Source organism: Dipteris shenzhenensis, chromosome 10 (assembly GCF_047967505.1).
Source record: "Dipteris shenzhenensis isolate YYH24624 ecotype China chromosome 10, Dip_SZ_1.0, whole genome shotgun sequence".
In the NCBI taxonomy this organism is placed as follows: domain Eukaryota; kingdom Viridiplantae; phylum Streptophyta; class Polypodiopsida; order Gleicheniales; family Dipteridaceae; genus Dipteris; species Dipteris shenzhenensis.
Window position 1 is genome coordinate 44940593 of NC_141605.1, and position 144179 is coordinate 45084771.

Consider the following 144179-nt stretch of genomic DNA (forward strand, 5'->3'; position numbering starts at 1 on the left):
TATGCCAGTGGACAGTGTTTATGCTTGAGTCATTTGGCACTTATTGGGATTTTCTTTTGGGCCAGATTTGCTCATATGGATGCATAGTATATGCACATGAGTCAGATGCATCTTTTGATGCTTTGAGCTTTGAATTTTGGTGATATTTCACTCTATTGTGGCATACACATTTGGGTGCACCTGGTATTTGGTATGATTCTCTCTTGCAGGCACTAGCATTTGGGATTTTGTTTCATTTGCATCATGGCATCCTCTTCCACGTCTGAAAAGGAGTTTTTCACCATTAAAAAGTTTGATGGGACAAACTTTTCTTTGTGGAAAGAACAGATAAGGGATGTGCTTATTCAAAAGAAGCAGATTAAACCCTTGGCAGGGATTGAAGCTAAGCCTGTAAATATGTCTGAGGATGATTGGAATGAGTTGGATGCATTAGCAAAGTCTACTATTAGACTTCATCTTGCAGAGTCAGTTTATTTCACAGTAGTAAATGAGCAGACTACGGAAGATTTGTGGAAGAAACTGTGTGCCACTTATGAGAAGGAAACTGCCTCTAATAAAGTTTACCTCATGAAGAGGTTGTTTGAGCTACAGATGAAGCAAGGGGTCTCCATTGCTTCTCACTTGAATGAATTCAATATTATTTTCAGCCAGCTTCAGGCTCAGAAAATGAATTTTGATGCGGAGACTAAGGCAATATTTCTCTTATGTTCATTGCCATCCTCATGGGATACCTTCCGTATAGCTGTCAGTAACTCTGCACCTGGTGGAGTACTGAAATTCGATGATGTTGTGGGTAGCTTGTTGGCCGAGGAGATTAGACGGAAGTCTATGGATGGCAACAAGCAGGATGCAGCCTTAAATGTGCAAAGGGGCACATCACAGTTCAGGGGGAAGTCCCAAGAAAGAGGGAAGTCACGTAGCAAATCCAGGGCACGGAACATTGAGTGTTACCATTGTGGCAAGAAGGGCCATATGAAAAAGGATTGCTACAAGCTGAAAAGAGAGCAAAAGGATAAGAAAAAGAATGCAAATGGGGGTGCAAATCAAAAGGAAGAGAGTCCAAGGGAGGACAAAGGAAAAGTGAAGATCGAGGAGATCAATGCAGTCACACATGATAGTGACAATGATGTTCTCTTCATGTCTAGTTTATCTACAGAGTTGCTTACCACTTCAGATGATGCATATTCCCAGGATTGGATTTTGGATTCTGGTGCTTCATTCCATGTTACTCCCCATAGGGAATGGTTCTCCACTTATGACAGTGGAAAGACAGGTTGTGTGCATCGTGGAAATGACTATGCATGTGACATAGTGGGAGCAGGTGACATAAAGTTTTCTTTTGCAAATGGGTCTGCATTTGTTTTGAAACAAGTGAGACATGTGCCTAAGCTAACCAAGAGTCTTATTTCAGTGGGTCAGCTAGATGATGCTGGTTTTCACACCACTTTTGGCTTTCAGAGTTGGAAAATTCAGAAGGGCTCTATGCTTTTGGCCAGGGGTGCCAAGTGTGGGACTTTGTATCCCTTACATGTATCAGGGGTATTTGATCATGTTGTTGCAATAATCGAGCAGGCAAGCACTTCTTTGTGGCATTGCAGGTTGGGGCACATGAGCCAGAATGGAATGAAACTCCTATGCTATTTGGGTTATGTACCGCATTTGAGTTTCTCTGATTTTGAATTTTGTGAGCATTGTCTCTATGGGAAGCAGACTAAATCAGCCCATAAAAGAAGGGGAAAGAAAGAGTTTGAAACTCGGGGGGGTCACTCATCATATGTAACCCTATCACGTGAGTTCAAAAGAAGGATATTTTTTATTCCTAAAATTTACAAAAATAAATATACATAAGGGACTATTTAAAATAGTTTTGGAAAAAATTTACAGATTTGTATAGAAAAGGGGTACATTTTATTAATGAAAAAATTTACAGATAAGGGATTTTAAATATAGGCCTTGAACGCACGTGATATAGAGGGTTTATACATAGTGACCCCCCCGAGGTTTGAAATGCTTGATTTGGTGCATTCAGATGTATGTGGTCCCATGCCTACACGGTCATTAGGCGGGGCTGAATACTATGTGACGTTCATTAATGATGCAACTAGGAAAGTGTGGGCTTATGCTATAGCTCGGAAGAGTGATGTGTTCCAGGTATTTCAGAAATGGTTGGCCTTGGTTGAGAATCAGTCAGGTAGAACGCTTAAATGCCTACGGACTGACAATGGTGGAGAGTATCTCTCTCATGACTTTCAGCATTTTTGTGATACACGTGGGATTAAGAGGGAGCTCACATCCCCTCATACTCTAGAGAAAAATCCAGTTGCAGAAAAGATGAATCGTACCATTCAAGAAAGGTTGCAATGCATGCTTTCCAATGCAAGTCTTTCTGGTGGTTTTTGGGCTAAGGCAATGAAGACTACAGTGCATGTGATCAATAGATCACCTAGTAAGAGTTTGGATGGTGGTATTCTTGACGAGGCATGGAGTGGCAAGAAGCCCTCTTACTCTCATTTGTGTATACTTGGGTGTGAGGCATATGCACATGTGCCAAAAGAGCTTCGAAAGAAGCTAGATCCTAAGTCCAGGAAATGCATCTTTTTGGGCTATGGTGAAAGTGGAGAGATGGGCTATCGTCTCTGGGATCCAGAAGTAAAGAAGATCATACGCAGCCATGATGTGGTCTTCAATGAGAAGAAGATGCATAAGGCACCCATGAGGGATGTGGAAATGAGGAGAATCACTTTCCAGGATGTGAATCCACCTGCATATGTTGATAGGCAGCAAGCTGTCCATGCACCAAATGTGCAAGAAATGGTACCACCAAGTACTCCCACAAGTATACAATCAAGGGTAGATGATGGATCATCTATTGGTGGAAATGATGGGCCAAATGTGGCTGATATGCAGGTGGGACAGCAAGCTGAAATGCCCTTGAGAAGATCATCTAGAGTGTCTAGACCGCCTGATAGGTTTGTTCTAGGGATAGACTATGTGATGCTTACTGATAGCGGGGAGCCTTCTTGCTACAGAGAGGCTATGATGCGTGAGGATCAACGCAAGTGGGAGTATGCTATGCAATCAGAGATGAGTTCACTTATGAAGAATAAGACTTGGGACTTGGTTTCTTTGCCACATGGAAAGAAAGCATTGCCATGTAAATGGGTCTATAAGATGAAGGTCACAGGTGATGATGTGCCTAGGTACAAGGCCCGTTTGGTTGCTAAAGGGTTCAAGCAAGAGAAGGGTGTGGAATTTGATGAGATATTCTCTCCGGTTGTGAATATGACCACACTTAGATGCATGCTTGGACTAGTGGCAGCAGAGGATATGGAGCTTATGCAGATGGATGTCAAGACAACTTTCTTGCATGGGGATTTGCATGAGGAAATTTACATGGTGCAGCCGGAAGGCTTTGAAGAAAAGGGCAAAGAGCATTTAGTTTGCAAGATGAAGAAGAGTCTCTATGGTCTTAAGCAAGTGCCTAGAGAATGGTATCAGAAGTTTGATGCTTTCATTTGGTCCCAGGGTTTTAGAAGGAGTGAAATTGATCACTGCCTCTACACTAAAAGGGCTAAGGATAATAGCCTGATAATCTTGGCACTATATGTGGATGATATGCTATTGGCTAGCAAGAATACTTATGAGCTAGATGCATTAAAGGCCAAGTTGCATGAGGCCTTTGATATGAAGGATTTGGGACTTGCAGGTCATATTCTTGGTATGCGCATCACGCGTGATCGGAGTAGGAAACTCCTTCGGCTTTCACAAAAAGAGTATGTTACAAAAGTATTGCAGCATTTCAATATGGAGGGGGGGAAGGCAGCGAGTACTCCATTTCCTCCATATGTGAAACTGAGTCATACACATAGTCCCAAATCAGATGAGGAAAGGGCCATGATGGCCAAGGTTCCTTATGCATCAGCGGTTGGGAGTCTTATGTATGCTATGATAGCTACTAGACCAGACATTGCATTTGCAGTGGGAGTTGTTAGCCAGTATATGGCTAATCCAGGAAAGAGGCATTGGGAGGCAGTTAAGTGCATCATGAGGTACATGAAGGGTACCAAGGAGATGTGCATCTGCTTTGGTAAAGGAGACATGCGTGTACTTGGGTACATAGATTTAGACTATGCAGGGCATGTGGATAGTAGGAGATCCACTTCTGGTTATGTGTTCACCTTTGCAGGTGGTGCAGTGTCGTGGATGTCTCGCACACAGAAGTGCGTTGCTTTGTCTACCACAGAGGTTGAGTATGTTGCAGCCACAGAGGGCTGCAAGGAGGCTATATGGCTTGATCGGCTAGTGGGAGATTTGGGGATTCATACAGGTGTACTGACATTGCATAGTGATTCCATGAGTGCTATTCAGCTAGCACGAAATTCGGTCTTTCATGCAAAGACCAAACACATTGAGGTCAGGTACCATTTCATTAGGGAGGTACTTGAGGACAAGTGCATAGAGCTTGTCAAGGTTCATACAGATGATAACCCTGCAGATATGCTGACGAAGAGTCTACCTAGTCAGCAGTTTGAGTATTGTCGTGTATTGATGGGCATTGGATAGTATGCTCACTGGTTGTTCTCCCTTAAAGGCACATTGTCCTTTAAGTGGGAGGTTGTGGGGGTTAAAGGTCACTGTGCCTTTACCCCGGTTATGTACAATACTCAAACACATATATAAATGAATGAAAAAGAAGATTAGGGTGGTTCTACACCCACTAAAACTTTGTGGCTCTCTGTTTCTCTCTCTCCCTCTTCCGTTCTTGCTTCCGTTGAGAGCACTCTCACTATGTTGATGCTTTTCAGCAATTTAAGAAGCTTCAACAAATGCTAAGTGATTTAGACGAAGATGAAGATGAGAAAAGAGTGGAGAAGATGAAGGAGAATATCCATAGCCTTAGGACGAGGGAGGAAGGAATGAAGAAGCAACTTCATCATGTGTAACAGAGCAAGACTCGTGGTGTTGACAGCCACAGTAGTTGAATCAAATGCCTATCCTGCTATGTCGTCGGTGTAGAATCCCATAGGATAGAATAGATGCATCTTGCAAGAGGTGTGAGAGCACAATGAAAGAAAGATGGTAGTTCTCTATTATGATTGTGAGAGAGAGGTCTCTCTCTTATAGAAAGGGGGAGAAGGTAATACCTTCCCTACATAAGTGGCAATCAGCCCCTACATCAGTGGGAATCAATCCCTACATTAGTGGGATTGCATTTGTCTTACATCATCACTTAGGTCACACACTAGATGCATCATACCACTTGATGTGCCTTTACAACACACACAAACACACATGTGACTCCCCTAGATGCACACATGCACCATAGAGCAAGCCCTTGATCATACTTATCCCAACATACTCTCCCTCAAGGGTTTGCCTCTTGCAGTGTCAAGGATACATCTAGTCTCATAGTTTCTCATGCCATCTCATGGTGGTCAAGGATAAATCTATGGCTAGGATCTCATGCTAGCAAGGGTTCCCAAGGGTGTGAGGTTCACATAAATGGGATAGACAAAACACATATCACATGGTCTACATCATATGGTGACCAGAGGTGATTTACATAACATATTCTTTTTGGAGTACTACTCCAAGTAGAGAACCTCAAAATTTGACCAAATTATGATTAAAAAAAAAGTGCTTAAAAAGCATAGTCCTCATAGGAGGCCTCATCTTGTGGAGGCACATCAACTGAAAGTAGATTAGCAGTTTTTGACTTTGTAGTTGCTTCCTTTTTGGCTTTACAATACTTTTCATGGTGATTGTTTTTGCCACAATGTTTGCAAGGATTGATCTTGAAGGAATTTTTTGAGAGGTAATTAGTCTTCCCACAATGTTTGCAAGGTGAAAACTTCCCCTTTTGAGTTTTTATGGCATAGGCTGTGTCATTGCCTCTCCGGACTTCCATGTGCCTTTCTTCTTCTTGAAGAGTAGTAATAAGACCTTCAAGAGTAGGATTAGGAAGATTTTTCAAAGTGGTAACAACATGATCATAATCTTCAGGCATACTTTTGAGCAACACTGCCATTGCATCATCTGTAGTGATTGGAGAGTTGATAGAAGCAAGATGAGTCATGAGACTCTGCATATAATTGACATGGGCAGCCAAAGGAGTGCCACTAGCCATCTTCAATTCAAAGAAAGCAATCTTAAGTGACAATTTTGAGATGTGAGAGCTAGCACCAAAAATAATGTCAAGCTTTTGCCAAGCTTCAGAAGGAGACTCTAAATTAGAAATGTGATGAATATAGTGATCTCCTAAGCCAAGAGCAATGATGCCATAGGCTTTCTCCTCTCTAGCAGGATCTCTTGCCGGGCATGTTAGAGTTGAGCAGTCTCCAACATTAGAGGCTATTGAAGAAGAAGTTGAAGCAGGTTTGACAAGCCCCTATCGGTTTTCCCTCATCAATGCAAACTTAACCTTCATCTGCCATGTGTGAAAGCCTTTACCATTGAACTTATCCATATTCATAAAGGTAGCCATGAGAGGGTCTAACCCAGAATGGAAAGTGTCTACTCTCTTACAAGGCTAACCCAAAATGGGTTAACCTTACAAGGCTAACCCAGAATGGGTAGCCATGAGAGGGTTTAACTCAGAATGGGAAGTGTCTACTCTCTTACAAGGCTAACTTAGAATGGCTAACCTAGAATGAGAGGGTCTAACCTAGAATGGGAAGTGTCTACTCTCTTACAAGGCTAGAAAGAGTTAAAAAATTTCAAGGTCCAAGCATTTAGTGTAGCAAAGACTTGTAACCCAATTCCATACTACAAATCATAATGGAAATGATGCTTTCACTTGCATGCTTCATAGAGGTGGCTAAATGAAAGTATTCCAGGAAAATCCAGGTATAGCAACTTAAAGGAAAGCTATACCAGTAGTTGTACTGATGCTATTCAACATTTTAAAACATCATAAATGCTAAAGTAGCATCTAATGTAGCATCAAACTCACAACATTGTCAAAACTTTCCAAAACATAGACCAAAACTTGGAGGGTGCAATTCTCATAGCTCATAGCTCTATTCAAGGGGATTTTTATGCAAGAAGAAGGGTCTTATACCAGAGAAGGGCTACCAGCAAGGAGGGGCAAAATGTTGCACCAGGTCGCCCTATAGATACTTGACAAAACCGACTGGTTTTTCGGCATTTTCTCCTCCATCTCTTGTCCAAACGAGCTCAGATTTCAACAGCAGCTTGCCCTCAGTGTTGTCTAGCAGCACTGAGGGGAATTTATAGATAGGTAAGTACAGATGCGGCATTGCGTGAAAGTTCATCAAGGAGTGTGAGTGTTCGCGTTGCACATACAGTCAAAATTTCTCTGAATGCTTGCAGCTGGAAGTTTGCCCATACAGGAGGAGCTTGCAACTCAAAGGGTTTGGGCAATGGTCGCTTGAATGCAGAGAATAGAGCTCTCAAAAATTTGGGGAAGGAGGAAAATGGAGGAGATGAAGTTTTGAGAAACTAGTAGTTTTATGCTAGAGATAGCATCTAATGCTAGACTAGGCTAGATCTAGAACCTAAACCTCTGATACCAAGTGTAGAATCCCATAGGATAGAATAGATGCATCTTGCAAGAGGTGTGAGAGCACAATGAAAGAAAGACGGTAGTTCTCTATTATGATTGTGAGAGAGAGGTCTATCTCTTATAGAAAGGGGGAGAAGGTAATACCTTCCCTACATAAGTGGCAATCAGCCCCTACATCAGTGGGAATCAATCCCTACATCAGTGGGATTGCCTTTGTCTTACATCATCACTTAGGTCACACACTAGACACATCATACCACTTGATGTGCCTTTACAACAAACACAAACACACATGTGACTCCCCTAGATGCACACATGCACCATAGAGCAAGCCCTTGATCATACTTATCCCAACAATAGGGTCCAACATGCATGGTCTGCCATATCCCCATCATAGATGACTACATGATCCAATGGCATGCGTGCTACCACCCTATGTGCAGTTTTTGCTTTGGGGTGTTTGTGCATGCAAGATCACTATGTAGAAAATGCCATTTGCCATTGTCCAAGTCATGGACATATCAAATGTGCTTGCCTGCTATAGCTATCTATGACGAGAAAGTAGATGCTGCAGCTCAATTTGCCATTTGGGCAAAAAATGTAGAAGACAAGGAGCTCAAATTGAAGAAGTCCAAGACCAAGCCTGACTACAAGGAAAAGGAGCCTAAAGGGAGAAACTAGCCCCCCTTAGGAAAGGAGCAAGAAGGGCCAAGCCTTCAACCAAGAAGCTCAAATCAAGGAGAGAGGAAGCAGCATGAAGGGAGGGGCCTAGCAAAATCTTCAATCATCGGTTTTTCCCCTCTGACGATACACGTAAGTAGAATTGGATATCCAAAACAAGTGCAATGTGGCCTAAAATGCTTCAAAACACAAATAGGTCAAACGCACGAGCCGAATGGCTAGTCGACCTCAAAAAGCTATAGGAGACAAGGTTGCGAGCAGCTTTGCTCTCCGAGTAGAAAAGGGCTGACATAAAAAGTGGTTCGATTGCAACCTCAAGAAAAAGGACTTGGCAAAAGGAGACTTGGCACTCCTGTACAGTGTCCACAACACCAAACACAAGCTTAAGTACCAAGGTATGGGTCCTTACCGCATAGTTGAAATCACCCCCCCAGGGGCATTTCAAATAGCCACCCTTGATGGGTCAAAAATGGACGGCTACCTTTACAGAAGAAAATTTAAAAGATACTACGGACCACTCACTATCCCTACCCTTCAAGCCGTGCATAGAGAAAAAGAGCTGAAGGTAGAGGTGGCTAGGATAAAGCGCCAAGCCATCAAGGAAGCCAGAATCCATAATGTGAAGATCTGACAATGTAGAAAAATGACCCTTTTTAAGGCAATGACTGAACAGATTCAACTAATAGATGAGCTAACAATAGAGCCAGCCATTTTGTTTATTCAACTACAGGTACCACGCATGCGAATCAAAGCACTTGTTGACCCAGAAGCGAGCCACAATTTCATCTCCTAAGAGGTATGGGAAAAGTTGCAAGTACCCCTAACCCTCACTACTGCCTTAAAAAGAGCTATAAACGATCAAGTTTTACAAACCTTGGGTTATGTAAATCTAAGTCTAATGGTTGTTCGCCAAGCTGTGGATATACACTTTTATGTTCTCCTTATAGAAGCCATCGAAGAACAGATTATTCTAGGAAGAACTTGGTGCTATGCCATCAACTGCCAAGTTGACTAGCGCACCCAAACAGCTTCCCTTACTAATGGTGGTCAAATAGCGGTAATCCTATTGTGTAGACCTAGCCCCTCCTCTTCGGCCCCGACCTTGCCGATTCACGACAATGAAGCAATGCAGCCAAGACAATCGAAAGCCCCAGCCTCCACCAACACACCAACCAAGGGCCCAACTCAAAAGGAGCACAAAGCTAGCCATAGTGGTAAACCAATGCCATTGCACGCTCAACCCACGCTGCCACCCTTCGGTCAAGAAATTCGTGAGCAGTACGTACAAGATGATGTCCTCTACCCTCCATCCCCATTCGCCACATAGAGAAAGCCGTGTAGAACTCTCACACCTCAACCACTGCCATGCCTCACCAAGAATTCGAGAAAAACTACCCGCTCAAGCCACTCGAGCCAACAAAGCAACAAATTTGCCTTGATCCAGAAGAAGACATTGTAAACCCCGAAGGTGACGAAGGCAGCACCACAAGGAACTGTGTCCTCCCAGGATACAGCCCCTTAAGAACTTGCCAATGATCCAGACACGACAGGCTAGTCCCAAGGTATTGAATACGCAATGGTGCCATGAGCAGTTCAACTCAATGCAAGCATTGCCACCACCAGTCAAGGGACCCCTTAGAATTCGAATTCCATCCTAGCAAGAGTTACACAAGAACCTCGCCTTGGGAACGACTACTTGATGTCGAAGCTCGCAATAGTTAGTAAGATCTGACACAAAGGTGCCTCCAGCATCAGAGGTAAAGAACAAGCTTGACACGTTCACTACATGGCCCCTTATTTGCTATGTGGTAGTACGGCATCCGCCTCCACTGCATTCATCATATTCATCACATCTAAGTCTAGGTGAGTCAGTATGGAAGGCATCTCACCTGATGCACCACTTGCCAAGCACACCACATGTGCACACATGGTCAGCACTAGTAGGTGACTAGGGCTCATGTTTGCACATGTTGACCTCCTTGTTATAGCACCCAACACAAGTGCACTCTGCTCCACCCACACTTCACCCACCTGACTCCCCCTTCCTTCTCTTTTTTCTATTTTCCCACATTTACTACAGCACCAACCATCGCTGAAAAGGTTCACCACCAACTGTCACTGAAAGGTTTGCCACCAATCGTCGCCAAAAGGTTTGACGCCGACCGACACCATCATAATCCTCATCAAGTTGTGACCATTCCAACACCGCATTGCCCCATCGCAATTTGTGTACCATGCCGACCGCGGCCTATGTCGATTCACATCGATCATTGCCATCGAACACCACACTCCCCATCACCATTTGGGTGCCATGCCGATCGAAGTCGCTTAACACAGATCACTGCCATTGATGTTCGCCACTGATCGTTGCCATATATTCAGAACCGTTCGTCGCCATACCAGTATCGCACCAGTCGGTGGGATAAAAATCTATAAAAGTAGGCCTACCCCACCGGGCCATCGCCATTTCTTGCAGCCAAACTCTATCAAATTTTATCTAGAAATCTAACAGTTTCCTACCCACTTCTGTTTGCCATATAGTTCGAACACAACCTTTTCGAATTCGAGTCACACTTGGACCTCCACCCTTGCCCTATTCCAGAGGCCACTAGCCCCTTAGACTCGCAGAGCACCCCTTCGGCCACAATTCGAATGCCAGATGAAATACCCATGGAGGACTTATAGAATGAAGACACCTCCACCAGACAGGCGACTCAAGAGGAGCCAGCCGCAGTAGGCACAAGCCCCACAAAACATGAAAGCGCACCTCAGCACCAACCGTTAGTGAGTACAAGATTGTACGTTCACAAGCACACTCGCCATTGGGAGTAGCATGGCTCCAAGAGCTATATGCTTGCATGGTACACTCGCACTTTACATTCAAGGGTTAGGACTACACCCTCCACTACCACACCACAACAACATATGCCGCTCTCTAGGACCTGACAATCGTGGAAGCCCTGAACTTTTCAGGCTTGTAGAGAGTAGTAGACCGCTTCCCGTGCCACCTAGACATGAAGCTACTGGTGGAGTTCCTCAAGACATATGGCAACAACACCAAAATTGGTGTCTTGAGAGATGCAGCAGGCAACCCCCACCACTACCAAATCAACCAAGACACAGTGGGGGGAGTATTCAACCTGCAAGTGGTGGCAGAAAAATATTACAAGCAAAAGAAGAACCTTGACTCCCTGAAGAAGGTCTATTCCTATGACCACCACAAGTGCAGAGGATGCATCCAGTTCAACACCATCTACAAGCCCGAGGTAGAGTGCCCAGCAATAGCCTTGCAATGACTCACTCAAGTAAAGCACTTAGATCATCATCAAGCCATTGTGCCCAATATCTTGCTGAGGATGGTGAACTTTCAACAGACGAGCTGGGCTAACTACTACTACAATCAGATGTGAGAGGAGCTCAGCATGTATGGGGACGTCATCAACAACCCGATGTTGTACATGCCGGTCCTTTACTGCCTCAAAAATCAGTATCCGCCCATTGGCTTTGAACTTGCTGAGAAATCTGCCAATATCAGTCCCATGCTGACCGAGTAGCAAGAGACAAAAACCAGGCCCAAGAGAGCAAGGACAATGTTAAGTGCCACTCCGGTCACCCAAGTGCAATCGGAGCAAGTCAACTGATCAATCGGTATGAGAAAATCCAGTTGCACAAATTCGTGCAATGACAACTACGCATGCAGCAGCTAAGTCCTCAAGATAAGGAAAAATAGGTGCAAGGAGGGTCTATTCTCATTGAAGACCTCCAAGGTGATGACACCATCAAAATCGGCCTTCATCTAGGAGCCGAGACTATGCCAACAAACCCAGCTGCACCCTTCGTCTCAATCTCCACCACCCCTCAGGAGACCACATCCTTCACCAGGGGCACCTCTTCCACACCTTGGGCAAGCCTAGGAGAGGCCATACAATTTTGCAGCATGCGCCAGTATAGGGCAATGGGAGGATATAGCCATATGACTTCCGAATAGTGGTCACATGCCGATGCCATGGAAATGAACCGCTTTGAAGCCCTGGCACAATTGCCACAAGTCACCTGCACAATCTTAAAATGGAGGCAAGAGCAAGCCTCACAATCTTCTCCAACCTCATTCAATCCCATCTCTCGACACAAGAAAGCTACTTGACAATGGTCACAACTCAAGCAATGGGTCAGTCTACTACATCGAGCCGAAGGGTACCGAGCTAAGGTGGAAGAGCTCACTCTGACAAAATTCAGAGATGACCTCGCCACCAGTGAATCCCTAGTCCAAACGTTTATGGAACAGGTGGAAAAGGTGGAATAAGCCTTGTGCACATTGGTGGAGCATCAAGCACAGGTAGAGTAGTGGTACGCTTGCACCCAAGCAACCCATGATGAACAGATCCGCTCCCTACAGGATCTTCTAGCACAAGAAAGGAGCCTCATGGTCTCCCCTCAAGAAGAGATCGAAAGACAGTGCACCACTGGCCACTCGGAGGAGTCAAGGTTGGAAGACCATGAGCATCAGGAGTTCACGATGTACTGGGAGGTGTCTACACAGTTAGCCACGTATACAGTTGCACCATGCACCATCACCCAAACCCTCCAAATGCACTTCAATGCACTCTACTCACAAAGCCTCACCTTCCACCTAGACGTCACTACTCCACTACTGCCCAACGCCCTTCAAACCATCCTCCATCATAATACCAACCACTGCCGCCCCATCTTAGCCATGTTGTTTTTTTTTCTTGACCTTCAACCCACCTCCTTATCTCTTCTTTGCCCCTCCGATCTCCAAACCCTATCCACCCACGCTCTGGCCGTGACCTCCCTGATGAGGCATTCAACACGCTACTCAAAGTAGCACATTTTGTACAAAGCACCGATGCTAGGGTCACTCCTACAGGCCCCCCAGCGATAGAGCCAATGCTACTAGCAGATGACAAAGCTCTGCCATCCCCGCCAAGGTCTCCTCCTAAAGATCTTCATTGGCTTCCAGACTTACAATCCTTCCAAGAGTTACCGGATAGTGCGCTCATGCACCACTAGAAGCACTAGTTCGAGAGCTCCAACCTCCATCTCTACAAAATTTTGGAGGTGCTCCCTCTCACACATTTCATAACATAGTCATTTGATAACTAGTAGCAAGTGCATCCCAAGCGCACATCGGGAGGATAAAACCTCACCCTCGATGCCCCCATTCTTGTGATCGATGCAGATGTCGGTCTACAGCCCAAGTGGTCGGCTCCCCTTTTTGAAGCTAGAGGAATTTTGGCATTAGTACCATAGCATGCCCATTGATTGTCGAGTCCACCCACTCTACATGCCCATGGAATGACGTTGGACTTGGGCTGCCTTTCGACATCTCCAGCAATAGGACCCCAATGTGCTATACAATTTTCCAAAGTACAACTTCTCAAAGAAAATGATGCAGGAAGGTTTTTGCTTTCACATCTAGTCATTCAATGACACCTATGGCTCCATCCTAGATCTAGCCATCATCATCGCCATGCACTTCAATCGCCTCATCCTCTTACTTCTCCATGATCTTCTCGCCCACAGCCGCCCATCAACGATCACATTCACAATCTAACCAACTAGATAGTCTTCAACCTCGTCATTGGTCCATCTTAGTTCCAGGACCTCCGACTCTACCTACAAGTCCGCAACCTCCATGGGCATCACATCTATACTTACAAGGATATGCATGTGACCCATTTTTGGAGGTACCACTCATACCTTGCTCGCCTCACATCCAGGCAGCTGGACCACTATGCCATTGTGCAGTTAGTCCTCTCCATCACCCTCCTTTAGCGAAGCTGACTGGAGGACGGATCAGCAATAGGAAAGGGGGCATGTTAACATCCACAAGTACAATCGACAAATGTAGGGTAATCAATGAGTAAAGTTGACCAACTAGAACGATTGACTTCAACAGAACAAGCTCAAGGGAGTTTGATACCCAAATACACCAAGGATAATGATTACAAGCAATGTGCACATGGAAGGAGTATAGCTCAAACTCAGGGAGTTTGATCCCCAAATACCTCAAGCCCACCCAAAAGTCCAAAGATTCAAGGAAACGTGCACAGGTCACATGATTCTAGCTACCCTCGCCCAAAATAAGGAGCTGTTGGGACAAGGAGATGCACACTTCAGAGTGCATAAGCCTTGCATTGTTCAGCTCCACATCCATAGGAAATAGCAACGCCAATGAAAATAGCCATGAAAGGAGTATAGCTCAAACTTAGGGAGTTTGATCCCCAAATATTTCGAAGAAAAGGCTTCCTAGCAACATTTAGGGTTGTCTCATGGGGTGTCTCACGGAAGCCTAGCCTTGTCATTCCAAGTTTTGAACCACATTCATGAGGTTCCAACACCAAACAAGTGAAGGTGTGAGGGCGCTCAAGAAGTTTGAGCCCTAAATCACCCAAGCCTAGAAGTGGCGAGGCTAACACAAGTGCTATTTGGAAAATAATTAGGATCACCTCCTAATACTAGGGTTGTCCCAAGCGCTATAACATGATTAACACATGCGCTATTTCCATTGGTAGGGAGAGTCGGTAAGAAGAACAATATGCCTTGGCACCCTATGAGCCCAAGAGCCCATGGTTGTAAAGTGAGGGAGAGTGCTAAAAAGGAAAAGGGTTGACCCTCCCTTCAAAAGGTGACTTGTATAAAAGGCCAAAAGTCTGACTGTGGTCTTCATTATTGTTTGCACAAGTTTGAATACAAGCTCCCTCTTCTTCCAAGAGAGTGTTTTGGGTGTTCTCTTGTTTCCATTGTAGTGCCTTTGTGGCTGTCACTCTATCCCCCTTCACTCCCTTCTCCTTCTTCCCTTCCTCCTCCTCCCTTCTCCCTCCTTTTCCCTCTCCCCTCCCCTCTTCCCCTTCCCCCTTCCTCGTGTGAAACCACATTGCAACAATCTGGAGGCTGCTTGACTGACACTTGTGGATGGCTCGAGCTATGCATTGCCATAAGGAGTAGTCCCGAGTGGAAGCTTCGTCGGCATATCTTCAACTACCCCATGACACGTGAGTCATCGCTAAGACCCACAACATGCCAGTGTTTCATGCTAGAACAAAACACATTGAAGTGCATCATAACTTCCTTCGTGAGAAAGTTCTTAGTGAAGAAATCGACTTGATACATTGTCCCACACAAGAACAAGTTGCAGATATCTTCACCCAGCCACTTTCCCTTGATAAGTTTGCAAACTTTTGACATCAGCTTGGTAGACTTTGCCAATTGCAACTTAAGAGGGGGAAGTGATAGTCAAGGTGCCTTTGTACATACTTTTCTGCTATGCACTTTTTGCACTCTTATGGATCTTTTCTGATCTTTATTTCTGTTGCCGGTATGCAACATTTAGAAGATCAAAAATTTGTGTTTTGTAAAGCACCCTCTTGTTATGCATTGCAATTTAACATGGGCTGTTGAGAATGGTGTGGAAATTGCACCATAATTGTTATGGAACAAAAAACCCAAACCTTAACCCTAGCCCTAAGGGGTCCATGTATATATTCCTATTTTCCTTGGAATGTAGTTAGTGGACAGTTAGTATCTTGACAATGTGCGCACTCCTCTCTATCCCTCTCTCATTTCCATTAACAGCTATCACATTGGTAGTATCAAGAAAGAATTATATGATGAATTTATGTTCATATCATCTAGTACAATATACCAATTCACAACAATCATGAACAATGAGGTGGGCACTTTATTGGCCCAAGCACATACTACAACCACTCATGACATAGAGGTGGATTGGCATAAATTTTCCCACTAGAGAGAAACCAAGATAAGAAGTGATTGCCAAGACATAACCTACATCAAATAGGAGCATCGTTAGGAAAAAAGGGAGCTCATTTTGGGGCCCTGAGAGAAATTCACGATTTGTTCATTTTTATTTCCTCTAAAACATTAAAATATGACATAACTCCATTGATGTACAGTGCAAAATTTGGTATTTTTAACATCATCGACTCGTCCGGACCCCTTTGGAAAGACTTTTGAAACACCAAAAACGGCCCCTTGGAGGCTCAAAAAAGGCCAAAAGGCCCTGGAAAGCCACCTGTACAAATGAAAGTCATTTGATAGGTTGGGGACCTAGGTCCAATCTGTCATGACACTTTCATTTGTACAGGTGGCTTTTCAGGCCTCTAGGGGCCCATTTTTGGCATTTCAAAAGTCTTTTTGAGGATTTTAGCCCCCTCTAGATGCGCGAGAGTAATGTCAAAAATACCAAATTATGCACCGTACATGAGATATAATAAAGTAGCTCAAGTATCCTCATTGAATGCAAACTTGCCGGTATTTGTTTTTTTGACTTTTTCAATGTTATGTTGGCCTTCCTTTGATTGGTGGAGGGCTATTTTCCTTCAAGGCTAAAAGGCCCTAAAATGAGCTCCCTTTTTTTCTAATGATTGTAAAAACCCTATTGGAAGTCGTTAAAAAGGAACATCCTATGAAGATAGACTTGAGTATTACATTGTGCATGACACTCCCTCTCACATCTGATTGGAAGAGAAACGTGGAAGGAGAAATTGAACTTCATGTCAAAATTATATAGGGATATTGTAGGTGAGTCAAAAGTCACTCATTACTATGCACTCTAGTTCTCTACTGAGCATGTGAGCCCAGTGACTAGTAACTTTTACTGCACTTGTAGTGATCATGCATGCTTAAGCCCAGTGGTGGTTGGCTAGTAATTTTAACTGCCATCCCGATGGAATCGTAGCCACGATAGACGTGGCTATAATCACTCATTACCATGCACTCCAGTACTCTACTGAGCATGCGAGCCCAGTGACTGATATTTTTTATTGCACTCATAGTGATCATGCATGCTTAAGCCCGATGGTGGGTGAGTGGTGGCTAGTAATTTTAACTACCATCCCAATGGAATCATAGCCATGATAGATGTGGCTGCTGATAGCAGCCACCACCATTGGGCAATAATTCCCACAAAAGTAAATCATGAAGCCTAATCACCTCTAATCCCTCATTACCATGCACTCTAGTACTCTCCTAAGCATCCAAGCCTAGTGACTGGTGATTTACTGCACTCGTAGTAATCATGCATGCAAACCCGATGGTGGTAACTGGAAGGTGAGTAATTGCAAGCCACTGTGGTGGCTGGTAATTAACTACTACCAGCCCGATGGGTTTTAGCTGCCACCATAAACGTGGCTGGGAATCTTAGATGCCACCACCTCTAATCACTCATTACCATGCAAGTCAGTACTGCCGCCTTGAAGTAATCAAAATTTGGGCCAACCACTGCAATGGCTCTCACCTTGATAGTGTAGTCAGGCTACAAACCGCTATTTGAGTCTCTTGACCGATTCACCGATTCATCTTCTATCCCTCTGGACTGTCTCATTCTCCCTTGCAATCGGACTACAAACTCAAGACTCCACTATTCCATTTCCTTCAATGTTTCATCCTCTATCCCTCTTGACCATTTCTTTCTCCCTTGCAGTCAGACTGCAAACTCAAGCCTCCACTATTCTATTTCCTTCACTGTTTCATCTTCTATCCCTCTCAACCATTCCTATCTCCCTTGCACTCTTCTTGTAACTTCTATCCCCTCTCAGACCCTGTACACTACCAAGATCTCCTCACACAATCTTTCTCCCCCCTCTGCAGCATAGTGTGAGAGCCCCTCCTCCCTTGATCTTGAAATCGTAACATATGGGAGCTCCTCTCTCACTCTTTAAAAGCTTGATTTGGATGCTCTCCAAAACTTCACCAGGTTGGTATGGGAGGTGAATTTGAAGGAGGGGAAACTAGTCTGTCAAGGTCAAAAGATTACCATCATTGAAAGCATGATTGAAAATGCTCTAAGAGTTTCTGGAGGTAGTTTGCAAGCACACTTTTTTGGGTAGTGGAAGAGATAGGATATTCTAGATGTACACCCCAACTCTCAAATTAGTAAAGATGGTGGAGTCAAGATTTCAAGCTTGCCAATAGACCTCTAAGATGTGCTAAAGAAGACCATTCACTTCTTTTGTGATACGAGAGGAACTTGCAAGTTCTAGTAGGTTCAAGCAGTAGTAGAGTAACTAAAAGGATGTGATGTATCTTTCTCAAGGGAGATCTCTAAGAGCGTGTTAACCAACTTGAAGAATTTCATGGATGGCAAATCCCAATTGTCATCTCAGCCCACTGGAGTTGCAATGCACCTGATGGCATCTACCCTCAAAGGGATTTTTGAGCAATATAATAAGCAAATGTCTGAGATGGTGACTTTTCTACAAGAGAAAGCCATCAATGCAGCAAAGGCAAGTCTCAAGGAAGGTGCAAAAGCAAAGGTAGAGGAGGTAAAGAGCAAGCTAAGGCCACTACAGAAATGGTTGACATGGAAAGGCATAGAAGAGAAGAAGCAGAGAAGTGCATATTGAAGGAGCTTCAAGATAGGCTCGAAGAAGTGAGAAGTAATGGGGACATGGCAGACAAGGAGCTAGAAAAGATGCAAAAGGATCTTGAAGATCAGAGAGCCAAAAAGGAGGATCTTTACAAACGGCTCTGCAACATGCAATAGATTGAACATTGAAAAAGACCAGATGATGGAGGAGCTGAAAAGGGAGAATGCAAAAACCAAAAAGGTGATGCAAGAACTATGAGAGAGCTTCAAGGTCAGGAAGGATGGGGTAGAGAGAAGCTAGGGTGGAGAAGACAATGGGGCAGCTCTCTAGCCCATAATGGAGCGAGTTTTAGTAGCCATAGTGGAGCAACTTGTAGCAACCACCATGGTGAGGGTTGTTTTTTCAAAACACTGTTGGAAGTCCAAAGAGTAAGCTACAAGACCTTGCAAGAAGATTACAATAGGGCTATGCACGAACTTGTCATGGCTTTTGACAATTATGAAAAGCAATCCGTTGTCTTGAGGTATTTCCAAACTAGAGTGGAAGTCTTGGAAATGGCCCATGAAGATGTTTTTGAGCAATTTAAGTAGCTTCAACAGATGTTGAGGCATTCAGATGAAACTTTTGCACAGAGTGAGCCAAAAGTGGAGGATATGAAGGAGAACATCTGCAACCTTAGGATGAGGGAGGAAGGAATCAAGAAGCAACTTTGTCATGTACAAAGCAAGACTAGGATATTGACAGCCGTAATAGTTAAATCGGATGCCTATCCTACTATCTCCACCATCATAGATGACTAGTGTTGTATCCCATGGCCTGTGTGGTACCACCCTATGCACGTTTTTTGCTTTGGGGTGTTTGTGCATACAAAATCTGGCTATAGAAAGTGCCATTTTCCATTTCCCAGGTCTAACACAAATGAAATTTTCATTCAAATGGGGGGACATATGGACATAAAATGATTCTAACACATAGAAGCTAGTTGCAAACTGATTTTTCACTTCAAGGAGAGACATATTGGCATAATCAGATGTTGTAGAAGAATCTCCACATGTATTTTCATTTAGTACTATAGGGAGGTAGTTTAGTACTAAACTAACTATATTGCCTTCCAATACTTGGTCACTACTATAGTATTACTAAATCAACATTAGCCTAATTCTAAAGTACCTGTGAACAAAGAGACAAATAGTATTGGTTAATAAAATCAGCAAACTATCCATAATCCTACTCCATTATTAAGATTAAAGAAAATTAAGCAAACCTATTCTAAGTGCCATTTTTGTTAGAGAAACTCCACAAAATACTATAATATTATCTATTTCCAAAAGAACCACAACTACTATCCATGGGATGATTTTTTCAAGCTAGTTTTATTAAGAAGTAAAACTTTTATATTGGTACCACATCTTTTACTTCAAAATTCAAAAGAAAATATATAAAACCATACTATGTCCTCTAAATACCATGCAACAAAAAAAACTAGCCCTTTATATTAATATATAAGTACAAATTCGATAAAAACATCCATACCACCATCTGAATATGGAGGTGGAGTTTCATTGTCACTCTTGCTTGACCTAGGCACATAGACCAAGATAACATAGTACTAAAATCGATGTTGCATAATATTGTAGTAGTCATAATAGAGAAATGGATATAATTAGTACTAACTAGTACTAAATAGCTAGGGACTCCATGTACATTATCATTGCTCGTACTACAAGGAACTAATTTAATGCTCAATCAACTAGTCCATTTAAATGACAAACACACATAATTAGTACTAACAAGTACTAACTAACTATCCTACTTCACCTTACATTAGCATTCAATACTATAATCAAATGTCCCTACCTTCTACATCTATCTATGATGAGAAAGTAGATGATATAGCTCAATTTTCCATTTGGGCAAAAGATACAAAAGACAAGGAGCTCAAATTGAAGAAGGCCAAGATTGAAAGGCCAAGATTGATCCTGACTTCAAGGAAAAGGAGCCTAAAGGGAGGAACCAGTCCCCCTTTAGGAAAGGAGCAAGAAGGGTTGCGCTTGCAACGAGGAAGCTCAAATTAAGGAAAGAGGACGTGGCATGATGGGAGGGGCTGGGCCCCTGCAGGAAGGAACTAGCCCCATTTTGGAAAGGGGAAAGGAGGGTCGAGCCTGCAATCAGGGAACTCAACAAGGAGTCTTTGAGATGTAATCTGAAGGAAAGGAGTCTTTGAGATGTAATCTATGTAATCTGAAGAAAAGGAGTCGAGTGCGGTGATAATAATGAGACGAAAGATTTTGATTTCACAAGTAATGTGAGATGAAATCTTTTGATTAGATCACTAATGTGAGACTGAAAGATTTCGATCATTCAACTAATGTGAGATGAAGGATTCTCAATTAGAAAACTACTGTGAGACAAAAGATTTTGATTAGACAACTAACATGATACTAAAGAATGAGAAGGTTGGGCTCAATGAACTCAAAGATTTTGGTTACCAAACTAACATGAGACTGAAGATTGAGAAGGTCAGGCTCAATGAACTCTCTCCCTATTTAAGTGCAGAGTGCAGACACAACTTAGAGCCCATTATAAAATCTAGCCCCAAAACTCTGTACACCGATCCAAACTCTAAACACCGATCCACCTACATTGAATATATGGCATACCCAAATAACTTTGGAATGCTTTTGTTCTATCTAAAAACAATTTTAGGTGGCATCCTCACAGAAATAGACCTAGAGAAGGAGGTGGAAAATAGCTACAAGGAGGACATGCTTCGGTGGTGGGTGTATTACTTGGAGTCAGCAGAGATGGTGAACATTAATTTCCCTAGCTATTGTTTTTTCCTACTCCTTTAAGGTACTTGTCAAGCTCATGATGTAGGTTCCTTTTGGCAGGACATGATAGAGGTGCATAGATGTATAGAGCACAAAGACCAGGATGAAGAGGACCCCCAATGAAAGGAGGAGTTACTATGGGCATATAAGTCGACAGAGTCAAGCAAGCAGTGTGTAATCCGAGTGTGTGAAGAGGTCTGCCACTGTGCATCAGGTTGGCCTAAATAGCTAGGAGATGCTTGCTATAGAGAGGTTAATGAGATATTCAAACATCCTTTGCATTAGGGTAGGACCCTTAGTAGTATCAAATTTGGTGGTTCCTTTTCTTCCACCCTATTATGCATTGGTAGTGCCTTTGATCCCCTATTGGTGATTAGGTGTCCGGGGTAGTATATACCCCTTGTTGGCCTTTAGTTTTTTTCTGAAACTTTTCTTGGCACTCATGCATTGCTTTTCCACTATTGGCTTAGATTATGTTCCTTTATGAGCAAGTGTAGTGGCGAGGGAGGCCTTGGGCCTTCACAAGTTCACTGGCCTATTTACTTGATTGCTCAAGATAAGGTCACACTCTATGACTACCAAGGAAGGGGGTTCTTCTAGAGGATGATGAGATGTCCAATGTAGCCATGTCTTCTCATATCCATCGTGAATGAGCACATGGTCTGCTTCTAGAGTACCTCCCTTAGACTATGCTTTGTTTGAAAGATTTGGGGGTGTGGTTAATGCATGTTGAGTTTGGGCTTGATACACATCATGGGGAACCATTCTTGGATATCTTAATTTTTTTTGTTTCATGGTTACCCCATCTTGTACAATGGGTACAATAGAGTGATGGCTTGCTCTTAGACACAAACACTCATTAGTTGGGTGGTTGCAATTGCAAACCCCACACCACACATTATCTCTTGTTGGAAAGAGGTGGTCTTTAGTAGTGGCTACCTTAGATCCCCCCTCATTCCATTGTTGACCTAATTGGTTAAGCAGGGTGTCCAACTCACCCATGTTTTGGCTGTTAAGTGTTGTGCCCTCTTGTCTAGTAGCTTGTACTTTGAAGCTCTTACTCCATGTGACAATTTGAAGAGGGATGTAGATTTGTCCTTTTGGGCCTTGTCCATCATACTATCACTTAGGAGAATGGAAAATTTTTGCAGAGCTTGAAGGACAAGGGATCCTTTTTAATAGGTGATAATGAAGCTTTAGTACTATAAGGAAGTGTGTAGTAACTGCACATCACTCATACTCTCATGTGGCTCACAATGAGATTTGAGGTGTTTGATTCTCACAATATAGTCTCTAAGAGAATTGGTTTGGGGGTTGAAAGGCAAGTTGTGGGACGTAGAATACCAGTATATCCAGGGTCATGGGTGGCAAGGCTTGAAAGAATAGTATGCAATGGTTGGAATAGGTCATGGGTGAACACGGATTAATGTAGAATTGAGCTCTAATCTTTTGTTGCCACCATGCAACCAGAAGCCACTTCCACCCTTCCTTGATCATGCCTTAGATTAGCTCCTTTCTTCACCCATAGCATTTGTTTTCTTGAGAGGAACCTAGGTTGAGCAATGAGCATGGGGGGACATAGGTAGGAGCAAGATATTATGCTCTAATACCACAATCCAAGATGTAGGGATTAGTAATGGAAGGAAGATGGAATGCAAGGAGGAGATAAAAAGATGAGGGAACTGAAGTGTAGTCTCAAACAGATAATCAGAAAGAATTACAAATGATGGCCTATATTGGGCCCAAACTCAACTTATGACCAAGTATCCTAAGTGAACTAGGACTAGAATCCTAATGTCCCAATAGAAATAAATGTCCTAACTAGTCACTAGCTAGAAGTCCATACCAAGGCTACATGGCAACAACCAAGAAAAGTGGTTCATCGATCCATGAAGTGAAGAAGGGCTCCATGGATTGGCTTAAGAATATCTAGACATACAGGAAACCTAGTTAGAGACAAACTATGGCTAGCTCCAAATATGCATATGTTATGTGGGATTTTGTCTATAAAAGCCTATATTCTTATGCATTTGGGATTTAGAACATGAAACCCTAAAAGATAGTACTAACACAAACGAAATAGAAGGGTCTCAAATGAATTCCCAAAGTTGCAAATTCTAGAATGATACAAAACATGGAATTCAATCTTTTATAACTAGGGCTGAATTGAAAATTTTAGTCTAGGATACATCTCCTATTCATATGTGGTAGTAGGTTGCATGTCAGACCTAAAAACACAAAAATACAATATGCATTTCAATTTGATGTTTAATAAAAGGGATATCAACCACCATCAATTCATAAGTCAAGCATTACATCTAAAAATAATGAGCAATCATGCATTGAATGGATGACTGTCTAACATGTAGTATGCACATGGCGGATTGAGGATATGTAGTAAGCATCTATCATACTAGTCATGCTTGGATGACCATCTTGTTGATTAGATACAATATAGCCCGTTGATTTACATAAAATATGAAAGGATTACCAAGGAGATAGTGTCTAAAATTTTGGACACTATAATTCATCCCAAGAGCTTCATGAATCACACATGATAGTGTTGTAATTGTGCTCGAGTGGTGTCATAAATTGACTGGGTAATCCAATCTACCATCTGCTATGCCAAGATAATACCAATGGCATACCTTGATCCATCTACATGGACATGGAAAATGACATACCACCTAGGTCATCTTAGAATCGATGTCTCAAATGCTCATTTCTTAAGAGCATAAAAAGCTGCTAAAAGCTCCTCAGTCCATTGGAACCTATTATCTTTTTCAATATATATCGGGTAATCCAATCTACCATCTGACTATGCCAAGATAATACCAATGGCATACATTGAGGAATATACATGGACATGGATAATGACATCCCACTTGGGTAATCTTAGAATCAGTGTCTCTACTACTCATTTCTTAAGAGCTTAGTCAATTGGAACCTAGTGTCTTTTTTAGTACACACACATTAGAGCTAGAATCTTGGAAAAATCCTTCATAAATCTCTTGTAAAAGTTGATGAAATCAAAAAATGGACTAAGATGTGTTACATTATCAAACTTTGGCATTTTCTCAATTGCTCAATCTTGCTTGGCTTAGTCCAAATACCTTCCTTGGAAATCACATGACCAAGCAATATACCAATCCTTACACAAAAAATGGACTTAAGTTCAAGGAGATCCCTGCCTCTCTGCACCTTCCAAAATTTGATGCAGGCAAGATGTACAAAGATTGCCGAGTAACCACATAAATCATCTACATAAAGGAAAATGAACTCGATTAAGTACTCCCAGAACATTTCAACCATGGACCTCTAAAATGTTGCTGGTTCATTTGTCAGACCAAATGGCATGACTTTCCAAGCATATGCATCCCTAAGAGAAGATTGCATCCCTAAGATTGTAGTCTTCCTACTAATCCTTGGGTGACCAAAGAGATCTCATTGTACCCATTGTAACCATCCATACATCAATGCATCTTGTGTCCTACAACTTGGTATAAAATACAATCAATAAATGGAATTGGAAATGGATTTAGCATTATCAAAACATTGAGCTTCTTATAATCCACACATTCTCAAAGCTTTCCATTTGCCACCTTTCCTTCGATCCTTTTCCAATTTATGCAAAGGTAGATACTATAACTTGTGTGAAAATGAGGTTGAGGGAGGAGAGAGAGAGAGAGAGAGACAGAGAGAGAGAGAGAAAGAGAGATGATATCATATCATATGATGTGATATGATTGTATTAAAGTTTGCTATGATTGGAATTAGACAATCCCTTCTATCAATTATAGAAATGAAGCCCGCTTGGATTAGAAAATACATCCTACCTTCAATTTTCTTGGCATAATTTGGATTTACTATGCATCTTTGTTGACAAATCAACTTGGCATTTGATATTAGTAGAATCTGATGATGGTATATCAAGAACATTGAGTCACTTTATTGCCAATAGCCAAGTAATGCTTAGGCTTATTAAGAACATTGACTAATTTTTTGGCATTTATCTTTCTTATTTACTTAATTAGAACTGTGAAAGTGCAAGAACTATATAGGACCATTTACAAGTCTAATAAAGGTCACTATATGGCGACATTCTTTGAATTCCGCCGAGTACTCAACTTGATTGCAAGTACTTGCAAGTGCAGACTTGCTGTAACAATACTCCTCACCACCCGATGAAGTGAGCTTCACACCCATGCCAGCAACCTTGGTCAAAGGTTTGTAAGCTCCATCAAATTGAACAATCCAAGATGTCATCACACCAAGAATAAAATTTGGACATCCCAAGTTTCTCGGTAGTCCAAGATAGGTAGGAGGAGAGGGTGGGGAGAATTCAACACTTGAGCCAAACATTTAGCACCAAATAAACTTGCAATCCTTTGTTGATAGTTTATCTTTAGACCAGAAAGAATTACAAATTGAAGCTCGAAATGAGGCACAAAAGGTTGATTAGGTACAAATGGATTCCTTGGTCGAAACATTACCAACCATAGCTGAGGCCTAGAAACCTTTGTAGTGAGATTGAGAATAAACCATTCAGGACGAGCTTATCCATAGGAATTAACAAGCAGATGCACCAAATCTCCCCCCAAGCTTGGGGAGCATCCCACCCTTCGATGAAGGACACCGCTTTAATTACCTCTAAAGTAGCAAGTAGTTCGATTACCGCACCATGACTAGAAGTAAAATCAAAGTTCTCCCAGTGTATCAGTAGTTCTTCACCATGAATCATCCACGATGTATCATTCCACCCGTCATCTCCTTGAACAATGCACTGGAAAATCAGCCATTGAAGGTCGACATGAAGATCAAGGAAGAGATCTCATGCATTGGTAGCTGTAAGGTGCGGAGGACCAGGCACCAAATGCTTAAACGCGTTGAGAAGTGACATAAATATCGACCCTCCTCATGTGGCGTGTATCCCTGAAGTGAGCTTGGAGAAGTTCTGAATCAGCGATCTAGTAGGAGATGTGAATAGACACATGAAATGAAGTACTTTTGCTTTTTATAGCAAGAGCAAACTCCCCACAGTTAGAGAGTTACAGTTCCCGAGATTTCAATATATAAACATAAATAATTACATTTTATCCACTTCCAACTTGTTGGCCCAATGATAAGATCCCTTTTGTAAAGGGGGAGGTCTTGGGTTCAAATCCTACTCTTTAATAAAAAGAGAGGAGAGGAGAGGAGAAGGAGAAGAGAAAGAGAAAGAGAAGAGAGAGGGGGGTGCGGGATCTGCTGTTACAGTTTTGTAGAAACTCAGAAAATTGTCCGCGACCAAAAGATGCAGCAGCCCAGAAAACTATCGCGCGAGTGACACAATAGACACGGAGCGAGAAAACTGTCTGTGACCAGAAGACACAGCAGCCCAGAAAACTATCATGCAGGTGAACACAGTAGACGCGCGAATCGAATGCGTGCACAGTAGCTTAGAAGGAGCACAGATGGTACAGTTTTGCAGATGCGACCGGTACGAGTAGAAGATTCGCCACTAGCCGTGGAGATTTTGATCCCAGCATTCACATCATTTCTATTAGCTAGAAAAGAAATCAAGACCAGAGGCTAGAGGCTAAGCATGGCGACGCTCGAGGGCCATAGAGGAGAGGAGATCATGAGGGCGAAACGTTTCATGGGAGGGGAAAAGGAATTAGAAGGGGAGGGAATGAAGCGGGAGACTATGACACAAGGGGAAAGGGAGAGGGGGAGGAGAAGCATGTACATGATAGGAGGAGGAATGTAAAGATGGAGACATCAAGGAAAGAGGACCATACTTTATTTGAAAGAAAGGATGAGAGGGAAATATCAAAGTACTAGCTAGGTGGGTTTACAAGAATGAGCGTGTCTCATCAAGGAATAGCCCCCTCCTTTTATAGCCAAAAGAGGGGGTCTCTCCCAATTAATGCATCCTCCCACATGCATGGTGTGTGTGGAAAAGTTTCCCATGTGGGCTAGGCAATTACGCTTTTTGGAAAATTTTAAGAGCTTTACAATAACAAGAGGGGTTTTTTAGTTCAACTTAAGAAAAAAATGACTTAGCTCATAAGTAAAGAGGGGTGTATTTGTTGGGGGGAAAATTTTAGTTGTGGGGTTTTTTTAATACCCCTTGAACACACATGATACATAGGGTTTCTAAAGTAGTACACCCCCGAGGTGAGGGGTATCTTGAAACAGATGTTGAGAGAGAGAGAGAGAGAGAGAGAGAGAGAGAGAGAGAGAGAGGGAGAGGGAGAGAGAGAGAGAGAAACGTATTCTATGTTTTTTGAAATAATGTTTTATTTGTTTGTTTGAGAGGTTTAGTTAGAGAATAGATGGAAGGAGGGGGGGGGGAGAGAGAGAGAGAGAGAGAGAGAGAGAGAGAGAGCTACAGAGGAAGAGAAAGATAGGGATAGAGAAAGAGAGAAGAACAGACATAAATTTTGGGGGTCTATAGAAGTAGAAAGAGGTAGAAAGAGCTAATTTTAATCATATGGTACACGGGTAGAAGCTATGAAAGTAGAAAATGATGGAAATTGTAGTAGTGTATAGCCTGTTGAATTGAAGAATGTTAAGGATGACCATGCAGAATGGATTCCTCAGCTCTCTAGGAAATATTCTTGGATCAAAATGCAATGGTTAACCCACTAATAGTGGGTGCTACAAAGTTTGTCGGAAGGATGCAATGGACATCTCCAAACATTGGAAGGGAAGGATCTTAGATTTTGAAATTTCTCCTGGTAGTAACACAATGACACAGGTATATATTCAGCACATCTTTACCCATGCAAACATATATGTGCATCTCACTGTAGCCTTCCATATCGTAGGCCCAATTGTAAGTTTTTCAATGTGTACTAGTATTTCATTTGCATTTTAGAGTACTTGCATTTATTTGGGGATTTTGACATGACTTCCTTATGCCTTATATTTGTTTTATAGATCTATATCCATCTACTTACAAAGAGTGGGAGCCTGTAGCATGCGTAACTGGGGTGTTGCATGTCCTCCATGTTGAGATTGGGAGTCTTCAGTATGAAGGTCGCACACAATCTAGCAAAAAAGTATGAAGGTCGCACATAGTGAGATAAATAGATAGCAATTAGACTATGCAAGACTCGGGGGGGTCACTCATCATATGTAACCCTATCACGTGAGTTCAACAGAAGGATATTTTTTATTTCTAAAATTTACAGAAATAAATCTACATAAGGGACTATTTAAAATAGTTTTGGAAAAAATTTACAGATTTGTATAGAAAAGGGGTACATTTTATTAATGAAAATTTTTACGGATAAGGGATTTTAAATACAGGCCTTTAACGCACGTGATATAGAGGGTTTATACATAGTGACCCCCCTGAGATGCAAGATATATATATATATATATATATATATATAGATAGAGAGAGAGAGAGAGAGAGAGAGAGAGAGAGAAGTTGAGAGTGCAATAAGGGACACAAATCATGCACCTAACCATGAGACATTGTTAGATGTATGAATAGACATTGATAGAGAGAGAGAGAGAGAGAGAGAGAGAGAGAGAGAGAGAGAGAGTGTAGCCAGAGACACAAAGGAGAGATTGAGATAGAGGGAGGGGGAGGGAAAGATGGAGATGGAGACGGCAGGGACAAAAAGAGGGAGATGGAGAGTGGGACAGAGAGAGAGAGAGGGAGAGAGGGGAAGGGAGAGAGTTAAGATTGCATTTATTCATTTACACCTCTAAATTGAGAAAGAGGAAAAAAAGAAAGTTAAGGTCTTTGAGAGACTATGAGATTGAAAAAACCCAAATACAAATGATCCAAAGAGTGGAGCTGCTAACAAAATACAAAAAATGTATATGTAAAATCCTAATGTCCAATGTCCATGACACAGGTAGCTAAGGGCAACAAGGCAGCAAGATGATCATTGGTTGAGAGAGAGAGAGAGAGAGAGAGAGAGAGAGAGAGAGAGAGAGAGAGAGAGAGAGAGAGTTTCCAAAGTAAAAACAATAAATATAAAAATATTTTAATTAAAAGCATTTTTAAGGCTAATTCCCATTTTATAAAGTACACTTATAAGGTCATTTTCACATTTTCAATTTCCCACTCTTGAGTAACCTTGCATTCCACAACCTCCTCTTTCAAATTCCCGAGCATCCTCCTGCACTCATCATGGCTTCTTGTACAAAGTCTTTTGACCAGTGGATTTCATCCACTGATTCCCATGCCTCTACAGATCAGGTTTATTGTGTCTTTTGTAAGGCATTCCATCTTGAGTCTCACTTGAGAGCTCTCCTTCCTAATGAGATAACCCCTCTTAAATTTTTGATAGACTTATCCATGGGCAATCTGTTGCAATTGCTGACTCCCCTCACCAATGGGTTTCATTGGATGTTTTGAACTCTTTTGACTAGAGTGCTGATTTCAGGAAGATATTGGGTAGGGCCATGGATAACTTCCCTATCTCTCTCCATGAGTGTGCTATTCCCATCAGGAATGATTCATCTTCCCCAATTCATTTGATCGAGAGAGATGCAACCCTTACCATTCTCCTTGCAACTAGCAAGTTTGATGAGGATGTTGGAGAGCAACTCAAGGGTCCTTCTACATCCACAAGTGGTGGAGTATGTCCATCAACAAGTGGTGGAGGAGATGACATAAACCTAGAAATAGAACCTGAGGAGCATACTATAAACCCAGATGAGGAGCAAGTTGAGAGCAAGGTCATCTTATCATCATATCCGTGAGTCATGCATATCATTTGGTTGGGGTTTGAACCCTAAATTTGATTTTTTATTCCTTACCAGTTGAAATTGAATAAATTAAACTACCCACTCCCACAACCCTCTCCCACTTGTTAGGGTTTTCTCTCGTAGGGAAAAAATAAGGTTTAGGGTTTTAATTCAGCCAATAGGGGATACAATTAGGTTTAGGGTTTTCTCACATGGGAAGAATAATCTATTAAAACATTCATTTCTGGGAGGCCATTGAGACATTAGTTTCCATATGCTTGATTTTTATGCCAAAAAACCCCCTACAGACTCTAAAGCTAACATCGTGCAACTAGGGCACAATTTGTGCAATGACCAGGACTAGTTTCTGCAAAAACTAGGCCCTTGTCACATGATGTGAGATTTAGGGTTTCAAGGGATTTTTTTGCATAATCATGCATATGGAAACTAATGTCTCAATGGCCTCCAAGAAATGATTGTTTTAATAGATTATTTTTTGTGTGAGAAAACCCTAATTCTTATTTATTCCTAAAAATTGATGATTTTTAAATTTATATAATCACAAATCATGGTTTAGGGTTTTGATGTAATATGTTGGTTGTAGGATATCTTATGGGTTGATGAATATGCTAGATGCAAGGGTGGAACCAGAGGGTCTTCTGGTGGGGGGATGGCTTCAATTGGTCACTACATCAACAGAGTGGCTCAACATATTTTGGTCTTCCATCAGCAATTATCACCAAATGGAAATTTGAATATTATGAAGTTTAGGGTCCTTAATTGGATGGTGAAGATGAGGGCCATCCATCCTACTGTGGATCGTGTTGTTGTGATTAGTCATAATGCACCTTTATTTTTGTTCTCAAACATACAATCCAGACCTCTTCATAGCATTAAAGCTTTTGCAAGGCTAGCTAGTGTTACAGATCCCCAAGTCATAGAAAATGAAATTGTGCAACCTTTCCTTTTCAACAAGCAAAAAAGGGATCTGAACCAAGCAAGAAGAAGCATAGGCTAGAGTAAATTGCGCCCTAAAGTGGATGCACTTTGTAATGCCACTTTGAGTTAATAAAGAATACAATTTTCAAATTATTTTCTTGTTGTTACTAAATATTTTTTCCTTTTGCATGTAAGTATTATTTCCTTTTGCATGTTCCATTGAGATTTGCTTAATATTATTCCATTTTTCATGTAAGTAGATTGTAGATTGCAAATATAATGAAAATCAATTTGAGATTGCAAATAAAAAGTCAATACAAAAAAAGACACATTATTATATTCAAAAGATGATAATACAAAACAGATGCCCAAAGGTAGAGTACATCAACGAAACGCTAACTAGTGCTCAAGGCATATATTACAAAAAACCTAAGTGCCCTTGGGATTCCTAAGACAAACAATGAATTGCATGTCTTTGGCGATCATAGTGACCCTTTTCCTGTGGATTGCAGCCAATTGGGCATCATCCATGAGGTCTACAAGGTAGTCTCTGCTGCATGATGTAAGGCAAGCAAGGAATTTCTGGAAGTGCACCATGGAGCCTCCAAAATTCCATGCTTGTAATGTTGGGCATGGGACTATTGTTGAGGTTTTGCATGACCTCTCATGCCACCCTTGCAAAGCTTGCCATCAGGATAAGCAAATCAATAGATTTTTGAAACTTTCTGATTTCCCGAAGTGCCACAGTGCTATATCTCCACATGTGAAAGTGCAAGAGTGCACTGTCTCAGATTGGGATGTCCTTCGCGATGTGGCAAGATGATAGTGAAATTATTTTTTTGATTTGAGGCCATTTTGGGGCCTGTTTTGGTGGCAGAAGTTTTCTGCAGGCACTTAGGAAAGTGCATTGTTTTTGTTGTGCGAACACTATTCTGCAGGATAGTGAAAAGTTATCACAAAAATTACATCGTATGCCTGTGCGCAGAGATATTGGGAGTGACATAATCATTCTTATTGCCTATTGATGCATAATCGTCACTAGGAAGTGACTGTGTGGTCAAATACCACTCTCGTCAGTTTTGCAGATTTGCCCTTGTGAGGAAAAAGTTGTGTTTTTTTGCAGTGATAGAATATTCTGTAGTGTTTTGTAATGGCATCTGATGCTCTTTCACAGATTGTCACTAAAAAGCTCGACAAGAATAACTTCCAAGCATGGAAGTTTAGAACGATGAATTTCCTTAAGGGAAAAGACTATTGGGAGTTCATTACTGGAGCTGTACAAGAACCAATTATTCCTAATTTTCCCAATCAACAGGAGTTGTAGGCATTTAGAGGCTGGCATGAGAGAGCTAGAAAAGTTATGTATTGGCTATCTATCAGTATTTCAGATTCTATGATTGTGCATATTCAGGATGCAAGCACACCAAAGGAGGCATGGGATACTTTGACAAAAATGTATAGCACAAATACACAAGCTAGGAAAATGCAACTCAAGCAGGAGTTGCATAATGTGCAGAGAGAAAATATGAGCATCAATGACTACCACATGAAGGTGAAGAAGATTGCAGATGTACTTGCTTCTATTGGGTCACCAGTGGAAGATGATGATTTAGTTTCTATGACCTTGAATGGTCTAGGAAAGGATTATGTACAATGCCGTCCGTGAGAATTTTCCTGATTTTGAGGAGTTGATTGCTCTTCTAATTTCTGAAGAGCAGAGAAATGATGGTGCATCTTCTTCAGGAGGAACTTCAAAAGAAGCTGTCTTCTACTCAAATGCTGGAAGAGGTAGAGGTAGAGGTAGAGGTAGAGTAGGCCGATTTGGAGGACGTGGTAGAAATTAGAATATGTAGCAAGTTCAATAAAACCAGTCCTATGGAGGAGGACGCATGTGGTAACTTTAGAGGTAGGGGGAGCCAAAGAGGTCATGGTGGATGGCAGAGAGGCCAAAATGCAAACAACAATGTTGAATGCTACTACTATGGTAAAATGGGTCATATGGTTAAAGACTACTATAAAAAGCAGAATGACATCATAATTGGAAAATTGCAACAAGGCAATTATGCATCCTCTAGTAGACAAGGTGATGATAGAAATGAGTATCTGTTTATGGTGCAACACATGACCAATTCTATGACAAGTGTAGAAGAAGGCAATGATGTGTGGTATGTTGAATCAGGTGCATCAAACTACATGACAAGTCATGTAGAATTGATGCAGGCAAGGGAAATGGAAAGACTAGGATTTGTGGAGACTGGTGATGATATTGCACATCCTATTGTGTAGATTGGTAAAATTCCTTTGTCTATGCACGATGGAAAAAAGAAATAACTGTCTGATGTATTTCATGTCCTGACTATCACCAAGAACCTGGTTTCTATTGGTCAAATGCTTGAGTAGGTCAGATTTAATCCTCATGGATTCTTTGTTGAGGATATGAAAAATAAAGGTCGCTTGATAGCAAAAGGGAAGAAGAAGGGCAGGATGTTTACGTTGGATGTAGACATGCCTGAATTGAGTGCAACATTGTTTGCACATGGGATCGATGTAGTTGCAGATATTGATATCTGGCACAAACGCATTGGTCATGTTAATGTACAGTGACTTAAATTAATGCAGGCCCAAATTATTGTTGCAAGATTGCCTAAGTTTAAGGTTGCAGAAATGCATAAGGTATGTGAAGCCTTTCAATTTGGAAAACAGGCAAGGAAACCATTTCCTAGAGATGTTCAAGAGAGTAAAAGGCCATTGGAATTAATCCACTTTGATGTGTGGACTACTAAAGCTGCATCTATTGTAGGCTGTCATTATTTTGTCACTTTTATTGATGACTACAGTAGAAAAGTTTGGGTGTATTTTATGAAAAATAAAGTGAAGTGTTTGGGCATTTCAAAGCTTTTAAAGCTATGGTTGAAAAAGAAAAAAGCCTGCAAATAAAATGTCTAAGGTCAGATGGAGGGGGAGACTACCTCTCAAATGAGTTTGCAAGTTTCCTATAGGAGCATGGCATAAAGCAGCAATATTCATGCAATCATACCCCACAACAAAATGGACTTGGAGAAAGGAAAAACAAGCATATTGGAGAGGTATCTCGTGCCATTCTCAACGAAAAAGACCTGCCAGATTATTATTGGACTGAAGCAGTTGCTACAGCAGTCTACATAATGAAAAGGACTCCCATTGCAACAATACATGGCATGACACTAGAGGAGAGGTATACTGGTAGGAAACCAGATATTTCTCATTTGAAAGTTTTTCGTTGCATTGCCTATGTTCATGTGCCAGATGAGTTGACATCCAAGTTGGATCCAAAAGTTGAGAAGTGCATCTTTATTGGTTATTCTCTACAGTAGAAAGGGTATAGATGCTATAACCCTTCTGCTCATAAGTTTACAGTGAGCAGAGATGTTGTTTTTTATGAGATGAGCAGCTGGTATAAACCAATAAATGTGATTGATGATGTAGATGCACAAAATGGTAATGCTGCACAGAATTCACAGCAGTAATCACAAAATATTAGTGGACCTGTAGTGTCCTCTAGCAGTGGTTCACATACTTTGCCATGGATAGGTAGATTGAGATCAAGAGGATCTCCTCAAAGTAATGCAAATAGTGGTATGCAAGTATCACAAAAAGGAAAAGAGAAAGTAGATCATCCCATGGTTGCTGTGAATGCAAGTCACTCTTATGTGGATGGTGAATCCAATGGCTCAGAATAGAGCCTTGATAATGAGTTCAGTATTCCTTGTATTGTCACCTAGAGTAAGGAAGACAAGGGATGTTTTGAGAGCACCTAGTAGTGAGCCTATTTTGCACAAGTCTACCAGAGCTAGGTATCCTGTGGACAGGCTAAAATATGACAGATTTACAGCCATTCACTATGCCTATATGGTCAAAGTGATACATGAACCAGAACCCACTCCTTTTGAGCAAGCCATGGGAAAAGAAAAATGGGAGAGAGCCATGGATGAAGAAATGGATGCCTTGGAAATAAATGGTGCCTTTGCATAAGGACAAGAATGTCATTGGTTGCAAGTGGGTTTATAAGGTGAAGCACAATGCAGATGGTTTTGTGAACAGATACAAGGCAAGATTAGTTGTCAAGGGGTATGCACAGACATATGGCATTGATTACGAAGAAATATTCAATCCGGTTGCAAGGATGGCAACTGTAAGAGCAGTCATTGATATGGCTACATCAAAGGGATGGCCTTCACATCAGATGGATGTAAAGAATGCTTTCTTGCATGGTGATTTGCAAGAAGAGGTCTATATGGAGCAGCCACCAGGTTATGTTCATGCTGTTCATCCTGAATTTGTTTGCAGGTTGAAGAAAGCCTTGTATGGCTTGAAGCAAGCACGCAGAGCATGGTCTGACAAGATAGGACAGTATCTTGTCACTATTGGCTTTCAAATTTCCAAGGCAGGTTTCTCACTTTATGTGAGAAAAATAGAGAAATTTAAAGACATTATACTACTTGTCATTTATGTTGATGATTTAATCATCACAGGTGATAGTGATGAAGATATCCTTCATCTTAAAATGCTATTGAAGCAAAAGTTTGAGAAGAAAGATTTGGGAGAGCTACGTTACTTCTTGGGCATTGAGGTGATTAGATCCACAAGTGGGATATGGCTCTTGCAAAGGGAATATGGATTGGACATGTTGTCCAAATATGGGGTGGCAGGCTGTCAGCATATTTCAGTTCCTTTGGAGTAGAATGTGAAGTTGAGCATAGATGCAGGTGAGCTTCTAGAAGACCCTACTCTGTACAGATGCATAGTAGGAAGTTTGATTTATATGACTATTACCAGGCCAGATTTGAGCTATGCTATTGGGTTGGTAAGTCTATTTATACAGGCTCCAAGGAAACCACATTTGGATGCGGCTAGACGCATACTGAGGTATGTGAAGTCCACATTCCAGTCTGGACTATTTTATGAGATTGGGGTTTAGATACAATTGCATGGATACGTTGATGCTGATTGGGCTAGTAGTATTTCTGATAGATGATCTACAAGTGGATATATGTTCTCTTTTGGGAGTGTTGCAATCACTTGGAGTAGCAAGAAATAGCCTACAGTTGCCTTGTCGAGCATAGAGGCTGAGTACAAGGCTGCAACAATGGCTGCATGTGAGGTAGCTTGGTTGCATAAGCTAGTTTATGATGCATCAGTCTACAGATGGGCCAGTTGTCATTTATAGTGACAACATGAGTAGTATACACTTGGCAAATAACCCAATCTATCATGCTATAAAAAAGCACATTGAGGTGCATTATCACTATGTGCGGGAGAAGGTTTCAGTAGGTTTTATTGATCTAGTTTATGTCAGCACAGAGGATTAGGTAGCTGACATATTCACAAAGGCATTGGGTGCAGAGAAGCTATGCAAGTTCAGAGACCTGCTTGGTGTGTAGGAATTGGGATTGAGCTCGAGGGGCTGTGTTGAGATATCGAGCTCCACTCGTGATATGCCAGGGTGACCGTTGTGCATTTATGTCACCGACTTGTTAGCTACAAATGCGGTTGGTACACCGCCCATGAATAATAGCTGGATGACAGCTATCTTTATGTACTCTAGTTAGTGGCTCAGTTAGTATGCCACCTTGGTTAGCTGAGTTTGGTTTGAGACCCACATATAGGGTTCACCTATTCTTTTGTACTAAGAGAGTTCTTTTGGCTTTCACAACTAAGAAGAGGAAAACTATTTTCAGCCTCCACCTTTGTGTATATTCCCCCATTGTGTATGTGAGAAAGCTGCCAAGTGAGACTCCTTCCTTCTCTCCCACGCTCTTCACAAGACTAGCCAAGGATTTTATGTGTTCTTATTACAAAATATAGCAACTAATCCAAACTCCAAACTCAAGGAAAAGTGTTGGAGGTAATGAATTTTATTCCTTTCCTCAAAATGAAGATACGAGTAGCAGTGGCAACCACAAGCATATCTCACTCAAAAGAAAGCATTTTGGGAGGGCTTAATAAATTGAACATGACATAACTTTAAGGGACACAATAAACTCTATGGTTCAATCATAAAGGGAAAACCACAATACAAATTTACAATTTAGATGTACTTGTTAGCATATCGTTTACCATAGATTCACCCTAATAGGAAGGGATATGTGAGCATACACCTATTTATCAATCTAGGAACTCATCCCCCAAAGCATGGATATTCTTCCACCAAATCTAGATTACAACTAGCTCTTGCTCAGGGGCTTCCCTTGAGGGTGAATTTTTCCATAGCCTACATTTCCTGTTATGCTTTTCAGATTAAAACTACCTCCTTGTTAGGATAGACAATGTTAGGTCCACTATTGTATATAATGGGACTCCCCTCCAATTTGCTGGAGCTTCATTTGACATGAACCCCTAAAGTTGGCTTGCCAAAATCTTGTTTCTCCAAAACATTATTCAACATTATCCAAAAGCTAATTTGTGACTATGCATCCTCTACCTTAAAGTTAAAAATTGCTATTGTAAGAAGCTCTTGCATTTGCATGATCAACTTTAGAACTATCTAGCATCATTGTTCTAGTGTTAAATCCTCATATTAACTTTTTATTTTTACGGATCCTATTTCAAAATTTCACTTTTTCTTAATTTATTTAACTCATATTAATTTAAATCCATGGGAAAACATTTAAAATTCAATATGAAGAATAATGGAACTCACAACATGCACAAATTCAAAACATTTAAATAGAGAAGAGAGATGGAAGAGTCTTTTATCCAAAGAATAGCAAGAGCTATGCTTGTAATTTTACATTATCATATGTTTATATGAAATATTGCTCTCAATGAGTCTTTGACATTTGTACAACAGAGTCCAATGCTCGAGGCAATGAGTACTACCCATGGCCTTTTTAATGATTGAATTCTACCTTTACAATAATTGAATTTTGATTGACACTCTAGGCGACGGGTACTATCCACTATTTGCACATTGATTAGCTCCACCTTTACAAAGATTGAAGTACAAATGAGCAATCTTGACATTTTCCCTTTGAAAATATGATTTGGTTGTTAATTTATTCCATGTCTCATCGCCTACCGCTTGGGTTCCATCTGAATTAACTCTCATCTGGCTATCATCATCTCTCGTCTTTATTGATGCTTGAATGGTGTTCAAAGACAGCATGTAACAACGGGTTCATTGTGCTTTGTTGCCTACCATTTTCTTATTTTATCATATTGCTATAGAACTCAATACAACACTATTATCATGGAAATTGTTTATTTGCATTGTCTCCTTCTACTTCCTTCTTAGTGAGCATCCTTAAAAACTCTTGTATACGCAAAATACTTGGTTGTGGTATTCTTATTTTTATTCTATCAAATATTCCATGTGATTGTTTGTTTTCCTTGTCTTGATTTCCAAGAAATATGGTTGTTTCTATGGAAAGCTTTGAAACTGGTACATGATTTGGGACCCATTCCTTTTTTATGCAATAGAGATACAAAATTTATAGTAGTATGGTATGAGTCAAAGGGAGGAAAGGGGAATATGGATAACAACACCTTGTACATTACCCATGATCATCACTGCTCACGACTACTATTTTTGTAACCTAGGACTTCACATTCACATTTTCATCATTATAAAGTTTGACAAATTTGGACTTCATGTGTAAAAGTTTTCGTTTCCATTTCATCTTTTTTTCATGCTTTCTTTGAAAAATTATACCACCTAATGCTGCTTTCACCCATGTGGGAGTAGCGATTCAAATTTATTTTTGAAGATTGGAGTTGGGTGCAAGTTGTTACCAACATTTGGCTGAAACAAAGTGTGTTCTTTCTCTACGTCCTATTCTTGCATTTCCTAAAGATCTTTTATCAATTTGTGTGTCTTTTCAATTGCAATAGCATTGCATTCCTTCCAAGAAAAAAATCTCCATGTCATTTTCTCTTTGTACACAATAAAATCTTTTAAGGCATCTATTTCACAAAGATTTATTACTGGATTCTTGAAAAGGAGCCCATTTTGGATACATGTCTTTGCTTAGAGTTGAAGTTATGACACTTTAAGGACCTTTAGGTTTTAATTTTGTATCATGAGAATATTGTTGCCACTGTATTACCAGTTTTTCATCCTTAACAAAAAAGCAAAAGTAATGTTGATTGGTATGACCTTTCAGAGCATCACCACCCGTTTGTGGTACTAAATAGTATAGTAATATTTCCTAAAATGAAAAATACTTCCCGACACATTGAGGATTCTATGGTTCTCGATCAAATGTTCCCTTGCACAATGAGGATTTTTAATCTCTCTCTCTCTCTCTCTCTCTCTCTCTCTTTCTTGAGTCAAAAGGGGTCTCAAAAGGGCCTCATAAGGAATGGATTAAGTAATGGATTAAGCTAATACCAAGTGAACCCACTACGGTAAGCCATGGGCTAAGGGTCCCCTAGCATTTACTCAACTAGCATGGGTACCTTTATTTTGAAATTGATCAGCCTTGGCCCTTGGATGGAGGTGGATGATGGATGAATCAAAGGCCTAGGATGGTCAAATTGATGGGAGGCACCTTTGATGGGCTCCAAATTGGGAAAGGTTGACAAAATAGAGGTGTAATAATGGTGGATAGGTTGCCATTTATTGTGGACCATTAGATCTTGGATAGATTTAATGGTGGAGATCAAAGAATCAAATGAAGGGCCTAGATTAAGGTGCATTTTGGAGGGTGTAGATGGAGCCATTCAGATCAATGATTGAGATTCATGCGCATAATGGACAGTGTGGATTTGAGCGCCTTTTTCTTCCATATTCACCCTTGGATCTCCTTGAGATCTTGATGGCCCGGATTCCAGTGCCTTTTCCTTGCATCTCCACCCTTAGATCTATTTCTAGATGGATGGCTTAAAATGATCCCCCTTCTCTTTTGATCTCATCCATTAGATCCTTGCCATTTTCAAGGGTTTAGATTTGATCCTTCTATGCTTTGATTATATCCATTGGATCTACACCTTGATCTAATGGCTTGGAGAATTCTACCACAAATTTGAATGTATCCCTTGCATTGTAGATGGGATCAATGGCTGGGGTGAAGATCATGGGTCTAAACCATGGGTGAGAGGTCTCCCCACCCATAAATGCTCAACATGTCCTTTTGTACACCTCAATGTACCATTGCCCCACACATAGGAGCGCTCTCATTGGTACACGTCAAATCCCTCTCTAATCCCTTGAAATTAGGAAACACTAATTGGAGGCCCTTTTGAGACCCCAAATATCCTCTAATGCCTGCTGCATCTAACAGAAAATATGCACCATGCATTAACAAGCTTCTATTTCCACCCCTGTAAGCAAACACGTATCATGTAGTATGAAAAACTTTAAGGAAAACATTGCACTTAATGCATCAATTAAGCCAGTGACCACTCATTAGGCATAATCAAATAATCATCTATTTTTCCAAAAGATAGACGCGTCTATAGACGTGCTATTAGACACATCTATAGATGTGCTCCGATAGATGCCTTTTTCTAAGAAATTGAAAAGGAGATGCACTCGACCAACTAGTACAAAAAACATTCATTCCCTGCATACGACAAAGGACGAATCCAAAGAGAGCAACTTCTAAAGAAGATCAACCGGACCAAGAGACTTACCTTTGATAGAGGTATGGAAGCTTCTTTTCTTTCTTCAAAGTTGCTTCTCTTCCTTGTTCACCCTTTGCTTCTCTTTCTTCTTTTCCTTGTTCACCCTCTTCTCTTGTGTGCTTGGGGATGATTGTGTAAGCCTGGAGATGAGTGTGGGTGCTTGGAGATAAGTGTGAATGCTCAAAGCTATGTCTATTAATAGGAAAGCAAGCCGCATGAGATTAAAAGTATGTGAAGAAAAGCAAGCGCGCTAAAAGGAGGTTCAAAAATCAGCTCGCAGTCTGTGCATCTAAAAGCACGTCTATCTATGCGTCTATTTGCATGTCTAAAAGCACGTCTATCTGCACGTCTATATCAACATGTCTAAAGTACATTTTAGATGCACCTATAGACGTGCTCCATAGTATAGACGCAGTGTTAGATGCTTTTAGATGCTCCACAGAGTTTTGACGTTTACAACTCATCCAAGAACAAATTTTTTGGGTTGTTTATATGTAGGATGTATTCATCTTCAACAAGTAGCTCCAGTGAGGATGAATCCCTCTGTATCCACCATTGCAAAATGTGGTTGGAGCAAAAAATCAAATGCATGTGTGATCGATGTTAAGGAAACATGTATCGTGCATGCAGAATTACACTCAATCACATCCTAAAGTATGGAGAATGGGATGTGGCCATAAACATGGTAAGTGTTAAAGAGTTAAGGTTGATTGAGATAACTATGGGTGTTCATGTGTTTGAGTTATGATCCCGTTTTAATTTGATATAGGATGCAGTGCCACACCCGCATATGTTGCCCTATGCTCGTCGCGAGGAGGCGAAGCATCGGTGATATGAGGTGGGATCTTCACGAGGGACCGTTACGGATGCATGGAGTAATGGTGATAGTAGCCCTCCACCATTATCTCATGAGGCCATGGAGGAGGAGGTGTTTGATGATATGGTGCGGGATTTATATGTCCATCAGTCCTCAGGTAGGGATGATAGCATGGAGCAGAACGATCTTTTTACTGCAGCATCGTTTCCGCTGTTTGAGGGGTGCACATTCTTTGTTCTACGTGCCTCCCTTGAGTTACTATCTATGGATGGAGCAATGCAAGTTTGAATGCATTACTCAAGTAAGCTTTAAAGTCTATTTTGCAAACATGGTGAATTATGCTAGTGGGTCAATTACTCGAATGCTTTTTCTCATTTATGGTCTTCACATGCAAGCTATTGTGTAAAATGCTTCCAAGGGAGAATAAATTACCGACCTTAAGAGATATGGCAAGGCAACACGTGACCTCTCTTGGAGGGTTAGATTACAAGCGCATCCATGCATGCGTCAACGATTGCATTCTGTTTTGTGGACAACATAAGGATGCAAGAGAGTGTCCTACTTGTGGAGAGGCAAGATATAGAGAAGATCTCAAAACTTTGGATGTGCCTCATAAGGTTCTATGACATTTTCCCATAATCCCTCACATCCAACATATGTTCAAGTGCAAATCCATTGCAGAGCTCATGTCATGGCATTCCTCCCATCAATCAACTGATGGCAAATGGAGAACTCCTGCATGGAAGCATATTAAATACACATGGCCAAGCTTCAAGGAAGAACCTAGGAGCTTGAGACTTGAATTGGGTATGGATGGTGTGAATCCATTTGGTCTCAAAAGCACCTCTTACAGTGTATGGCTAGTGATATTGGTGAATTACAATCTTCCAACCTCTATGGTGATTAAGAAAGGACATATTATGTTATCCCTTCTAATTCCATGGAAACATAAAGTCAAAAATCTTGATGTTTATTTGGAGCCTTTGATTGATGAGCTAGAGATACTTTGGAGAGGTATCGAGGTGCATGATGTGAGCAAGCCTCCCTCGTTATGAGACTTCAACTGCAAAGCAGTCTTGATGTGGATGATGCATGACTTCCTAGGCTATGGTGAGTGTTCAGGTAAGCACTGCACTTTTAATTATGAGTAGGCAATCGGTGTGGCACCCTAAACCCACCTGGAACTCTTAATTGTGTCTATTGTTCAGGTCTCACTACATGGGGTTACCATGCATGTCCTATTTGTGGTCCTTTACTAGTTGCCTCACTTGTAGACGCATTGAATAAGGTCATCTGTGAGAATCACAATTGATTTCTTCCACCTGATCCTAAATATGTCGCCCCTTGGAATGAAGTCCCCCCATAGTCACTCACTGTGAGAGATTGGATGAGAATTTGGGATGGATCCACGACGACTCCACCACTTGGCATGAGCCGGTAAAGGTTTGTAACTATTGTGTGCTATATTGGCTGGAAATAAAGATTGCCCACTAACACCAGCTTTTGTTTAGATACTCCATCTTTTATCGTTTACCATATTGGTCCCACCTTAAGATTAATCATCTACTTGATCCCATGCATATCTTCAAGAATGTGCCATCTATCATTTGGGAACATTTGAATGGGAGATGAGATTCCACAAGCATAATGGAGAATCTACGTACCATAGGGAGGATGTGTCAAGCTTGGCCACAAGAGAGGCCAAATGGGCATGTCTTTTGACCTTGTGCACCGTGGAGGTTATCAAAGCTAGAGATGGTGGCAGTGAAGTGAGCTATCACTACAGTTCGTACTCCCACTAGATGCATGAGGTGTTTGAAGGGGGCCTTCACACAGAGCAAGAAAAGAGGTGTAGAGCAATTATATGGCTTGAAATCTCATGATTGGCACAAGATGCCCCAAGTATTTTATGTGCATAAAATCTTTTTCCTTCCAAATTTGTGAGTGAATTAGAAGCAACTAATCAACCATTCCTTGTGTGTTCAGTTCATACTACCTACTAGCATTTCTCGCTGTACATCGAAGGACTTGAAGGATTGTATTTACAAGATGGGCGATCTTGTGAGGTACTTTATAGGATACAAAATGTGAATATTGTATTTACAAGATGGGTGAGCTTGTGAGGTACTTTACAGGATGCAAGGTATTTATATTGCTAATATTGCATACTTTTTCCTTTCTAGGTATGTGAGCTCAAAGGAAATAGATCCCACCACGCTTGAGAATGCTCGAGTTATGTTAGTGGAGGTCATTTGTTTAGTGGAGGAGACATTTCCACATTCTATTCTCACAAGCCAACTACATCTCATAGTGCATTTGGTGGATGAGATTGCTATATGTAGTACTGTACATGCACGATGGTTGTTCTTCCTCGAGTGCTTCATGAAGACGTTGAAGGGTTTTATGAGACAAAATGCATGACCCGAAGGTAGCATGGCCAAGGGTTGGTTGGTACAAGAGTCACTTTATATATTTCTGAGTTTCTTGTTGATGTGGATAGCTCTCTCCCACGAGTATGGAGAGATGATGAAGACCTAAGGATGACCTCTATTGTGCCTCAAGGGAAAGGATGCAACAAAGTAATAGACACGGAGTTGCTTAATAATATCAACCTCTATTGATGCTTAATAGTGATGTGATGAAAAGACGGGTGACAAGATATGAGGATGCAAAGGTAAGAAGACAAGGAGAAAGGGCCCTCTTTCGTACACACCATGGATCTTGTGTGCCATACCCTCAGCATCTAAGAGCACTTCCAAAGGATATTCATGTGGATTGGCTACTTGACAAAATGGAGAGAGTAGAGGGAGACGGGAGTATGCTAGGGGATGCATGAGCAAGGTCGGTATATAGAATGTTATGCATAAGTAAGGAGCTTTCAACAATTTAGATTGCTTATTTAATTGATTTTGTCTTGGTGTAGTGTACTATGTTCAATGCTATATGGTGTGAGGGCAAGCATTTTCAAACACAATGGATTGATGATAAGAGAAACACACAAGATTGTGGCATCATCGCTAGTTTTGAGGGAGCCAATGGAGCCATGGATGATTATTGTGGCATAATCCAAGATATTATTAAGCTTGACTTTCGATGCTTTTTTGTGGATGTTTTGGATGTAAAGTGGTTCAAGGACGTGGTGGAAAAAGGCCTTAATGCAACAATCAAATGCCATGCAAGTGGCTTTGTAACTATTGACTCCACAAAGTTTTGTGGCAAAGTAAGAAGGACACACTAGTACTACTGCAACAATGTGAACAAGTATTGCACACACATATAAAAATACTCACTTTTAAATATTTGATACCTTCGATGCAAGGAAAATAACATGATTGTATTTGTGTTTGAATTAGGTTGTCTATCAACCAATGGTGGATAATAATAGGTGGTGGCATGTCATACCTATTATGCCACGTTCCAAAGTGATGTATAGTGCATTTACTAATATGGAGCATATGGGGATGATCATGGCCATGGAGGTGATGATGACCGTGATACGAGAGAAGAGGATGATCATGATTTAGGAGATACAGATATTGAGGCCATGACCCATGAGGACATGAGTAGCACAAGTAGTGGTGGGTTGAATGTATTTGTAGATCTCAACACTGGTTTGGATTTTGAAGTAGATAGTTGGCAAAGGTTGATCTCATTGAGGATGAGATTGACCATCATTGATATTGGCAAAACTATTTTACATATTGTCTCATTCTCCTCACCTCACTTTATTTTTATATATGTGAGTTTGCTAAAAAGCATTGATTTCACATGCTTTGGTAATCATGGGCAATGTTAGGAAAGCAATGGTGTACATTTATCAGCCTGCACCAAAATTTCATTTTTTGTATTCTTTGTTTTGCATCTAAATCTGCGTCTAATTCATAGTGTAGATGCAATATTAGACGCACCCGTATTTTTGCAATTCGACCAATGCCTATAGATGTGCTCACTATTTTGTGCGTCTTTGTCTTGTTGTGATCGCTAAGTGGTACAAATATTGGTCTATAGAGTCTACTATGAAAACATCTGGAAATCGGTCACACAAGGTCCTCCCTCTATGCTCTACCATTGTCCTCACTAAGTTCTGTACACCGCTTTCACCATTTTGGAAACTTGTCTCAATGATGTCCTGATCAACATTCATTAAAAATTGTACATTCTCATTTTTCAGCACCTTTCTCTAAAACTTAGTGAGATCAGGTTGCTGACACTTCCTCTTCTCACCTACATGAGCCATCTCATATGCAATAAGCTGCAACATAGAATTCAAAAAAGAATTCACTGCCAGGTGCAATAAGAAACTCATTAAGCCATAACAATTAACAATGCAAGCAGTCTAAGAAATTACCTAGATATAACCTCTCAACTCAAGCTCACATCATGTAACAGACTACAGAAAATTAAAACACACAAAAAAAGCAATGTGTAACCTCCACAAAAAATGACTAGGTATAACCTAATCGTGGACTTCACCATCTAACACTAGGCTTCAACTACAACACACAACTATCAAGGGACAATTGAGTGACAGACTAAGTGTCCAAGAGCACATCGGATGATATCTAACTTAGGTTGCAACACACAACTATCAAGGGACAGTTGAGTGCCAGACTAAGTGTCTAAGAGTACGTCGCATGATATCTAACTTAGACTGCAACACACAACTATCAAGGGACAGTTGAGTGCTAGACTAAATGCTTGAAAACATCTCGAAACTTAGACTGTAACACACAACTCTCAAGGGAGAGATGAGTGTGAGAATAAGCGTCTATGAAAACATCACTAAGCTTGGATTGCAACACACCACTCTCTTAAGAGAGAGGAGTGCCAGCCCAAGAGTTCCTACAAACAAACATTTTTATACAAACTGAGACTACAACACACAACTCTCTTAAGAGAGATGAGTGCCAGCCTCAGGTAAAAAACAATTATTTATATTATAATTAAAATTGCAACACACAACAAAAATAGATTGCAACACACTACTGTTGCAAGAGAGATGACTGCCAGCTTGTCTACACACTTAAATACAATACAAAATAAATATTAAACAATTTAAGAAGACTACAACACACAACTCTCCTAAGAGAGATGAGTGCCAGTCCTAAACAAAACAAAACAAAAGAAACATTAATTACTAACGAAAGACTATAACACAAGCAAGGGTGCAGTAAGGTACCTATGACGAGATCTGGTAGGCATGGATGTATACGTATGAATACCAAAAATGGTAGTGGCTGCAAGTTTATCCTTTGTATATTCATACGAATAAACTGAGCTATTTGTACAAATAGATGTTTATTCGAATAAATAGGTTATTCATACGAATAACCTATTCGTACGAATAAAATATCAAGAAATGTTTGAAATGTTTTAAATCGAAAAAATGTGTATTTGGGCTTAAAAAAAAAAAAAAAAGGCTCGAATTAATGCAACTTAGGATGCAAGTGCCATAGAAGAGGACAAAGCTAGCCATGGTAGCTTGCTACGCCAAGAGGTGTAATCCCCATACTCCCTGACTCAATACAGATACATGATGACCTAAAATGCAACACCTATCTATAGGGGGGGTGATAGCCCAAACTCCACCTGAATGATCTAGTGAGGTACGGATGGCTTACCACGAATCATCCATGATAACATGAGAACCTGTAGTCACTCCACATGGTCCCACTCTGTATTTGATAAGTCTCGCCCCCAACATGGGCTGCCATACATCCCCATTGGGCAAACTAAGGAGTCAAGAAACAACCCCTTGGTCCGTGGATCTTAAAAGATGGATTTTTTGTTAGGGAGCTTTAAGATCTCATTTTGAGTTCTTGAGATCTCTTGTGAGGGTTTTGGTTTTTGTCTTTTTCCTTTTGTTTGTGGGAGTTCTAGGTTCTCTTTATTGAGTTCCTTTGATCTCTTGTGATAAACATATTTTAGATATTTATGTGTTTGAAATTTGTTTTTGGGAGTTCTATGATCTCCTTGTTGAGTTCCTTAGATCTCTTGTGAGATAAATTTATTTGTGAGAGTGTGAGGATCTCCTTGTTGAGCTCCTTAGATCTCTTGTGAGAAATGTGCTTGTTTTTGTGTCCATGAAATTTGTTTGTGGGAGTTCTAAGATCTCCTTGTTGAGTTTCTTAGATCTCATGTGGATAGATTTTTGTACGCGGGAGTTCTAGGATCTCCTTGGTGAGTTCATTAGATCTCTTGTGAGAAATGGGCTTGTTTTGTGTCTATGAAATTATGAAATTTGTTTGTGGGAGTTCTACGATCTCCTTGTTGAGTTCCTTAGATCTCTTGTGAGAAATGGGCTTGTTTTTGTATCTATGAAACTATGAAATTTGTTTGTGGGAGTTCTAGGATCTCCTTGTTGAGTTTCTTCGATTTCTTGTGAGAAATGGGCTTGTTTTCGTGTCTATGAAATTATGAAATTTATTTGTGGTAGTTCTAGGATCTCCTTGTTGAGTTCCTTAGATCTCTTGTGAGAATTTTTGTATGTGGGAGTTCTAGGATCTCCTCGTTGAGTTCCCTAGATCTCTTGTGAGAAATATGATTTTATTTTGTGTTTGTATTCTCACACTTTCTTTGAATGAATATTTAATATTCTTTCAATAGAATGTGAAAGAATACAAAGAGTTTTAAAGTGTATGAATTGAAAGTTTTAAATGTTATTAGAAGAGTTGTCTCATTCTTACACTTTCTTTTAAATGAATATTTAATATTCTTTTAACAGAATGTGAATGAATGATTTTCAATTTGAGTGTTAAAAAAAAAAAAAAAGAATTCATATCTCTTTTTATTACTCAATTCTTTCACTTTCTTTTGAATGAATATATAATATTATTTCAATAGAATATGAATAAACATTTTTCAATTTGAGTATATTCTTTCAATAGAAATGAATCAATGTCTTAATTTTTATTACTTATTCTTACAGGTTCTTTTAAATGAATATTTAATATTCTTTTAAAAGAGCGTGATTGAATGACAATTAAGATATTGCATGCTTCAATGTGTTTTTCAAAGGATATGTGTTGTTTTTTATAAAATGTGTATTGCAGTAGTTTATATTTTCAAGTCTCAAGGGTTGATCTAGCTATTATGCGCACTAATTCACATCGATATATTTTAATATTTCTGCATTAACTTTACAAGTCCACCTAATCCATTGAAAACCACTTAAATCACTTATACCACTTAGTTCACTTAGATCACTTAAATCACTTAGTCCACTTGAATCACTTAAGTCACTTAAATCACTTAGTCCACTTAAATCACCTACTCCACTTAAATCACCTAGTCCACTTAAATCACTTAAGTCACTTAGTCCACTTAAATCACTTAAGTCACTTATATTACTTATCCACTTGAATCACTTCACTCACTTATATCACTTCATTCATCATTGTAGAAGAAGAGTATTATAAAGTTATATATGAAGTTTACAATGTACATAATTATGCAGTAGAATCCACATTTGCCGTTCCCTGAGTGCTTGGTCCTGCACCCTGAAAATCTATATTAGTGAGGTTCTTAAAATAAAAAATGTTGGTATCCTCAACTGCATCCAAATCTCCAAAGGACTGTCTGTAGTGTGCAAGCATAGACTCCAATGTCTGTACGCGTGATTGCAGGCCCTCGATCTCTTTGGCTTTTGATGCAACACGATCTTGTAACTCCTCAGCAGTAACACCTTGTTGACGGAGAGGTATGGCAGATATGGCCAAGTCAACAAGATCACTTTGTGCTGGGGAGTTAGCACACGAGGTCTCTAAGACAGGCTCTCTGTTCTCTATCCTTGCTCGCTTGCACTCTATAGGACGTCCCTTTCTTGTTCCTAGCAAGTGATGCTTTTCATTCCAATCCACGCATCGATGCAAGATGTCATAGACATACACCTGTTGAATGAAATACATGGGTATTTGCTAGTTGTTGGGGATGCTTCCTTCCACCTCTATGAATTGTTGGAGAAGGATGTTGGCTAGGGTTTTGTGCCGCAAGTCTAACAACTTGGACTATGCATATTTATTCCTAGCATTTCCTGAATGAAGAAACAAGGTGTTTCTTACGAACTCTAATGGACATAGTCTGTGTACTTGTTGAAGAGAGACTGGGTCGCCTTGCATTGTATTGTCATCCACTAGACCAATAGGGAAAATACCTAGCCCCTCTCTGCCCAGCATCTCTCTTTGTGCTTGTAAGATAGCTTGAGCCTCAACATGATTTAGTTGGTTTGCTAAATCAGCCTCTTAAGGCACAAAAGCACCTTGTGGGCCCTCTTGGACTAGAGGTTGCTCTGGTTGGGGAGGATCCTGTGGGAGAATGTTCTCTAAGTTCTCTTCCTCCATCCTTATACTTAGCCTAAAAAATGAAAACAAGATAGAATTAATTTGTAACCACAAATAATATTAAACAGTTAAACAATATTAAACCTATACAAACAATATTTAAATATTTATTGTCACATCATTTCTCATATTTTAAAATTGGACCAGCATTTTTATCACATCAATCACTTATACAAATAATATTTAAACATTAATTATTGCATCATTTATTAAATTGACAATGGGATCGTCATTTTTATCGCATCATTTACTTATACAAACAATATTTAAACATTACTTATCGCATCATTTATCATGTCGCTATAAATATACAAACTTGAACAATGGAGTGGATCCAAACTTGGATGATATATAAAAATAACTGAGAGTGCTCTCAACGGAAGCAAGAACGGAAGAAGGAGAGAGAGAGAGAGAGAGAGACAGAGAGCCACAAGTTTTGGTGGGTGCACAACCACCCTAATCTTCTTTTTCATTCATTTATATATGTGTTTGAGTATTGTACATAACTGGGGTAAAGGCACAGTGACCTTTAACCCCCACAACCTCCCACTTAAAGGACAATGTGCCTTTAAGGGAGAACAACCAGTGAGCATATACTATCCAATGCCCATCAATACACGACAATACTCAAACCGCTGACTAGGTAGACTCTTCGTCGGCATATTTGTAGGGTTATCATCTGTATGAACCTTGACAAGCTCTATGCACTTGTCCTCAAGTACCTCCCTGATGAAATGGTACCTGACCTCAATGTGTTTGGTCTTTGCATGAAAGATCGGATTTCGTGCTAGCTGAATAGCACTCATGGAATCACTATGCAATGTCGGTAAACCTGTATGAATCCCCAAATCTCCCACTAGCCGATCAAGCCATATAGCCTCCTTGCAACCCTTTGTGGCTGCAACATACTCAGCCTCTGTGGTAGACAAAGCCACGCACTTCTGTGCACGAGACATCCATGACACTGCACCACCTGCAAAGGTGAACACATAACCAGAAGTGGATCTCCTACTATCCACATGCCCTAAATCCACATGCCCTGCATAGTTTGAATCTGTGTACCCAAGTACATGCATGTCTCCTTTACCAAAGCAGATGCACATCTCCTTGGTACCCTTCATGTACCTCATGATGCACTTAACTGCCTCCCAATGCCTCTTTCCTAGATTAGCCATTTACCGGCTAACAACTCCCACTGCAAATGCAATGTCTGGTCTAGTAGCTATCATAGCATACATAAGACTCCCAACTGCTGATGCATAAGGAACCTTGGCCATCATGGCCCTCTCCTCATTTGATTTGGGACTATCTGTGTGACTCAGTTTCACATATGGAGGCAATGGAGTACTCACTGCCTTCCCCCCCTCCATATTGAAACGTTGCAATACTTTTGTAACATACTCTTTTTGTGAAAGCCAAAGGAGTTTCCTACTCCGATCACGCGTGATGCGCATACCAAGAATATGACCTGCAAATCCCAAATCCTTCATATCAAAGGCCTCATGCAACTTGGCCTTTAATGCATCTAGCTCATAAGTATTCTTGCTAGCCAATAGCATATCATCCACATATAGTGCCAAGATTATCAGGCTATTATCCTTAGCCCTTTTAGTGTAGAGGCAGTGATCAATTTCACTCCTTCTAAAACCCTGAGACCGAATGAAAGCATCAAACTTTTGATACCATTCTCTAGGGGCTTGCTTAAGACCATAGAGACTCTTCTTTAGCTTGCAAACTAAATGCTCTCTGCCCTTTTCTTCAAAGCCTTCTGGCTGCACCATGTAAATTTCCTCATGCAAATCCCCATGCAAGAAAGCTATCTTGACATCCATTTGCGTAAGCTCCATATCCTCTAATGCCACTAGTCCAAGCATGCATCTAAGTGTGGTCATCTTCACAACCGGAGAGAATATCTCATCAAAGTCCACACCCTTCTCTTGCTTGAATCCTTTAGCGACCAAACGGGCCTTGTACCTAGGCACATCATCACCTGTGACCTTCATTTTGTAGACCCATTTACATGGCAATGCTTTCTTTCCATGTGGCAAAGAAACCAAGTCCCAAGTCTTATTCTTCATAAGTGAACTCATCTCTGATTGCATAGCATACTCCCACTTGCGTTGATCCTCACGCATCATAGCCTCTCTGTAGCAAGAAGGCTCCCCACAATCAGTAAGCATCACATAGTCTACCCGTGGAACAAACCTATGAGGTAGTCTAGACACTCTAGATGATCTTCTCAATGGCATTTCAGCTTGCTGTCCCACTTGCATATCAACCACATTTGGCTCATCATTTCCACCAATAGATGATTCATCATCTACCCTTGATTGTATACCTGTGGGAGTACTTGGCGGTACCATTTCTTGCACATTTGGTGCATGGACAGCTTGCTGTCTATCAACATATGCACGTGGATTCACATCCTGGAAAGTGATTCTCCTCATTTCCACATCCCTCATGGGTGCCTTATGCATCTTTTTCTCATTGAAGACTACATCATGGCTGCATATGATCTTCTTTGCTTCTGGATCCCAGAGACGATAGCCCATCTCTCCACTTTCACCATAACCCAGAAAGATGCATTTCCTAGACTTAGGATCTAGCTTCTTTTGAAGCTCTTTTGGCACATGTGCATATGCCTCACACCCAAATATACGCAAATGAGAGTAAGAGGGCTTCTTGCCACTCCATGCCTCTTCAGGAATACCACCATCCAAACTCTTACTAGGTGATCTATTGATCACATGCATTGTAGTCTTCATTGCCTCAGCCCAAAAACCACCAGAAAGACTTGCATTGGAAAGCATGCATTGCAACCTTTCTTGAATGGTACGGTTCATCTTTTCTGCAACTGGATTTTGCTCTGGAGTACGAGGGGATGTGAGCTCCCTCTTAATCCCACGTGTATCACAGAAATGCTGAAAGTCATGAGAGAGATACTCTCCACCATTGTCAGTCCGTAGGCATTTAAGCGTTCTACCTGACTGATTCTCAACCAAGGCCAGCCATTTCTGAAATACCTAGAACACATCAATCTTCCGAGCTATAGCATAAGCCCACACTTTCCTAGTTGCATCATAAATGAATGTCACATAGTATTCAGCCCCGCCTAATGACCGTGTAGGCATGGGACCACATACGTCTGAATGCACCAAATCAAGCTTTTCAAACTCTTTCTTTCCCCTTCTTTTATGGGCTGATTTAGTCTGCTTCCCATAGAGACAATGCTCACAAAATTCAAAATTAGAGAAACTCAAATGCGGTACATAACCCAAACGATAACCCAAACGGCATAAGAGTTTCATTCCATTCTGGCTCATGTGCCCCAACCTGCAATGCCACAAAGAAGTGCTTGGCTGCTCGATTATTGCAACAACATGATCAAATACCCCTGATACATGTAAGGGATACAAAGTCCCACACTTGGCACCCCTGGCCAAAAGCATAGAGCCCTTCTGAATTTTCCAACTCTGAAAGCCAAAAGTGGTGTGAAAACCAGCATCATCTAGCTGACCCACTGAAATAAGACTCTTGGTCAGCTTAGGCACATGTCTCACATGTTTCAAAACAAATGCAGACCCATTTGCAAAAGAAAACTTTATGTCACATGCATAGTCATTTCCAAGATGCACACAATCTGTCTTTCCACTGTCATAAGTGGAGAACCATTTCCTATGGGGAGTAACATGGAATGAAGCACTAGAATCCAAAATCCAATCCTGGGAATATGCATCATCTGAAGTGGCAAGCAACTCTACAAATAAACTAGACATGAAGAGAACGTCATTGTCACTATCATGTGTGACTGCATTGATCTCCTCGATCTTCACTTTTCCTTTGTCCTCCCTTGGACTCTCTTCCTTTTGATTTGCACCCCAATTTGCATTCTTTTTCTTATCCTTTTGCTCTCTTTTCAGCTTGTAGCAATCCTTTTTCATATGGCCCTTCTTGCCACAATGGTAACACTCAATGTTCCGTGCCCTGGATTTGGTACGAGACTTCCCTCTTTCTTGGGACTTCCCCCTGAACTGTGATCTACCCCTTTGCACATTTAAGGCTGCATCCTGCTTGTTGCCATCCATAGACTTCCATCTAATCTCCTCGGCCAACAAGCTACCCACAACATCATCAAATTTTAGTACTCCACCAGGTGCAGAGTTACTGACAGCTGTACGGAAGGTATCCCATGAGGATGGCAATGAACATAAGAGAAATATTGCCTTAGTCTCCGCATCAAAATTCATTTTCTGAGCCTGAAGCTGGCTGAAAATAATATTGAATTCATTCAAGTGAGAAGCAATGGAGACCCCTTCCTTCATCTGCAGCTCAAACAACCTCTTCATGAGGTAAACTTTATTAGAGGCAGTTTCGTTCTCATAAGTGGCACACAGTTTCTTCCACAAATCTTCCGTAGTCTGCTCATTCACTACTGTGAAATAAACTGACTCTGCAAGATGAAGTCTAATAGTAGACTTTGCTAATGCATCCAACTCATTCCAATCATCCTCAGACATATTTGCAGGCTTAGCTTCAATCCCTGCCAAGGGTTTAATCTGCTTCTTTTGAATAAGCACATCCCTTATTTGTTCTTTCCACAAAGAAAAGTTCGTCCCATCAAACTTTTTAATGTTGAAAAACTCCTTTTCAGACATGGAAGAGGACGCCATGATGCAAATGAAACAAAATCCCAAATGCTAGTGCCTGCAAGAGAGAATCACACCAAATACCAGGTGCACCCAAATGTGTATGCCACAATAGAGTGAAATATCACCAAAACTCAAAGCTCAAAGCATCAAAAGATGCATCTGACTCATGTGCATATACTATGCATCCATATGAGCAAATCTGGCCCAAAAGAAAATGCCAATAAGTGCCAAATGACTCAAGCATAAACATCATCCACTGGCATATGCATCAATAATATCTCATCCAAGAGGGCATAGCACTATTAGTGCATCACCTGCAATGTGTCAAAGCTATCCCTCAACATAAAATAGCATCCATGTGCAAAGCGTCCATAAAAATAGCATCCCACAAGGCAATTTGGGCCTATCAGCGCATCCAATAAGGACCATAATGCATCCAAATGGCCTATAAATCATCCACTGCAACCCAATGCACACCACAAATGAGTGCACACTGCTCAAACTGCAACCAGAGTGATCTGCATAAGGTATGCTCAAGAAATCATAGTCCCACGATAATGACCGCTACTAAAAATAGAACCTGAGATGCCTCAAAACATGGGTGCCATTGCATAATCGGACTCGGCAAGAAAATCTGCAAATATCTCTCTTCTGCCAGAGCTCCAAAATCCCAACCGATGAGTGAGAAATGGGAGTCAACACTTATCCACTGCCATGTGGCATAAATCTAAGGTTTCAAACCTTAGAATGAAAAATGCATAATAGACAGATGAAATCGAATACATAGAGATCTATAACTCTGAACGCAATGCGACAGACGGTTTTGGGATTGACAGGTAGGGGTTTTTGGGCATCGGAACGCAATACGACAGACGGTTTTGGAAACCGTGGTCTCAATCACTGGGTCCAACACACGGACTGAAAAATGTTTTTGGAAACAGAGCTGTTTGTAAACTCCACCGGAGTGCGAATGATGAGCAACATAGCAATTTTAGGACCTCCTGAGGCCACCAGAACTGACAGATCTGCAAATGGTTGCTCCAAACTTGAGTTCCAACACCCGGGCAAAAAACGCAGGAACTGACACAGTGAGTCAGAAATCCAATGAAATGATCCTAGATTCAAGAATGAAGGTGTTTCCAAGCTCTTGAAGTGAAGTGGACACCAAAAGCAAGCAATAGTTACCTCTACAAGTCAATACGGAGTCTCTGTTGTCGAACGGAACAGGGAAAAGCTCAAAAAACGACTTTTTCTTTGAAACCACTTAACAGGCTCTCAAAACCACTTCGTAAAGCCAAAGTGACTTTTCCAAAGGTTCCTCCAAGGTCTCTGCACACTCGGATGCAAGTAAAGTCACCCACAAAGCTTCCCACAGAGCTTCTCCTTCCTCCCACAGAGCTGCTGAGCTTCAGGCATTCATACACGCTCAGCTAGATCACCCGAGCTCTGATACCAGTTGAGAGTGCTCTCAACGGAAGCAAGAATGGAAGAAGGAGAGAGAGAGAGAGAGACAGACAGAGAGCCACAAGTTTTGGTGGGTGCAAAACCACCCTAATCTTCTTTTTCATTCATTTATATATGTGTTTGAGTATTGTACATAACTGGGGTAAAGGCACAGTGACCTTTAACCCCCACAATAACAATGTTACAAGTATTCATGATCGATCACTCATGTTACATCCCATCCAAGAAAGACTTAGTCATTTGCTGGTCTAAGTCCTTGGTTTGGACTGAGCTGTATACCATATCTTGGAGCAATTCAAAAACCTCACAAAAATTTGTAGTACTTGGATGTCTAGTCAGTTTGACTGACGTCTTTCCCTGAACCGCAAATTGTCGTCGATGCCCAATTAGAGCTTCTCTGGGTCCTGTACTTGGTGATGGTGCACAAATGTCCAAGATCTTCAAGATGTGATGAGACATGGGGTACACATCTTGTGAAACATTGAAAGGTGGGGGATTGGAGCAAAGGCACTCTGGAGAAATGTGATGAACCCTAGAAATGGAACTCTGCACAGTGTTGGGGCTGTCACTGAGAAATGCGGGATAGTGCTTTTTAGTGCTGCATGGGGTCATCATTCCCCAATCACAAATGCCTAGATACACCTCCTTGGATGACTCTGAGAAGTGTAGCATAATGTTTTGCGCATGCAAATCATTACGCAGGACATTTTGTTGGTACATGTAATGAATAGTGCGAGCTAGCGCACTTAAAATATCAAATACATGCTCAGACCCGTGGAGCTCTAGTAGGCATTTCCACATCATCTCTATGAAACACTGGAGATGGTCGCTTTTCGTCATGTCCGAGGTAGATTAGCCATCTTTCCAAATGATTAACATTCCAGAACAAAAATAGTATCATTGGGATATCGTCATGCACTAGACCTATTGCTCGGATGATGCCTAGATGTACAAACACCGAAGCACGTGGCTTCTTCCAATGCTCTGGCCTTCAATGCATCAGTTGGCACAGAAACCCTCAGCACCTTACATGCATAAATCTTGTGCGGATCAAAGGGAGCGACAAGAATATTGCACATGTTGACTGTTCCTTTCGTGCCTCTGCCCACAGATGCACTAGGCATGAATTGGATGTCTCGTCTCGCTGAAGCAGTATGGGCTGCATGGGTCTTGGTAGTGCTACACAATCATGCAAGCCATGTGATGTGCATGGTGCTTATGCAAGCGAGAATGAAGGAGATGGGAATGTATCTCCTTCTCGGGGGGGTCACTCATCATATGTAACCCTATCACGTGAGTTCAACAGAAGGATATTTTTTATTCCTAAAATTTACAGAAATAAATATACATAAGGGACTATTTAAAATAGTTTTGGAAAAAATTTACAGATTTGTATAGAAAAGGGGTACATTTTATTAATGAAAAAATTTACAGATAAGGGATTTTAAATATAGGCCTTGAACGCACGTGATATAGAGGGTTTATACATAGTGACCCCCTCGAGATCTCCTTGTGCAGATAGATTGTGCATTTGTCATGCAGGCGAGTATGCGCGAGATGGAAACTGGTGTGTGCATGTGGTAGGAGGCACAAATGGAGAAGCAAAAGATGTGGTAAAATGTAATCGTGCATGTGTTGGGAGATGTGGACTAGGAGGAACTTCTTTTGGGTATGGAAGATCTTGGAAAAAAGTAATACGAGAAAAGACATGTTGTGGTCGATGCACTAATGTGAACTGCTCATAACACATGTCAACTTGAGATGTATTGAAGAACATGACCTTGGTTTTACCCAGGTTGAGCTTCAAATCATGAGACTCACAAAAGGATTATAGTTTGTCAAGGTATCTATGGAGTCCCTCTACTGAGCAAGACAAGAGAGTCACATCATCTGCACAAAGAAATATCCGGGTCAACGTGCCCGCAAGCGAGCAACCTACCCCACCTGTGTCTGCATCACTGTGTCAAGCTCGTCAATGTAGAGGCCAAACAAGGTAGGTGATAATGGACACCCCTATTTGACCCCGATAGTGCTTATGATCTCATCTATCCATGCAGATCCTGCTTAGCGGACTCTATGTGTGTGTGTGTGTGTGTGAGAGAGAGAGAGAGAGAGTCACACACTCACCGAATCCCTTTGGTTGACATACACCTTTCTTTGTTTAGAAAAAATGAAAGATTCAACCGATGTGTACTCTCTAGATGATGTGCACTTGTTCTTTTTCTAGCACAAATGAAATCTTGAATGATGTGTGCTCTATACTAAAAACAAAAGCTCGAATTGCCTTAAAAAATTGAAAATAAGAAGAATTTTAGAACCCGTATCGACTTGACCCTTTAGATGAATAGATTTTGATTTGAATGTATTTGAAAAGATATTTCATGAGAATCTATCTATGCATTAACTTGACTTCCAACTAAATCATACTAATAGCAACGTACTACATTCTTGCCAATTGTACATAATCACATAGCATGCTTAGACACAATACTTAAAAATATAAAGAGTACTGTAACATATCTTATTATGACATTTTTCGAGTAGCTTACAAAATGATCAAAATTTTGTTTTGGCTAAGTTCATATTTGAGAAAGAGTAAAGTACAAAATGGAGATAGCATTACAAAATGATAACCAATTTTGTCATGTTTACCAATGGAAAATAAATTGAATAAGTACTTTTGGGCCCAAATCCATCGATATATGTGATGATATGCCCATCGATATAATCCCATCTGTATATCCGATGGTATAGTCGATGATAATTTTATAGTATTTTACCATCGAGTATACCATCAGTGATACCCATACATATATCAACGATGCCTTTTTTTGTTTTGGGGGGAAAGAATGGGGCTTAGAGGCTATATTCTTCCTAATAGTGTTTTCTAAATTTTTGCATTATTGAACCCCCAAATAGTTCATCCTTTCACGAGAGAATCTTTTGCATGGAAACTTTATTTTGAAAATGGATGAAATAAAAAGACAAATGAATGGGAAGAAAACTAATTAGTTGTGTCATGCCTGCACAAGCACCACACACATCACATGGCTTGCGTGATTGTGTAGCACTTCCAAGACCCCTGCGGCCTATACTACTTCAGCAAGACGAGACATTTGATTTACGCCTAGTGCATCTGTGGGTAGAGGCACGAAGGGAATAGTCAACATGTGCAATATTCTTGTCGCTCCCTTTGATCCGCACAAGATTTATGCATGTAAGGTGCTAAGGGTTTCTTTGCCAACTGATGCATTGAAGGCCAGAGCATTGGAAGAAGCCACGTGCTTGGGTGGAAATGCCTACTAGAGCTCCACGGGTCTGAGCATGTATTTGATATTTTAAGTGTGCTAGCTTGCACTATTCATTACATGTACCAACAAAATGTCCTGCATAATGATTTGCATGCACAAAACATTATGCTACTCTTCTCAAAGTCATCCAAGGAGGTGTATCTGGGCATTTGTCATTGGGAAATGATGACCCCATGCAGCACTAGAAAGCACTATCCGGCATTACTCAGTGACAGCCCCAACACTGTGTGGATTTCCATTACTAGGGTTCATCACGTTGCTCTAGAGTGCCTTTGCAACAATCCCCCACCTTTTGATGTTGCACAAGATGTGTACACCATGTCTCATCACATCCTGAAGATCTTGGACATTTGTGCACCATCGCCAAGTATGGGACCCATAGAAGCTCTAATTGAACATCTACAACAATTTGCGGTTCAAGGAAAGTCAGCTGAACTGACTAGACATCCAAGTACTGCAGATTTTTGTGGGGTTTTTGAATTGCTCCAAGATGTGGTATACAGCTCAGTCCAAACACTTAGACCAGCAAATGACTGTGTCTTTCCTGGACGGGATGTAACGTGAGTGATCGATCATGAATACTTGTAACATTGTTATTTTTTTATATCATCTAAGTTTGGATCCACTCCATTGGCCATTGTAATATATCATAATGGAGGTAGAAGTGTTCATAAAAAACCTTGTAATAGCAATTTAGTTATATTCTGTCTTAAATTTTTGGAAGTTCTCAAGGAAAACCTCCAAAATTCTCCCTCTTCTTGTTTCAACAATTCCCCCTTCTCGTTTGGTCATTCTCCTCCCACCCCATTTGATTGCTTGCATATACCCCCCTCCCACTTCCATGCTCACCCTCTCCCATTTGTGCTGCCACAAAGGGTTTCCCTTCCCCTAATTGATGCCTTTGTGGTTAGTGCCTCATAAACTCACCCCTTCTTGTTTCCCTCCCCCATCCCACATTTGCAACTAGTAGTCTCCCAAATTACCACATCCTCGTTGTCCTCACCCCCTTCTTTCTTCTTCCCTATTTGCCTTGATGCATGGAGATTCCCTCAACCCCCTCAGAACCCCCTCGGTACTTATTCCTCACTAAGTGGTGGCCCTTCCTTCACTCTCCATTGACCTAAGCTTCAACCTAACCCTTATATAATCCCAATCTAACCAACCAGTTCTCTCCTCCTCCTTGTTTTAAATTATGGTAACTTTATTTAATGATGGTTAGTTTAATATATTTTTAGAAATTTGATCAACTAAATCATTATTTTGGAGGTTCTATATTGGTTGTTTGATCACTAAATTAAACCTTGTTTGAACCTAGATTTGAAGCATGAAACATTCAAGCTTATGGGAAACTTTTCAACTAATAAACAATTATTTTAGACAACATGGGGCATACATCGAGGAGCGCTCATCCTCGCATGCCTATTATGCATCCCCAGCATCTTAGTTGGTCCTATAATGTGAATGAGGATGGACACATTATTGAGGATGTTGAGGGTCAGGAGACTATAGGGTGCATGCATCAGTTGATCATTGTTCATTTCGAGAGAAACTTGTTCATTCCTTACCACTAGCAAGATGCTGATGCCAAGAAAGATATCATTACAAGACTCTATGAGTACTTTCTGATCCTAGAGGGAAAATGATTTTATGTATTCCTAGATGATATAGTGGATGAAAGGGATGTTGAAACACCACAAGTCAGAGATCCTCGATGGTATGAGGGATGGTAAGTTATGTCCACTCTATGTGCATCACTAAAGAGGACTCGAGGTTTGCCAAAGCTAATTTTTGAAGCAATCTCGACAATTACAAATAAATGTGATATAGTAGCTACATGGTAGTTGGTAATTAGGGTATCACATTGCAAGTGGGGCGATGGGATCCAAGGTTCCTTGCTAAGGTTATAATTGTCTATTCACAACTTTAATTACTTTCTTTTCTTTTAATTTAGGTCATGAATTTTTCTTCTTTTTGATATTCATAACAACTCTTCCCTCATTGCAAACAACTACATTTGGTCATGGCCCACCCAAGTTCAGTAGTATGATTTATTTGCAAACAAGAAGAGGGGTCTTTAGACCTACCTTGAAGGGAAATGAGTTCAAGTGGATATGGAGGCAGTGCACCGCCATTATATAAGTAACTCCCATTCAATTTTTCTTAAAAATCTATTTTGATACATAAATACTTTTCAAATGTTGTTTTATTTATTAATAGCAACCTTCTATTGATTCTAAGTGCAAAATTCCTTATATGATGAAAATAGGAGAGATAGGGAGCCCCAAGCACATGCTACAATAGCGATGGTGATGGGCCATGGTGATGACAAAGGCAAAGACAATGATGGGGATGCTAGGGATGTTGATCCTATTTAAGGACTCTTTGTTGCATTTTAGCAACAGGCAATAGTATATGTCTACAAGTTTAGTAACTCAAGGGAGGCATGTAGAACAGAGAATGTGCACCCCTCAAACAACGGAGTTAATGATACAGTAAAAACATCGTTCTGCTCCATGCTATCATCCCTACCTGAGGATTGATGGACATATAAATCCTACACCATATCATCAAACACCTCCTCCTCCACGGCCTCATGAGGTAATGGCGGAGGGCTACTATCACCATTAGTCCATGCATCTATAACGGTCCCTCCTGAAGATCCCACCTCATATCGCCGATGCTTCACCTCCTGACGATGTGCATAAGGCAACATATGCGGGTGTGGCACTGCATCCTGTATCAAATTAAAATGGGATCATAACTCAAACACATGAACATCCATAGGTATCTCAATCAACCTTAACTGTTTAACACTTACCATGTTTACGGCTGCATCCTATTCTCCATACTTTGGGATGTGATTGAGTGTAATTCTATGTGCACGATACATGTTTCCTCGACATCAACCACACATACATTTGATTTTTTGCTCCAACCACATTTCACAATGGTGGATATGGAGGGATTCATCCTCACTGGAGCTACTTGTTGAAGATGAAGACATCCTACATATAAACAACCCAAAAAATTTGTTCTTGGATGAGTTGTAAATGTCAAAACTCTGTGGAGCATCTAAAAGCGTCTAACACCGCGTCTGTACTATGGAGTGCATCTATAGGTGCATCTAAAATGTACTTTAGACATGTTGATAGACGTGCTTTTAGATGCACAAATAGATGCATAGATAGACGCACTTTTAGATGCACAGACTATGAGTTGATTTTTGAACCTACTTTTAGCACACTTGCTTTTCTTCACATACATTTAATCTCGCGCGGCTTGCTTTCCTATTAACAGACACAGCTCTGAGCATCCACACTTATCTCCAAGCACCCACACTCATCTCTAGGCTTACACAATCATCCCCAAGCACACAAGAGAAGAGGGTGAACAAGGTTTTAAAAGAAGAAAGAGAAGCGAAGGGTGAACAAGGAAGAGAAGCAACTTTGAAGAAGGACAAGAAGCTTCCATAACTCTATCCAAGGTAAGTCTCTTGACGGTTGATCTTCTTTGGAAGTTTCTCTCTTTGGATTCGTCCTTTGTCGTATGCAGGGAATGAATGTTTTTTGTACTAGTGTAGTCGAGCGCATGTCCTTTTCAATTTCTTAGAAAAAGGCATCTATCAAAGTGCGTCTATAGATGTGTCTAATAGCGTGTCTATAGACACGTCTATCTTTTGGGAAAATAGATGATTGTTTGATTGTGCCTAATGAGTGGTCACTGGCTTAATTGATGCATTAAGTGCAATGTTTTCCTTAAAATTTTTCATACTACATGATACATGTTTACTTATAGGGGTGGAAATAGAAGCTTGTTAATGCTTGATGCATATTTTCTATTAGATGCAGTAGGCATTAGAGGAGACTTGGGGTCTCAAAAGGGCCTCCAATTAGTGTTTCCTAATTTCAAGGGATTAGAGAGGGATTTGAGGTGTACCAATGAGAGTGCTCCTATGTGTGGGGCAATGGTACATTGAGGTGTACAAAAGGACATGTTGAGCATTTATGGGTGGGGAGACCTCTCACCCATGGTTTAGGCCCATGATCTTCACCCCCAGCCATTGATCCCATCTACAATCCAAGGGATACATTCAAATTTGTGGTAGAGTTCTCCAAGCCATTAGATCAAGGTGTAGATCCAATGGATACGTCCATCAAAGTATAGAAGGATCAAATCTAAACCCTTCAAAATGGCAAGGATCTAATGGATGAGATAAAAAAGAAGGGGGATCATTTTAAGCCATCCATCTAGAAATAGATCTAAGGGTGGAGATGCAAGGAAAAGGTGCTGGAATCCGGGCCATCAAGATCTCAAGGAGATCCAAGGGTGGAGATGGAAGAAAAAGGTGCTCAAATCAACACTATCCATTATGCGCATGAATCTCAACCGTTGATCTCAATGGTTCCATCTACACCCTCCAAAATGCGCCTCAATCTAGGCCCTTCATTTGATTCTTTGATCTCCACCATTAGATCTATTCAAGATCTAATGGTCCACAACAAATGACGACCTATCCCCCCTTATTACACCTCTATTTTGTCAACCTTTGCTAGCCCACCAAAGGTGCCTCCCATCAATTTGAGCATCCTAGGCCTTTGATCCATCCATCATCCACCTCCATCCAAGGGCCAAAGTTGATCAATTTCAAAATAAAGGTACCCATGCCAGTTGAGTAAATGCTAGGGGACCCTTAGCCCATGGCTTACTGTAGTGGGTTCACTTGGTATTAGCTTAATCCATTACTTAATCCATTCCTTATGAGGCCCTTTTGAGACCCGTTTTGACTCAAAAGAGAGAGAGAGAGAGAGAGAGAGAGAGAGAGAGAGAGCAAAATTAAAAATCCTCATTGTGCAAGGGAACATTTGATCGAGAACCATAGAATCCTCAATATGTGGGGAAGTATTTTTCATTTTAGGCAATATTACTATACTATTTAGTACCACAAACGGGTGGTGATGCTCTGAAAGTTCATACCAATCAACATTACTTTTGCTTTTTTGTTAAAGATGAAAAACCAATAATACAGTGGCAACAATATTCTCATGATACAAAATTAAAACCGAAAGGGCCTTAGAGTGTCGTAACTTCAACTCTAAGCAAAGACATGTATCCAAAATGGGCTCCTTTTCAAGTATCCAGTAATAAATCTTTGTGAAATAGATGCCTTAAAAGACTTTATTGTGTACAAAGAGAAAATAATATGGAGATTTTTTTCTTGGAAGGAATGCAATGCTATTGCAATTGAAAAGACACACAAATTGATAAAAGACCTTTAGGAAATGCAAGAATAGGACGTAGAGAAAGAACACACTTTGTTTCAGCCAAATGTTATAAACAACTTGCACCCAACTCCAATCTTTAAAAATAAATTTGAATCGCTACTCCCACATGGGTGAAAGCAGCATTAGGTGGTATAATTTTTCAAAGAAAGCATGAAAAAAAGATGAAATGGAACCGAAAAACTTTTACACATGAAGTCCAATTTGTCAAACTTTATAATGATGAAAATGTGAATGTGAAGTCCTAGGTTACAAAAATATTCAACGTGAGTAGTGATGATCATGGGTAGTGTACAAGGTGTTGTTATCCATATTCCCCTTTCCTCCCTTTGACCCATACCATATTGCTATAAATTTCGTATCTCTATTGCATAAAAAAGGAATGGGTCCCAAACCATGTACCAGTTTCAAAGCTTTCCATAGAAACAACCATATTGTCTTGGAAATCAAGACAAGGAAAACAAACAATCACATGGAATATTCGATAGAATAAAAATAAGAATACCACAACCAAGTATTTTGCATACACAAGAGTTTTTAAGGATGCTCACTAAGAAGGAAGTAGAAGGAGACAATGCAAATAAACAATTTGCATGATAATAGTGTTGTATTGAGTTCTATAGCAATATGATAAAATAAGAAAATGGTACATAAAGATAGCTGTCATCCAGCTATTATTCATGGGCGGTGTACCAACTGCATCTGCAGGTAACAAGTCGGTGACATAAATGCACAATGGTCACCCTGGCATATCACAAGTGGAGCTCGATATCTCAACACTCCCCCTCGAGCTCAATCCCAATTCCTACACACCAAGTAGGTCTCTGAACTTGCATAGCTTCTCTACACCCAATGCCTTCGCGAATCTGTTAGCTACCTAATCCTCTGTGCTGTCATAAACTAGATTAATAAAACCTACTAAGACCTCTTCCTGCACATAGTGATAATGCACCTCAATGTGCTTTGTTCTAGCATGATAGATTGCGTTATTTGCCAGGTGTATACTCCTCATGTTGTCACAATAAATGACAATTGGCCCATCTATAGATTGATGCATATCATAAAGTAGCTTATGCAACCAAGGTACCTTACATGCAGCCATTGCTGCAGCCTTAACTCAGCCTCTGTGCTTGACAAGGCAACTTTAGGCTATTTCTTGCTACTCCAAGTGACTGCAACACTCTCAAAAGAGAACATATATCTACTTGTAGATCATCTATCAGAAATACTACTAGCCCAATTAGCATCAGTGTATCCATGCAATTGTATCTAAACCCTAGTCTCATAAAATAGACTAGACTGCAATGTGGACTTCACATACATCAGTATGCATCTAGCCGCATCCAAATGTGGTTTCCTTGGAGCCTGCATAAATGGACTTACCAACCCAATAGCATAGCTCAAATCTGGCCTGGTAATAGTCATATAAATCAAACTTCCTACTATGTGTCTGTATAGAGTAGGGTCTTCTACAAGCTCATCTGCATCTGTGCTCAACTTCACATTCTGCTCCAAAGAAACTGAAATAGGCTAGCATCCTGCCATCCCATATTTGGACAACATGTCCAATCCATATTGCCTCTGCAAGAGCCATATCCCACTTGTGGATCTAATCACCTCAATGCCCAAGAAGTAACGTAGCTCTCCCAAATCCTTCATCTCAAACTTCTGCTTCAATAGCATTTTCACATGAAGGATATATTCATCACTATCACCTGTGATGATCAAATCATCAACATAAATGACAAGCAGCATAATGCCTTTCTCTATTTTTCTCACAAAGTGAGGAATCTGCCTTGGAAATTTGAAAGCCAATAGTGACAAGATACTGTCCTATCTTATCAGACCATGCTCTGGGTGCTTGCTTCAAGCCATACAAGACTTTCTTCAACCTGCAAACAATGAACAGCATGAACATAACCTAGTGGTTGCTCCATATAGACCTCTTCTTGCAAATCACCATGCTGGAAAGCATTCTTTACATCCATCCGATGTAAAGACCATCCCTTTGATGCAGCCATATTCATGACTGCTCTTACGGTTGCCATCCTTGCAGCCGGACTGAATGTTTCTTCATAATCAATGCCATATGTCTGCGCATACCCCTTGACAACTAATCTTGCCTTGTATCTGTTCACAAAATAATCCTCATTGTGCTTCACGTTATAAACCCACTTGCAGCCAATTGCATTCTTGTCTTTATGCAAAGGCACCAATTCCCATGTAGCATTTGCTTCCAAGGCATCCATTTCTTCATCCATGGCTTTCTCCCATTTTTCTTTTCCCATGGCTTACTCAAAAGGAGTGGGTTCTAGTTCATGTATCACTTTGACCATATAGGCATAGTGAATGGCTATAAATCCATCATATTTTAGCCTATCCACAGGATACCTAGCTCTGGTAGACCTGCGCAAAATAGGCTCACTACCAGGTGCTCTCAAAACATCCCTTGTCTTCCTTACTCTAGGTGTAACAATAGAAGGAATACTGAACTCATCATCAAGGCTCTATTCTTAGCCATTGGATTCACCATCCACATAAGAGTGACCTGCATTCACATCAACCATGGGCTGATCTACTTTCTCTTTTCCTTTTTGTGATAGTTGCATACCACTATCTGCATTGCTTTGAGGAGATCCTCTTGATCTCAATCTACCTATCCATGGCAAATTATGTGAACCACTACCAGAGGACACTATAGGTCCACTAATATTTTGTGATCCTTCTATGAATTCTATGTAGCATTACCATTTTGTGCATCTACATCATCAAGCACATTTACTGGTTTATAGCAGCTACTCATCTCATTAAAAAAAACATCTCTGCTCACTGTAAACTTACGAGTAGAAGGGTTATAGCATCTATACCCTTTCTGCTACAGAGAATAACCAATAAAGATGCACTTCTCAACTTTTGGATCCAACTTGGATGTCAACTCATCTGGCACATGAACATAGGCAATGCAACCAAAAACTTTTAAATGAGAAATATCTGGTTTCCTACCAGTATACCTCTCCTCTAGCGTCATGCCATGTATTGCTACAATGGGAGTCTTGTTCATTATGTAGACTGCTATAGCAACTGCTTCAGTCGAATAATAATCTGGCAGGTCTTTTTCATTGAGAATGGCACAAGATACCTCTCCAATATGCTTGTTTTTCCTTTCTGCAAGTCCATTTTGTTGTGGGGTATGATTGCATGAATATTGCTGCTTTATGCCATTCTCCTACAAGAAACTTGCAAACTCATTTGAGAGGTACTCTCCCCCTCCATCTGACCTTAGGCATTTTATTTGCAGGCTTGTTTCTTTTTCAACCATAGATTTAAAAGCTTTGAAATGCCCAAACACTTCACTTTTCTTTTTCATAAAATACACCCAAACTTTTCTGCTGTAGTCATCAATAAAAGTGACAAAATAATGACACCCTTCAATAGATGCAACTTTAGTAGTCCACACATTAGAGTGGATTAATTCCAATGGCCTCTTACTCTCTTGAACATGTTTAGGAAATGGCTTCCTTGCATGTTTTCCAAATTGACAGGCTTCACATACCTTATGCATTTCTGCAACCTTAAACTTAGGCAATCCTACAACAATAATTTGGGCTTGCATTAATTTAAGTCATTGTACATTAACATGACCAATGCGTTTATGCCAGATATCAATATCTGCAACTACATCGGCAGGCATGTCTACATCCAATGTAAACATCCTGCCCTTCTACTTCCCTTTTGCTATCAAGTGACCTTTATTTTTCATATCCTCAACAAAGAATCCATGAGGATTAAATTTGACCTGCAAGCCCTGCTCAACCATTTGACCAACAGAAACCAGGTTCTTGGTGATATTTGGGACATGAAATACATCAGACAGGTATTTCTTTTTTCCATCCTGCATAGACAAAGAAATTTTACCAATCTGCACAATAGGATGTGCAATATCATCACCAGTCTCCACAAATCCTAGTCTTTCCATTTCCCTTGCCTGCATCCATTCTACATGACCTGTCATGTGGTTTGATGCACCTGAGTCAACATACCACACATCATTGCTTTCTTCTACAGTTGTCATAGAATTGGTCATGTGTTGTACCATAAACAAATGCTCATTTCAGTCATCACCCTGTCTACTAGAGGATGCATAATTGCCTTGCTGCAATTTTCTAGTCATGATGTCATTCTGATTTTTATAGTAGTCTTTAACCATATGACCCATTTTACCATAGTAGTAGCATTCAACATTGTTGTTTTTATTTTGGTCTCTCTGCCATCCACCATGACCTCTTTGGATCCCCCTGCCTCTAAAGTTACCATGTGCGTCCTCCTCCATAGGACTAGTTTTCTTGAACTTACTGCATATTCTGATTTTTGCCACGTCCTCCAAATCGGCCTGCTCTACCTCTGCCTCTACCTCTTCGAGCATTTGAGTAGAAGACAGCTTCTTTTGAAGTTCCTTCTGAAGAAGATGCACCACCATTTCTCTGCTCTTCAGAAATTAGAAGAGCAATCAACTCCTCAAAATCAGGAAAATTCTCATGGACGGCAATGGATGTCCAGAATTGTGCATAATCCTTTCCTAGACCATTCAAGGTCATAGAAACTAAATCATCATCTTCCACTGGCGACCCAATAGAAGCAAGTGCATCTGCAATCTTCTTCACCTTCATGTGGTAGTCATTGATGCTCATATTTTCTCTCTACACATTATGCAACTCCTGCTTGAGCTACATTTTCCTGGCTTGTGTATTTGTGCTATACATTTTTGTCAAAGTATCCCATGCCTCCTTCGGCGTGCTTGCATCCTAAATATGCACAATCATAGAATCTGAAATACTGATAGATAGCCAATACATAACTTTTCTAGCTCTCTCATGCCAGCCTTTAAATGCCTGCAACTGTTGTTGATTGGGAACATTAGGAATAACTGGTTCTTGTATAGCTCCAATAATGAACTCCTAATAGCCTTTTCCCTTAAGGAAATTCATCGTTCTAAACTTCCATGCTTGGAAGTTATTCTTGTCAAGGTTTTCAGTGACCATCTGTGAAAGAGCATCAGATGCCATTATAGAACACTACAGAATATTCTATCACTGCAAAAAAACACAACTTTTGGAAAATCTGCAAAATTGACGAGAGTGGTATTTGACCACATAGTCACTTCCTAGTGACGATTATGCATCAACAGGCAATAAGAATGATTATGTCACTACCAATATCTCTGCACAGAGGCATACAATGTAATTTCTACGATAACTTTTCACTGCCCTACAGAACAGTGGTCGCATAGCAAAAATAGGGCACTTTCCTGAGTTCCTGTGGAAAACTTCTGCCACCAAAAGAGGCCCCAAAATGGCCTCCAATCAAAAAAATAATTTCATTGCCCTCTCGCCACACTGGGAAGGGCGTCCCAATCTGAGACAGTGCACTCTTGCACTTTCTGGCTATGCTACTTGCAGAGATTTGCTCCCAAACTCGAAAAAAGAGGAAAGAAACACTGATCCTCTTACTAGGACACTGCAAACTTGGTTTGATTTCTTGAGCTCCTTACCACGAACCGAGCTTTGATACCATGTAAAGAGAGTGGGAGAGAAGGAAGGAGTCTCACTTGCAACTTTCTCACATACGCAATGGGAAAATATACACAAAGGTGAAGGATGAAAACAGTTTTCCTCTTCTTTGTTGTGAAAGCCAAAAGAACTCTGAGTACAAAAGAATAGGTGAACCCTATGTGTGGGTCTCAAACCAAACTCAGCTAACTAAGGTGGCATACTAACTGAGCCACTAACTAGAGTACATAAAGATAGTTGTCATCTAGCTATTGGTCATGGGTGGTGTGCCAATCGCATCTGCAGCTAACAAGTTGGTGACATAAATGCACAATGGTCACCCTAGCATATCACAAGTGGAGCTCGATATCTCAACAAGTCTAGCATATATCTCTACGTCCACAGTGATAAATAAAATGATTTACCTAAATTTTATGCCTTTTTGAGCCTATGATTAGGTCTCAATTCGGTACATGAATTCAACACTAATGATAAGAAAGGACAATCAGACTTCTTGAAAAAGTAATTGCAGAGTCCATAAAAATATTGTCTAGTAATAAGAAATTAGTAGTTGTCCAAATGAAAAGATAAAAGGACTAGTATACACACACAACAAATTAAATGCCAATTTGTTCAATGACAAACTGTTGGTTATTCTAAAGGGAATCCGAGTAGCTTAACCCATCCACAATGGGTTTGGGATCCATGTTTGTCAGATCTCAGATCTCAATATTTGTTTGATTTTTTGAGAATTTTAAAATTGGATCAAGATAGCATATATTGTACTTGGTATAGAAGGGCAAGGACATTAAGGGAGGAGATACCATGTGGCATAGTCCTTTGATTGACACCTCATTCCCATAAATAAGTATATACAGATAGATAGATAATCAATATACTAGTGTGAAACCAGTGGCAAGCCATGATCTATACTGCAAATAGATATCGCTCTTGCCCAACCCATAATATGGCTCTTGCTCTCCTCACTCCTCAGGCTTATGCCCTCAAATGTTGCGAATGTCACTGTAACCATCAACGAGTAGACATGTTCTCCTATGGTGGACCATGTTGCTTTCATTTGTGATACTTTGGGCCGGTGGCCCCCACACAGGTTTGGAACTTATACCTCCGCAACATTCCCTGAATTCAACATCCATGCACTGCATAACTTCGGCCTCTTAGTCTGCTTTCTCAGAGACTCAATGCCTTCCTTTTCGCCTTGTTTCTGACAGACTCCTTTGCTTAATGTCTCATAGGATTTTCCCAATCCACAATGCTGTCAATGGTACACGCTGTCTTATTGGCTATATAAGTTTACACACAACTTTCAAAATTCCAAGCTACTTTGAAATATCTTAGTGGAAGGTAGTTCTGTTTGATGCCTACACATTTTGTGGCATTTTTTCCTCTGAACATTAGGTTGGGAGGAGCTTTGAAGGATAGAGTAATCTATGACATCAGCCAAGTGCTCGAGCCATGTGTGCGCCCATTTATATTGAAAATTGGCCTTGTTGGGCTTTCAAGCGGATGTCTGCCTATGTGGTGTTGTTAAGAGTTGAACATGTTATTCCAAAGCATGGGGTGAGCTATGTAAGTAGTGAATTTGCAATTCTTCTTCTTTTGTGTATGAGTTGACATGGATAACACCTTAGTTTACACACTACAAGTCCTCCCAACCTCATCATTTCCAACATAATACAACAGCCTCAAATCGCCACAATATTTAAGTCACAACTAACTGTCACAGAAGATGCCCTCCTTAGTTCTTTGCGTAAGGATAGACACAATTAATATTTAGCACCTTATTTGGCATACTTCTATGTATACATAGCAAGATTAGACATCCATTACTTCCTAGATGTATTGTGTAGTGTATTCAAAGAGTTAAATTCTCTTCAAGCAATGTATCCTATCCTCTCGATCATTAATTTGAGATAATCTTGTCTTTCTTTGTCACTGTTGCACATGAAAATACAAGTGTTTGCAAGAACCTACTGATTCGGCAAAGAATCACTTGCATCTCTAGCTACCCCCCACCGTAAACCTTTGAAAATAGGAATGTTGAAGATACTACATGACTACCAAAGAGCCTTGTCAATGAAATCCATGAGGATGTGAGAGAGTGTGATGAAAGAATCTAAAATGTACTGAGTTCTGACTTTCTACAATGTGTAATTTTGTGCCCGACAGTTGATCATCTTGTCATCCATGATCTCTCCATGATATGCATTCAAGATTTTGCTTTATGAGCGTAGGCCCAAGCTTGGTGTGTGTCCAATATCCTCCAATGATTTTAGCAATACCGATACTTCTAACATGAGTTTTTCACATCATGTTCTAATATGGATTTTGTAATATGTAGATTTTTTGCCCAATTAAATGAGACAAGCTCTCAAAAGATCTCGCCTTAACTATTGCGCCTTGAGGTTCACCAACTTCATCTTATATGTCTCTCTCACGATCAATATAAGCAATTCATTTGTACTCATGTGCATATCTGTTTTCTATATGGTATCACAGCCTACATGGGTCCAAACCACCCATGTTTTTCGCTACTTTGGTCACATGTTTGCCATTTTGTGAACTGTTCAAGCAACCCATTTGAGATAACAAGGACCTCGAAGATGGAAAACAATCAAAACGTTTGTTTGAAGTAGAAGCAAAAAGGAGCAATGTGCAGATTTTCCAAGACAGAGGAAACAATGCCCGTCCCAAAAAGAATCAAGACCCTATGCCCGCATTAGTCGAGAGCATGTATGACGAGACAAAAGGAGACACTCATCAAGACCCTCCATGTGACAAAGAAGATCGCGAGGGCCACTTAATGCAGACAAGGACCTGCATAGTATGCTCGAAGCAGTAAACTAAGCTGTTCAGCCATAATCGATCAATGCAGAACCAAAAGACCCTGCGATGACACAACCAAAGCAAATAGCACCCCAACAATGGGTGCAAGATGTGAAGCTTAGTGCAATTGAATACACAGAGAGAGAAAGTAAATTGAATACGAATAATTTATTGATCGCCACAATCGGGCTTTGTATGGGTACAAAACTTGGGATCACGTCTTATGACGTTTCATAGTGTCTGTTCATATAATTCTTTTGTAGTTGGAATTGTTGGTTTAATTAAGTTTGATTCTAAACTCAATATTTACACACACTCCCTCTCTTTTAAGAAACTAAAAAATTTGTTGCAAGTAGCTAGATCATGACGATTGCTTTACAGCACCGATCATGCTTTGGTCTTGGTACTGCTTTGGTGAGAAAGTCTGCCCACATATCTTGTGTAGGTGTATACTCCACAATGAGCTTTCCATCTTCAGAGAGTTCCTTGAGATAGTGATACTTGTAGTCTACATGTTTGGTCTTCTCATGATGTTTTAATGTTTTGATCAAGACAATACTAGATTGGTTGTCCATTGAGAGAATGAATGGCGGTATTGAGATCTTGCCCATAACTCCCAAGTCATGTAGTAGTTGATTGAGCCAAACACCTTCTTTTGCTGCGGAAGCTGCTGCTACAAACTCGGCCTCTGTAGAGGAAAGGGCAACTGAGGTTTGCTTCTTGGATTGCCATGACACTACTCCCCCGGTGAGAAGAAATACAAAACCAGAGGTGGAATGCCTTGTATCAAGGTCTCCCCCCCAATCGGAGTGAGACCATGCTGTCAGTTGAAGATGAGAAGTGGAGCCTTTTATGTATCGAATACCAAGTTGAGAGGAATGCTTGAGATATCGAAGCACCTGTTGGAGAGCTTGCCAATGAAGATTACCTAGATTCTGCATAAACCGTGAAAGCATTCTAGTAATAAAACAAAGATCGGGTCAAGTGCATGTTACCAGAGATTGAAGAGACCCAAGAATTTGTCGATAAGGAATGTTGCTCATGTTAGAGATTTCCTGCAGACTCAATGGTGCCATCTCAATAGTGAGTTTCTCTTAAGGGTGTCTTGGTATGGGACTAGGCCTACAATCGACCATATGAAACTTGCAAAGAATCTCCTGGGTAAAACGCTACTAGTGAATGGTGATAGAGCCATCAAAGACATTATGTTGTACATGAATGCTAAGACAGAAGTGGAGCCGGCCTCCGTCAACCATAGCAAAAGTAGATGCCAACTCCGCCTTGGCACGATCTAGGACGTTCTAATTGTTACAGAGAGCAACAATGTTGTCCACGTAAATGCCAATGATAAGTAGACAACCAGATAGATGTCAAATGTAGATATTTGTTCCTGTGGGCAACTGACGATAGCCATGATCTAGCATAAAAGTGTGAAAACGATAGTACCACTGTCTGGGCGATCGCTTCAATCCATAAAGGGAGCGATGAAGCTTGCAGACATGGTGAGGGTGTGTATCCGATCGATAATAAGGTGGCTGATCCATGTAAATGTCCTCTTCTAGGGTGCCGTGGAGGAACGCAGTCTTCACATCGAGTTGATGTATTCATAGGCTAAATGTGCGGCCAATGAGATGAGCAAGCGTAGAGACGGCATGCCAAGAACCGGTGAGTATGTTTCATTAAAATCTGTGCCTTGAATCTGAGTAAAACCTCGAGCCACCAGACGAGCCTTGTAGCGTGAGATAGTGCCGTTAGCATTATACTTACACCGGAGGATCCATTTGCAAGAAACAATATGTTGACCATGTGGTTTAGGTACCAATGTCTAGGTTCGATTATGTTCAAGGGACTTAAACTCGGAATCCATAGCTGTCCACCATTCAGATGCCTTAGGACTCGAGAGTGCTTCCTTCACGCGAACTGTATCAAGGTGTGAGTCGTCCTTGAAGCTGGGTGCAAGGAGCATAGATGTGTTGGACTGGAGGGCAGCAGCGTTTGCACTGGCCATGATATCTACGAGGGGGCGAGTGCGATGTGAAGATGGCTCTGGTGTATCATCGGAGTCTGTTGGAGATGAGGTAGATCCAATTCTTGAGAATGGTAACTTGAGAAGGCAGGTCCATGTGTTCGTACTGAGCTTTTAGATGATCCCACATGGATTTTGATGTGGCTAACGTGCGTACGTGTTGGACCTATTTGTCGTTGATGTGCAAGACAATCTCAGTGCGAGCGTTGAGATCTTTGAGATTTTAGGCATCCTGTGTAGCAACTTGGGCTACAGACTGAGCGGTTGTGAGTGGAGCAGCGCCAGGAGGAGGAAGGATTGATGCTGCATTGATTTCAGTGCTAGACACTACGCCCCAAAGATCCAATCGAGTCAGGCACATCTCCATTTTGACTCACCATGCAAGATAGTTGGAGCCGACGAGTTTATCAAGTTTGTAGGTGTAGGCAACAGTGGCAGCCATGGCTGGATGGTTGTTTTCTAGGATTGTTTCCGAAGGGAAAACAAGGGGCTAAATGTCTGAAACATAGTTCGCTCTGTCCGGATCAGAGGAACCGTTGTCTAAGATAGAAGTGTGGAAGACTGTTGTTTGCTTCTACGAATCTGATACCATGTGAAGCTTAGTGCTGTGGATTGAATACACACAGAGAGAGAGTAAATTGAATACGAATAATTTATTGATCACCACAATCGGGCTTTGTATGGGTACAAAACTTGGGATCACGTCTTATGACGTTTCATAGTGTCTGTTCGTATAATTCTTTTGTAGTTGGAATTGTTGGTTTAATTAAGTTTGATTCTAAACTCAATATTTACACACAAGAGCCCGACAATCAAGATCCGGGCCAAGGCCCTGAAGCAGCAGAGCATATAAATGCTCAAAAGACTTATGTTGCTACAACAAAGATCATCCACGGAGCACAAAATCTGCCTGAATTCAATCCTCAACAACATTGATATGCCCATCCTTCTTCACACGGGTTGATTTCTTCAAACACTCCAAGTAGCTTTCCCTTTGTACCTTGGCTCTTAACATCTCCTCGTCCACGGGTGAAGATGAAGGCTGAACTTCATCTAATTCGCCTGCACAAATGTTTCATGCACCTTGGGGAATAAATTTCAACAATCAACAAGGCGATCAGGCCCGCAAACGTGCAAGCTACAGTAAGACATGCCCATAATTGCACTAACAATAGTATGTCTTCTCAGTCCAAAATAGGTGATAGAGATCTTTCTACAACCTCGGATAAAGATATCATTATAGACCGCGACTTAGAAAATCTTGACAATGGAGCAACCAAAGATGACCGTGAGCAAGGAAATCAAGATCCAGGTCTTGGAAGAGATGAACACAGTTTACATGACGATGCACAGCCTGACAATGACCCACTTTTTGGCAAAAACTCATGAAATCAATGGAACCCTACAAGTTAAAGTGGATATACAATTCGTTACCTTTTTCGTCCTATTGAGGGGGAGTAAAGGTGATCAACATCAATGGCATGAAAAAGTATGTCCCTTATAGCTACATTTATTTAGGCATAGTTAAGCTAGGAGGAAGAAGAATAAGAATCTTCTGCTCACCATTCATGTACATATTGATCCTGGATGAATTCTAAACAATACAGTGACACTATTAATTGGCGGCTCACCCCCAATTCAAAACTAGTGAATGTACACAGTCTTTTCCATACTTTATCTACGGGGGAGTATTGGAAGTAAGACTTGATATGTCTACTCACACATACTCTCTCGTGATGCGAAGGGGCACAACCCTTTCTAATCGTCACCAACTTCATCTTATATGTTTCTCTCTCACGATCAATATAAGCAATTCATTCGTACTCATGTGCATCTGTGTTTTCTATAGGGGATGATAAATGAAATCACTCGCTTACCAAATCAGGGATTGGTCAAGGAAGTGGTGCATTCAACATTCCATCGTGAGGAGGTTGAAACGCTCATTGGAACGGCCCATATGTCATAGACATAGTGAAACGTTCAACATGTTGATCTTAACTAATCAGAACTCTCCGTAGGCAAGAATACATCCAAGGGCCAAGATTCAATGTTACTAATCTAACGCCCCAAGATTGTCCAATCGCCCTCTCCTTAATCGAGAAAAGATATATTCAAGCTCTCATTTCTTAGATAACAAAACATACATAGTGAGTTTCTGATTTCCTTTACACTAGGAAATTTCATATAGCCTTCTGAATTTGTTATGTAATTATAAACCGTCAACATTTCCTTCCGTAACATGGTAGTAATATTGTGGCCGAGGTTACCGGCTTTCATCTGGGCTGTACTCAAATTCAGCTGATCTCATAGCAGTAATGGACGCAGAAAAACTATCCGAATGCCTCGTGCGTGAAGGAAGTTTTTCCGTGACATAGAAAGAAATAGTCTCCGAAATACCTCCTGCGTGACAGAGATTCTCTCGTGACGTAGATAGAAAACTCTCCGAATACCTCCTGCGTGATGGAGCTGCGTCTGCTTGCTCTGGAAAATGAGTTTCATGATCATCTAGACCATATCGGAACTCGTCGGATTCCCCTTCAATATTGGGGCAGAAAAACTGTCCGAATGAAGGGGAATCCGACGAGTTCCGATATGGTCGAGATGGTCATGAAACTACCTTTTGCCGGTAAATTATCAGAACTTCTCCTAATGATGACGTAGGAAGAAAAGTGTTCGGAATGTCTCCGGCTTGACGAAGATTTTGCTTGCAGTGGAACATGTGAAGTACATTGAGGGCGTTGGTGGTGACTCCATTTGCTTTCGAATCTGGATCATTGCCTACTCTCGAGAACTTGTGGAAGGGTTTCTGAACCGCAGACTTTCAAGACTTTGGCTGCATGCGCTTCTGCGAAAAACAAACTTCCGTCTGTCTGCGCACTCGGCCTACAATCAACATTCACGTGGGCAGATTGAGTGGAGAATTTCACAGAATTGCGACAACGGGAGTTTCCGGGACGTCACATATCTGAGAAAGAGCGACCGGTTGCATGCTGTTGCAAGCTATCCGGAGGAGGCCTAGGATCAAAGTCTGATGAAGCTTCTTCGTGGAATCTTCCCCTGGGCCATCTGTTTCGTCAGACCCTGCATGTCGAATTCATCATAAAGACTCATTTGAGAATTGCTTGCTGACTTAGATGACATATTGTTACTGGACTCTCTCATCGCCTCAAGTTTGAATCGGGATTCAGATCTCTTTACGACACGATCGGTAGAAACAGGTCTACTCTCGACAATGTTGTTCAGTAGAACTGCATCCGCTCCCCGCTGACGCTAAGCCGGGAAGATGCAGAAGCTGGACTCATCTAGGGCTCAATGACGAAAATCAGCTATGGCAGAAGAGAGCTGCCGTTAAGTACTCAGCTTAAGTACCTAAGGTGCAGAGATCGGACGCAAATCAGCTAACCATGTGAGCGCGGGGATTACTGTGGCAGATGTGACAGTGAGTCGGGACATGTCTGGTGCAGAGATTGAGCATGGAATTGAAGAAGAAAACAAATATAGATGCTACGTGCTCGAGATGCAAGCACAGAGATTTCAATATGCAGGCGCATACACGGACGTAATCGCGACATGGGTTGTTGCAGACGGGTGAGAAGCAGGCGCTACAAATCGTCTATACAAGCCTTGGTACACCCTACGTGGTTTTCTTTTGGCCTCATGGCCTTACTCATCTATTATGGGAGTTCCCTTTCATGAGGGGTCTTTGAGAGCCTTCCACGATACTCTCACCTCATGTACGGTGCCCGGAACATGGAGAAAAAGTGGACACGTTCCTAGTCCTACTTGGACTAATAGATGAGATGGGCCCGCATGTGGAGGAAGATAAGCTACAATAGGCCGCCCAACTCCTTGGCCAAAGAAAAGAAAAGGGTGAGAAATGCATTGGACGTTGGAAGTTGAACCTCTACCAATTAGACCCTCAAGATTCCTCGCCAATCATCTTTTAATATAATAATGTGGCATCCTTTAATTATATCATTATATCATTACCACTGTGTGGTGTGAACCACCTCTCCCTTCACTTTCTTCCTCCATGTCTAGGTGCATGCTGTGAACTCATCCTCACCCCCCGTAGTGCAAAGATTAGTCTAGCTTCGGATCTTTTCTTTTTTATCCTTTTATGAGGGGTCTTAGAGATCATTCCCACGATATTCTCACCTCCTAAAAAGGTTGCAAATGCTCGCCACGTTTAGTCCAACCCCCATACTCGAAAGATTAGTCTCCCACCCCCCATGGTGCATGGGCATTTAGGGTACATCAAGGAAATCCATGCATTAAGCACTCGAACAGTGATTGCTTGAGGGAGCTTATTCTTTTTCCCAAATAATGATACATCAAAACTTCACATCACCATTAGACACACACATTTCAAAATTGTGTCATTGGTGGACGTGTAAGGATTTCCCTTGCTAACCCATTGCATAATGCCCTCTCACACTTGGTTGTTGCACTTCATTGCACTACAACTAATTTGATGCATTTTTTGCTCACAAGCAATGGAATGCCATTGGTATCTTATAATGGAATAAAACTTTTGCGAGTTAGACTTTTGTATAGAATCTATGCTAAAACTTAATTACTAATGAGCATCTAGGTAGAATTGTTCAAATGGAGCTAAAGCCCTTGGTCCAGTTATTGGACATGCATCCAATGGTGATAGCTAATGAAGAACATTAAGGCTATCTAATTAAGTAAATAAGAAAGATAAATGCCAAAAAATTAGTCAATGTTCTTAATAAGCCTAAGCATTACTTGGCTATTGGCAATGAAATGACTCAATGTACTTGATATACCAGCATTAAATTCTACTAATATCAAATGCCAAGTTGATATGTCAACAAAGATGCATAGTAAATCCAAATTATGCCAAGAAAATTAAAGGCAGGGTGTATTTTCTAATCCAAGCGGGCTTCATTTCTGTGATTGATAGGAGGGATTGTCTATTTCCAATCATAGCAAACTTTAATACAATCATATCACATCATATGATATGATATCATCTCTCTCTCTCTCTCTCTCTCTCTCTCTCTCTCTCTCTCTCTCTCCTCAACCTCATTTTCACACAAGTTATAATATCTACCTTTGCATAAATTGGAGAAGGATCGAAGGAGAGGTGGCAAATGGAAAGCTTTGAGAATGTGTGGATTATAAGAAGCTCAATGTTTTGATAATGCTGAATCCAATTCCAATTCCTTTTATTGATTGTACTTTAGACCAAGTTGTAGGACACAAGATGCGCTGATTTATGGATGGTTACAATGGGTACAATGAGATCTCTTTGGTCACCCAAGGATTAGTAGGAAGACTACAATCTTAGGGATGCAATCTTTTCTTAGGGATGCATATGCTTGGAAAGTCATGCCATTTGGTCTGACAAATGAACCAGCAACATTTTAGAGGTCCATGGGTGAAATGTTCTGGGAGTACTTAATCGAGTTCATTTTCTTTTATGTAGATGATTTATGCGGTTACTTGACAATCTTTGTACATCTTGCCTGCATCAAATTTTGAAAGGTGCAGATAGGTAGGGATCTCCTTGAACTTAAGTCCATTTTTTGTGTAAGGATTGGTATATTGCTTGGTCATGTGATTTCCAAGGAAGGTATTTGGACTAAGCCAAGCAAGATTGAGCAATTGAGAAAATGCCAAAGTCTGATAATGTAACACATCTTAGTCCATTTGTTGATTTCATCAACTTTTACAAGAGATTTATGAAGGATTTTTCCAAGATTCTAGCTCTAATGTGTGTGTACTAAAAAAGACACTAGGTTCCCATTGACTAAGCTCTTAAGAAATGAGTAGTAGAGACACCGATTGTAAGATTACCCAAGTGGGATGTCATTCTCCATTTCCATGTATATTCCTCAATGTATGCCATTGGTGTTATCTTGGCATAGTCAGATGGTAGATTGGATTACCCGGTATATATTGATAAAGATAATAGGTTCCAATGGACTGAGGAGCTTTTAACAGCTTTTCATGCTCTTAAGAAATGAGCATTTGAGACATCGATTCTAAGATGACCTAGGTGGCATGTCATTTTCCATGTCCATGTAGATGGATGAAGGTATGCCATTGGTATTATCTTGAGTCAATTTATGACACCACCCGAGCACAATTACAACACTATCATGTGTGATTTGTGAAGCTCTTGGGATGAATTATAGTGTCCAAAATTTTAGACACTATCTCCTTGGTAATCCTTTCATATTTTATGTAAATCAACAGGCTATATTGTATCTAATCAACAAAATGGTCATCCAAGCGTGACTAGTATGATAGATGCTTACTACATATCCTCAATCCACCATGTGCATACTACATGTTAGATAGTCATCCATTCAATGCATGATTGCTCATTATTTTTAGATGTAATGCTTGACTTATGAATTGATGGTGGTTGATATCCCTTTTATTAAACATCAAATTGAAATGCATATTGTATTTTTGTGTTTTTAGGTCTAACATGCAACCTACTGCCACATATGAATAGAAGATGTATCCTAGACTAAAATTTTCAATTCAGCCCTAGTTATAAAAGGTTGAACCCCATGTTTTGTATCATTCTATAATTTGCAACTTTGGGAATTCATTTGAGACCCTTCTATTTCGTTTGTGTTAGTACTATCTTTTAGGGTTTCATGTTCTAGATCCCAAATGCATAAGAATATAGGCTTTTATAGACAAAATCCCACATAACATATGCATATTTGGGGCTAGCCATAGTTTGTCTCTAACTAGGTTTCCTGTATGTCTAGATATTCTTAAGCCAATCCATGGAGCACTCCTTCATTTCATGGATCGATGCACCACTTTTCTTGGTTATTGCCATGTAGCCTTGGTATGGAATTCTAGTTAGTGACTAGTTAGGACATTTATTTCTATTGGGACATCAGGATTCTAGTCCTAGTTCACTTAGGATACTTAGTCATAAGTTGAGTTTGGGCCCTATATAGGCCATCATTTGTAATTCTTTCTTATTATCTATTTGAGAGTACACTTCAATTCCCTCATCTTGTTATCTCCTCTTTGCATTCCATCTTCCTTCCATTATTGATCCCTACATCTTGGATTGTGGTATTAGAGCATAATATCTTGCTCCTACCTACCTCCCCCCATGCTCATTGCTCAACCTAGGTTCCTCTCAAGAAAACAAATGCTATGGGTGAAGAAAGAAGCTAATCTGATGCATGATCAAGGAAGGGTGGAAGTGGCTTCTGGTTGCATGGTGGCAACAAAAGATTAGAGCTCAATTCTACATTAATCCATGTTCACCCATGACCTATTCCAAGCATTGCATACTATTCTTTCAAGCCTTGCCACCCATGACCTGGATATACTAGTGTTCTACGTCCCACAACTTGCCTCTCAACCCCCAAACCAATTCTCTTAGAGACTATATTGTGAGAATCAAACACCTCAACTCTCATTGTGAGCCACATGAGAGAATGAGTGATGTGTAGTTACTACACACTTCCTCATACGACTAAAGCTTCATGATCACCTATTAAAAAGAATCCCTTGTCCTTCAAGCTCTGCAAAAATTTTCCATTCTCCTAAGTGATAATATGATGGACAAGGCCCAAAAGGACAAATCTGCATCCCTCTTCAAATTGTCACATGGAGTAAGAGCTTCACAGAAGAAGCTGCTAGAAAAGAGGGCACAACCCTTAACGGCCAAAACATGGTTGAGTTGGACACCCTGCTTAACCAATTAGGCCAACAATGGAATGAGGGTGGATCTAAGGTAGCCACTACCAAAGACCACCTCTTTCCAAGAAGAGATAATGTGTGGTGTGGGGTTTGCAATTGCAACCACCCAACTAATGAGTGTCTGTGTCTAAGAGCAAGCCATCACTCTATTGTGCTCATTGTACAAGATGGGGTAACCATGAAACAAAAAGATTTAGATATCCAAGAATGGTTCCCCATGATGTGTATCAAGCCCAACCTCAACATGCATTAACCACACCCCCAAATTTTTCCAACCGAGCATAGTCTAGGGGTGGTACGTACTCTAGGGGTAGACCAAGTGCTCATTCACGATGGATATGAGAAGACATGGCTATATTGTGTTGAGATATCAAGATCCACTCGTGATATGCCAGGGTGACCGTTGTGCATTTATGTCACCGACTTGTTAGCTACAGATGCGGTTGGTACACTGCCCACGAATAATAGCTGGATGACAGCTATCCTTATGTACTCTAGTTCGTGGCTCAATTAGTATGCCACCTTACTTAGCTAATTTTGGTTTGAGACCCACATATAGAGTTCTTCTATTTCTTTGTACTAGAGTTCTTTTGGCTTAAACAACTAAGAAGAGGAAAACAGTTTTCAGCCTCCACACTTGTGTGTATTCCCCCATTGTGTATGTGAGAAAGCTACAAGTGAGACTCCTTCCCTCCCTCCCACTATCTTTACATGGTATCAGAGCCTGGTTCGTGGTAAAGAGCTTAAGAAAGCAAACCAAGTTCACGGTGTCCTGGTAAGAGGACCAGTGTTGCTTTCCTTTTTCGAGTTTGGGAGCAAATCTCTGTAGGTAACACAGCCGGAAGTGCAAGAGTGCACTGTCTCAGATTGAGACGCCCTTCGTGGTGTGGCGAGAGGGCAATATATGCTATGGGAGTGGGCAAAGACCTTGGTGATTTTATTTTTCTGATTTGAGGCCATTTCGAGGCCCGTTTTAAAGGCAAAAGTTCTTCACAGGCACTCAGAAAAAGGCCCAATTTTTGCTATGCAACCACTGCTCTGCAGGTCAGTGAAAAGTTGCCATAGAAATTGCATCGTATGCCTGTGCATAGAGATACTGGGAGTTACAGAATCATCCTTATTTCCTGTTGATGCAAAATTGTCACTAGGAAGTGACTGTGTGGTCAGATACCACTTTCGTCAGTTTTGCAGATTTGCCCGTGTGAGGCAGAAGCTATGTTTTTTGCAGTGATAGAATTTTTTACAGTGTTTTGCAATGGCATCTGATTCTCTTTCATAGATTGTCACTGAAAAGCTTGACAAGAACAACTTCTAAGCATGAAAGTTTAGAATGACGAATTTCCTTATGGGAAAAGGCTATTGGGAGTTCATTATAGGAAATGAAGAAGAACCACTTCTTCCTAATATTCCCAATCAACAAGAAATGCAGGCATTTAAAGGATGGCATGAGAGAGCCAGAAAAGTTATGTACTAGCTATCTATCAGTATTTCAAATTCTATGATTGTGCATATTCAGGATGCAAGTACACCAAAGGAGGCATGGGATACTTTGGCAAAGATGTACAACACAAATATGCAAGCCAGGAAAATGCAGCTCAAGCAGGAGTTGCACAATGTGCAAAGAGAAAATATGAGCATCAATGACTACCACATGAAGGTGAAGAAAATTGCAGATGCACTTGCTTCCATTGGGTGGCTAATGGAAGATGATGATCTAGTTTTTGTGACCTTGAATGGTCTAGGAAAGGATTATGCACAGTTCCAGACATCCATTGCCGTCCGTGAAAAATTTCCTGATTTTGAGGAGTTGTTTGCTCTTCTAATTTCTGAAGAGTAGAGAAATGGTGGTGCATCTTCTTCAAGAGGAACTTCAAAAGAAACTATCTTCTACTCAAATGCTAGAAGAGGTAGAGGCAGAGGTAGAGAAGGCCGATCCAGAGGCCGTGGTAGAAATTAGAATATGTAGAAAACTCAAGGAAACCATTCCTATGGAGGAGGACGTGGTAACTCTAGAGGCAGGGGGAGCCAAAGAGGCCGTGGTGGATGGCAGAGAGGCCAAAATGCTCCCAAAATGCAAACAACAATGTTGAATGCTACTACTATGGTAAAATGGGTCATATGGCTAAAGACTGCTACAAAAAGCAGAATGACATTATGAATGGAAAATTGAAGCAAGGCAATTATGCATCTTCTAGTAGGCAGGGTGATGATAGAAATGAGCATCTATTTATGGTGTAGCACTTGACCAATTCTGTGACAAGTGCAGAAGAAAGAAATGATGTGTGGTATGTTGACTTAGGTGTGTCAAACCACATGACAGGTCATGCAGAATGGATGCAGGAGCAAGGAAAATGGAAAGACCAGGATTTGTGGAGACTGGTGATGATACTGCACATCCTATTGTGCAGATTGGTAAAATTCCTTTGTCTATGTAGGATGGCAAAAAGAAATACCTGTCTGATGTATTTCATGTCTCGAACATCACCAAGAACTTGGTTTCTATTGGTCAAATGGTTGAGCAGGGCTTGTAGGTCAGATTTAATCCTCATGGATGCTTTGTTGAGGATATGAAAAATAACGGTCGCTTGATAGCAAAAGGAAAGAAGAAGAGTAGGATGTTTACATTGGATGTGGACATGCCTGAATTGAGTGCAGCAATGTTTGCACATGGGACCAGTGTAGTTGCAGATATTGATATCTAGCATAAACGCATTGGTCATGTTAATGTACAGCGACTTAAATCAATGCAGGCCCAAAATATTGTTGCAATATTGCCTAAATTCAAGGTTGCAGAAATGCATAAGGTATGTGAAGCCTGTCAATTTGGAAAACAGGCAAGGAAACCATTTCCTAGGCATGTTCAAGAGAGTAAGAAGCCATTGGAATTAATCCACTCTGATGTGTGGACTACTAAAGCTGCATCTATTGGAGGGTATCATTATTTTGTCACTTTTATTGATGACTACATCAGAAAAGTTTGGGTGTATTTTATGAGAAAGAAAAGTGAAGTGTTTGGGCACTACAAAGCTTTTAAAGCTATGGTTGAAAAAGAAATAGGCCTACAAATAAAATGCCTAAGGTCAGATGGAGGGGGAGAGTACCTCTCAAATGAGTTTGCAAGGTTCCTGCAGGAGCATGGCATAAAGCACCAATATTCATGCAGTCATACCCCACAGCAAAATGGACTTGCAAAAAGGAAAAACAAGCATATTGGAGAGGTATCTCGGGCCATGCTAAATGAAAAAGACCTTCTAGATTATTATTGGGCTGAAGCAGTTGCTAAAGACAAGACTGCAATTGGTTGTAAGTGGGTTTATAAGGTCAAGCACAATGCAGATGGTTCTATGAATAGATACAAGGCAAGATTAGTTGTCAAGGGGTATGCATAGACATATGGCATTGATTATGAAGAAACATTCAGTCCGATTGCAAGGATGGCAACCATAAAAGTAGTCATTGCTATGGCTACATCAAAGGGATGGAAAGAATGCCTTGTTGCATGGTGATTTGCAAGAAGAGTCCTTTATGGAGCAGCCACCAAGTTATGTTCATGCTGTTCATCTTGAGTTTGTTTGCAGGTTGAAGAAAGCCTTGTATGGCTTGAAGCAAGCACCTAGAGCATGGTCTGACAAGATAGGACAGTATCTTGTCACTATTGGCTTTCCGATTTCCAAGGCAGATTTCTCACTTTATGTGAGAAAAACAGAGAAAGGTATTATGCTGCTTGTCATTTATGTTGATGATTTGATCATCACAGGTGATAGTGATGAAGATATCCTTCATGTGAAAATGCTATTGAAGCAGAATTTTGAGATGAAGGATTTGGGAGACCTATGTTATTTCTTGGGCATTGAGGTGATTAGATCACCAAGTGGGATACAGCTCTTGCAGAGGCAGTATGGATTGGACATGCTATCTAAATATGGGATGATAGGCTGTAAGCCTATTTCAGTTCCTTTGGAGCAGAATGTGAAGCTGAGCACAGATGCAGGTGAGCTTCTGGAAGACCCTACTATGTACATAAGCATAGTAGGAATTTTGATTTATATGACTATTACTAGGCCAGATTTGAGCTATGCTATTGGATTGGTAAGTCAGTTTATGTAGGCTCCAAGGAAACCGCGATGCGGCTAGATGCATACTCAAGTATGTGAAGTCCACATTGCAGTATGGACTATTTTATGAGGCTGGGGTTCAAATATAGTTGCATGGATACACTGATGCTGATTGGGCTGCTAGTATTTCTGATAGATGATCTACCAATGGATATGTGTTCTCTTTTGGGAGTGTTGCAGTCACTTGGAGCAGCAAGAAACAGCCTATAGTTGCCTTGTCGAGCACAGAGGCTGAGTACAGGGGTGCAACAATGGCTACATGTGAGGTAGCTTGGTTGCATAAGCTACTCTATGATATGCATCAGTTGTCATTTATTGTGACAACATGAGCAATATACACTTGGCAAATAACCCAGTCTATAGATGGGCCAATTGTCATTTATTGTGACAACATGAGCAATATACACTTGGCAAATAACCCAGTCTATCATGCTAGAACAAAGCACATTGAGGTGCATTATCACTATGTGCGGGAGAAGGTTTTACTAGGTCTTATTGATCTAGTTTATGTCCGCACAAAGGATCAGGTAGCTGACATATTCACGAAGGCATTGGGCATAGAGAAGTTACACAAGTTCAGAGACCTACTTGGTGTGCAGGAATTGGGATTGAGATCGAGGGGTTTGTACTTCAATTATTGTAAAGGTGGAACCAATCAATGTGCAAACAGTGGATAGTACCCGTCGCCTGGAGTGTCAATCAAAATTAAATTATTGTAAAGGTAGAATTCAATCATTAAAAAGGCCATGGGTAGTACTCATTGCCTCGAGCATTGGACTCTATTGTACAAATGTCAAAGACTCATTGAGAGCAATAGTTCATGTAAACATATGATAATGTAAAATTACAAGCATAGCTCTTGCTATTCTTTGGATAAAAGACTCTTCCATCTCTCTTCTCTATTTAAATGTTTTAAATTTGTGCATATTGTGAGTTCCATTATTCTTCATATTGAATTTTAAATGTTTTCCCATGGATTTAAATTAATATGAGTTAAATAAATTAAGAAAAAGTGAAATTTTGAAATAGGATCCGTAAAAATAAAAAGTTAATATGAGGATTTAACACTAGTTTTTGTGTTGTTTGAGCAAAACGATAGTGTGAGTAAATAAACTTCTTATGTGGAAAGGATGGTGCTAGAAAGTAAAGGTTTGATTTGCGAAGAAAATCTTCTAAAAGTAACTCTTCATTTGGGAAGGATTTTTGGGCTTTGTCCAAAAATGAAAAAATAGTCCAAAATTAATGAAATGGGTGTTATTCATGACATGAATTTGTTATGTTATACTCATCTTTCAAGAGTTCATGCAATTCATGCATTATATTATGGTTTGAATGTAGCTTCTCGCATGCTAACAATTTTACACACAGTTTTCATGCAATACACTTTGAAAACTCAAAATGTGTCTGTCAAAGTTGGGTATGGAAAAAATTACAAGTTGGGAAGAGACTGCATGGCAAAGTAGGCATTATTGTTAGTTATTTTGATAGTATTATCGATGCTTGTTTCAACAGCTTCTATTTCGATGCTTGTATCAACACCCATCAGTTTTGGTAAAAGAGCATCAGTAAAAGGCATTGATATGGCTCATATATGTACTAGTGATTTGTGAACACTCTAGCCTTCTGTGAGGGACAATATCCATTCAAGATTGACAAAACAATTTTGAAAGCTTTCCCAAAAACGTCCTTCTATTGTAAGCACACAAAACATGCAATAACAAATAGTAAATGACTCTGCCTTGAAGAATATTCTCTCAATGGAGCCCAACGGGCATGGAATCATAAGTGATGAGAAACTTGATGGAATTCTCCTTGAGATAGAGCCATTGAATAACAAGAGATGGTAATCAAAACTATATCTGCTAGGCTAACCAAAGCATAAATGTCAAACTATGTTTTGAAAATCTTAATATGGATATCCTAGATCTAGAAGACACTAGTTTCTATGTTGTTAATGTGGACATCCTAAAGCTGCTAGTGCTAATCTCGGGGGTTTCACTATATGTAAATTCTCTATATCATCTGTGCTCAAGGACTAATTTAAAAGTCCCTTATATGTGAAAAATCCATGAATAAAACACACCCTTTTTTTATAAAATCTATGAATACCCCCTTTAAATGGTACCCTTATGTATGTAAAAAGTGTGTAAAAAGGGGATTTTAAAACTCCCTTCTGTTAAACCCACGTGCTATGGTTACATATTTGTGAGTGACCCCCCCCCCTGAGGCGCTAATTTATTGTTGGTTGATTGTCCTTATAGGGTTGGCTAGTCAATGATGCAACATGAGCAATTATAGCAACACTTTGCAAATGATGATCTATCCAATATTGGAGCTAAAATGTCACTCTATATATAGCAATATATACATGGTGTGTTGCTACTAGGACGGTTGGGACAATGATGCTAGATAGTTCTAAAGTTGATCATGCAAATGCAAGAGCTTCTTACAATAGCAATTTTTAACTTTAAGGTAGAGGATGCATAGTCACAAATTAGCTTTTGGATAATGTTGAATAATTGGAGAAACAAGATTTTGGCAAGCCAACTTTAGGGGTTCATGTCAAGTGAAGCTCCAGCAAATTGGAGGGGAGTCCCATTATTTACAATAGTGGACCTAACATTGTCTATCCTAACAAGGAGGCAGTTTTAATCTGAAAAGCATAATAGGAAATGTAGGCTATGGAAAAATTCACCCTCAAGGGAAGCCCCTGAGCAAGAGCTAGTTGTAATCTAGATTTGGTGGAAGAATATCCGATGAGTTCCTAGATTGATAAATAGGTGTACGCTCACATATCCCTTCCTATTAGTGTGAATCTATGGTAAACGGTATGCTAACAACTACATCTGAATTGTAAATTTGTATTGTGGTTTTTCCTTTATGATTGAACCATAGAGTTTATTGTGTCCCTTAAAGTTATGTCATGTTTAATTTAGTAAGCCCTCCCAAAATGCTTTCTTTTGAGTGAAATATGCTTATGGTTGCCACTACTACTCGTATCTTCATTTTGAGGAAAGGAATAAAATTCATTACCTCCAACACTTTTCCTTGAGTTTGGAGTTTGGATTAGTTGCTATATTTTGTAATAAGTACACATAAAATCCTTGGCTAGTCTTGTGAAGAGAGTGGGAGAGAAGGAAGGAGTATCACTTGCAACTTTCTCACATACACAATGGGGGAATATACACAAAGGTGGAGGTTGAAAACAGTTTTCCTCTTCTTAGTTGTGAAAGCCAAAAGAACTCTCTCTTAGTACAAAAGAATAGGTGAACCCTATATGTGGGTCTCAAACCAAACTCAGCTAACTAAGGTGGCATACTAACTGAGCCACTAACTAGAGTACATAAAGATAGCTGTCATCCAGCTATTATTCATGGGCGGTGTACCAACTGCATCTGTAGCTAACAAGTCGGTGACATAAATGCACAATGGTCACCTTGGCATATCACGAGTGGAGCTCGATATCTCAACACTTCCCCCTCGAGCTCAATCCCAATTCTTGCACACCAAGCAGGTCTCTAAACTTGCGCAGCTTCTCCGCACCTAATGCCTTTGTGAATATGTCAGCTACTTGATCCTCTATGCTGACATAAACTAGATCAATAAAACCTACTAAAACCTTCTCCCGCACATAGTGATAATGCACCTCAATGTGCTTTGTTCTAGCATGATAGATTGGGTTATTTTCCAAGTGTATACTGCTCATGTTGTCATAATAAATGACAACTGGCCCATCTATAGACTGATGCATATCATAAAGTAGCTTATGCAACCAAGCTACCTCACATGCAGCCATTGCTGCAGCCTTGTACTTAGCCTCTGTGCTGGACAAGGCAACTGTAGGCTATTTCTTGCTGCTCCAAGTGACTGCAACACTCCCAAAAGAGAATATATATCCACTTGTAGATCGTCTATCAGAAATATTATTAGCCCAATGAGCATCAACATATCCATGCAACTGTATCTAAACCCCAGTCTCATAAAATAGTCCAAACTACAATGTGAACTTCACATACCTCAGTATGCATCTAGCCGCATCCAAATGTGGTTTCCTTGGAGCCTGCATAAATAGACTTACCAACCGAATAGCATAGCTCAAATCTGGCCTGGTAATAGTCATATAAATCAAACTTCCTACTATGCGTCTGTACAGAGTAGGGTCTTCTAGAAGCTCACCCGCATCTGTGCTCAACTTCACATTCTGCTCCAAAGGAACTAAAATAGGTTGATAGCCTACCATCCCATATTTGGACAACATGTCCAATCCATAGTGCCTCTGCAAGAGCCATATCCCACTTGTGGATCTAATCACCTCAATGCCCAAGAAGTAATGTAGCTCTCCCAAATCCTTCATCTCAAACTTTTGCTTCAATAGCATTTTCACATGAAGGATATCTTCATCACTATCACCTATGATGATCAAATCATCAACATAAATGACAAGCAACATAATGCCTTTCTCTGTTTTTCTCACATAAAGTGAGAAATCTGCCTTGGAAATTTGAAAGCCAATAGTGACAAGATACTGTCCTATCTTGTCAGACCATGCTCTGGGTGCTTGCTTCAAGCCATACAAGGCTTTCTTTAACCTGCAAACAAACTCAGGATGAACAACATGAACATAACTTGGTGGCTGCTCCATATAGACCTCTTCTTGCAAATCACCATGCAAGAAAGCATTCTTTACATCCATCTAATGTGAAGACCATCCCTTTGATGTAGCCATATCAATGACTACTCTTACGGTTGCCATCCTTGCAACCGGACTGGATGTTTCTTCATCATCAATGCCATATGTCTGTGCATACCCCTTGACAACTAATCTTGCCTTGTATCTGTTCACAGAACCATCTGCATTGTGCTTCACCTTATAAACCCACTTGCAGCCAATGACATTCTTGTCTTTATGCAAAGGCACCAATTCCCATGTAGCATTTGCTTTCAAGGCATCCATTTCTTCATCCATGGCTTTCTCCCATTTTTCTTTTCCCATGGCTTGCTCAAAAGGAGTGGGTTCTGGTTCATATATCACTTTGACCATATAGGCATAGTGAATGGCTATAAATCTGTCATATTTTAGCCTATCCACAGGATACCTAGCTCTGATAGACCTGCGCAAAATAGGCTCACTACCAGGTGCTCTCAAAACATCCCTTGTCTTCCTTACTTCAAGTGTAACAACAGAAGGAATACCAAACTCATCATCAAGGCTCTATTCTGAGCCATTGGATTCACCATCCACATAAGAGTGACCTGCATTCACATCAACCATGGGATGATCTATTTCTCTTTTCCTTTTTGTGATACTTGCATAGCATTATCTGCATTACTTTGAGGAGATCCTCTTGATCTCAATCTACTTGTCCATGGCGAAGTATGTGAACCACTACTAGAGGACACTACAGGTCCACTTATATTTTGTGATTGTTGCAGCATTACCATTTTGTGCATCTACATCATCAATCACATTTACTGGTTTATACCAGCTGCTCATCTCATAAAAAACAACATCTCTACTCACTGTAAACTTACGAGTAGAAGGGTTATAGCATCTATACCCATTTTGCTGCAGAGAATAACCAATAAAGATGCACTTCTCAGCTTTTGGATCCAACTTGGATGTCAACTCCTTTGGCACATGAACATAGGCAATGCAATCAAAAACTTTCAAATAAGAAATATCTGGTTTCCTACCAGTATACCTCTCCTCTAGCATCATGCCATGTATTGTTGCAATGAGAGTCTTGTGCATTATGTAGATTGCTGTAGCAACTGCTTCAGTCCAATAATAATCTGGTAGGTCTTTTTCGTTGAGAATGGCACAAGATACCTCTCCAATATGCTTGTTTTTACTTTCTGCAAGTCCATTTTGTTGTGGGGTATGATTGCATGAATATTGCTGCTTTATGCCATGCTCCTACAGGAAACTTGCAAACTCATTTGAGGGGTCTCTCCCCCTCCATCTGACCTTAGGCATTTTATTTGCAGGCTTATTTCGTTTTCAACCATAGCTTTAAAAGCTTTGAAATGCCCAAACACTTTACTTTTCTTTTTCGTAAAATACCCCCAAACTTTTCTATTGTAGTCATTAATAAAAGTGACAAAATAATGAGAGCCTCTAATAGATGCAGTTTTAGTAGTCCACACATCCGAGTGGATTAATTCCAATGGCCTCTTACTCTCTTGAACATGTCTAGGGAATGGTTTCCTTGCCTGTTTTCCAAATTGACAAGCTTCACATACCTTATGCATTTCTGCAACCTTGAACTTAGGCAATCCTGCAACAATAATTTGGGCTTGTGCATTAATTTAAGTCACTGTAATTAACATGACCAATGCGTTTATGCCAGATATCAATATCTGCAACTACACCGGTCCCATGTGCAAACATTGCTGCACTCAATTCAGGCATGTTTGCATTCAACGTAAACATCCTACCCTTCTTCTTCCCTTTTTCTATCAAGCGACCTTTATTTTTCATATCCTCAACAAAGAATCCATGAGGATTAAATTTGACCTACAAGCCCTGCTCAACCATTTGACCAACAGAAACTAGGTTCTTGGTGATATTCGGGACATGAAATACAGCAGATAGGTATTTCTTTTTTCCATCCTACATAGACAAAGGAATTTTACCAATCTGCACACTAGGATGTGTAGTATCATCACCAGTCTCCACAAATCCTAGTCTTTCCATTTCCCTTGCCTACATCCATTTTGCATGACTTGTCATGTGGTTTGATGCACCTGAGTCAACATACCACACATCATCGCTTTCTTCTACACTTGTCATAGAATTGGTCATGTGCTGCACCATAAACAGATGCTCGAATCGGGATTCAGATCTCTTTACGACACGATCGGTAGAAACAGGTCTACTCTCGACGATGTTGTTCAGTAGAACTGCATCCGCTCCGCACTGACGCTAAGCTGGGAAGATGCAGAAGCTGGACTCGTCTAGGGCTCAATGACGAAAATCAGCTATGGTGGAAGAGAGCTGCCGTTAAGTACTCAGCTTAAGTACCTAAGGTGCAGAGATCGGACGCAAATCAGCTAACCATGTGAGCGCGGGGATTACTGTGGCAGATGTGAGAGTGAGTCGTGACATGTCTGGTGCAGAGATTGAGCATGGAATTGAAGAAGAAAACAAATATAGATGCTACATGCTCGAGATGCAAACACAGAGATTTCAATATGCAGGCGCATACACAGACGTAATCACGACATGGGTTGTTGCAGATGAGCTGAGGACGGGTGAGAAGCAGGCGCTACAAATCGAACGAGAGAGGCAATCAATCAGAAACAGCAAAAGAGCAGTAGATGATACGTGAATATAAAAATCTTCATCAAACAACACGACGCTAAGTACGTCTATACAAGCCTTGGTACACCCTACGTGGTTTTCTTTTGGCCTCATGGCCTTACTCATCTATTATGGGAGTTCCCTTTCATGAGGGGTCTTTGAGAGCCTTCCACGATACTCTCACCTCAGGTACGGTGCCCCGGACATGGAGAAAAAGTGGACACGTTCCTAGTCCTACTTGGACTAATAGGTGAGATGGGCCCGCATGTGGAGGAAGATAAGCTACAATAGGCCGCCTAACTCCTTGGCCAAAGAAAAGAAAAGGCCGAGAAATGCATTGGTTGGGGGGTTGAACCTCTACCAATTGGACCCGCAAGATTCCTCGCCAATCATCTTTTAATATAATAATGTGGCATCCTTTAATTATATCATTACCACCAGGTGGTGTGAACCACCTCTCCCTTCAATTTCTTCCTCCATGTCCAGGTGCATGCTGTGAACCCATCCTCACCCCCCGTAGTGCAAAGATTAGGATCTTTCCTTTTTTATCCTTTTATAAGGGGTCTTAGAGATCATTCCCACGATATTCTCACCTCCTAAAAAGGTTGCAAATGCTTGCCACGTTTAGTCCAACCCCCATACTCGAAAGATTAGTCTCCCACCCCCCATGGTGCATGGGCATTTAGGGTACATCGAGGAAATCCATGCATTAAGCACTCGAATAGTGATTGCTTGAGCGAGCTTATTCTTTTTCCCAAATAATGATACATCAAAACTTCACATCACCATTAGACACACGCATTTCAAAATTGTGTCATTGGTGGACGTGCAAGGATTTCCCTTGCTAACCCATTGCATAATGCCCTCTCACACTTGGTTGTTGCACTTCATTGCACTACAACTAATTTGATGCATTTTTTGCTCACAAGCAATGGAATGCCATTGGTATCTTATAATGGAATAAAACTTTTGCGAGTTAGACTTTTGTATAGAATCTATGCTAAAACTTAATTACTAATGAGCATCTAGGTAGAGTTGTTCAAATGGAGCTAAAGCCCTTGGTCCAGTTATTGGACATGCATCCAATGGTGATAGCTAATGAAGAACATTAAGGCTATCTAATTAAGTAAATAAGAAAGATAAATGCCAAAAGATTAGTCAATGTTCTTAATAAGCCTAAGCATTACTTGGCTATTGGCAATGAAATGACTCAATGTTCTTGATATACTAGCATCAAATTCTACTAATATCAAATGCCAAGTTGATATGTCAACAAAGATGCATAGTAAATCCAAATTATGCCAAGAAAATTAAAGGCAGGGTGTATTTTCTAATCCAAGCGGGCTTCATTTCTGTAATTGATAGGAGGGATTGTCTATTTCCAATCATAGCAAACTTTAATACAATCATATCACATCATATGATATGATATCATCTCTCTCTCTCTCTCTCTCTCTCTCTCTCTCTCTCTCTCTCCTCAACCTCATTTTCACACAAGTTATAGTATCTTCCTTTACATAAATTGGAGAAGGATCGAAGAAAAGGTGGCAAATGGAAAGCTTTGAGAATGTGTGGATTATAAGAAGCTTAATGTTTTGATAATGCTGAATCCATTTCCAATTCCTTTTATTGATTGTACTTTAGACCAAGTAGTAGGACACAAGATGCACTGATTTATGGATGGTTACAATGGGTACAATGAGATCTCTTTGGTCACCCAAGGATTAGTATGAAGACTATAATCTTAGGGATGCAATCTTCTCTTAGGGATGCATATGCTTGGAAAGTCATGCCATTTGGTCTGACAAATGAACTAGCAACATTTTAGAGGTCCATGGCTGAAATGTTCTGGGAGTACTTAATCGAGTTCATTTTCTTTTATGTAGATGATTTATGCGGTTACTCGACAATCTTTGTACATCTTGCCTGCATCAAATTTTGGAAGGTGCAGATAGACAAGGATCTCCTTGAACTTAAGTCCATTTTTTGTGTAACGATTGGTATATTGCTTGGTCATGTGATTTCCAAGGAAGCTATTTGGACTAAGCCAAGCAAGATTGAGCAATTGAGAAAATGCCAAAGTCTGATAATGTAACACATCTTAGTCCATTTGTTGATTTCATCTTGAAACTTTTACAAGAGATTTATGAAGGATTTTTCCAAGATTCTAGCTCTAATGTGTGTGTACTAAAAAAGACACTAGGTTCCAATTGACTAAGCTCTCAAGAAATGAGTAGTAGAGACACCGATTGTAAGATTACCCAGGTGGGATGTCATTCTCCATGTCCATGTATATTCCTCAATGTATGCCATTGGTATTATATTGGCTTAGTCAGATGGTAGATTGGATTACCCAGTACATATTGAAAAAGATAATAGGTTCCAATGGACTGAGGAGCTTTCAACAGCTTTTCATGCTCTTAAGAAATGAGCATTTGAGACATCGATTCTAAGATGACCTAGGTGGTATGTCATTTTCCATGTCCATGTAGATGGATAAAGGTATGCCATTGGTATTATCTTGGCATAGCAGGATGGTAGATTGGATTACCCAGTCAATTTATGACACCACCCGAGCACAATTACAACACTATCATGTGTGATTCGTGAAGCTCTTGGGATGAATTATAGTGTCCAAAATTTTAGACATTGTCTCCTTGGTAATCCTTTCATATTTTATGTAAATCAACGGGCTATATTGTATCTAGTCAACAAAATGGTCATCCAAGCATGACTAGTACGATAGATGCTTACTACATATCCTCAATCCGCCATGTGCATACTACATGTTAGATAGTCATCCATTCAATGCATGATTGCTCATTATTTTTAGATGTAATGCTTGACTTATGAATTGATGGTGGTTGATATCCCTTTTATTAAACATCAAATTGAAATGCATATTGTATTTTTGTGTTTTTAGGTCTAACGTGCAACCTACTACCACATATGAATAGAAGATCTATCCTAGACTAAAATTTTCAATTCAGCCCTAGTTATAAAAGGTTGAACCCCATGTTTTGTATCATTCTATAATTTGCAACTTTGGGAATTCATTTGAGACCCTTCTATTTCGTTTCTGTTAGTACTATCTTTTGAGGTTTCATGTTCTAGATCCCAAATGCATAAGAATATAGGCTTTTATAGACAAAATCCCACATAACATATACATATTTGGGGCTAGCCATAGTTTGTCTCTAACTAGGTTTCCTGTATGTCTAGATATTCTTAAGCCAATCCATGGAGCCCTTCTTTACTTCATGAATCGATGAACCACTTTTCTTGGTTGTTGCCATGTAGCCTTGGTATGGACTTCTAGCAAGTGACTAGTTAGGACATTTATTTCTATTGGGACATCACGATTCTAGTCCTAGTTCACTTAGGATACTTAGTCATAAGTTGAGTTTGGGCCCTATATAGGCCATCATTTGTAATTCTTTCTTATTATCTATTTGAGACTACATTTCAGTTCCCTCATCTTGTTATCTCCTCTTTGCATTCCATCTTCCTTCCATTACTGATCCCTACATCTTAGATTGTGGTATTAGAGCATAATATCTTGCTCCTACCTACCTCCCCCATGCTCATTGCTCAACCTAGGTTCCTCTCAAGAAAACAAATGCTATGGGTGAAGAAAGGAGCTAATGTGATGCATGATCAAGGAAGGGTGGAAGTGGCTTCTGGTTGCATGGTGGCAACAAAAGATTAGAGCTTAATTCTACATTAATCCATGTTCACCCATGACCTATTCCAAGCATTGCATGCTATTCTTTTAAGCCTTGCAACCCATGACCTGGATATATTGGTGTTCTATGTCCCACAACTTGCCTTTCAACCCCCAAACCAATTCTCTTAGAGACTATATTGTGAGAATCAAACATCTCAACTCTCATTGTGAGCCACATGAGAGAATGAGTGATGTGCAGTTACTACACACTTCCTTATAGGACTAAAGCTTCATGATCACCTATTAAAAAGAATCCCCCGTCCTTCAAGCTCTGCAAAAATTTTCCATTCTCCTAAGTGATAATATGATGGACAAGGCCCAAAAGGACAAATCTACATCACTCTTCAAATTGTCACATGGAGTAAGAGCTTCATAGTAGAAGCTGCTAGACAAGAGGGTACAACCCTTAACGGCCAAAACATGGGTGAGTTGGACACCCTGCTTAACCAATTAGGTCAACAATGGAATGAGGGGCGATCTAAGGTAACCACTACCAAAGACCACCTCTTTCCAAGAAGAGATAATGTGTGGTGTGGCGTTTGCAATTGCAACCACCCAACTAATGAGTGTCTGTGTCTAAGAGCAAGCCATCACTCTATTGTGCCCATTGTACAAGATGGGGTAACCATGAAACAAAAAAATTTAGATATCCAAGAATGGTTCCCCATGATGTGTATCAAGCCCAACCTCAACATGCATTAACCACACCCCCAAATCTTTCCAACCAAGCATAGTCTAGGGGAGGTACTCTAGGAGCAGACCAAGTGCTCATTCATGATTGATATGAGAAGATATGGCTACATTGTGTTGAGATATCGAGCTCCACTCATGATATGCCAGGGTGACCGTTGTGCATTTATGTCACCAACTTGTTAGCTGCAGATGCGGTTGGTACACTACCCATGAATAATAGCTGGATGATAGCTATCCTTATGTAGTCTAGTTCATGGCTCAATTAGTATGCCACCTTAGTTAGATGAGTTTGGTTTGAGACCCACATATAGGGTTCTTCTATTTCTTTATACTAGAGTTCTTTTGGCTTACAAAACTAAGAAGAGGAAAACTGTTTTCAGCCTCCACCCTTGTGTGTATTCCCCCATTGTGTATGTGAGAAAGCCGCAAGTGAGACTCCTTCCCTCTCTCCCACTATCTTTACATGGTATCAAAGCCTAGTTCGTGGTAAGGAGCTCAAGAAAGAAAACCAAGTTCGCGGTGTCCTGGTAAGAGGACCAGTGTTGCTTTCCTTTTTTGAGTTTGGGAGCAAATCTCTACAGGTAGCACACCCGGAAGTGCAAGAGTGCACAGTCTCAGATTGAGATGCCCTTTGCGGTGTGGCAAGAGCGTAGTATATGCTGCAGGAGTAGGCAAAGCCCTTGGTGACTTTATTTTTCTGATTCGAGGCCATTTTGAGGCCCGTTTTGAAGGCGAAAGTTCTTCACAGGCACTCAAAAAAAGGCCCGATTTTTGCTGTGCGACCACTGCTCTGCAGGTTGGTGAAAAGTTGCCACAGAAATTGCATTGTATGCCTGTGCGCAGAGATACTGGGAGTTACATAATCATCCTTATTGCTTGTTGATGCAAAATCATCACTAAGAAGTGACTGTGTGGTCAAATACCACTTTCGTCAATTTTGCAGATTTGCCCGTGTGAGGCAGAAGCTGTGTTTTTTGTAGTGACAGAATTTTTTGCAGTGTTCTGTAATGGCGTCTGATTCTCTTTCATAGATTGTCACTGAAAAGCTTGACGAGAACAACTTCCAAGCATGGAAGTTTAGAATGACGAATTTTCGTATGGGAAAAGGCTATTGGGAGTTCATTGCAGGAAATGAAGAAGAACCAGTTCTTCCTAATGTTCCCAATCAACAGGAAATGCAGGCATTTAAAGGATGGCATGAGAGAGCCAGAAAAGTTATGTACTGGCTGTCTATCAGTATTTCGGATTCTATGATTGTGCATATTCAGGATGCAAGTACGCCAAAGGAGGCATGGGATACTTTGGCAAAAATGTACAGCACAAATACGCAAGCCAGGAAAATGCAGCTCAAGCAGGAGTTGCAGAATGTGTAGAGAGAAAATATGAGCATCAATGACTACCACATGAAGGTGAAGAAAATTGCAGATGCACTTGCTTCCATTGGGTCACCAGTGGAAGATGATGATCTAGTTTCTGTGACCTTGAATGGTCTAGGAAAGGATTATGCATAGTTCTAGACATCCATTGCCGTCCGTGAAAAATTTCATGATTTTGAGTTGTTTGCTCTTCTAATTTCTGAAGAGTAGAGAAATGGTGATGCATCTTCTTCAGGAGGAACTTCAAAAGAAACTATCTTCTACTCAAATGCTGGAAGAGGTAGAGGCAGAGGTAGAGAAGGCCGATCCGGAGGCTGTGGTAGAAATCAGAATATGTAGCAAACTCAAGAAAACCAGTCCTATGGAGGAGGACGTGGTAACTCTAGAGGCAGAAGGAGCCAAAGAGGCCGTGGTGGATGGCAGAGAGGGCAAAATGCAAACAGCAATGTTGAATGCTACTACTATGGTAAAATGGGTCATATGGCTAAAGACTGCTACAAAAAGCAGAATGACATTATGAATGGAAAATTGCAGCAAGGCAATTATGCATCTTCTAGTAGATAGGGTGATGAAAAAAATGAGCATTTATTTGTGGTGCAGCGCATGACCAATTCTGTGACAAGTGCAGAAGAAAGAAATGATGTGTGGTATGTTGACTCAGGTGTGTCAAACCACATGACAGGTCATGCAGAATGGATGCAAGATGCAAGAAAAATGGAAAGACCAGGATTTGTGGAGATTGGTGATGATACTGCACATCCTATTGTGCAGATTGGTAAAATTCCTTTCTCTATGTAGGATGGGAAAAAGAAATACCTGTCTGATGTATTTCATGTCCTGAACATCACCAAGAACCTGGTTTCTATTGGTCAAATGGTTGAGCAAGGCTTGCAGGTTAGATTTAATCCTCATGGATGCTTTGTTGAGGATATGAAAAATAACGGTCGGTTGATAGCAAAAGGAAAGAAGAAGGGAAGGATGTTTACGTTGGATGCGGACATGCCTGAATTGAGTACAGCAATGTTTGCACATGGGACCGGTGTAGTTGTAGATATTGATATCTGGCATAAATGCATTGGTCATGTTGATGTACAACGACTTAAATCAATGCTGGCCCAAAATATTATTGCAGGATTGCCTAAATTCAAGGTTGCAGAAATCCATAAGGTATGTGAAGCCTGTCAATTTGGAAAATAGGCAAGGAAACCATTTCCTAGGCATGTTCAAGAGAGTAAGAAGCCATTGGAATTAATCCACTCTGATGTGTGGACTACTAAAGCTGCATCTATTGGAGGCTATCATTATTTTGTCACTTTTATTGATGACTACATCAGAAAAGTTTGGGTGTATTTTATGAAAAAGAAAAGTGAAGTGTTTGGGCACTTCAAAGCTTTTAAAGCTATGGTTGAAAAAGAAACAGGCCTGAAAATAAAATGCCTAAGGTTAGATCGAGAGGGAGAGTACCTCTCAAATGAGTTTGCAAGGTTCCTGCAGGAGCATGGCATAAACTAGCAATATTCATGCAGTCATACCCCACAGCAAAATGGACTTGCAGAAAGGAAAAACAGGCATATTGGAGAGGTATCTCGGGCCATGCTAAATGAAAAAGACCTTCCAGATTATTATTGGGCTGAAGCAGTTGTTACAGTAGTTTACATAATGAACACGACTCCCACTATAGCAATACATGGCATGACGCCAGAGGAGATGTATACTGGTAGGAAACCCGATATTTCTCATTTGAAAATTTTTGGTTGCATTGCCTATGTTCATGTGCCAGATGAGTTGAGGTCCAAGTTGGATTCAAAAGCTGAGAAGTGTATCTTTATTGGTTATTCTCTACAGCAGAAAGGGTATAGATGCTATAACCCTTCTACTCGTAAGTTTATAGTGAGCAGAGATGTTGTTTTTGATGAGATGAGCAGCTGATATAAACCAGTAAATGTGATGATTGATGTAGATACACAAAATGGTAATGTTGCATAGAATTCACAGTAGCAGTCACAAAATATTAGTGGACCTACAATGTCCTCTAGCAGTGGTTCACATACTTCACCATGGATAGGCAGATTGAGATCAGGAGAATCTCCTCAAAGCAATGTAGATAGTGGTATGCAGGTATCACGAAAAGGAAAATAGAACGTAGATCAGCCCATGTTTGATGTAAATGCAGGTCACTCTTATGTGGATGGTGAAATGAAGAAATGGATGCCTTGGAAGCAAATGCTACATGGGAATTGGTGCCTTTGCCTAAAGACAAGAATGCAATTGGCTATAAGTGGGTTTATAAGGTCAAGCACAATGCAGATAGTTCTCTGAACAGATACAAGGCAAGATTAGTTGTCAAGGGGTATGCACAGACATATCGCATTGATTATGAAGAAACATTCAGTCTGGTTGCAAGGATGGCAACCATAAGAACAGTCATTGCTATGGCTACATCAAAGGGATGGAAAGAATGCCTTCTTGCATGGTGATTGGCAAGAAGAGGTCTTTATGGAACAGCCACCAGGTTATGTTCATGCTGTTCATCCTGAGTTTGTTTGCAGGTTGAAGAAAGTCTTGTATGGCTTGAAGCAAGCACCTAGAGCATGGTCTGAGAAGATAGAATAGTATCTTGTCACTATTGGCTTTCAGATTTCCAAGGTAGATTTCTCACTTGGTGATAGTGATGAAGATATCCTTCATGTGAAAATGCTATTGAAGTAGAAGTTTGAGATGAAGGATTTGGGAGAGCTGCATTATTTCTTGGACATTGAGGTGATTAGATCACCAAGTGGGATACAGCTCTTGCAGAGGCAGTATGGATTGGACATGCTATCTAAATATGGGATGACAGGCTATAAGCCTATTTCAGTTCCTTTGGAGCAGAATGTGAAGCTGAGCGCAGATGCAGGTGAGCTTCTGGAAGACCCTACTATGTACAGACGCTTAGTAGGAAGTTTGACTTATATGACTATTACCAGGCCAAATTTGAGCTATGCTGTTGGATTGGTAAGTCAGTTTATGCAGGCTCCAAGGAAACCATCTTTGGATGCAGCTAGACGCATACTCATGTATGTGAAGTCGACATTACAGTATGGACTATTTTATGAGGCTGGGGTTCAGATACAGTTGCATGGATACATTGATGCTGATGGGGCTGGTAGTATTTCTTATAAAGGATCTACCAGTGGATATGTGTTCTCTTTTGGGAGTGCTACAGTCACTTGGAGCAGCAAGAAATAGCCTACAGTTACCTTATCGATCACAGAGGCTGAGTACAGGGTTGTAGCAATGGCTGCATGTGAGGTAGCTTGGTTGCATAAGCTACTCTATGATATGCATCAGTCTACAGATGGGCCAGTTGTCATTTATTGTGACAACATGAGCAGTATACACTTGGCAAATAACCTAGTCTATCATGCTAGAACAAAGAACATTGAGGTGCATTATCACTATGTGTGGGAGAAGGTTTTACTAGGTCTTATTGATCTAGTTTATGTCCCCACAGAGGCACGTAGCTGACATATTCACGAAGGCATTGGGTGCAGAGAAGCTGTGCAAGTTCAAAGATCTTCTTGGTGTGCAGGAATTGGGATTGAGCTCGAGGGGGAGTGTTGAGATATCAAGCTCCACTCGTGATATGCCAAGGTGACCGTTGTGCAGTTATGTGACCGACTTGTTAGCTGCAGATGCGATTGGTACACCGCTCATGAATAATAGCTGGATGACAGCTATCCTTATGTACTCTAGTTCATGGCTCAGTTAGTATGCCACCTTAGTTAGCTGAGTTTGGTTTGAGACCCACATATAGGGTTCTTCTATTTCTTTGTACTAGAGTTCTTTTGGCTTACACAACTAAGAAGAGGAAAAGTGTTTTCAGCCTCCACCCTTGCGTGTATTCCCCCATTGTGTATGTGAGAAAGCCACAAGTGAGACTCCTCCCCTCTCTCCCACTATCTTTACACATGGACATTTCATCATCCTCTAGAAGAAAGCCCTTCCTTGGTAGTCATAGAGTGTGACCTTATCTTGAGCAACCAGGTAAATAGGCCAGTGAACTTGTGAAGGCTCTAGTCCTTGCCACTACACTTGCTCATAAAGGAGCATATTCTAATCCAATAGTGGAGAAGCAATGCATGAGTGCCAAGAGAAGTTTGAGAAAAAATCTAAAGGCCAACAGGGGGTAGATACTACCCCGGACACCTAATCACCAATAGGGGATCAAAGGCACTACAAATGCATAAGAGGGTGGAAGAAAATGAACCACCAAATTTGATACTACTAAGGGTCCTACCCTAATGCAAAGGATGTTTGAATATCTCATCAACCTCTCTATAGCAAGCATCTCCTAGCTATTTAGGCCAACCTAATGTACAGTGGTAGACCTCTTCACACACTTGGATTACACACTGCTTAATTGACTCTGCCGACTTATACGCCCATAGTAACTCCTCCTTTCACTAGGGGTCCTCTTCATCCTAGTCTTTGCACTCTATACATCTATGCACCTCTATCATGTCCTGCCAAAAGAAACCTACATCATGAGCTTAACAAGTACCTTAAAGGAGTAGGAAAAAAATTTAGCTAGGGAAATTAATGTGCACTATCTCTGCTGACTCCAAGTAATACACCCACCACCAAAGCATGTCTTCCTTGTAGCTACTTTCCTCCTTCTTCTTTGGGTCTATTTCTGTGAGGATGCCACCCAAAATTGTTTTTAGATAGAACAAAAGCATTCCAAAGTTATTTGTGTATGCCATATATTTAATGTAGGTGGATCGGTGTTTAGAAATCCTCATGGGTAATGGCCTCAATATCTGTATCTCCTATCTCATGATCATCCTTCTCTCTCGTATCACGGTCATCACGTCCATGGCCATGATCATCCTGCATACGCTCCATATTAGTAAATGTACTATACATCACTTTGGAACGTGGCATAATAGGTATGACATGCCACCATTTATTATTATCCACCATTGGTTGATAGACAACCTAATTTAAACACAAATACAATCATGTTATTTTTCTTGCATCAAATATTTAAAAGCGAGTATTTTTATATGTGTGCATAGTACCTGTTCACATTGTTGCGGTAGTACTAGTGTGTCCTTCCTGCTTTGCCAAAACTTTGTGGAGTCAATAGCTACAAAGCCACTTGCATGGCATTTGATTGTTGCATTAGGGCCTCTTTCCACCACGTCCTTAAACCACTTTACATCCAAAACATACACAAAGAAGCATAGAAAGTCAAGCTTAATAATATCTTGGATTATGCCACAATAATCATCCATGGCTCCATTGGCTCCCTCAAAGCTAGCAATGATGCCACAATCTTGTGTGTTTCTCTTATCATCAATCCGTTGTGTTCGAAAATGCTTGCCCTCACACCATATAGCATTGAACAGAGTGCACTACACCAAGAAAAAATCAATTAAATAAGCAATCTAAATTATTGAAAGCTCCTAACTTATGCATAACATTCTATATACCGACCTTGCTCATGCATCCCCTAGCATACTCCCATTCTTCCATTGTGATATGCATCCCCTCGTCTTTCTCTGCTTTCTCCATTTCATCAAATAGCCAATCCACATGAATATCCTTTGGAAGTGCTCTTAGATACTGAGGGTATGGCACACGAGATTCATGGTGTGTACGAAAGAGGGCTCTTTCTTCTTGTCTTCTTGCCTTTGCATCCTCGTATCTTGTCACCCATCTTTTCATCACATCACTATTAAGCACGCAATAGAGGTTGATACTATTATGCAACTTTGTGTCTATTACTTTGTTGCGTCCTTTCCCTTGAGGCACAATAGAGGTCATCCTTAGGTCTTCATCATCTCTCCATAGTCGTGGGAGAGAGCTATCCACATTAACAAGAAACTCAAAATTATATACAAGTGACTCTTGTACCAACCAACCCTCGGCCATGCTACCTTCGGGTCTTGCATTTTGTCTCACAAAGCCTTTCAAGGTCTTCATGAAGCGCTCAAGGAAGAACAACCATCGTGCATGTATAGTACCGCATATAGCAATCTCATCCACCAAATGCACTATAAGATGTAGTTGCCTTGTGAGAATAGAACGTGGAAATGTCTCGTCCACTAAACAAACCACCTCTACTGACATAACTCGAGCATTCTCAAGCATGGTGGGATCTATTTCCTTTGAGCTCACATACCTAGAAATGAAAAGGTACACCATATTAGCAATATGCATTTAAACTTGCATGGAGCATTGATATGCATCATATTTTGTATCATGTAAAGTACCTCACAAACTCGCCCATCTTGTAAATACAATCTTTCATGTCCTTCGATGCACTACATGAAATGCTAGTAGGTAGTATGAACTGAACCCACGAGGAGGTGGTTGATTAGTTGCTTATAATTATTCACTCACAAATTTGAAAGGAAAAAGATATTATGCACATAAAATAATTACTTGGAGCATCTTGTGCCAATCATGATATTTCAAGCCATATAATTGCTCTACACCTCTTTTCTTACTCTTTGTAGAGGCTCCCTTCAAACACCTCATGCATCCAGTGGGAGTACGAGTTGTAGTAATAAACACTTATTTCATTAATTTTGGACTTGTCAATGTACAAATTCATTTTTACATATACTTTTGGACTAGTTTTCAGATAAAATTTAAGAAAAACCCAATCTTCAAAGCACATATAAAAACATAAAAACAAGCATTTTTTTATATATTTTTTAAGGACATGAAACTAAAATTATAAAATTTAACGTAGCCTAGATAAGTTACATGAAAAAATAAGATTCGGTTGTTGTAAACTCTCTTTATATTTAATGGTGTTAATAAACACCTTCAAAAGTTAAGCCTGAGATAAGTTACACAAAAAAGAGTGGTTCAATAATTGTAAACTCTCTTCATATTTATAATAGTGTTTAGGAGACACTTTCAAAAGTTACAAGTGGAAGTAGCAAACTCTCACAATATTTATAATTTAGGTGTTGAAAAACACCAAAAGTTACAATAAGACTCTCATTGGAAGGCAAATTACATTAAAAGTTACAATAAGACTCTCATTGGAAGGCAAATTTATTTTCAAGACTACAACCATTCAATTTGATGAATTTTCTATTTTCAAGTCTTTAGCCTAAATTCAACCCATTGAGCTCATCTCATCCTCATCGATGTAGTTAAAATTATAGAAGAGAAGTAAGGATTGATGAATTTTCTCCTTCATAACACTTTGTTTATTCTGAATGGCTTGCGCTTCCTGGGGGAAAATCTTCCATAACAAGCCACACGCGAAGATATCTCACTTTGAAAGTCTATCAACTCTCTCCTATATGACTGCAATTTATCTATTTCAGTAGTAGCCATACTTATTTTTCTTTCCTCTTCCTTCTCTAAGCCCTTCTGACAAGCAAAGTCATCCTTCTCGCACTGGGTTAATGGAGCTGGATTTTGCTTTCTCTCCTCTCTCTTTCCTTGGTTCTCGGCAATCCATTCTTTGATGCTGCTAATGGCTTGCTCGACAGAATCAATTACCTTAAAAAGATCCATAAAAACGAGAGGAGGAAGGTAACGAGAGTGAGGAAGGTAACTAGAGGAAGGCAAGATGAAAGGAGTATGCTTGAGAAGAGGAGGTAAGGCTACGGGCAAGATGCAAGGAGCAAGCTTGAGGAGAGGAGTAAGGTAAGAAGAGTAAAGTGGAAGAAGTGTGGAGAGGAGTAAGGTAAGAAGAGTAAAGTGGAAGAAGTGTTTGTTGCGGGTGAGATATAGAAGACGAAAGAGGTGAGAAAGGTAACGAGAGTGAGGAAAGATATAGAAGACGAACGAGGTGAGGAAGGTAACGAGAGTGAGGAAGGTAACAAGATGAAGGGAGTATGCTTAAGAAGAGGAGGCAAGGCTACAGGCAAGATGGAAGGAGCAAGCTTGAGGAGAGGAGTAAGGTAAGAAGAGCAAAGTGGAAGAAGTGTTTACTGCGGGTGAGATATAGAAGATGAATGACTACTAAGGGATTTATAGAACTACAGACTCATAATGTGGGATGAAAGATTTAGAATAAAGAATTGGTAGAGGCTGAGATGACTAGATGCAAGACCGTAATGCGAGACATGTAAGATAGTGAGTACATTAAAATCTATACAATAAAATGATGGGATGCAAGACCGTAATGGGAGACATTTGAGACATGTAAGACAGTGATAGTACATTGAAATCTATAAAATAAAATGATGGAACACAAGAATGATATAATTATTAGAATCTCATCATGAGATATTCTTTTAATATAATATAAGTTAGTAATTATTAGAATCTCATCATGAGATATTCTTTTAATATAATATAAGTTATACTTGCTGATGCAAGACCGTAATGTGAGACATGTGAGATGATAGATTTTGAGTACATTGAAATCTATAAAATAAAGTGATGGAACATAAGAATGATATAATTATTAGATTCTCATCATAAGATATTTACTGTACATAATAAATTAGACTTTCAAAAAAGTAAAACCTAATGTATTGTAATGAATAAATATCATAATGTATTGTAACATTTAACATAAGTTTAAAAAACACTATCATTAATCAATACAAACAAGATAAAAATCTTCAAGGACTCATGTTTCTTTCTACATGTTTTACAACTGAATAGAGTTTGATGAGTCCTCTTGAGGCTGTGATTCTCTAAGAGTACATTGAGTCTCTACCTGTGTGGATGGTGTACATTGAGATTCTACTTCTGGTGCAATCAGGATAGACTTAATCTCTTCCTCCTTTACAAGATGTGATGTTGTAGATGCACATTGAGTCTCCACTTCTTGTGTAGGAAGAATGCATTGAGTCTCTAATTCAAGTGTAGACTGTAATGCTTCTACTTGAGGCTGTGATACAGAAGGAGACTGAATTGTCTCTTGTTTTTCTTTGGCTCCCTCAGGTTCTTCATTGAGTCCATCATGTTGTTTCCCAATGGTAGCAGTTAGGTAGTGAACAGTCTTAGCCACAAAATCTTGTAGCTCGAGCTTGGTATATGCTTCTATTGAGACATGTTCAAAAATTTCATTGAGATACAACATGAAGTTGTAGGCAATTCTCCACCCACTACTAAACATGTCTTTCTGCTCCACTGCGAGGCGTGTCTAGAAATTTGGTTGGTCTTGATGCTCCCTGATTTTCATAATCATAGAAACTAACTTGTTTGTAGACCTGTCCATCATGACATATGACAAAGTGAATTTGTGTAGTAAATAGTAAGATGCATGTTCATAATGATATGATAAAAGAACACTTACCTGAACACCCCGTGAAAGCCTGTACATGAGTTGACAAACCAAAAATGGTTGTCATCAAGATCCCATACTATCAGGCTCCAATGTGAACTACATCACCAATAAAGGGCGATAAGATTTATCACAATATTAAGTATTAATTGACACAATATTACAAATAAGAGAGTAAAAGAAAGATTGAGACGATACTTACTTCTCATAATATGGCATAAAGACAACTAGCATGCCATCCAAGTCTAAAGGTTGTAGCATTGAACAAACATCGTCTACTGTCTTCTTGGTATCACTAAGTACAGCTGAAAGAAGAGAATCGAGCATACAGACGCGATTCTGTATTGATCTAGGAAAGTGAGATATAACCGTACTGCAGCAATAAATAAACAAATGTTAGAAGCAGATTGAATCAAATGATTGAAGTATCAAGCTAAGAGATGTTCATATCAAACCTGAGGATGGCCATCATGACTTTGTCATTAGCCTCTTTCAAATGGTCGGAGAGGATTGTAACTTCCTCGCTACCAAAAGTCAAAACACGAGGTTGCTTGCTAATGATAACCCTAACCTCAAAAGAGCTCCCCATTTCATCCAATACAGTGGTTACATTAGGACAACTTATGGGCGTAGCAACCAATGTTTCCTCTGGATGCTCCACCATGTTATTAATAAATGCCTTAATGATAGATGGAATGTAGTTAGTGGACAGTTAGTATCTTGACAATGTGCGCACTCCTCTCTATCCCTCTCTCATTTCCATTAACAGCTATCACATTGGTAGTATCAAGAAAGAATTATATGATGAATTTATGTTCATATGATATAGTACAATATACCAATTCACAACAATCATGAACAATGAGGTGGGCACTTCATTGGCCCAAGCACATACTACAACCACTCATGACATAGAGGTGGATTGGCACAAATTTTCCCACTAGAGAGAAACCAAGATAAGAAGGGATTGCCAGGACATAACCTACATCAAATAGGAGCATCATTAGGAAAAAAGGGAGTTGGGGCCCTGAGAGAAATTCACGATTTCTTCATTTTTATTTCCTCTAAAACATTGAAATATGACATAACTCCATTGATGTACATTGCAAAATTTGGTATTTTGTCATCGACTCGTCCGGAGCCCTTTGGAAAAACTTTTGAAACACCGAAAACGGCCCCTTAGAGGCTTAAAAAATGTTAAAAAGCCTTGGAAAGCCACTTGTACAAATGAAAGTGATTTGACAGGTTGGGGACCTAGGTCCAATCTGTCATATCACGTTCATTTGTACATTGGGCTTTTTGGGCCTCCGGGGGCCCGTTTTTGGCATTTCAAAAGTCTTTTTGAGGATTTTGGCCCCCTCTAGATGCGCCACAGTGATGTCAAAAATACCAAATTATGCATCGTACGTGAGATATAATAAAGTAACTCAAGTATCCTCATTGAATGCAAACTCGACGTTTTTTTTTTTTACTTTTTCAATGTTACGTTGGCCTTCCTTTGATTGGTGGAGGGCTATTTTCCTTCAGGGCTAAAAGGCCCTAAAATGAGCTCCCTTTTTTCCTAATGATTGTAGGAACCCTATTGGAAGTTAAAAAGGAAGATCCTATGAAGATAGACTTGAGTATTACATTGTGCATGACACTCCCTGTCACATCTGATTGGAACAGAAAGGTGGAAGGAGAAATTGAACTTCATGTCAAAATTATATACGGATATTGTAGGTGAGTCAGAAGTCACTCATTACTATGCAGTCTGGTTCTCTACTGAGCATGTGAGTCAGTGACTGGTAATTTTTACTGTACTCGTAGTGATCATGCATGCTTAAGCCCAGTGGTGGTTGGCTAGTAGTTTTAACTGCCATACCGATGAAATCGTAGCCACGATAGACGTGGCTATAATTACTCATTACTATGCACTCCAGTACTCTACTGAGCATGCGAGCCCAGTGACTGGTAATTTTTATTGCACTCATAGTGATCATGCATGCTTAAGCCCAATGGTGGGTGGGTGGTGGCTGGTAATTTTAACTACCATCCCAATGGAATCATAGCCATGACAGATGTGGCTGCTGATAGCAGCCACCACCATTGGGCAATAATTCCATCATGAAGCCTAATCACCTCTAATACCTCATTACCATGCACTCTAGTACTCTCCTAAGCATGCAAGCCCAGTGACTGGTGATTAACTGCACTTGTAGTAATCATGCATGCAAACCTGGTGGTAACTAGAAGGTCAATAATTGCAAGCCACTGTGGTGGCTGGTAATTAACTGCTGCCAGTTGGGTGGGTTTTAGCTGCCACCATAGACGTGGCTCAAAATCTTAGATGCCACCACCTCTAATCACTCATTACCATGCAAGTCAGTATTGCCGCCTTGAATTAATCAAAATTCAAGCGAGCTCGATGGCTCTCCCCTTGATAGTGTAGTGAGGCTACAAACTACTATTCGATTCTCTTAACCGAATCATCTTCTATCCCTCTTGACTGTCTCATTCTCCCTTGCAATCGGACTACAAACTCAAGCCTCCACTATTCCATTTCCTTCAATGTTTCATCCTCTATCCCTCTTGACCATTTCTTTCTCCCTTGCAGTCAGACTGCAAACTCAAGCCTCCACTATTCCATTTCCTTCACTGTTTCATCTTCTATCCCTCTCAACCATTCTTATCTCCCTTGCACTCTTCCTGTAACTTCTATCCCCTCTCATAATGGACCCTGCACACTACCAAGATCTCCTCACACAATCTTTCCCCCCCCTCTGTAGCACAGTGTGAGAGCCCCTCCTTCCCTGATCTTGAAATTGTAACATATGGGAGCTCCTCTCTCACTCTTCAAAAGCTTGATTTGTATGCTCTCCAAAACTTCACCAGGTTGGTATGGGAGGTGAATGTGAAGGAGGGGAAACTAGTCTGTCAAGGTCAAAAGATTACCATCAATGAAAGCATGATTGAAAATGCTCTAAGAGTTTCTAGAGGTAGTTTGCAAGCACACTTTTTTGGGTAGTGGAAGGGATAGGATATTCTAGATGTACACCCCAACTCTCAAATTAGTAAAGATGATGGAGTCAAGATTTCAAGCTTGCCAACAGACCTCTAAGATGTGCTAAAGAAGACCATTCACTTTTTTTGTGATATGAGAGGAACTTGCAAGTTCTGGCAGGTTCAAGCAGTAGTAGAGCAACTAAAAGGACGTGATGTATCTTTCTCAAGGGAGATCTCCAAGTGCGTGTTAGCCAACTTGAAGAATTGCATGGATGGCAAATCCCAATTGTCATCTCAGTCCACTGGAGTTGCAATGCACCTAATGGCATCTACCCTCAAAGGGATTTTTGAGCAATACAATAAGCAAATGTCTGAGACGATGACTTTTCTACAAGAGAAAGCCATCGATGCAGCAAAGGCAAGTCTCAAGGAAGGTGCAGAAGCCAAGGTAGAGGAGGCACAAGAGCAAGCTAAGGCCACTACAAAAATGGTCGACATGGAAAGGCATAGAAAAGAAGAAGCAAAGAAGCGTATATTGAAGGACCTCCAAGATAGGCTCGAAGAAGTGAGAAGTGATGGGGACATGGCAGACAAGGAGCTAGAAAAGATGCGAAAGGATCTTGAAGATCAGAGAGCCAGAAAGGAGGATCTTTACAAATGGCTCTGCAACATGCAACGGATTGAACATTGAAAAAGACCAGATGATGGAGGAGCTGAAAAGGGAGAATGCAAAAACCAAAGGTGATGCAGGAACTATGAGAGAGCTTCAAGGTCAGGAAGGATGGGGTAGAGAGAAGCTAGGGTGGAGAAGACAATGGGGCAGCTCTCTAGCCCATAGTGGAGCAACTTGTAGCAACCACCATGGTGAGGGTTGTTTTTTCAAAACATTGTTGGAAGTCCAAAGAGTAAGCTACAAGACCTTGCAAGAAGATTACAATAGGGCTGTGCACGATCTTGTCATGGCTTTTGACAATTATGAAAAGCAATCTGTTGTCTTGAGGTATTTCCAAACTAGAGTGGAAGTCTTAAAAACATCCCATGAATATGTTTTGAGCAATTTAAGTAGCTTCAATAGATGTTGAGGGATTTAGATGAAGCTGTTGCACAGAGTGAGCCAAAAGTGGAGGAGATGAAGGAGAACATTTGCAACCTTAGGATGAGGGAGGAAGGAATCAAGAAGCAACTTTGTCATGTACAGAGCAAGACTAGAATATTGACGGCTGTAATAGTTAAATTGGATGCCTATCCTACTATCTCCACCATCATAGATGACTAGTGTTGTATCCCATGGCCTGCGTGGTACCACCCTGCGCATGTTTTTTGCTTTTGGGTGTTTGTGCATACAAAATCTAGCTATAGAAAATGCCATTTTCCATTTCCCAAGTCTAACACAAATGAGATTTTCATTCAAATGGGGGGACATATGGACATAAAATGATTCTAACACATAGAAGCTAGTTGCAAACTGATTTTTCACTTCAAGGAGAGACATATTGGCATAATCACATGTTGTAGAAGAATCTCCACGTGTATTTTCATTTAGTACTATAGGGAGGTAGTTTAGTACTAAACTAACTATATTGCCTTCCAATACTTGGTCACTACTATAGTACTACTAAATCAACAATAGCCTAATTCTAAAATACCTGTTAACAAAGAGACAAATAGTATTGGTTAATAAAATCAGCAAACTATCCATAATCTTACTCCATTATTAAGATTAAAGAAAATTAAGCAAACCTATTCTAAGTGCCATTTTTGTTAGAGAAACTCCACAAAATATTGTAAGATTATCTATTTCCAAAAGAACCACAACTACTATCCATGGGATGATTTTTTTAAGCTAGTTTCATTAAGAAGTAAAACTTTTATATTGGTGCCACATCTTTTACTTCAAAATTAAAAAGAAAATATATAATACCGTGCTATGTCCTCTAAATACCATGAAACAAAAAAACTAGCCCTTTATATTAATATATAAGTACAAATTCGATAAAAACATCCATGCCACCATCTGAATATGGAGGTGGAGTTCCATCGTCACTCTTAATTGACCTAGGCACATAGACCAAGATAACATAGTACTAAAATCGATGTTGCATAATATTGTACTAGTCATAATAGAGAAATGGATATAATTAGTACTAACTAGTACTAAATAGCTAGGGACTCCACGTACATTAGCATTGCTTGTACCACAAGGAACTAATTTAATGCTCAATCAACTAGTCCATTTAAATGACAAACACACATAATTAGTACTAACAAGTACTAACTAACTATCCTACTTCACGTTACATTAGCATTCAATACTATAATCAAATGTCTCTACCTTCTACAGCTATCTATGACGAGAAAGTAGATGATATAGCTCAATTTTCCATCTGGGCAAAAGATACAAAACACAAGGAGCTCAAATTGAAGAAGGCCAAGATTGAGCCTGACTTCGAGGGAAAGGAGCCTGAAGGGAGGAACCATTCCCCCTTCAAGAAACGAGCAAGAAGGGTTGCGCCTGCAACCAAGAAGCTCAAATTAAGGAAAGAGGAAGCGGCATGACAGGAGGGGCTGGGCCCCTGCACGAAGGAACTAGCCCCATTTTGGAAAAGAGAAAGGAGGGTCGAGCCTACAATCAGGGAACTCAACAAGGAGTCTTTGAGATGTAATCTGAAGGAAAGGAGTTTTTGAGATGTAATCTAGGTAATCTGAAGGAAAGGAGTCGAGTGCGGTGATAATAATGAGACGAAAGATTTTGATTTGACAAGTAATGTGAGATGAAATCTTTTGATTAGATCACTAATGTGAGACTGAAAGGTTTCGATCATTCAACTAATGTGAGATGAAAAATTTTCAATTAGAAAACTACTGTGAGACAAAAGATTTTGATTAGACAACTAACATGATACTAAAGAATGAGAAGGTTGGGCTCAATGAACTCAAAGATTTTGATTACCAAACTAACATGAGACTGAAGATTGAAAAGGTCGGGCTCAATGAACTCTCTCCCTATTTAAGTGCAGTGCAGACACAACTTAGAGCCCATTATGAAATCTAGCCCCAAAACTCTGTACACCAATCCAAACTCTAAACACCGATCCACCTACATTAAATATATGGCATACCCAAATAACTTTGGAATGCTTTTGTTCTATCTAAAAACAATTTTGGGTGGCATCCTCATAGAAACAAACCCAAAGAAGAAGGAGGAAAATAGCTACAAGGAGGACATGCTTTGGTGGTGGGTGTATTACTTGGAGTCAGCAGAGACAGTGCACATTAATTTCCCTAGCTATTGTTTTTTCCTACTCCTTTAAGGTACTTGTTAAGCTCATGATGTAGGTTTCTTTTGGCAGGACATGATAGTGGTGCATAGATGTATAGAGCGCAAAGACCAGGATGAAGAGGACCCCTAGTGAAAGGAGGAGTTACTATGGGCATATAAGTCGGCAGAGTCAATTAAGCAGTGTGTAATCCGAGTGTGTGAAGAGGTCTGCCACTGTGCATTAGGTTGGCCTAAATAGCTAGGAGATGCTTGCTATAGAGAGGCTGATGAGATATTCAAACATCCTTTGCATTAGGGTAGGACCCTTAGTAGTATCAAATTTAGTGGTTCCTTTTCTTCCACCCTCTTATGCATTTGTAGTGCCTTTGATCCCCTATTGGTGATTAGGTGTCCGGGGTAGTATCTACCCCCTGTTGGCCTTTAGTTTTTTTCTCAAACTTCTCTTGGCACTCATGCATTGCTTCTCCACTATTGGATTAGAATATGCTCCTTTATGAGAAAGTGTAGTGGCGAGGCCTTGGGCCTTCACAAGTTCACTGGCCTATTTACCTGGTTGCTCAAGATAAGGTCACACTCTATGACTACCAAAGAAGGGTGTTCTTCTAGAGGATGATGAAATGTCCAATGTGTAAAGATAGTGGGAGAGAGGGAAGGAGTCTCACTTGAGGCTTTCTCACATACACAATGGGGGAATACACACAAGGGTGGAGGTTGAAAATAGTTTTCCTCTTCTTAGTTGTGTAAGCCAAAAGAACTCTAGTACAAAGAAATAGAAGAACCCTATATGTGGGTCTCAAACCAAACTCAGCTAACTAAGGTGGCATACTAACTGAGCCATGAACTAGAGTACATAAGGATAGCTGTCATCCAGCTATTATTCGTGAGCAGTGTACCAATCGCATCTGCAGCTAACAAGTCAGTCACATAAATGCACAATGGTCACCTTGGCATATCACGAGTGGAGCTTGATATCTCAACACTCCCCCTCGAGCTCAATCCCAATTCTTGCACACCAAGAAGATCTCTGAACTTGCACAGCTTCTCTGCACACAATGCCTTCATGAATATGTCAGCTACGTGCCTCTGTGGGGACATAAACTAGATCAATAAGACCTAGTAAAACCTTCTCCCACACATAGTGATAATGCACCTCAATGTTCTTTGTTCTAGCATGATAGACTGGGTTATTTCCCAAGTGTATACTGCTCATGTTGTCACAATAAATGACAACTGGCCCATCTATAGACGGATGCATATCATAGAGTAGCTTATGCAACCAAGCTACCTCACATGCAGCCATTGCTACAACCCTGTACTCAGCCTCTGTGCTCGATAAGGTATTTGTAGGCTATTTCTTGCTGCTCCAAGTGACTGTAGCACTCTCAAAAGAGAACACATATACACTGGTAGATCCTCTATCAGAAATACTACCAGCCCCATCAGCATCAATGTATCCATGCAATTGTATCTGAACCCCAGCCTCATAAAATAGTCCATACTGCAATGGACTTCACATACCTAAGTATGTGTCTAGCTGCATCCAAATGTGGTTTCCTTGGAGCCTGCATAAACTGACTTACCAATCCAACAAGATAGCTCAAATCTAGCTTGGTAATAGTCATATAAATCAAACTTCCTACTAAGCGTCTATACATAGTAGGGTCTTCCAGAAGCTCACCTGCATCTGTGCTCAGCTTCACATTCTGCTCCAAAGGAACTGAAATAGGCTTACAGCCTGTCATCCCATATTTAGATAGCATGTTCAATCCATACTGCCTCTACAAGAGCTGTATCCCACTTGGTGATCTAATCACCTCAATGCCCAAGAAATAATGCAGCTCTCCCAAATCCTTCAACTCAAACTTTTGCTTCAATAGCATTTTCACATGAAGGATATCTTCATCACTATCACCTGCGATGATCAAATCATCAACACAAATGACAAGCAACATAATACCTTTCTCCATTTTTCTCACATAAAATGAGAAATCTACCTTGGAAATCTGAAAGCCAATACTGACAAGATACTGTTCTATCTTGTCAGACCATGCTCTAGGTGCTTGCTTCAAGCCATACAAGACTTTCTTCAGCCTGCAAACAAACTCAGGATGAACAGCACGAACATAACCTGGTGGCTGCTCCATAAAGACCTCTTCTTGCAAATCACCATGCAAGAAGGCATTCTTTCCATCCCTTTGATGCATCCATAGCAATGATTGCTCTTACGGTTGCCATCCTTGCAACTGGACTGAATGTTTCTTCATAATCAATGCCATATGTTTGTGCATACCCCTTGACAACTAATCTTGCCTTGTATCTGTTCACAGAACTATCTGCATTGTGCTTGACCTTATAAACCCACTTATAGCCAATTGCATTCTTGTCTTTAGGCAAAGGTACCAATTCCCATGTAGCATTTTCTTCCAAGGCATCCATTTCTTCATTTCACCATCCACATAAGAGTGACCTGCATTTCTCCTGATCTCAATCTGCCTGTCCATGGCGAAGTATGTGAACCACTGCTAGAGGACACTGTAGGTCCACTAATATTTTGTGATTGCTGCTGTGAATTCTGTGCAGCATTACCATTTGTGCATCTACATCAATCATCACATTTACTGGTTTATATCAGCTGCTCATCTCATAAAAAACAACATCTCTGCTCACTGTAAACTTACGAGTAGAAGGGTTATAGCATCTATACCCTTTCTGCTGCAGAGAATAATCAATAAAGATACACTTCTCAGCTTTTGAATCCAACTTGGACCTCAACTCATCTGGCACATGAACATAGGCAATGCAACCAAAAATTTTCAAATGAGAAATATCGGGTTTCCTACCAGTATACAGCTCCTCTGGCATCATGCCATGTATTGCTATAGTGGGAGTCCTGTTCATTATGTAAACTGCTGTAGCAACTACTTCAGCCCAATAATAATCTGGAAGGTCTTTTTCATTTAGCATGGCCCGAGATACCTCTCCAATATGCCTGTTTTTCCTTTCTGCAAGTCCATTTTGCTGTGGGGTATGACTGCATGAATATTGCTACTTTATGCCATGCTCTTGCAGGAACCTTGCAAACTCATTTGAGAGGTACTCTCCCCCTCCATCTAACCTTAGGCATTTTATTTGCAGGCCTGTTTCTTTTTCAACCATAGCTTTAAAAGCTTTGAAGTGCCCAAACACTTCAGTTTTCTTTTTCATAAAATACACCCAAACTTTTCTGATGTAGTCATCAATAAAAGTGACAAAATAATGACAGCCTCCAATAGATGTAGCTTTAGTAGTCCACACATCAGAGTGGATTAATTCCAATGGCTTCTTACTCTCTTGAACATGCCTAGGAAATGGTTTCCTTGCCTATTTTCCAAATTGACAGGCTTCACATACCTTATGCATTTCTGCAACCTTGAATTTAGGCAATCCTGCAACAATATTTTGGGCCAGCATTGATTTAAGTCGCTATACATCAACATGACCAATGCATTTATGCCAGATATCAATATCTACAACTACACAGGTCCCATGTGCAAACATTGCTGTACTCAATTCAGGCATGTCCGCATCCAACGTAAACATCCTGCCCTTCTTCTTTCCTTTTGCTATGAACCGACCGTTATTTTTCATATCCTCAACAAAGCATCCATGAGGATTAAATCTAACCTGCAAGCCTTGCTCAACCATTTGACCAACAGAAACCAGGTTCTTGGTGATGTTCGAGACATGAAATACATCAAACAGGTATTTCTTTTTCCCATCCTGCATAGACAAAGGAATTTTACCAATCTGCACAATAGGATGTGCAGTATCATCACCAGTCTCCACAAATCCTGGTCTTTCCATTTTCCTTGCATCCTGCATCCATTTTGCATGACCTGTCATGTGGTTTGACACACCTGAGTCAACATACCACACATCATTTCTTTCTTCTGCACTTGTCACAGAATTGGTCATGTGCTGCACCATAAATAAATGCTCATTTTTGTCATCACCCTGTCTACTAGAAGATGCATAATTGCCTTGCTGCAATTTTCCATTCATAATGTCATTCTGCTTTTTGTAGCAGTCTTTAGCCATATGACCCATTTTACCATAGTAGTAGCATTCAACATTGCTGTTTGCATTTTGGCCTCTCTGCCATCCACCACGGCCTCTTTGGCTCCCCCTGCCTCTAGAGTTACCATGTCCTCCTCCATAGGACTGGTTTTCTTGAGTTTGCTACATATTCTGATTTCTACCACAGCCTCCGGATCGGCCTTCTCTACCTCTGCCTCTACCTCTTCTAGCATTTGAGTAGAAGACAGTTTCTTTTGAAGTTCCTCCTGAAGAAGATGCACCACCATTTCTCTACTCTTTAGAAATTAGAAGAGCAAACAACTCAAAATCAGGAAATTTTTCACGGACGGCAATGGATGTCCAGGATTGTGCATAATCCTTTCCTAGACCATTCAAGGTCATGGTCACAGAAACTAGATCATCATCTTCCACTGGAAGCAAGTGCATCTGCAATTTTCTTCACCTTCATGTGGTAGTCATTGATGCTCATATTTTCTCTCTACACATTCTGCAACTCCTGCTTGAGCTGCATTTTCCTGGCTTGCGTATTTGTGCTGTACATTTTTGCCAAAGTATCCCATGCCTCCTTTGGCGTACTTGCATCCTGAATATGCACAATCATAGAATCCAAAATACTGATAGACAGCCAGTACATAACTTTTCTGGCTCTCTCATGCCATCCTTTAAATGCCTGCATTTCCTGTTGATTGGGAACATTAGGAAGAACTGGCTCTTCTTCATTTCCTGCAATGAACTCCCAATAGCCTTTTCCCATACGAAAATTCATCATTCTAAACTTCCATGCTTGGAAGTTGTTCTTGTCAAGCTTTTTAGTGACAATCTATGAAAGAGAATCAGATGCCATTACAGAACACTACAAAAAATTCTGTCACTACAAAAAACACAGCTTCTGCCTGACACGGGCAAATCTACAAAATTGACGAAAGTGGTATTTGACCACACAGTCACTTCCTAGTGACAATTTTGCATCAACAAGCAATAAGGATGATTATGTAACTCCCAGTATCTCTGCGCACAGGCATACAATGCAATTTCTGTGGCAACTTTTCACCGACCTACAGAGCAGTGGTCGCACAACAAAAATCGAGCCTTTTTTTGAGTGCCTGTAAAGAACTTTTGCCTTCAAAACGGGCCTCGAAATGGCCTCGAATTAGAAAAATAAAGTCACCAAGGGCTTTGCCTACTCCTGTAGCATATACTACCCTCTCGCCACACCGCAAAAGGCATCTCAATCTGAGACTGTGCACTCTTGCACTTCCGGCTGTGCTATCTGTAGAGATTTGCTCCCAAATTCGAAAAAGGAAAGCAACACTGGTCCTCTTACTAGGACACCACGAACTTGGTTTGCTTTCTTGAGCTCCTTACCATGAACCACGCTTTGATACCATGTAAAGATAGTGGGAGAGAGGGAAGGAGTTTCACTTGCAGCTTTCTCACATACACAATCGGGGAATACACACAAGGGTGGAGGCTGAAAACAGTTTTCCTCTTCTTAGTTTTGTAAGCCAAAAGAACTCTAGTATAAAGAAATAGAAGAACCCTATATGTGGGTCTCAAACCAAACTCATCTAACTAAGGTGGCATACTAATTGAGCCATGAACTAGACTACATAAGGATAGCTATCATCCAGCTATAATTCGTGGGCAGTGTACCAACCGCATCTGCAGCTAACAAGTCGCTGACATAAATGCACAACGGTCACCCTGGCATATCACGAGTGGAGCTCGATATCTCAACACAATGTAGCCATGTCTTCTCATATCCATCATGAATGAGCACTTGGTCTGCTCCTAGAGTACCTCTCCTAAACTATGCTTGGTTGGAAAGATTTGGGGGTGTGGTTAATGCATGTTGAGGTTGGGCTTGATACACATCATGGGGAACCATTCTTGGATATCTAAATTTTTTTGTTTCATGGTTACCCCATCTTATACAATGGGCACAATAGAGTGATGGCTTGCTCTTAGACACAGACACTCATTAGTTGGGTGGTTGCAATTGCAAACCCCACACCACACATTATCTCTTCTTGGAAAGAGGTGGTCTTTGGTAGTGGCTACCTTAGATCCCCCCTCATTCCATTGTTGGCCTAATTGGTTAAGCAGGGTGTCCAACTCACCCATGTTTTGGCTGTTAAGGGTTGTACCCTCTTGTCTAGCAGCTTCTACTATGAAGCTCTTACTCTGTCTGACAATTTGAAGAGGGATGTAGATTTGTCCTTTTGGGCCTTGTCCATCATATTATCACTTAGGAGAATGGAAAATTTTTGCAGAGCTTGAAGGACGGGGGGGATTCTTTTTGATAGGTGATCATGAAGCTTTAGTCCTATAAGGAAGTGTGTAGTAACTGCACATCACTCATTCTCTCATGTGGCTCACAATGAGAGTTGAGATGTTGGATTCTCACAATATAGTCTCTAAAAGAATTGGTTTGGGGGTTGAAAGGCAAGTTGTGGGACGTAGAACACCAGTATATCTAGGTCATGGGTGGCAAGGCTTAAAAGAATAGCATGCAATGCTTGGAATAGGTCATGGGTGAACATGGATTAATGTAGAATTGAGCTCTAATCTTTTGTTGCCACCATGCAACCAGAAGCCACTTCCACCCTTCCTTGATCATGCATCAGATTAGCTCCTTTCTTCACCCATAGCATTTGTTTTCTTGAGAGGAACCTAGGTTGAGCAATGAGCATGGGGGGAGGTAGGTAGGAGCAAGATATTATGCTCTAATACCACAATCCAAGATGTAGGGATCAGTAATGGAAGGAAGATGGAATGCAAAGAGGAAATAACAAGATGAGGGAACTGAAGTCTCGGGGGGTCACTCATCATATGTAACCCTATCACGTGAGTTCAACAAAAGTTTTTTTTTTTATTTCCAAAATTTACAGAAATAAATATACATAAGGGACTATTTAAAATAGTTTTGAGAAAAATTTACAGATTTGTATAGAAAAGGGGTACATTTTATTAATGAAAAATTTACAGATAAGGGATTTTAGAAATAGGCCTTGAACGCACGTGGTATAGAGGGTTTATACATAGTGACCCCCCCGAGACTGAAGTGTAGTCTCAAATAGATAATAAGAAAGAATTACAAATGATGGCCTATATAGGGCCCAAACTCAACTTATGACTAAGTATCCTAAGTGAACTAGGACTAGAATCGTGATGTCCCAATAGAAATAAATGTCCTAACTAGTCACTTGCTACAAGTCCATACCAAGGCTACATGGCAACAACCAAGAAAAGTGGTTCATCGATACATGAAGTAAAGAAGGGCTCCATGGATTGGCTTAAGAACATCTAGACATACAGGAAACCTAGTTAGAGACAAACTATGGCTAGCCCCAAATATGTATATGTTATGTGGGATTTTGTCTATAAAAGCCTATATTCTTATGCATTTGGGATCTAGAACATGAAACCTCAAAAGATAGTACTAACACAAACGAAATAGAAAGGTCTCAAATGAATTCCCAAAGTTGCAAATTATAGAATGATACAAAACATGGGGTTCAACCTTTTATAACTAGGGCTGAATTGAAAATTTTAGTCTAGGATACATCTTCTATTCATATGTGGTAGTAGGTTGCATGTCAGACCTAAAAACACAAAAATACAATATGCATTTCAATTTGATGTTTAATAAAAGGGATATCAACCACCATCAATTCATAAGTCAAGCATTACATCTAAAAATAATGAGCAATCATGCATTGAATGGATGACTACCTAACATGTAGTATGCACATGGCGGATTGAGGATATGTAGTAAGCATCTATCGTACTAGTCATGCTTGGATGACCATTTTGTTGACTAGATACAATATAGCCTGTTGATTTACATAAAATATGAAAGGATTACCAAGGAGACAATGTCTAAAATTTTGGACACTGTAATTCATCCCAAGAGCTTCACGAATCACACATGATAGTGTTGTAATTGTGCTCGGGTGGTGTCATAAATTGACTGGGTAATCCAATCTACCATCCTGCTATGCCAAGATAATACCAATGGCATACCTTCATCCATCTACATGGACATGGAAAATGACATACCACCTAGGTCATCTTAGAATCGATGTCTGAAATGCTCATTTCTTAAGAGCATGAAAAGCTGTTGAAAGCTCCTCAATCCATTGCAACCTATTATCTTTTTCAATATGTACTGGGTAATCCAATCTACCATCTGACTAAGCCAATATAATACCAATGGCATACATTGAGGAATATACATGGACATGGAGAATGACATCCCACCTGGGTAATCTTACAATCGATGTCTCTACTACTCATTTCTTGAGAGCTTAGTCAATTGGAACCTAGTGTCTTTTTTAGTACACACACATTAGAGCTAGAATCTTGGAAAAATCCTTCATAAATCTCTTGTAAAAGTTGATGAAATCAACAAATGGACTAAGATGTGTTACATTATCAGACTTTGGCATTTTCTCAATTGCTCAATCTTGCATGGCTTAGTCCAAATAGCTTCCTTGGAAATCACATGACCAAGCAATATACCAATCCTTACACAAAAAATGGACTTAAGTTCAAGGAGATCCTTGCCTATCTGCACCTTCCAAAATTTGATGCAGGCAAGATGTACAAAGATTGTCGAGTAACCGCATAAATCATCTACATAAAAGAAAATGAACTCGATTAAGTACTCCCAGAACATTTCAGCCATGGACCTCTAAAATGTTGCTGGTTCATTTGTCAGACCAAATGGCATGACTTTCCAAGCATATGCATCCCTAAGAGAAGATTGCATCCCTAAGATTATAGTCTTCATACTAATCCTTGGGTGACCAAAGAGATCTCATTGTACCCATTGTAACCATCCATAAATCAGTGCATCTTGTGTCCTACTACTTGGTCTAAAGTACAATCAATAAAGGAATTGGAAATGGATTCAACATTATCAAAACATTAAGCTTCTTATAATCCACACATTCTCAAAGCTTTCCATTTGCCACCTTTCCTTCGATCCTTCTCCAATTTATGCAAAGGTAGATACTATAACTTGTGTGAAAATGAGGTTGAGGAGAGAGAGAGAGAGAGAGAGAGAGTTTGCACTATGGGGGGTGAGGATGGGTTCAGAGCATGCACCTAGACATGGAGGAAGAAAGTGAAGGGAGAGGTGGTTCACACCACCTGGTGGTAATGATATAATTAAAGGATGCCACATTATTATATTAAAAGATGATTGGCGAGGAATCTTGCGGGTCCAATTGGTAGAGGTTCAACCCCCCAAACAATGCATTTCTCGGCCTTTTCTTTTCTTTGGCCAAGGAGTTAGGCGGCCTATTGTAGCTTATCTTCCTCCACATGCGGGCCCATCTCACCTGTTAGTCCAAGTAGGACTAGGAACGTGTCCACTTTTTCTCCATGTCCGGGGCACCGTACCTGAGGTGAGAGTATCGTGGAAGGCTCTCAAAGACCCCTCATGAAAGGGAACTCCCATAATAGATGAGTAAGGCCATGAGGCCAAAAGAAAACCATGTTGTATAGACGTATTTAGCGTCGTGTTGTTCGATGAAGATTTTTATATTCACGTATCATCTGCTGCTCTTTTGCTGTTTCTGATCGATTGCCTCTCTCGTTCGATTTGTAGCGCCTGCTTCTCACCCGTCCTCAGCTCATCTGCAACAACCCATGTCGCGATTACGTCCGTGTATGCGCCTGCATATTGAAATCTCTGTGGTTGCATCTCGAGCACGTAGCATCTATATTTGTTTTCTTCTTCAATTCCATGCTCAATCTCTGCACCAGACATGTCACGACTCACTGTCACATCTGCCACAGTAATCCCCGCGCTCACATGGTTAGCTGATTTGCGTCCGATCTCTGCACCTTAGGTACTCAAGCTGAGTACTTAACGGCAGCTCTCTTCCGCCATGGCTGATTTTCGTCATTGAGCCCTAGACGAGTCCAGCTTCTGCATCTTCCCGGCTTAGCGTCAGCGCGGAGCGGATGCAGTTCTACTGAACAACATCGTCGAGAGTAGACCTGTTTCTACCGATCGTGTCGTAAAGAGATCTGAATCCCGATTCAAACTTGAGGCGATGAGAGAGTCCAGTAACAATATGTCATCTAAGTCAGCAAGCAATTCTCAAATGAGTCTTTATGATGAATTCAACATGCAGGGTCTGACGAAACAGATGGCCCAGGGGAAGATTCCACGAAGAAGCTTCATCAGACTTTGATCCTAGGCCTCCTCCGGATAGCCTGCAACAGCATGCAACCGGTCGCTCTTTCTCAGATATGTGAGGTCCCGGAAACTCCCGTTGTCGCAAATCTGTGAAATTCTCCACTCAATCTGCCCACGTGCATGTTGATGGTAGGCCGAGTGCGCAGACAGACGGAAGTTTGTTTTTCGCAGAAGCGCATGCAGCCAAAGTCTTGAAAGTCTGTGGTTCAGAAACCCTTCCACAAGTTCTCGAGAGTCAGGAATGATCCAGATTCGAAAGCAAATGGAGTCACCACCAACGCCGTCAATGTACTTCACATGTTCCACTGCAAGCAAAATCTTCGTCAAGCCGGAGACATTCCGAACACTTTTCTTCCTACGTCATCATTAGGAGAAGTTCTGATAATTTACCGGCAAAAGGTAGTTTCATGACCATCTCGACCATATCGGAACTCGTCGGATTCCCCTTCATTCGGACAGTTTTTCTGCCCCAATATTGAAGGGGAATCCGACGAGTTCCGATATGGTCTAGATGATCATGAAACTCATTTTCCAGAGCAAGCAGACACAGCTCCATCACGCAGGAGGTATTCGGAGAGTTTTCTAATTCGGAGGGTTTTCTATCTATGTCACGAGAGAATCTCTGTCACGCAGGAGGTATTTCGGAGACTGTTTCTTTCTATGTCACGGAAAAACTTCCTTCACGCAGGAGGCATTCGGATAGTTTTTCTGCGTCCATTGGTGCTATGAGATCAGCTGAATTTGAGTACAGCCCAGATGTAAGCCGGTAACCTCGGCCACAATATTACTACCAAGCCGCAGGCATTCGGAGAGAATGTTACGGAAGGAAATGTTGACTGTTAATAATTACATAACAAATTCAGAAGGCTATAGGAAATTTCCTAGTGTAAAGGAAATCAGAAACTCACTATGTATGTTTTGTTATCTAAGAAATGAGAGCTTGAATATATCTTTCCTCTATTAAGGAGAGGGCGATTGGACAATCTTGGGGCGTTAGATTAGTAACATTGAATCTTTGCCCTACGGAGAGTTCTGATCAGTTAAGATCAACATGTTGAATGTTTCACTATGTCTATGACATATGGGCCGTTCCAATGAGCGTTTCGACCTCCTCACGATGGAATGTTGAATGCACCACTTCCTTGACCGAGTGATTTCATTCATCATCCCTTATAGAAAACACAAATATACATGAGTACGAATGAATTGCTTATATTAATAGTGAGAGAGAGACATATAAGATGAAGTTGGTGACGGTTAGAAAGGGTTGTGCCCCTTCGCATCACGAGAGAGTGTGTGTGAGTAGACATATCAAGTCTTACTTCCAATACTCCCCCGTAGATAAAGTATAGAAAAGACTGTGTACATTCACTAGTTTTGAATTGGGGGTGAGCCACCAATTAATAGTGTCACTGTATTGTTTAGAATTCAATCAGGATCAATGTGTACATGAATGGTGAGCAGAAGATCTAGATTCTTCTTATTCTTCTTCCTCCTAGCTTAACTATGCCTAAATAAATGTAGCTGTAAGGGATATACTTTTTCATGCCATTGATTTTGATCACCTTTACTCCCCCTCAATGGGATGAAAAAGGTAACGGATTGTATATTTACTTTAACTTGTAGGGTTCCATTGATTTCATCAGTTTTTGCCAAAAAGTGGGTCGTCGTCAGGCTGTGCATCGTCATGTAAACTATGTTCATCTCTTCCAAGACCTGGATCTTGATTTCCTTGCTCACGGTCATCTTTGGTTGCTCCATTGTCAAGATTTTCTAAGTCACGGTCTATAATGATATCTTTATCTGCGGTTGTAGAAAGATCTATGTCACCTATTTTGGACTGAGAAGACATACTATTGTTAGTGCAATTATGGGCATGTCTTACTGTAGCTTGCACGTTTGGGGGCTTGATCGCCTTGTTGATCGTTGAAATCCATTCCCCAAGGTGCATGAAACATTTGTGCAGGCGAATTAGATGAAGTTCATCCTTCATCTTCACCCGTGGACGAGGAGATGTTAAGAGCCAAGGTATAAAGGGAAAGCTACTTGGAGCGTTTGAAGAAATCAACCCGTGTGAAGAAGGATGGGCATATCAATGTTGTCGCAGATTGAATTCAGGCAGATTTTGTGCTCCGTGGATGATCTTTGTTGTAGCAACGTAAGTCTTTTGAGCATTTATATGCTCTGCCGCTTCAGGGCCTTGGCCCGGATCTTGATTGTCGAGCTCTTGCACCCATTGTTGGGGTGCTATTTGCTTTGGTTGTGTCATCGCAGGGTCTTTTGGTTCTGCATTAATCGATTTTGGCTGAGCAGCTTGGTTTACTGCTTCGAGCATACTACGCAGGTCCTTGTCTGCGTTAAGTGGCCCTCGCGATCTTCTTTGTCACATGGAGGGTCTTGATGAGTGTCTCCTTTTGTCTCGTGATACGTGCCCTTGCTCTCGACTAATGCAGGCATAGGGTCTTGATTCTTTTTGGGATCGGCATTGTTTCCTCTGTCTTGGAAAATCTGCACATTGCTCCTTTTTGCTTCTGCTTCAAACAAACGTTTTGATTGTTTTCCATCTTCGAGGTCCTTGTTATTTCGAATGGGTTGCTTGAACAGTTCACAAAATGGCAAACATGTGACCAAAGTAGCGAAAAACATGGCTGGTTTGGACCCATGTAGGCTCTGATACCATATAGAAAACAGAGATGTGCATGAGTACGAATGAATCGCTTATATTGATCATGAGAGAGAGACATATAAGATGAAGTTGGTGATGGTTAGAAATGGTTGTGCCCCTTCGCATCAAGGGAGAGTGTGTGTGAGTAGACATATCAAGTCTTACTTCCAATACCCCTAATCCCTTACACCTCTCCTCTCTCGATGCCAATTTGATCTTGAATTAGTGCATAGAGCCAAACATCAATAGCTCATATGAAAGCAAATTCACGACAACAAAGATTTTTGCACTAAAAAATTTCCTACTTTCATCATTCAGTACCTCAAGGCGCAATAGTTAAGGCGAGATCTTTTGAGAGCTTGTCTCATTTAATTGGGCACGAAATCTACATATTACAAAATCCATGTAATATTGGGGACACACGCCAAGCTTGGGCCTACGCTCATAAAGCAAAATCTTGAATGCATATCATGGAGAGATCATGGATGACAAGATGATCAACTATCAGGCACAAAATTACACATTGTAGAAAGTCAGAACTCAGTACATTCGAAATTCTTTCATCACACTCTCTCACATCCTCATGGATTTCATCGACAAGGCTCTTTGGTAGTCATGTAGTATCTTCAACATTCCTATTTTCAAAGGTTTACGGTGGGGGGGCAGCTGGAGATGTAAGTGATTCTTTGCCGAATCAGTAGGTTCTTGCAAACACTTGTATTTTCATGTGCAACAATGACAAAGAAAGACAAGATTATCTCAAATTAATGATCGAGAGGATACGATACAGAATTTAACTCTTTGAATACACTAGACAATACATCTAGGACCTAATGGATGTCTAATCTTGCTATGTATACAGTGACATTTTAGCTCCAATATTGGATAGATCATCATTTGCGAAGTGTTGCTATAATTGCCCATGTTGCATCATTGACTGGCCAACCCTATAAGGACAATCAACCAATAATAAATTAGCGCCTCGAGGGGGGTCACTCACAAATATGTAACCATAGCATGTGGGTTCAACAGAAGGGATTTTCAAAATCCCTTTTTTACACACTTTTTACATACATAAGGGTACCATTTAAAGGGGGTATTCATAGATTTTATAAAAAAAGTGTGTTTTTTATTCATGGATTTTTCACACAAAAGGGACTTTTAAATTAGTCCTTGAGCACACATGATATAGAGAATTTACATATAATGAAACCCCTCAGATTAGCACTAGCACCTTTAGGATGTCCACATTAACAACATAGAAACTAGTGTCTTCTAGATCTAGGATATCCATATTAAGATTTTCAAAACATAGTTTGACATTTATGCTTTGGTTAGCCTAGCAGATATAATTTTGATTACCATCTCTTGTTATTCAATGGCTCTATCTCAAGGAGAATTCCATCAAGTTTCTCATCACTTATGATTCCATGCCCCTTGGGCTCCATTGAGAGAATATTCTTCAAGACAGAGTCATTTACTATTTGTTATTGCATGTTTTGTGTGCTTACAATAGAAGGACGTTTTTGGGAAAGCTTTCAAAATTGTTTTGTCAATCTTGAATGGATATTTCCCTCACAGAAGGCTAGAGTGTTTACAAATCACTAGTACATATACAAGCCCTATCAATGCCTTTTACTGATGCTTTTTTACCAAAACTGATGGGTGTTGATACAAGCATCAAAATAGAAGCTGTTGGAACAAGCATCGATAATACTATCAAAATAACCATCAATAATGCCTACATTTCCATGCACTCTCTTCCCAACTTGTAATTTTTTCCATGCCCAACTTTGATAGATACATTTTGAGTTTTCAAAGTGTATTGCATGAAAACTGTGTGTAAAATTGTTAGCATGCGAGAAGCTATATTTAAACCATAATATAATGCATGAATGCATGAACTCTTGAAAGATGAGTATAACATAACAAATTCATGTCATGAATAACACCCATTTCATTAATTTTGGACAATTTATTCATTTTTGGACAAACCCCAAAAATCCTTCCCAAATGAAGAGTTACTTTCTGAAGATTTTCTTCCCAAATCAAACCTTTACTTTCTAGCACCATCCTTTCCACACAAGAAGTTTATTTATTCACACTATCATTTTGCTCAAACAACACAAAAACTAGTGTTAAATCCTCATATTAACTTTTTATTTTGACGGATCCTATTTCAAAATTTCACTTTTTCTTAATTTATTTAGCTCATATTATTTTAAATCCATGGGAAAACATTTAAAATTCAATATGAAGAATAATGAAACTCACAATATGCACAAATTTAAAACATTTAAATAGAGAAGAGAGATGGAAGAGTCTTTTATCCAAAGAATAGCAAGAGCTATGCTTGTAATTTTACATTATCATATGTTTATATGAAATATTGCTCTCAATGAGTCTTTGACATGTGTACAATAGAGTCCAATACTCGAGGCAATGAGTACTACCCATGCCCTTCTGAATGATTGAATTCTACCTTTACAATAATTGAATTTTGATTGACACTCCAGGCGACGTGTACTATCCACTGTTTGCACATTGATTGGTTCCACATTTACAATGATTGAAGTACAAATGAGCGATCTTGACATTTTCCCTTCAAAAATATGATTTGTTCATTCATTTATTCCGTGTCTCATCGCCTACCGCTTGGGTTCCATCTGCATTAACTCTCAGCTGACTATCATCATCTCTCATCTTTATTGATGCTTGAATGGTGTTCAAAGACAACATGTAATAATGGGTTCATTGTGCTTTGTTGCCTACCATTTTCTTATTTTATCATATTGCTATAGAACTCAATACAACACTATTATCACGGAAATTGTATATTTGCATTCTCTCCTTCTACTTCCTTCTTAGTGAGCATCCTTAAAAACTCTTGTATATGCAAAATACTTGGTTGTGATATTCTTATTTTTGTTCTATCGAATATTCCATGTGATTGTTTGTTTTCCTTGTCGATCTTGATTTCCAAGACAATATGGTTGTTTCTATGGAAAGCTTTGAAACTGGTACATGGTTTGGGACCCATTCCTTTTTTATGCAATAGAGATACAAAATTTATAGCAGTATGGTATGACTAAGGCAAAAATGGTATTTTATGCTTGATGGACAATGCAAAGCATATCCAATGGGCACAATACTTTGCACACAGCTTCAACTAGGTGGAATTGACTTACATGCAAAGTGGCACTCCCATCCCATAAGTGCTTGATCGGATAACATACCTAGCAGTGTGTTTTTTTACGGATGTGCATGACACTAGAGCAAAAATAGTATTTATTGCTTGATCGATCATGCAAAGGATATCCGATGGGCACAACACTTTTCGTACACCTCAACCTAGGTGGTATTGAAATGTTCTCAAAGAGGCACACCCATCCGATAAGTACTTGGTCAGATAACACACCTAAGGGCGTGTTTTTTTGCGGATGTGTATATCACTAAAGAAAAAATGGTGTATAAGGGGTGATCGAGCATGCAAAGCATATCCGATGGTGACAATACTTTGCATGCACCTCAACATAGTTGAAATGGACTTGTGTGCAAAGTGGAGCCCCCATCTAATAAGTACTTGTTTGAATAACACACCTAGGATCATGTTTTTTCATGGTTGTGCATGACACTAAGGCAAAAGCGGTGTTTTATGCTTGATCCACAATGCAAAGCATATCCAATGGGCACAATACTTTACACACACCTACAACCAAGTGGAATTGACTTACATGCAAAGTGGCATTCCCATCATATAAGTACTTGATTGGATAACACACCTAGCAGCGTGTTTTTTTATGGATGTGCATAACACTAGAGCAAAAATAGTATTTAATGCTCGATCGACCATGCAAAGCATATCCGATGGGAACAATACCTTTCCTACGCCTTAACCTAGGTGGTATTAAAATTTTGTCAAAGAGGCACACCCATCCGATAAGTAGTACATGGTTAGATAACATACCTAAGGGCATGTTTTTTTGCAGATGTGCATATCACTACGGGAAAAACATTGTATAATGCGTAATCGACCATGCAGAGCATATTTGATGGTGACAATACTTTGCACGCATCTCAAACTAGTTGAAACGGACTTGCGTGAAAAGTGGGGCCCCCATCCAATAAGTACTTGTTTGATTAACACACTTAGGACCGTGTTTTTTCATGGTTGTGCATGACACTAAGGCAAAAAAAGTGTTTTATGCTTGATCGACAATGCAAAGCATACCCGATGGGCACAATACTTTGCACACACTTTCAACTATGTGGAATCTACTTACTTGCAAAGTGGCACGCCCATCCCATAAGTGCTTGATCAGATAACATACCTAGCAGCGTGTTTTTTTACGGATGTGCATCACGCTAGAGCAAAAATAGTATTTAATGCTCGATCGACCATGCAAAGGATATCCGATGAGAACAACACTTTTCATACACCTCAACCTAGGTGGTATTGAAATGTTATCAATGAGGCACACCCATCCGATAAATACTTGGTCACATAACACACCTAAGGGCATGTTTTTTTACGGATGTGCATATCACTAGGGAAAAAATGGTGTATAATGCGTGATCGACCATGCAAAGCATATCCGATGGTGACAATACTTTGCATGCTTCTCAACCTAGTTGAAACAGACTTGCGTGCAAAGTGTAGCCCCCATCCAATAAGTACTAGTTTGAATAACACACCTAGGACTGTGCTTTTATATGGTTGTGCATGACACTAAGGCAAAAACGGTGTTTGATGCTTGATCGACAATGCAAAGCATATCCGATGGGCACAATACTTTCCACACACCTTCAACTAGATGGAATTTACTTACATGCAAAGTGGCATTCCCATCGCATAAGTGCTTGATCGGATAACACACCTAGCAACGTGTTTTTTTACGGATGTGCATGACACTAAGGCAAAAATGGTATTTAATACTCGATCGACCATGCAAAGCATATCCGATGGGCACAATACTTTTCCTATACCTCAACCTAGGTGGTATTGAAATTTTCTTAATGAGGCACACCCATCCGATAAGTACTTGGCCAGATAACATAGCTAAGGGCATGTTTTTTTGTGGATGTGCATATCACTATGGGAAAAACATTGTATAATGCGTAGTCGACCATGCAGAGCATATCCGATGGTGACAATACTTTCCACGCATCTCAAGCTAGTTTAAACGGACTTGCGTGCAAACTGGAGCACCAATCCAATCAGTACTTGTTTGATTAACACACTTAGGACCATGTTTTTTCATGGTTGTGCATGACACTAAGGCAAAAACGGTGTTTTATGCTTGATTGACAATGCAAAGCATATTTGATGGGCATAATACTTTGCACACACCTTCAAATAGGTGGAATTGAATTACATGCAAAGTGGCACACCCATCCCATAAGTGATTGATCGGATAACATACCTAGCAGTGTGTTTTTTTACAGATGTGCATGATACTAGAGCAAAAATAGTATTTAATACTCGATCCACCATGCAAAGGATATCCGATGGGCATAATACTTTTCCTACACCACAACCTAGGTGGTATTAAAATTTTCTCAAAGAGGCACACCCATCCGATAAGTACTTGGTCAGATAACACACCTAAGGGCGTGTTTTTTTGCTGATGTGCATACCACTAGGAAAAAAACGGTGTATAATGCGTGATCGACCATGCAAATCATGTCCGATGGTGACAATACTTTGCACACACCTCAATGTAGTTTAAATAGACTTGCGTGCAAAGTGGAGCCCCCATCTGATAAGCACTTGTTTGAATAACACACCTAGGACCGTGTTTTTTCATGATGGTGCATGACAATAAGGCCAAAACGGTCTTTTATGCTTGATCGACAATGCAAAGCATATCCGATGGGCACAATACTTTGCACACACCTTACACTAGGTGGAATAGACTTACATGCAAAGTGGCATGCCCATCCCATAAGTTCTTGATTGGATAACATACCTAGCAGCGTGTTTCTTTACGGATGTGCATGACACTAGAGCAAAAATAGTATTTAATGCTCGATCGACCATGCAAAGAATATCTGATGGGCACAACACTTTTTGTACACCTCAACCTAGGTGGTATTGAAATGTTCTCAATGAGGCACACCCATCTGATAAGTATTTGGTCAGATAACACACCTAATGGTGTGTTTTTTTGTGGATGTCCATATCACTAGGGAAAAAATGGTGTATAATGCGTGATCGACCATGCAAAGCATATCCAATGGTGACAATACTTTGCACGCAGTGCAAGGTAGTTGAAACGGACTTGCGTGCAAAGTGGATCCCCCATCCGATAAGTACTTATTTGAATAACACACCTACGGCCGTGTTTTTATATGGTTGTGCATGACACAAAGGCAAAAACGGTGTTTTATGCTTGATCCACAATGCAAAGCATATCCGATGGGCACAATACTTTGCACACACCTTCAAATAGGTGGAATTGACTTACATGCAAAGTGGCATTCCCATCGCATAAGTACTTGATGGGATAACACACCTAGCAGCGTGTTTTTTTATGGATGTGCATGACACTAAGGCAAACATGGTAAATATTTAATGCTCGATCGACCATGCAAAGCATATCCGATGGGCACAATACTTTTCCTACACCTTAACTTAGGTGGTATTGAAATGTTCTCTAAGAGGCACACCCATCTGATAAGTACTTGGCCAGATAACATACCTAAGGGCATGTTTTTTTGTAGATGTGCATATCACTACGGGAAAAACGTTGTATAATGCGTAATCGACCATGCAGAGCATATACGATGATGACAATACTTTGCACGCATCTCAACCTAGTTGAAACGGACTTGCGTGCAAACTGGAGCCCCCATCTGATAAGTACTTGTTTGATTAACACACTTAGGACCGTGTTTTTTCATGGTTGTGCATGAAACTAAGGCAAAAATGGTATTTTATGCTTAATCGACAATGCAAAGCATATCCAATGGGCACAATACTTTGCACACAGCTTCAAATAGGTGGAATTGACTTACATGCAAAGTGGCACTCTCATCCCATAAGTGCTTGATCGGATAACATACCTAGCAGCGTGTTTTTTTACGGATGTGCATGACACTAGAGCAAAAATAGTATTTATTGCTTGATCGATCATGCAAAGGATATCCGATGGGCACAATACTTTTCTTACACCTCAACCTAGGTGGTATTGAAATGCTCTCAAAGAGTCACACCCATCCGATAAGTACTTGGTCAGATAACACACCTAAGGGCGTGTTTTTTTGCGGATGTGCATATCACTAAAGAAAAAATGGTGTATAAGGGGTGATCGAGCATGCAAAGCATATCCGATGGTGACAATACTTTGCACGCACCTCAACGTAGTTGAAATGCACTTGTGTGCAAAGTGGAGCCCCCATCTGATAAGTACTTGTTTGAATAACACACCTAGGACCATGTTTTTTCATGGTTGTGGATGACACTAAGGCAAAACCGGTGTTTTATACTTGATCCACAATGCAAAGCATATCCGATGGGCACAATACTTTACACACACCTACAACCAGGTGGAATTGACTTACATGCAAAGTGGCATTCCCATCATATAAGTACTTGATCGGATAACACACCTAGCAGCATGTTTTTTTTACGGATGTGCATAACACTATAGCAAAAATAGTATTTAATGCTCGATCGACCATGCAAAGCATATCCGATGGGAACAATACTTTTCCTACGCCTTAACCTAGGTGGTATTGAAATTTTGTCAAAGAGGCACACCCATCCGATAAGTAGTACATGGTTAGATAACATACCTAAGGGCATGTTTTTTTGCAGATGTGCATATCACTACGGGAAGAACGTTGTATAATGCGTAATCGACCATGCAGAGCATATTTGATGGTGAAAATACTTTGCACGCATCTCAAACTAGTTGTAACGGAGTTCCCTGAAAAGTGGGCCCCCCATCCAATAAGTACTTGTTTGATTAACACACTTAGGACCGTGTTTTTTCATGGTGGTGCATGACACTAAGGCAAAAATGGTGTTTTATGCTTGATCGACAATGCAAAGCATACCCGATGGGCGCAATACTTTGCACACACCTTCAACTAGGTGGAATATACTTACTTGCAAAGTGGCACACCCATCCCATAAGTGCTTGATCGGATAACATACCTAGCAGCGTGTTTTTTTACGGATGTGCATGACGCTAGAGCAAAAATAGTATTTAATGCTTGATCGACCATGCAAAGGATATCCGATGGGAACAACACTTTTCATACACCTCAACCTAGGTGGTATTGAAATGTTATCAATGAGGCACACCCATCCGATAAATACTTGGTCACATAACACACCTAAGGGCATGTTTTTTTGCGGATGTGCATATCACTAGGGAAAAAATGGTGTATATTGCATGATCGACCATGCAAAGCATATCTGATGGTGACAATACTTTGCATGCTTCTCAACGTAGTTGAAACAGACTTCGTGCAAAGTGTAGCCCCCATCCAATAAGTACTAGTTTGAATAACACAGCTAGGACTATGCTTTTATATGGTTGTGCATGACACTAAGGCAAAAACGGTGTTTGATGCTTGATCGACAATGCAAAGCATATCCGATGGGCACAATACTTTCCACACACCTTCAACTAGATGGAATTTACTTACACCTTCAACTAGATGGAATTTACTTACATGCAAAGTGGCATTCCCATCGCATAAGTGCTTGATCGGATAACACACCTAGCAGCGTGTTTTTTTACGGATGTGCATGACACTAAGGCAAAAATGGTATTTAATGCTCGATCGACCATGCAAAGCATATCCGATGGGCACAATACTTTTCCTATACCTCAACCTAGGTGGTATTGAAATTTTCTCAAAGAGGCACACCCATCCGATAAGTACTTGGTCAGATAACATACCTAAGGGCATGTTTTTTTGTGGATGTGCATATCACTATGGGAAAAACATTGTATAATGCGTAGTCGAACATGCAGAGCATATCCGATGGTGACAATACTTTGCACGCATCTCAAGCTAGTTTAAACGGACTTGCGTGCAAACTGGAGCACCAATCCAATCAGTACTTGTTTGATTAACACACTTAGGACCATGTTTTTTCATGGTTGTGCATGACACTAAGGCAAAAACGGTGTTTTATGCTTGATTGACAATGCAAAGCATATCCGATGGGCATAATACTTTGCACACACCTTCAAATAGGTGGAATTGAATTACATGCAAAGTGGCACACCCATCCCATAAGTGACTGATCGGATAACATACCTAGCAGCGTGTTTTTTTTACAGATGTGGATGATAAGCACTTGTTTGAATAACACACCTAGGACCGTGTTTTTTCATGATGGTGCATGACAATAAGGCAAAAACGGTGTTTTATGCTTGATCGACAATGCAAAGCATATCCGATGGGCACAATACTTTGCACACACCTTACACTAGGTGGAATAGACTTACATGCAAAGTGGCACGCCCATCCCATAAGTGCTTGATTGAATAACATACCTAGCAGGGTGTTTTTTTACGGATGTGCATGACACTAGAGCAAAAATACTATTTAATGCTCGATCGACCATGCAAAGGATATCCGATGGGCACAATACTTTTTGTACACCTCAACCTAGGTGGTATTGAAATGTTCTCAATGAGGCACACCCATCTGATAAGTACTTGGTCAGATAACACACCTAATGGTGTGTTTTTTTGTGGATGTCCATATCACTAGGGAAAAAATGGTGTATAATGCGTGATCGACCATGCAAAGCATATCCAATGGTGACAATACTTTGTACGCAGTGCAAGGTAGTTGAAACGTTCTTGCGTGCAAAGTGGATCCCCCATCCGATAAGTACTTATTTGAATAACACACCTACGGCCGTGTTTTTATATGGTTGTGCATGACACAAAGGCAAAAACGGTGTTTTATGCTTGATCGACAATGCAAAGCATATCCGATGGGCACAATACTTTGCACACACCTTCAAATAGGTGGAATTGACTTACATGCAAAGTGGCATTCCCATCGCATAAGTACTTGATGGGATAACACGCCTAGCAGCGTGTTTTTTTATGGATGTGCATGACACTAAGGCAAACATGGTATTTAATGCTCGATCGACCATGCAAAGCATATCCGATGGGCACAATACTTTTCCTACACCTTAACCTAGGTGGTATTGAAATGTTCTCTAAGAGGAACACCCATCTGATAAGTACTTGGCCAGATAACATACCTAAGGGCATGTTTTTTTGCGGATGTGCATATCACTAGGGAAAAAATGGTGTATATTGCGTGATCGACCATGCAAAGCATATCCGATGGTGACAATACTTTGCATGCTTCTTAACGTAGTTGAAACAGACTTGCGTGCAAAGTGTAGCCCCCATCCAATAAGTACTTGTTTGATTAACACACTTAGGACCGTGTTTTTTCATGGTGGTGCATGACACTAAGGCAAAAATGGTGTTTTATGCTTGATCGACAATGCAAAGCATACCCGATGGGCCCAATACTTTGCACACACCTTCAACTAGGTGGAATACACTTACTTGCAAAGTGGCACACCCATCCCATAAGTGCTTGATCGGATAACATACCTAGCAGCGTGTTTTTTTACGGATGTGCATGACACTAGAGCAAAAATAGTATTTATTGCTTGATCGACCATGCAAAGGATATCCGATGGGCACAACACTTTTCGTACACCTCAACCTAGGTGGTATTGAAATGTTCTCAAAGAGGCACACCCATCCGATAAGTACTTGGTCAGATAACACACCTAAGGGCGTGTTTTTTTGCGGATGTGCATATCACTAAAGAAAAAATGGTGTATAAGGGGTGATCGAGCATGCAAAGCATATCCGATGGTGACAATACTTTGCACGCACCTCAACGTAGTTGAAATGAACTTGTGTGCAAAGTGCAGCTCCCATCTGATAAGTACTTGTTTGAATAACACACCTAGGACCATGTTTTTTCATGGTTGTGCATGACTCTAAGGCAAAACCGGTGTTTTATGCTTGATCCACAATGCAAAGCATATCCGATGGGCACAATACTTTACACACACCTACAACCAGGTGGAATTGACTTACATGCAAAGTGGCATTCCCATCATATAAGTACTTGATCGGATAACACACCTAGCAGCATGTTTTTTTTATGGATGTGCATAACACTATAGCAAAAATAGTATTTAATGCTCGATCGACCATGCAAAGCATATCCGATGGGAACAATACTTTTCCTACGCCTTAACCTAGGTGGTATTGAAATTTTGTCAAAGAGGCACACCCATCCGCGATAAGTAGTACATGGTTAGATAACATACCTAAGGGCATGTTTTTTTGCAGATGTGCATATCACTACGGGAAGAACGTTGTATAATGCGTAATGGACCATGCAGAGCATATTCGATGGTGACAATACTTTGCACGCATCTCAAACTAGTTGAAACGGACTTGCGTGAAAAGTGGGGCCCCCATCCAATAAGTACTTGTTTGATTAACACACTTAGGACCGTGTTTTTTCATGGTTGTGCATGACACTAAGGCAAAAACGGTGTTTTATGCTTGATCGACAATGCAAAGCATACCCGATGGGCACAATACTTTGCACACACCTTCAACTAGGTGGAATCTACTTACTTGCAAAGTGGCACGCCCATCCCATAAGTGCTTGATCGGATAACATACCTAGCAGCGTGTTTTTTTACGGATGTGCATGACGCTAGAGCAACAATAGTATTTAATGCTCGATCGACCATGCAAAGGATATCCGATGGGAACAACACTTTTCATACACCTCAACCTAGGTGGTATTGAAATGTTATCAATGAGGCACACCCATCCGATAAATACTTGGTTAGATAACACACCTAAGGGCATGTTTTTTTGCAGATGTGCATATCACTAGGGAAAAAATGGTGTATAATGCGTGATCGACCATGCAAAACATATCCGATGGTGACAATACTTTGCATGCTTGTCAACATAGTTGAAACAGACTTGCGTGCAAAGTGTATCCCCCATCCAATAAGTACTAGTTTGAATAACACAGCTAGGACTATGCTTTTATATGGTTGTGCATGATACTAAGGCAAAAACGGTGTTTGATGCTTGATCGACGATGCAAAGCATATACGATGGGCAAAATACTTTCCACACACCTTCAACTAGATGGAATTTACTTACATTAAAGTGGCATTCCCATCGCATAAGTGCTTGATCGGATAACACACCTAGCAGCGTGTTTTTTTACGGATGTGCAAGACACTAAGGCAGAAATGGTATTTAATGCTCGATCGACCATGCAAAGCATATCCGATGGGCACAATACTTTTCCTATACCTCAACCTAGGTGGTATTGAAATTTTCTCAAAGAGGCACACCCATCCGATAAGTACTTGGTCAGATAACATACCTAACCGCATGTTTTTTTGTGGATGTGCATATCACTATGGGAAAAACATTGTATAATGCGTAGTCGACCATGCAGAGCATATCCGATGGTGACAATACTTTGCACGCACCTCAAGCTAGTTGAAACGGACTTGGGTGCAAACTGGAGCACCAATCTAATCAGTACTTGTTTGATTAACACACTTAGGACCATGTTTTTTCATGGTTGTGCATGACACTAAGGCAAAAACGGTGTCTTATGCTTGATTGACAATGCAAAGCATATCCGATGGGCATAATACTTTGCACACACCTTAAAATAGGTGGAATTTAATTACATGCAAAGTGGCACACCCATCCCATAAGTGACTGATCGGATAACATACCTAGCAGCGTGTTTTTTTTACAGATGTGCATGATACTAGAGCAAAAATAGTATTTAATACTCGATCCACCATGCAAAGGATATCCAATGGGCACAATACTTTTCCTACACCACAACCTAGGTGGTATTAAAATGTTCTCAAAGAGGCACACCCATCCGATAAGTACTTGGTCAGATAACACACCTAAGGGCGTGTTTTTTTGCTGATGTGCATACCACTAGGAAAAAAACGGTGTATAATGCGTGATCGACCATGCAAATCATATCCGATGGTGACAATACTTTGCACACACCTCAATGTAGTTAAAATAGACTTGCGTGCAAAGTGGAGCCCCCATCCGATAAGCACTTGTTTGAATAACACACCTAGGACCGTGTTTTTTCATGATGGTGCATGACAATAAGGCAAAAACGGTGTTTTATGATTGATCGACAATGTAAAGCATATCCGATGGGCACAATACTTTGCACACACCTTACACTAGGTGGAATAGACTTACATGCAAAGTGGCATGCCCATCCCATAAGTGCTTCATTGGATAACATACCTAGCAGCGTGTTTTTTACGGATGTGCATGACACTAGAGTAAAAATAGTATTTAATGCTCGATCGACCATGCAAATGATATCCGATGGGCACAACACTTTTTGTACACCTCAACCTAGGTGGTGTTGAAATTTTCTCAATGAGGCACACCCATCTGATAAGTACTTGGTCAGATAACACACCTAATGGTGTGTTTTTTTGTGGATGTCCATATCACTAGGGAAAAAATGGTGTATAATGCGTGATCGACCATGCAAAGCATATCCAATGGTGACAATACTTTGCACGCAGTGCAAGGTAGTTGAAACGAACTTGCGTACAAAGTGGATCCCCCATCCGATAAGTACTTATTTGAATAACACACCTACGGCCGTGTTTTTATATGGTTGTGCATGACACAAAGGCAAAAACGGTGTTTTATGCTTGATCAACAATGCAAAGCATATCCGATGGGCACAATACTTTGCACACACCTTCAAATAGGTGGAATTGACTTACATGCAAAGTGGCATTCCCATCGCATAAGTACTTGATGGGATAACACACCTAGCAGTGCATTTTTTTATGGATGTGCATGACACTAAGGCAAACATGGTATTTAATGCTCGATCGACCATGCAAAGCATATCCGATGGGCACAATACTTTTCCTACACCTTAACCTAGGTGGTATTGAAATGTTCTCTAAGAGGCACACCCATCTGATAAGTACTTGGCCATATAACATATGTAAGGACATGTTTTTTTGCAGATGTGCATATCACTACGGGAAAAACGTTGTATAATGCGTAATCGACCATGCAGAGCATATACGATGGAGACAATACTTTGCACGCATCTCAACCTAGTTGAAACGGACTTGCGTGCAAACTGGAGCCCGCATCTGATATGTACTTGTTTGATTAACACACTTAGGACCGTGTTTTTTCATGGTTGTGCATGAAACTAAGGCAAAAATTGTATTTTATGCTTGATCGACAATGCAAAGCATATCCAATGGGCACAATACTTTGCACATAGCTTCAACTAGGTTGAATTGACTTACATGCAAAGTGGCACTCCCATCCCATAAGTGCTTGATCGGATAACATACCTAGCAGTGTGTTTTTTTACTGATGTGCATGACACTAGAGCAAAAATAGTATTTATTGCTTGATCGATCATGCAAAGGATATCCGATGGGCACAACACTTTTCGTACACCTCAACCTAGGTGGTATTGAAATGTTCTCAAAGAGGCACACCCATCCGATAAGTACTTGGTTAGATAACACACCTAAGGGCGTGTTTTTCTGTGGATGTGCATATCACTAAAGAAAAAATGGTGTATAAGGGGTGATCGAGCATGCAAAGCATATCCGATGGTGACAATACTTTGCACGCACCTCAACATAGTTTAAATGGACTTGTGTGCAAAGTGGATCCCCCATCTGATAAGTACTTGTTTGAATAACACACCTAGGACCGTGTTTTTTCATGGTTGTGCATGACACTAAGGCAAAAACGGTGTTTTATGCTTGATCCACAATGCAAAGCATATCCGATGGGCACAATACTTTACACACACCTACAACCAGGTGGAATTGACTTACATGCAAAGTGGCATTCCCATCATATAAGTACTTGATCGGATAACACATGTAGCAGCGTGTTTTTTTTACGGATGTGCATAACACTAGAGCAAAAATAGTATTTAATGCTCGATCAACCATGCAAAGCATATCCGATGGGAACAATACTTTTCCTACGCCTTAACCTAGGTGGTATTGAAATTTTGTCAAAGAGGCACACCCATCCGATAAGTAGTACATGGTTAGATAACATACCTGAGGGCATGTTTTTTTGCAGATGTGCATGTCACTACGGGAAGAACGTTGTATAATGCATAATCGACCATGCAGAGCATATTCGATGGTGACAATACTTTGCACGCATCTCAAACTAGTTGAAACGGACTTGCGTGAAAAGTGGGGCCCCCATCCAATAAGTACTTGTTTGATTAACACACTTAGGACCGTGTTTTTTCATGGTTGTGCATGACACTAAGGCAAAAACGGTGTTTTATGCTTGATCGACAATGCAAAGCATACCCGATGGGCACAATACTTTGCACACACCTTCAAGTAGGTGGAATCTACTTACTTGCAAAGTGGCACGCCCATCCCATAAGTGCTTGATCAGATAACATACCTAGCAGCGTGTTTTTTTACGGATGTGCATGACGCTAGAGCAAAAATAGTATTTAATGCTCGATCGACCATGCAAAGCATATCCGATGGGCACAATACTTTTCCTACACCTTAACCTAGGTGGTATTGAAATGTTCTCTAAGAGGCACACCCATCTGATAAGTACTTGGCCAGATAACATACCTAAGGGCATGTTTTTTTGCAGATGTGCATATCACTACGGGAAAAACGTTATATAATGCATAATCGACCATGCAGAGCATATACGATGGTGACAATACTTTGCACGCATCTCAACCTAGTTGAAACGGACTTGCGTGCAAACTAGAGCCCCCATCTGATA